Source organism: Semicossyphus pulcher, unplaced genomic scaffold (genome assembly GCF_022749685.1).
Source record: "Semicossyphus pulcher isolate SPU_LCO1_2020_fin unplaced genomic scaffold, fSemPul1.0.p SCAF_18, whole genome shotgun sequence".
NCBI lineage: Eukaryota > Metazoa > Chordata > Actinopteri > Labriformes > Labridae > Semicossyphus > Semicossyphus pulcher.
The window spans coordinates 18,629,524-18,762,095 of NW_027211691.1; the positions used below are offsets into that span (position 1 = coordinate 18,629,524).

At 41.8% G+C, this 132,572-nt stretch overlaps 4 protein-coding genes across 6 annotated transcripts; 2 read left to right on the plus strand and 2 right to left on the minus strand.

Annotated features, from left to right (window-relative positions):
• Nucleotides 1–5,340: 5,340 nt before the first annotated feature.
• Nucleotides 5,341–15,652, minus strand: LOC138596111 (uro-adherence factor A-like). 2 transcript variants are annotated; one of them, XM_069667715.1, is made up of 9 exons: nt 9,960–15,652; nt 9,769–9,871; nt 9,444–9,513; nt 9,242–9,347; nt 8,958–9,089; nt 8,423–8,512; nt 7,162–7,305; nt 6,884–7,068; nt 5,341–6,798 (listed from the first exon to the last, which is right to left on the minus strand). In XM_069667715.1, the coding sequence occupies exons 1-9, from the start codon at nt 15,618–15,620 to the stop codon at nt 6,630–6,632; spliced, it is 6,660 nt and encodes a 2,219-aa protein (XP_069523816.1). In that variant the 5' UTR covers nt 15,621–15,652; the 3' UTR covers nt 5,341–6,629. The 2 variants fall into 2 exon arrangements, with proteins under 2 accessions (XP_069523816.1, XP_069523815.1); XM_069667714.1 differs by having other exon boundaries at nt 9,242–9,350.
• Nucleotides 15,653–18,287: 2,635 nt separating this feature from the next.
• vps41 (VPS41 subunit of HOPS complex) lies at nt 18,288–38,845 on the minus strand. 2 transcript variants are annotated; one of them, XM_069667160.1, is made up of 28 exons: nt 38,662–38,845; nt 38,264–38,302; nt 32,757–32,864; nt 31,234–31,311; nt 28,761–28,835; nt 27,744–27,806; nt 27,074–27,139; nt 25,425–25,544; nt 25,199–25,345; nt 25,047–25,113; nt 23,734–23,831; nt 23,350–23,479; nt 23,113–23,228; nt 22,908–23,026; nt 22,584–22,665; nt 22,358–22,450; nt 22,142–22,269; nt 21,088–21,232; nt 20,907–20,948; nt 20,775–20,825; nt 20,560–20,697; nt 20,425–20,479; nt 19,877–20,017; nt 19,632–19,768; nt 19,089–19,188; nt 18,951–18,995; nt 18,784–18,863; nt 18,288–18,642 (listed from the first exon to the last, which is right to left on the minus strand). In XM_069667160.1, exons 1-28 carry the CDS (start codon nt 38,680–38,682, stop codon nt 18,562–18,564), a joined length of 2,565 nt encoding a protein of 854 aa, XP_069523261.1. In that variant the 5' UTR covers nt 38,683–38,845; the 3' UTR covers nt 18,288–18,561. The 2 variants fall into 2 exon arrangements, with proteins under 2 accessions (XP_069523261.1, XP_069523262.1); XM_069667161.1 differs by lacking the exon at nt 38,264–38,302.
• Nucleotides 38,846–46,159: 7,314 nt separating this feature from the next.
• Nucleotides 46,160–116,917, plus strand: pou6f2 (POU class 6 homeobox 2). Its single transcript, XM_069667788.1, has 9 exons — nt 46,160–46,331; nt 61,818–61,915; nt 66,600–66,819; nt 85,860–86,182; nt 98,576–98,713; nt 104,695–104,904; nt 107,308–107,446; nt 110,659–110,827; nt 116,410–116,917. The coding sequence occupies exons 1-9, from the start codon at nt 46,160–46,162 to the stop codon at nt 116,915–116,917; spliced, it is 1,977 nt and encodes a 658-aa protein (XP_069523889.1).
• A 12,916-nt stretch (nt 116,918–129,833) lies between these two features.
• Nucleotides 129,834–132,060, plus strand: otulina (OTU deubiquitinase with linear linkage specificity a). Its single transcript, XM_069667736.1, has 3 exons — nt 129,834–130,030; nt 130,231–130,352; nt 131,355–132,060. The coding sequence occupies exons 1-3, from the start codon at nt 129,917–129,919 to the stop codon at nt 131,776–131,778; spliced, it is 660 nt and encodes a 219-aa protein (XP_069523837.1). The 5' UTR covers nt 129,834–129,916; the 3' UTR covers nt 131,779–132,060.
• Nucleotides 132,061–132,572: the final 512 nt, after the last annotated feature.

The following is a 132,572-nucleotide window of genomic DNA, read 5'->3' on the forward strand; positions in this document are numbered from 1 at the left end:
GTCCATCTCCAGAGAGAAAATCCCAAACCAAGAAACTCTCGTTCGAACTCTCTCATAGCTCTCCAAAATTATCATCATTACACAATCATCCTCCTGAGAAAACTATGCCACCGAATACTGGAATACAAAGACATGCAACAAATGCTAGCCCCTCCACTGAGAAAAAGCATGTGCTTCATAAACCTAACATGCAAAAGAGACTGTCACCATATTCTCAGTCACTGGACGTGGTCTCCCCGCCCATTAGGCGCAAGTCAAATAAAAAGTCGCTCTCTACAAATCTCTCCTCAGACGATGCATCAGACTCTACGCCTAAGACACAAAGGAAAAACTCATCGGAAAGAAAGCGTTCCCAAACTCAACGGTCAATTAAATCAACAGCTGAACTGGACAAAGCACAAAACTCTAGCACTGTCATACCAGTGGAAGCAAATGAGAGTGATGACAATAAGGTGAACAGGACAGATGAGCTTAAAGAAGCAGATCAAGGGGAACCCACGGCAGAGACACAAATAATGCCACAGCCAAACATCACAAATCAGCCTAACATCAAGTCTGTAGTTGAGAATATTTGCTGCTCTATAAAGTCAATTAGACTGGTCACACAGAACAAACGTCCATCATGTCTGGAAAGGTCAAACAGTCTGCCTGACTTCTCCTCACATGTGGCCTCTACATTTGGCTCATCATCTAAAGCTCTACTTGCTTTCTTGGCTGTCATGGCCCTAAAGGAAGGCTTAACTAACCTAAATATGGATGAGCTGAATGCAAACAATGTCAGCTGTGCAGAGGCTTTAAAAATGATTGATTCACTCAAGGAAATTGCCAGCATTGAGGATTCTCACAAGTTAAAAGACAGTTTGTCAAATTTACAGCAGTCGGCTTCAAAGCAGCTCCTAGAGAGTTGGAAGGGCTTTAAGGAACTCAGCGACAAATGCAAGAGTCGCAGCTCAACGCCGAATGATTCTGAGCAAGAACTCCTATTCGATGCTTGTCATGAAACAGACTGTGACATTGACGAGATCATGGATAACCTGGACATGCCTGAGAAGCTCAAGGAGGAATTAGCCTCTCTTTCAACGGGATTCAAAAGTGACAAAGAAAAGATGTGTACGAGGACTATCGAAAGGGTGGAACCATCCCTTAAAGAAGACAGTAATACCAAAACTTCCCATTTGCCCACCGGTTCTGTTCATGTCACTCAAGATGAGAAAGTTAACGTTGACGTGAGCTCCATCATTAAACAATTCACAGACATAAGTCAGTCAACACAATCCCGAACGGGTAGTATAAAAGAGACAGCTAAGCACAAACCAACCGACCAGGCAACTGAAGACAACTACAGCCAATATAGGAAGAATGGTTTAGCTAAATGTCCCCCACCTGAACCTGAAGTAAAGCAGCCCTACAGCCCAGAACTTTTTGTAATAGATGACGGACAGGGTATGCAATCATGTTGTCAGGAAGAAGAGAAACAGCAGTATGACAACGATGAAGACAAATCAAGCCAAGAAAAGGCAAATATGAGCAGCCAGACAGAAGCTGACCGAGACAATTGTACCTCTGAGGTAGAGGAGCAAGTCATTGAAGGTAGTCAGCTGCAGATGCACAGTCTGGAGAGTTTCCCTGAAAAAGAGCTTACGCATGATGATGAGTCAGGTTCAGACCAGGAGAGGCAGGACGTATCAGGTGCTAATAAAGATTTAGAAGTAAGCTGTGAGGGCGGTGGCTCTAGCTCAGACGCAGATGAGCAACATAGTTCAGTTGAATGTGAGGAACTACAGGAGAGCAGGGAAAGTGATGATTTGTCTGAGGTGGAAGAGGATAGGCAACTGAGCTCTAATTATTTCATAGAGGCGCAGAGCAACAAAGATGATTTGTCTACCTCAGCAAGTCCCTCTAACTCAGAGGAGGAGCAGCATAGTAAGGCAGGTTGTATGGGGCTGAGTGCAAGCGTGGATGAAAGCATGTGTAACTCAGATGTGGATGAGCCATCTTCAGAGGAGGAGCAGCATGAGGTTGAATGTAAGGATCTCAAGGTTATCAGTGAGGAATGTTTGTCTGACAATGAGGAAGAGCAGGAGAGCTTTGTGGAGGAAGAGCACCTTGAGGATCCTCCAGATGACAAGGAAATAACTCTAAAGGCTTTGGCAGAAGAAAAAGAGGATGCTGATAGAACACAGATTTGTGATAAGACAAAGAGTCCTGTGGGAGATTTAGGCAATTTCTACGACAGGAAAGACAATAGCAGTCTCATAAAGTCGGACAGTTTAGCAAAGCATGGATTCAGTACGGATGAGGACAGTGGGAATGACCACAGCAGCGGTGAAGAACACATTGAGCTTGAGCAACCAATGAGAGAAGATACACAAATCAGCAGCTCAATTGAAGAAGAATTAAGCTACTGTGGAAAAGAGTCTAGCTCAGAGGAGGAACAAGCCAATATAGAGATTTATAAAGAAGACAGCTGTACAAAATATAATTTAGCTCCTGCATTGGCAACCCAGTCTGAGGGCACAAAATGTGAAAAAGCTGTGGAGAAACCCAGGCATCAATCTGAAAAAATAATATCCCAAACTGTGGCAGAGAGGATCATTCTTCTGGAAAAGCAAGTTGCTGAGGACCAGAAGAGAATAGAAAGTTCTCCCAAGATACGTTTCTCACAAAGAAATGTCCCTCTGGAGTTGAAGGGGGACCCACCCTCTGAACTACCCCCATCTCAGCCGGCTCCTGGCACTCGATCAGCTCCTCAGTCGTCATTATCTTTCAGTTACGATTCCAGTGTTATAACTACAGAGCCCGAAGGTAACAAAGTCAGATCCATCAGGGAAATGTTCCTCGCAAAGAGTGCCACAGACATCCCGCAAGTACACGGACGTTTCGCAAACCCAAACGCATCGGAGCTGGCTGAGCTACGAGCACAGACCTCGACAAGTGCTGGGTATGAGTCTCAGACTTCAAGTGATCCGTCTAGTGGGGAGGATGATTCAGCAAAAAAATCAATCAGCAAAGGTTTTGTGAGAAGAACAATTGAAAGGCTTTATGGCATGAAAAACGCAAATTCTACTGAGGAAGCAAGTGAAAGGCCCCCATCTCCCCCAAAAGAGAAAAAGAAAGAACCTTCAAGCTTTTTCTCTCCCTTCCACTTATCCCGGTCCAAAGCAATGCCTGAGTTGTCTTATTTCAATTCCACTAGTGCACTGGACAACTTAATTGAAGCAAGACGATGCATCGCTTTAAACGCTAAAGTTGTGCCTGGACACAGTTTTCCTATTGATGATGAGCAGTTGCTCCTCACTGAGAGCACACAAATCAGAAAGTCTGTTTCTGACCCAGTGGGAATAAACAAAACCTTTACAAACTCAGCTCAAGGTGAAGAACTGTGTAAGGACACAGAGGAGAATACTTCATATTCACTTCCCAGCAAAAAGTCTGAACTGGAGGACAAGGAGAGATCACTTTCAAGGATGTGCACCTACTTTTCTTTGCCTCATGCTAGTGACTCGGATGCTTGTCAGGACGATCTGAGTGTAGTCAGCAAGAGCAGCGCAAATGGTGACAGTATCATAGATACAGAGGACAACTCAGAGGACATCAAAATGTGGGCAGAGAGGAATGGCACGCTACCCGGCGTTGCTGTTACCGACTTTAAGAAGATGGATAACAAAGTGCACCCGCTGGTAGAGCTTCCACCTGATGGCGAGGTTGTTGTTGTGCAGCCTGGGAAAGGTCAGGGTGTTGTCAACAGAAGGCTCCAGGAGCCGGACATGTTGGACTTACTGTATGACTTCTGCGGTCAGAATTGTCCCATCCTGTAAGGAGATGTCTTTGTGCTCTTTGTCAGACAACCACAAAACAAGGACTGATGACTCTTTCTGTCAAAACACATGAACATTGTTTGGCTACAGTATAATATATTGTCTTTGGTGCCTAAATTTTGATGTTGCCATAACCTTGGCATAATACGCTATCATATGTCAACTCATTTCAGCCAACTACAAGATATGTTACTCTGTGTGACAGCTGCACAAGCAATGCATTAACCTTCATCCAACCTTCACATCTTACCATGTATGTGATCACTTTGTAGGTATATGCTCCTTGTTTAATGTAAATATACCGATTGTTTTCCGTGACATCCTAGTTGTGTATTTGCCATGCACACTCCAGAGCAACCCTATTCTTCTTATAGGTTGCCTGTCAACACAACAAGCACACAGAGCATTAGAGTAATCTTGTTTTAAAACTCTTAAAACCGATCAAGTCCCAGCAGATGTCACGCAACGAGGCCAATCCCCACTGCACCGAGTGAACGGGTCAGTTGGTGGTCAGCTCACTTTCGAGCTGAAGTTCATTTAAAAAAAGAAAAACATGCTTGTATTTCTTTCTTTAATGTCAACAAAGCAACTGAATTTGTTGTTTAGATTGTAGAAAGTGTTAATACTCAGGTCTGGTGCTTGATGTAATGTTTTGTATATTGGTGTAAAGTGTAAATAAGATAATTTAACACGCATTTAAGATAATGTAACAAAATTAGAATAAGGTTTTTATGATCTACAATGTGGCAGCTGTGACACTTGCGTCTCTTCAAGTTGACGTGTAAGAATAAAAGTGTTTCTTTACTAATTACAGTGTTCTTTGTTTTGTTATTCTACACCATATTCAGTCACACTAGGCTTTTAGTCGTGAAGGGTACATCCAATGACGGAGATGATCCGAGTCTCAGGACGAGTCAACAGGCCAAGGTGATTGTTGTGTTAAAGATACCTTAAGGAAGCTCAGCGCGGCCGTTTACTCCTGCTGATCAGTATCAGATCTCCGAGGAGGAGCGGAGGCCTCTTGTTTTCTCACTCTCCGCCTGAGGAAGTATCCGTGTTGTTCTAAGGTTGTTTTGTTTCTCAGAAGTTGCCATCGAGTTGGCCCGTGTTGTGACAGGAGTGTCGAGGAATGCGCCCGAGAGGGGAGTGTTTACATCTGCAACTGCAAAAAGAGAAAACATGACAGCCAGATAATTCCCACATTGATGCTTCTTTCAACCAAAAATGCTCCATATACAGCAAATGCCTTTAATGACCTTAATCTATAATATTATTTAATAATATAATAATTAATAATACTAGCATTTCACGTTCTGAAAAGTTACTAATGCTTGTTAATATAACTGACACAAATGTTTACAGCCACAATGCCCACTAGATGGCATTGGTAACCAACACAACAATGTAAGACTGAAGAGGCTATAGATAAGGGGGAAGCAGTGTTTTATATAAAAAGGTACTTACCTCTTGTTTCTTCAAGGAAGAACCAGAGCCAGCAACAATGTTTTATATTGTTTATTATTTAAATAAATATGTACATAACAGCTTCGTATAAATCAAAGTTCTTTTTCTTACACGACACACCTTTCTAAAAGCAACAAGAGGGAAGAAGAACATAAGGGATGGATTACAATGATACTGTGAGTCTGTGTAGTGAAAGGCAGAGACTCGTCTCGACCCCTCGTGTTAATCGCCGAGCACATATTCCTGTTTGCACTCACGACGGCCGAAACCTGGATGACCATCATTCAAACACCAGATACAGCCTCAGCGTGCATTTCGTTACACATTTTGTTATAGTATGCATAAATCTACATGATAATTTGATATACATTTTAATCTGTTGTTACTAAGGAATAGGAGGATGATACTCTACACTAACTCAATAAAAAGCCATAAAATATGGCGAGCAAACAAAAAAAGAAAAAAGAAAAATTTGAAGTCACACGTTATTCATTCAGGCACAAACAAAGCAATAGACAGCCTTGGTGAAATTAAAAACGTCACTCATACAGTAGAGGCTACAATGCCCTGCTAAATGGTGTACAGTATATGGCTCAGCTTGGAAAACAGGTAAGGTGATCTCAGAAGATTTGAGCACACGATTAATGCCCAAGCTACAGTTCATCTGACCCACGTCTCTCCAGTCAGACGGTTAAAATGTCTCCCTCCGGTGAATTCCCCAGGTTTGAAATGTTACAATAAAACATGACAGTGAAATCAAGCGCACTGGTGTGCAACCTTCACTGCCCAGTAGGAATAGTGCAGTTGTGACCTGTAAGCATGATCGATATCACTTAAAACGCAACTTGAGACGATGGCAGCATCACTGATAACTGTAAAGATATGAAAAAAACCCTAATGTACTCATAGTTTACTACATTTGTTTATGTAAAAAAAAACACATTAACAGAACGAGGACACGATTCTTAATTGATGCAGTCAGTCAGTCTGATGCCTCCCAGGGATCAAACGATGAATGAAATGCTCTGTTTTCTATTGCTGTCAATTCATGCATGTAAACTCTATATTTCTAAAAACCAATTGTTTACTTAAAAATGTATAAAGAAAATACTCTTTTTTTAAAATACTATTCAGGGCGGGATTAAAGGGTGAATTAATAACATTTTAATAACAACACCTTGTTGTTTTCGTCCTGAGATTTTAACCAATATGTCCTCTCCAAGGAGTAAATTTAAACGTTTTTAGTTGTTAAATACAGATTGTGTGTCAGACACTGTTTCGTGATGGTGCCTCCCGTTGGTCAGTGAACATCTCAGTTAGATCCAGAGTTACCTTTCCTGAAGACTGTCATACTGCATCAGTTTTATGCTGGGACGAGTGAGTTCCGCTCACAAAGTTATAAACCAAAAACTGAGAAGTGCCAAAATAATTTGTGGCAAAGAGTTTTCCATCAGGAGTGGGGTCGGAGAAAGCGATCTCGTCCTTGCTCAGGTATGAACCGTAAACAAAGTTGTTCCTGCAAAAGTGAAAAAGAAAAAGTGTTTAATTTGTTTTTAAGGTGATCTCACGTCACATTTTTGGTGGTTTCAGGAAACACTGACCTGAGGCACTCCAGCATGCGTGAGGCGATGCCCTGGCGTCTCATCATGCTGACGACCCAGATGCGGCTGATGCCACAGATGGCTGGTTCAGGCGTTGTGGAGCAGCACCAAGCTCTCTGACGTTCGAACATCACCTTCTCTCCCTCTGAACCCTCCGGTGCGGGCTCCTCTATCACTCTGTAGCCCTGTCAGCAACCACAAAGACTTTTTGTTAGCCTTGTTTTTACATATTAGGAAGTAATCAATGTCCTGGCTAATACAAGGCTGCAGTCTCTTACCTCCTGTATGTGCTCTGCTATAAGGCATCCACCCACTTTCTTGTCATTGGAGATGAAAAGAAAGGTCTTAGTCTGAGCGGGACACTTGGTCTCCACCTGCTGGAAGCCGAGGTCATTGTCCACCATCTCCCTGATCTCCTCCACCTGAGAAACAAATAGTTACAGTGTAGTGTAGAAATAATATGCTGGTGTTTGTTTGCGGAGGAGCAGAGATCATTATATGACTGGGGAATATGACGGGCTGTTTGCCATTTTAATTACATTATATGATTTTCATTCGTGATTTATAAAGGCCCTGATTTTATTGAGATACAGGATACTGTTCTTAACCACATTGTGTTTTACTTGATAGCTGATAGGGTTGTGTAGCTTGAAGGTCAATTAAACTTCAGTGAATTGTATTTATAAAGTCAACAATTCGTAATCTGTCAACATACAAACTCTACCCTTTGATGCCAGATGAAGCCTTTAAAGCATTCAGTTTTTTGTTTTTAAAGATTATTTTTTTGGCTTCTGCCTTCAATACATAGGACAGCTGAAGATAGAGAGTGGAGGATGACATGCACCAGGTGATCAGCAGACCAGGAGTTGAACCTGCGATCAGTGCGTCAAGGACTGTGGCCTCCGTACATGGGGCGCCTGCTCCACCAACCGAGCCAAACAAGCTCCCCAAGCATTCAATTTATGAACAATTACCTTAGGGCCCGATCAGACAGAACGCGCTTTGCAGGCTGTAAAGCGCGAGGCGCACCGCACTGCCTTTTTTGTGGAAGTAAACACCCGATCAGACAGAGCGCGTTTTAGCAGCTGGGGGCAGCTTTTTTTCCCCACTACTGTTGTTAAGGCAACCACCGAATCATAGCTGTCATTAACCTAACCGTTACATTGTAAACTGACAGAAGGCTCGCCTCTCCTTTCATCCGATTGGACAATGAGATAAAACGGCCATGACGTCGGGCGCTTTTCTGCTATGAGTTGAAGTTTTTTCAACTCGAGGCGCTCGGAGCGTTTCCTCAAAAACGCGAGGCGCACAGAGCGGAAAAAAAGCGAGGCGCTCCGCGAAGCAAAAGCCTCTCATTGAAAACAATGATAAAAAAGCCGCCCCCAGCTGCTAAAACGCGTCCTGTCTGATCGGGCCCTTATACATCCTTTACCTTTGTACTTTAAGGGTAAATAGTAATTACATTAAATCCAAACCAAAATACATTGCTTTAATGGGGATGCCCTCATCAGACATACTTTAAACATGACAGTAAAATACCTTCTTCAGAGCATATTTGGGATCATCAGGCAGCACGAGAATGATCTTTCCATCAGGAAACTCTGACAGAATCCTCTCCTTTTTCCATCCCTGTAAGAATAGAGAAAACACATTTATGCATTTATATAAGAAAGTCCCTTGAGTAATCTTTCAGTTGGCCTAATGAGGGATTCTCTTTATTAGCTCCATACATTCACTTTTATGAGCTACAGTCATACAGTTACATAATATGTTTTTATTGATAGCTACAGTATATTAGATGCTACATCACCTTGAATGCTACTGCGAAAACACTGAGTCATCGTGCTTATAAATGATAAAATTAGAGACTTTTGTGGACTTTATTTAACGCTCTTAGCAAATCTGCAAGAACATGTGATTCATAGGCACTTGCAGCTAGGTCATATAATTTGTTCAGATGAAATGATGAACGCTTGTCGTGAACGCTCTCTGAGCGTTTCCCTGATGAGTCAATATTGTGAGAAAGTCTGCGAGACAAATATTAGACGTGTCATTTAAGGAAACGTCCTCTCACCACGTATTTGACAGCGCTGATGAACTGGTTGTGGAAAAGTAAGTGTTGAGATTCATCTTCAGGGTTGGCAGCAGAATAGAGCATCCCACACACACTGCAGGCCACTGCGCCAAAGTGCTTCTGTCCTGCATCCTGAGACAAAGGAAACAAAAGATCACTTGTTACTAAATACATGCTAGAAATATATAACAGAATCTCTTCAGCCTGGATAGATACATGATATAAGAGACAGATGCTGCAAAATAGTGATCATAGGTGAAGAGGAAAATAACCGATTCACTCACAATTATGGTTTGGGTGCCATCTTTGTCTGCCTCCTTCAGTTTCTTGACTTCTTTTTGCAGACAAGCATCAGAGAGAGGAGTCTCAGCATCTTGTGGCTTCACTGCTCTGCTGTGATACAAACACACATCAAGCTTACTTCAGGTTTCCACTGCTACAAGGAAAAAATGACAAATAACTTACGAAACAAGAGAAAGTACTTACACCTGACAAGGTTTTTCAGAAGTCTTTCCTGTTTCGGCTTTATCGTCTGCAGGCAGATCAACAGCAGAGGCTGGAAGAAAATGTAACATCCTTGTACGTCAAGAACATTTGATCTCTACTCTGTCATGTACTGAAGAACTGTGACACATTATGTATCATCAGAATCAGTCATTTTGATCATTAACATCAAAATTCACAAACGCTTCATAATCCAGTGATAACAGCGCAAAGAATATTAAATGCTTTAGGGTACAAATGACAATAATTACTCGCTAACAGCTATCCTGCAGACAAGAAGTCATGCCAAGTGCAAATAAATACATACCTGCAGGCTTTTCTTCACACTGCTGCGTGCCATCTGACACTTTGGAGCTCACTTCAGATGGAAGGGAGGAGGTGGGAGCTGATGGAAGCGGATCAGCTTTTTCCTATGTAAAAAAAAAGAGAGCGGGGATAAGTATCATCTTTATGCAGTAATGATGTTAGTGACACACATCATTTTTTATTTTTAGTTACCTTGCATTTGCCGTCTTCCGATGGCGGTGAATTCTCTGTTTTCTGAGGCATTGAAGCAACATCAGAAGCAGGAGCAGGCTTCGCCTCAGATGTTGATGAACCAGCAGGCTGAGGTGCTGTTGAAGTGGACTGCTTGATCTGGGACGCACCACCACTCCCAGCGGGCTTTAACTGAGGGTGAGCAGCAGGCTTGGACTGACCTGGAGCTGAAGCAGCTTTCGGCTGAGATGTTGTTAAGACGGGAGACTGTAATTGAGCAACTTTTGAAGAAACTGTGGAAGTAGCTGTAGCAATAGTCCTTGACTGGGGTGTTGTTGCAACAGCAGACTTTGACTGTTGACTTGGGGAACTTGAGGGCTTTATCTGACCTGAGATCTGTCCAGCAGCTGTGGTCTGAGCTTTTTGTTTTGCCTGGTTGGTGAGTTGGGATGAAACTGCCAGTTTAGATTGAGCTGTGGGGTTGGACTGAATGTTAGGTCGTGTCGGCTGTGTGGGCCTTGACTGAGGGCTGGGCCTTGTTGGAGTTACCGGTAAGGGGTCATCATCTAGTTCAAAGTCATCAAAGGAATACTTGGGCCGGGGTTTGTATGGAATGTACTCAACAGGCTTCTGTTTTTGAGCTTTAAGCCCATTGGGCATGGGAGGGGGTACTGCCGGGAGGGTCCTCTTAGCTGGGGATCTGGCCACTTTTGGGGCAGGCCCCGGTGTGGGGGTTGCTTTAGAAGCTTGGGCCTTACTTAGCCGTGTAGATTTACGGGTTTCAGTAACAGGAGTCCCAGTTTTGGAGGCTTGAGTCGTGGCAGGTTCAGGTTTTGTAGGTTCCGTTTTTGCAGGTTCAGTGTTAGTGGGTTCTGTTTTGGATGTTTCAATTTTAGTGGGTTCAGCTTTACTGAGTTCAGCCTTAGGACTGTCAACCTTGGAATCTTCTGCCTTGGGAGTTGCAGGCTTGCTAACTGAGGAAGGACTTGGGAGAGATGTTTTAGATGGACTTGCTGCAGGTGGAGAAGCCGTGGTCACATGTTGAGACAGGGGTCCTTGCCAATCTAGGTCTGAAAACATCTGATTTGCTTGGTCGGATTTAAGTTTCTTAACACGTGCCCAGGACATTTTTTCTCTCTGTAGTTCAACCTGTCTTAGTCTCTGATATCTTGTCAGTTTCTTTTTCTCATGAGCTTTCAGTGGCACAGAAACCTGTGTGATGAAGAAACGCCTCTTTGGAGCCTCTGCAGCAGGCTTAACCTCAGCTGAATCAGCTGTGGAGGGCTGGGCTGCAGATATCTCCTCAGCAGCAGGAGTTGCAGTAGCAGTACTCCCTTCTGGTCCAGCAGGAGTCGCAACATTTACAGCGTCTACATCCTGTGTGTTCACAGGTGGACTGTCTTTTTTGTTGGCTTCACTTTTGGATGCTGCTGCGGCTGCGGCTGCGGCTGCGGCTGCAGCTGCTGCAGCTACGGCTGCTGCCACTGCAGCTGCTTGTTTTTCTTCCTCTATTCTCTTCAACAGCATGCTATCTGTAGCAATGTCCTCTGCAATTTCCTGACACAGGGCTAAGAGGTTCATTTGTTGTCTACTTGGTGGTCTCTTAGCCGCTGCAGCTTTTTGCTCAGCCAAAGCTGCCAGGCGTGCTTTGGTTCGGGCCTGAGTGTTCATCTCTTGTTTCTTGGGTCTATCTGCCTCCACTCCCTTTTTGTCATCTTTAGTCTTCTCAGCTGTGCTGTTCCTCTTCAAGTTAGTCGAACTAGTGGCATCTTTCTTTTTCTCATCAACCTTAACCTCAGACTTTTTAGCAGGGACTGCCTCGGGTGTTTCCCGGGGCTTTTCTATGATGGTAATGTCACTATCTTCTTCATTCTCTTCTTCTGCTACTACAATCTCACGACCGATCTCCATGTCCTCCATAATCTGCACTTCTTGTAAATCCAAATTACCCTCAGTGTTCTCTATCACCAATGTATCTGAGTTTTCATTTGTGACAAGAAAGTTTGCCGTTTCAGTCTCTGTGGTATCTACTGTCTCAGATGATGGTTGCTGGAAACAGTCAGAATTTAGAATAACTTCGGCCCCTTGTTCAGATGAAATTTCTGCCCCAGGCCTGGTCTCCAAATCTACAACCTCACTTGAATTAGTCAGTGTTTGATCTTTGACCTCGAGAGTTTGACATTGCTGCACTTCTTCTTCAGGGAAGTCTGTCTGTTGGGAACCATTCAAAATCCTTTGATTTTCCATGTCACCTACCAAAGAACTGTCAGGATTCACCGGCTCTGAAAGCGAGACTGACAACCCTGATTCAGCTGCTGCTTGAGTGACAATATCAAAGTGAATTTGACTTTCTGGGACTGGTTCTAAGATCACAAACTCGTCTGATGTACTATCTGGTATTTCTACTTCAGTTGTGGCTGTTTTTTTCAAAGTGACGTCTGCAACCTCCTGTGGTCCAGCATTCTCTTGCACCTGTTCAGAACCTTCTGGGGCACTTACACAGTCTGGATACCCATTCCTCTCACTTTTTTCTGATGCATCTTCAGACTGGCCATCTGGCATGCTGATGTCATCGCTAGAACTGATCACTGCCACTTGTTTCACATCCACACTCGTGTCACTCTGCTCCAACTGTGCGGACACAGAACTTTCTGGCACACTGACAGTCTGCACTTCCATTTCAACTTCCTGGCTGTCTGAGACACAAATTTGTTGCTCAACAGCTTCCAGTTGTTGGTGACAAATGTCTCTGTTTTTTTCATTTGTAGATGAACCTCCTTCAATCTGCCGAGACTCCATGTTCTGTACATCCAGTAAAGAAACACCATCATAGTTCTCTGGTATTGTAGAAATCTCCCTATCATCATTACTCTCTGGACTACTTATGGGTTCATAAACCACCTGGTTTTCATGGATCTCAACCTCTGATTGATTGACCGTCTTTATCTGCTCTTCTGATGCCTGAATATCAACATCCATGCTGTCTGATTGGCCACAAACAAAAAGTATTACTTCATTGCCTCCAGTTCCTTGTCTGCGTTCTTCAACATTGTTGGCTGTTTTCTCAGCCATATCAGAGGAAATGATAGCCGCCTCTTCTTTGACCTCATTAGTCACTTGCCTCCCTGTTTCCTCAAAAATAGAATTTACCCTTTCTATTGATTCAGCTTGGATATTCTCTGGCTGCGTGTTTTCATTATCTTTACTTACAGAATTAGTAATAGGAAGCAGTTTGGGGATTTCACTTGATAAGGCCAAACTGGGCTCGACATCTGCCAACCCCTGATTTAGCCTTTCTGTGTCCGAAATATCCACTGGCATTGCTGCAGTTTCCATATTTAATAGAACATCTGGAACACCAGCGCATTCAGCAGTAACCTTGTGTTCATTGTCACAACTTGCGATCTTCAGATCTTTTTGAACTTCTTTGTTGAGTTCACTGACCTCCTGGCTTTGCACTTTCGCTGTAGATGGTGGATTAGAATTCTCCACTGGTGTTGCTGTTGTTTGTGCATCCATCTCGATTTGATTCTCAGAAGATTCAGCACATTCTGCGATAACCTTGTCCTTGTTTTCTTCCCTCTCAGTACTGGCGATGATAAAAGCTTTCTGTACTTCAATATCTGTAGTAAGTTCATTGACGTCCTGACCTCTTTGACTTTGTGTTTCTACCGTTGTTGTTGGTTGAGAAAACTCCTCTGGTGTTGCGGTTGTCTGCAAATCAATTTCTCTTTGATTCTCAGTTGCACTGACACATTCTGTGATTATCTTGTTTTCATTTTCTTTAGTCTCAGGAGGCAGAATCATTAGGCCTTTTTGAACTGTTTCAGAAATGTCTGTAGCGGGTTCAGTGTCTTCTTGGCTCTTCTGGACCGGTGTTTCTATTGTATTTGTTGCATCAAAAACCTCCTTTGGTGTTAATGCTGTCTGCAAATGCATTTCTCTTTGATTCTCAGTTACACTGATGCAGCCTTTGATAACCTTGCTTTCATTTCTGTTACTCTCAGGAGTCTGAATCATTGGATCTTCTTGAACTTTTTCAGATGCCTCAGTTGTGGGTTTAGTGGCTTCGTGGCTCTTCCGGACCAGTGTTTTTACTGCAGGTGCTATGTCAGAAACCTCGGATGTCATCGCTACAGTCTGCATGATCTCTTCGCCTTGATTCTCAGCAGCAGCAACAAATTCAGCATCAACCTTGCCATCATCTTTAGGGCCTTGACAATTTGCAACTGGGAGTCTTGGTACTTTGTCAAACATGTCTGTGGGATGTTCACTGGGCCCGGAGTTTACCTGGCTTTGTACTTTTATTGTGGGAATCTCAGATGTCATTATAGTCTCCCTCTCAGGTCCACTACTACATCCAAAACTAATAGTGTCTTCATTTATTATTTCGGATTTTTCAATCATAACATCTTGTTGTCCCTCAGAGGGTATGTCTCCAGTGCATTCACTTACATCCCGGCTTATTTCCACTGAAGGTGCTGGGTTCGAAATCTCTGACATCAGTGTAGTTTGCACTCCTGTTTTGACTTGACTCTCTGGTCCAATGGGGTGATCAAAGTTCACTTTGTCCTCAGTTTCCATTATTTGAGAATTGAACACATGATCCGTATTAGATTTTGTAGATATGTCTCCAGCAAGTTCATTGACTTCTCGGCTCTTTTGGCTTTGTATTTCCACTACAGCGGCTTGCTCTGATATCGCTGAAGCTTGTACATCCAATTTGACTTGAATATCTTGTCGTATTCTATTTTCTTCTTCTTTACTTGTAGACTTTTCCTTGACCTCAACAGGTATTTCTGTGGTGTGGTCATACACTCTGTGGTTCTCATGGTTTTGTGCTGAGTCAGACCTCTCCTCTGATGTTATTTTAGTCTGTGTTCTAAAGTCTATCTGACCCTCTGTAACAGTGAAACTATCTGAGAGCACCTCTTTTGGATTTTGCTCTTGAAAAGCCTCAGATTTTGGTGTCAAAGTTTCAGTACAGCTTTCAGTCGTCTTGTTAATCAACTCTTGGCTCAGTTGTAGATCAGAAAAACAAAGGGGACCAGCAACAGCCTGACTCGACAGGAACTCAACTGCTTTCCTTTCACTGTCTTCAATTTTTTCTTCAGACTCTCTGACTATTCTGTTCACAACACATGAGTTGGGAATAGTATCTGGAACTTCGTGGCTCACTCCATCCTGCGGATGTTCAGATTTAGATTCCTCTTTGAAAGTAACTTGAATTTTGAAACTGAGGTCTGTTTGAGTCTCTGGATTACCAACAGACTCTGCTGTTAGATTTTCCTCAGTCTGACATTCTGGATTTCTACCTTTGTCTGTTTCATTTGACAATGCCTTTATACCTGCAGAGATACTGCATGCCTCGATGACTCCCTGGACTGTTTGCTGCTCTTCTTTACTCTTACATTTTAGATCCAGCTTTATCTCCGTCTCCTCAGAAACCAACTCTGTGGTCTCTTTTGTCTCAGATTCACTGGTCATGTCTGTCTGAGCAGAGTCTGTCTTTTTATATGCCTGTACTTCACCATCACAATCTAGATTTTCCTCTCCATTACTAGAATACAGTGTTTCCACTGGAAATGCTAGTGTTTCGTTAGTTACAATCTTTTGGCTTTTTATCGACTCGTTAACATCCTTTGTTGTACTTTGCCCTGCTTCAGATATGATGCCAGGCATATCTGTAACTTTTGCAGCATCACAGTGTAATATTTCTCTACATGATGCCGGTGCTTCATTATCTATGAGCTTCTGGCTTTCTAACATATTTAATTCCTCATGTTTACTTTCACCAGTAGAGACTAAAGTTTGCTTTGACTCTTTTTGTGTTGTATGAGCTGAAATTTCTTGTCCCTCTCTTTCAGTGGCAGATTCTTTTGTCGCATCCTGATCTGCCTCACCCATACTTTGAACACTTGATGAATCTGAATATCTACCATAATTGTGGTCCATTTGAACAGGGCCTGCAGGTTCAGAAGGTGACCCTTGGCTTGTGTCCAGTGGGTCAGATGGTGGCTCTTCAGCTTTGCGCTTAGCTTTGACTCGATTTGAATATTTTCGGATGCAACGGGTCTTGTCGTCGTCATCTCTCTCCCTGAAGAGGTCAGTCTTACCATCATCGCTAATAAAATCATCCTCGGAGTCTGTGGAGGCAGTTCGCTTAAGGGAAGCCTTGGAGTTAGCTTGCTGTGAGGGAGCTTCTCCGCAGGAGGCACTTGTGGTGTTTAGGAGCTTGGGTTTTTTGACAGGTGGGTCAGAAATGGTTTTGCTGGAATCATTCGATGGGGAACTCTGTTTGGGGGGTTTAATTCCCCTCTCTGCTGAAGCAGACCGCTTTTTCTTAGTCCGAGGGGCTGCTGTTTTATCTCCTGTATTTTCTGTTTTAATGGACATATTATTGTCAGCTGGTGCAGTTTTGGATGGCAGAGCCTCTCCATCCTCATCCAGCATCTTCATCTTAGGCTGAGAATCATGAGGAGCTGGTCCTCCTTTTGGAGCTGGCATTCTGTCAAAATATTAGACAAAAAACAAAATAGCTGCAACATGAACTGAAGCATGATACAGCCCGGACATCAGAGCAGATGTAACTTCATTCTTATTAACTGCTTCGTTAAAGAAGAGTAAAATCATCCTGCAGTTTAACTTTAAGGTGGAGTGATAAATTCTAATGTAGTCCTCCTAAATCGAGAGGATGCTCTCAAATGACATGACAAAAATCATACAGATCTGTCCATAATTTTTAAGTACATGCAAGACTAGTGTTATATTATTTTAAGTATAATGACTCCAAAATAAATAAAATGTTAACTGGTAATCCAAACAAGCAACAAGGCTAACGTTGGACATAAACAGATAAATCGCAAACAAGGAGGCTAGCGAGTCACACAATGTACGATGCACATTTACTCACCGCTCGCCATCTATATAAATTACCTTAACGAATGTCTAAAAGACGACAGAGATTGTAGTCACTAGGATTTGTTGACAGAAACAGAAATGGTCAGTTAGCTAGCTAAGAGTGGCTAGTGTGCTAGCTGGAAGTCCACAGCGGTGGGAGCTAATGCTAGCAGCAGCCAACTCGCAACAAATGAGCGAGACGAGACTCGCGGTTCAAGTCGGCAATAACATCATCCAGAGAGACAGAACAGAGTGAGTGAAGAGTAGTTCTTACGGTGCTTGTGTCTGCGATGAGAAAGGGGCAAGACATGCGCCAAGGAAACTCACTTTGATGTTTTCTTTTTCAACAACAGCTGTTTTTTTCCTGTGAATAAAAATTAACTGTACTTCCGGAGGGAAACGGCGGATGTGACGTAGCAGCCCTCCAGGCACACAAAAGTAGAGATGATAGTTTTGGAACTTGTATAGTGATGTTTTTTTACTCTTTTTAAATTAATACTTATTTATCAGAGGCTAACAATACAAACCAATAAAGATCGTAGTGGCTGGATCTTAACAAATTAAGGATTTTCTCTGTCCAGTTAATGTTAAAAGTTAATAACAAACGGTGTCCAGGCAAAAATAAGGGCAAATATGAGACTGTATGAATCTAAATATTTGTGACAAATAAAGCATATCCCCTACAAACCTATAAGATACAGGTTTCATTTAAGCTTTCCAATAACAAGACATAGATACAAAATAAAATCAATTGTTATCCCGACAGTTAACATGAAGGTGAAAAAAATAAAAGTACATCCGCTAATTTCACAAACCTAAAAGGTCTTAGCTGAATGCCACAAATGATATTTCCTTAAGCCATCTTTATGTGCTCTATCTATAGGAGACGTGCTTCAATGCACCTATTCAAGCGTTAATATCAGTCAACTAAGGGAGTGAGTCTGGCAAAACCAAGTACTTACCTGTCCATGTACATTTTTGATGCATTCACAATCATCTTTATTAAGGTTTAGGGACTATTTTGTGCAACTATGACTAACAGTAAGCTGTAACTTTGACGTTTTCAGATAGTCTTTCATTAAAAATACGCTTTTCCCTTTTTGAACATTTAACATGTTGGTTATTTAAGTCTTTTCTAAAATGGAATCTGGTACAAATAGCTCTGATAAATAAAAACACTCTCCGTCCAGTCTGACTTGACTGAGGGAAATGGAATTACCAAAGCACTGGTGCCAGGAAGCTGAGTCACTCATCAAATGTATAGTTTCAAGAACATATCGACTTCTTCTCCAAACACCAAAAGTGTTGTAAAGTTTCTACCAGATGCTCTGTGGAAAAATTGTAATCAATTTTTCTTACATTTTTAATTGACTGACTTGACAGCACTGACTTGAATTGGGTTATAGAGAAGATATGCACAATTATCAGACACGAACTAACAACAGCAGTTTTTATATGATTTTATTTTTCAGACGTTGCAGACATTTCATCACTAAATCACATTAGCGGCAAGCAGAACAAATGCAGCGCTTTACAGTAGTTAAATGCAAATATACAGAGACAATCCAATATAAATGTTTTGCATTTTTGCTAGTGTACGGTTCTGTGGCTTAGGGAAAGTGATATTCATTGATCAATTCACTGACAGCTGACAGTAAAGGGAAAGCAACAGGGGAGAGAGATAAAAGCATCGGTAATGAGATTGTGAGTGCATAAATAGCTGTTACTTTTTCATCTCAAGGATTCCACTTCCTGGCCCGCGCCTCTTCGCACTGCAGATGTTACAAAACTGCACCCCAGGAATCTGAAAGTAACAGAGACCTCAATATCAGACGGCCAAATTACGTTAGAAAGTCTCAGATTAGATAAAATAGGGAAAGATATGATGAAAAGACAATGGTGTAATGATTTAAAGTGTGTAAAGATTTGAGGGGAAGTTACTCACTGTTCCTGCAGATGGTAAACATTCCTTGTGAAACATGTGTCTGCAGTGAAACACCACCACATTAAAGGGCTTGGCCATGTCTGAAACACAAGTTTGATAGAAAATGAGCAACTTTCAAATGCAACAAATTATTAAAACACTTGGATACAACTACATGGAAAACCAACCTGACGGTAATATCAGAGCATGACACGATTCACAAATGTTCTCCTCTGAAAAGAAAACAGATACTTGTATGAGTACACTTCTTAATGACTTGATCCTGTATTTCTTGTGCTTTGTGAACGCAAGAAAAGTGCACCCACCATCCACCCGGACTCCTCTCATCTGTGTGCGGTGCATCTTCTGGAGCAGGGAGAGGGAGTCTGCTACTAGGATCTTCTTGCATCCTTCCCTCAGAAGAATCTAAGACAAGAAAAGACAAAAACAACATGATGGATAGTTTGAAATTTCATTCTTATAATGCTTTAATGTTCCCCTTAAATTAACCTAATTACTGCAAGAGTGATGCATCATTTCTAAATGGAGCTAAATGATGCATGTATTATTTTATTCTTCATGGTGAAAAGAATAAAATACATTATTTTGCACCCCCAACTGAGCGTGCTGGTATTTGTTATTTAACTCAGGCATTTAACCAACACTTGTGTTTTGAATTATTTATTGATGCTTTGATGTTTATCTTGTTATTCTTTTTATCTTTTATTTTACTGAACACAAGCTACACTCGTAACAGCGTTCACATCTGTTCTACTACTTAATCATGTAGAAGTCAAACAAGAACAAGTTTATTTCTCCTTCATAACCACTTCAGTTAAAGAACATTTAAGCTCATTTAAGAGTCTAACCTGCAGATTGTAGTCCTGGAGGATTTTAACTAGTGAGTCTCTGAGGTTTGGGATCTCCATGCCCTCCTTAATGCGATGGATGAGCAGGATGGGATCCACGTGAGTACCAATGTTATTGAGGAGGCCGGTGATGAATGCTGGGGAAAAAGCAGACACATAGAAGGCACAGGAAAAAATAATGAAAATGAGAAAATGCCAGGCAGAGAATTTGAATAACCGAGTCAATAGGAAACACTGTCTCGTACGTGGTTTGTCAATAGAGTAAGAGATGAGGTCCTCCCACAGCTCTGCATCGTCCTGCTCTTTGGCAAACTCGATGGCCTTGTCCACGTCCTCCAGCTCCTCCATGATCATCTGCAGCGCTCGTCTGCAGTTCCCCATCCTGCCTGGGAGCAACATGCAGGAAGGACATTACAAGAAGGAAGGCAAAACATAAACAAAAGATGTTTGTTTATGAATAAGTTGAAGTAGCGTGGGATCACGGGAGCTGTTGTCCTCGGCCACCACTGCTGATGAAAACCTCTGACGTGACTCAGGCAGAAATCCTGTTCAGGGCTGAGCTACTTCACGTTACATTTATTCCCTTTGAACATATCATGTCATTTCTTTCTTGTAAAACAGCTGCAAGTTATGTTCGCTAACGTAAACAGTTCGCTCCTAATTTGCTTTTTATGTAAAGTAACCTGTGCTTCCAAGGCAGCCAAATAAAAAGCACTGTTACCAGGATTTCTCTGGGTTTGGACATGGTTGGAAACACTTGGGAACAGAAATGTATCTTTAACAAAACACTTACTGAGCAGGAAGACGGTCTCCTCTACAAAGTTCCTCTGCTGACAAACCTCGAGAGCCTGAGAGAAAAAGAGGAGACAACATAATTCATGTCCTGTAGCTTCTGGAAACTTGCAGTAGGCTAACATGTAACATGTACCTTTTCGAGCGGGCAGTGCGTGCTATCTCTCAGGAAAGGCAACAGGTTTGGTCGGTCGTATTCGGCATACAGGCCAATCTGTCTCTCGTGGTATTTCTGGCCTTTGTGGTGGTCCCGCTTGAACAGTTTATGGAGGTACTGCAGGGGAAAAAGATGAGTCAAATCAGCTCAAATTGAGTGTTATTATGGTTGTATTAAAAGTTATCCACACTCACCACATGCAGAAGCTCCGGCCTGTCTGCTAGCTCTTCCACCACCCTGTCTGTCTGTGAGCAGAGAAGAGAAACAGGATCAGCTACGAGTGGATGTTCATCAGACACTTACTGAAAGACTGAAGGTTCACTCACCGATATCTTGTCTTCATTGTCCAGAAGCATGTCAACGGCTTTCTGACAGAGTACATTAAGAGAATGTATTACTTAGATTATCATTGTCTATGTCGATTATAACATTGTATAACAGATCCTACAATGACTAAGCATTAAAATAGGACATTAATCATTTTTCAGACCATGATGAGGCTTTTACCTCTTTGTCAAAGTCCATGAGGAGCACGATCTTGTCTTCTATGGAGGCGAACAGGTTGTGTTTGTGGATCAGCTGGTAAACATCTTTGTGCCTCAGTCTCAGGTAGATCTCCAAGGCTCTGTCGTACCGCTGATCATAAGTGTAGCTGCAATCAACAACACAAGTTACTTTGTAAAATTTGATTTTGCATACACTTTTTTTCGCAGTTATTTTCATGTAATTTAAAATCCTTGAACGCTAAAAGCCCTTCAGTGAATGCATCAAATATTGTGCAACCAAGATTTGTCCAGTCTTGAAATTTTGAAATCTTGAAGATTTTTATGCAAATAAACGTCTGTTTAGTCACCGTCTATCACCGAATGAGGTAACACAATGGTGACTCAGCCTATGGCCCACTGATGAAAGCCTTTGCAGTTGCAGTATATAGTATTATTACAGACTGGGTGTCTGTGGCGACATTCGCGGAAAAAAATCACAAGCGGCGCCCAGTTAGTGATGCGTTTTCCATCAGCCAGCAGTGGTTGGTCTGCCAGAGAGGGTAGGCGGAGCTAAGCGGCTGCTTTTCCGCTCTCTACAAGTGTTGCGAGTAAACAGTAATCTACTATGGCTGAACAAACACAGAAAAGATCGATGACTACAGATACAACTTCAAAAATAAGTGAAACTCCAAAGAAAAAGAAACAAACTCGACGCTCAGATGAAGGCAAACAGTCTGAAAAGGAAAGCGACCGTCAGCCAGGAAAATCAAGAGTTACAACTGTGACAAAGGGAGCCAACGGTGGATGATAGGTTATGTGGGACGTATGTGCCCATAATACCTTTTTATCATCATTAGGTGCCGCTAAATAGAACGAAACTGAGAACTTTGAGAATATCACTTTAAAGAAGTTGATTACAAACTCCAGTCTAGATCCGAGAGTTTAATCCTGATCTTTGTACTAATGTGTCTCAAATGATGCAGAAGATGTAAACTTGTTGATTTTGTTGTAATACTTAAAACTGGCAACTTCTGTTTGAAAACATCCCTTTATATAAATCACTAAAGTTCACTCACAGTTCAGCCAGCGTGGTGAGCAGCGTTCTGTTGGTGGGGTCCCTCTTCAGGTGATCGGTGACCGCCTGAACGATGGCCATGTTGTTATAAAGCTCTCCAGGCCATTCCCGGATCAGTGTGGCAAACCCCTTTTGTGGAGAGCACAGGATGAGGGACAAACGGTTAGCTGGCAATCAAACCGAAGGAAGTTTGTCACATGATGTCAGTGGACTATACCTCATAGTCAGTTTTGAGAAATTCATGCAAGATCATTTCATAGATGGCCGGTCTGAGACGCAGGTCTCCTCTGGGCAAATACTGACTGATCGCCTGAAATGAGAGAGAGGTAGAGTTTTAATTGATTAAAGATGATGCTATAAAGAGAACGTATTACATATCATACTTCATTTGTGACCACACTTCGGCTCTTTTAAGGAGCAGACGAATGGAGCCCCAAACGTACCTTCAACTGTCCGATGGTCTTGAATCTGTACACTTCATTTTCCCACAGCTCCATGTTCTTTCCAAGAACCTTCTGACACTTCCTGAATTTAGGAAAAACAAACAAGAAAATCATGCTTTATCTGCCTTTGTTAGCACTGGACATGCAAGTTCTTTCTTCACCTTAGATTTAGTAGTTTGACAAATTAGATTTTATTTTGTAACTCTGTAAAAATAAGACTTTCCACTCTTGGGTCTGTATGGTAATAATACATGTAATGTTATCCCTTCAGCAACCATGGTAACTTCAGTGAAACTAAATTTGGATCCTGGTTAAATCAGCCACCTTGCAGCGCTGTCATAGTCTCCTTTCTCCACTAAGTGGTTGATGTAAGCCATGCCGATCTTCTGCACATCGTGCCTCTTGATGTTTTTGAAGCTGATCTCTGCAGCCATCAGAGCCTCCTGTCACAGCGACAGGACACACAGTTAAACTCCATAATTGCAGACTGTAACCTTTTGTAGCATTCATAAAATCCACCCGCACCGACCTCATATTTCTTCTTTTCAAGAAGCCAATCAATATGGTCATCCTGGTCTCGCTCTTTGGCCACAACGATGTCTTTGGGACTGATGATGTAGAAGAGCGACTCTCCCTCGGAATGCTCTGTTAATGAAAATACATTCATGCCTCTTTCTGCTGACATTTGATGCTCGATGCATAATGAAATCACAGCACAGTAAAAGGCTGCGTGACATTTCTCTGAGGGCGGGTTTTATAGTCTCACCGAGGCGGTAGTCTCTGCACTCGTTGTCTTGGAAGTTGCGCACTGTCAGCGCGTCGGAGGAGATCTCCTCGCAGCTCTCAGGGAGCGGCTGGATGATGTCGAGGCGAGGCCGCGCACGGAACTCCTCATCCTGCATGCACATAGAAACACAGAGTAAAAGCATATTCTTTCGGGGCGCTGGTTTAGCTCAGTTGGTAGAGCAGGCACCCAATAATCAGAGGCTACAGTCCATGATGCATTTATCGCAGGTTGGTGCATGTCATCCCTCACTCTCTACCCCCATATTTTCTGTCTCTCTTCAGCTGTCCTTTACAATAAAAGGCCCCAAAAATAATAACAACATATTCTTTCATTAAATATATATGCAATAGAAGTCATGATTACCATGTGATCAGAGTTCTCCTTCACAAAGTACAGGGTGACGAGCTGATCTGCCAGAGGTGCCAGGCCGCTGATGAAAAACTCAGTCTCGAACGCCGACACTGTTTGAACGAGACAGAAAGAGAAACCAAACAAGAGGATCAAATACACTTAAAGAAATTATCTTCCATCCATCCATTATCTACACTAGAGATAGACCGATATGGTTTTTTCAGGGCCGATACCGATACCGATTATTGGTAGTCAAGGAGGCTGATAACCGATGTTTGAAGCCGATATTCATTTGCAGTAAAGTGAAAATATTGGCGTCAAAATTTTGAATAATACAAACTCCAACACTTAACTTGTTTAAATGCCTTTATAACCAAAAATAACCCAGTTTTAAATTGATCTCTTATCTGCCGTCGGATTAAAAAAAAAGGCAGATGCCGATATGCATCAAAATGCCGAATATCGGCGCCGATAATCGGCCCGGCCTATCCCTAATCTACACTGCTGATCCTGTTCAGGGCTGCAAGGGGGCTGGAGCCAATCCCAGCTGTCGTTGGGCGAGAGACGGGGTACACCCTGGACTGGTCGAGACAAACAACCTTCCACTCTCAAATTTGCACCTACGGGCAATTTAGAGTCAGAAAGGATCTCCTTGTAGTAAATCGAATCCATTAATAGGTTGGGAACAAGAACAAAGTGGTCACATAAGAACTTTCTTTATATGTCTTTCTGTATCTTCAAGACAGCAGCTTTTTAGGAAGAAGACAAGGAGCCATGTTCTTATCGACTTCTGCTACTCATCTGCGTTGTTAAAAGGATGCTGCATCATTATCACCAACATAAATACCTTTGCTGCCTCTTGCTGTATTTTTATTTGTCTCATTTAATTCAAGGCTTAATCCAAAAAGGGGCAACTGGACTTGGTTGAAGTTCTTGAAGGTTCTCATTCGAAAGGCTTCTTCAGTTCAGAGCTAGAAATATGAGCCTCTGTAAGTCATTAGTATGCTTATAGATGTGTAATCGCAAGGGAGAGTCGTCCAAGCTTCTTCGTCGTTGTAGCTCCGTCCTCTAGTCAGTTCAGAACTGAAGAAGCCTTTCGGATGAGAGGCTTAAACGTCTTCAAGAACTTCAAGTCCAGTTGCCCCTTTATGATTCACTTTGAATTACCATGACCTGGATGACTGAGAACCTTTACAGAGACGTCTCATCTAGTTTTCATTCTTGTTCCTGTTTCCTGCTCAGGCTTTATGCTGTAAAGGACTTAGTAATTTAGCTAAAAAGTGCTCTATAAGTAGATTTATTTCAACATGCAGTGTAATTCATACCGATCTCCACATAGCGGCTGGGCAGATCTCTCATCTCAGTAGGATTTCGCTCTTTCACAACACAAATCTGAGGACAAATAAAAACATAAAGTGAACACTGGAACAGCTGGTTTTTATGAAGACTGATGACTTTGAATAGAAGAGCATCACACCTTAATGGAAGTGCCCCAGCCGACGATGAGGGTGGTGTTGTCTTTCCAACACAGGCTGCAGGGGTACATGTCTGGCCTCAGGCTGACGTTATCCCGCAGCACATTAGTGATCCGCTGCTTCGTGCTGATGTCATAGATTTTAACTCCCTAACAAACAGATATGAGGTCAAAAAATAAGGCTTCACCACAATGTTCTGTTTATCCGGGTGCGTGACCGAGCACTCACCACATTGTTGGCCCAGGCGATGAGGTTAGCTCGCCACTGGATGTTTGTGATGGAGCCCTCGCCTTCATGCAGAACGGACATCTTCCAGCGATTCAGCCAGTTCCTTTCATACAGAAGCAGCTTTAAAAGAAAACAGGTAAGCAGTTAAACCAAACAGTTGGCTTCTCAAATGAACAGAGTGCAGTCGCGCCGCCCTGCCTGCAGAGGGCAGTAGATGAACATGACATCGCACAGGAGCAGCCACACGGCAGATGTGTGTGGTGAGATGATAAAAACTGCCTTGTAGATTTAAGCTGGAAACTTTCTTGTAACGCCGCAATTGATGAAGTAAAACCTGATTTAAGTATTTTAATTCCACTTCAGAGCATTGAGACACAAAGACAATGAAGACAAATTGTTCACAAGACTCCACGTGAGTGAGAAAGCTGCACATTAGCTTCACATTCAACGGCGGAAGAAGTCATTTTACAGTTTATATGCTTCAGGAAATTTGCAAGAAGAAGACATGAAGAAATAAATTATAAGCTGGATTTTTCTGGATGTTTCTTCCTGCCATTGTGATTTCTACTGCTTACACAGAATTGTGCAATTACTGTAAGCATAGAGACAAATTAACACATTACACTTTCCTGTATACTTTAGATGTCTGGAAGCTCAGTGAGACTGTTGTGTGAGGTTGCAATGTGGCATCAAGGAGGCCGCAGAACTACTTTATAAACTGCTGTTTAATGCTCAGGCCTTGTATTGTACGTGCCGCAGAGGACAAAGCCTTTCATTCACATTCCCCGCATTGTTACTGTCCTTACTATATAAACTGATACAAAAAAGAGCATAATATTACCAAGGATGCCGAGAGAAGGTTGTATAGGCTCTTTAATTCAGCAGTTGGGCTATGTTAATAAACAGTTTGCTCTACAAAGAGATGATATGACAAAAGAACTGTGGAGACAAAATTGAATTTCCTTTGACAGGATGTGGCTCCCGTTGAGGCTTATTGATTTTCATCACAGGCACATTGTGGAGGCCTTCACAACTTGGAACTGAGAGGAATCAGCGGCAATTGAAAGAAAATGGCAAAGTAACACTAACAATGGGGTTTCATAAAAAAGTTGTTTTTCGTCGACCCTGTTGTATAAATGTCAGTTTACTTTATTTATGGAAGGTTTTCATCCATGACGCCACTTCTGAGCTGCTCCTGTAATTGGCATGTGGTAGAAGGTAGGTGCATTAACACCAAATAAACAAATCTAATGTCTATACCACTTTCACCTTCCGGAGTGACATACCTACCAGAGACAACTTTCAGGAAATAGATCGCCGCATGGGCCCGGAAATCCTAAGACTATGTTGCCTCTTGATAATGACATCTACTTGCTGTGCTTGTGAAGCATTGCCTTTCAAACACTGTTGAGCGAACAGCACTTTGTGAAAATGGGCAGCTCTCCCCAAAAGCACTCCAGCAAAGAGACAGAGGAGTAAGAGCCTTTCACACCAGACAAAAGGCCCGTGCGTCGCCTTCAGCCGGGCCAAAGTGGAAAGGTTTGCAGGTTCCGGTTTCAACGGACACAATCAGGAGGATTTTTTGTGGCAGGAAATGTCGAAAGCTGTACATAATGACTGCACAGGTAAAAAGTAGTGCTCGAACCCACCTTGTTTCCCCCGGTGACAAACTGTTTGTAGTTTGATCTGGTGAACTGAGGGTGTAAAGCCACCACCTGCAAAACAATACATGAGTGGCAGCTTAGACTGTGAAGGTTTCATCATTTTTCAGCTTTAAAACTATGTTATATTGCAGGTAATCAAAACAGATGCAAGTCAGGACACTTAAAGGGGCCGTATCGTTTAAATGGATATTCTCACATTTTGCATGGTTTACATGTTTGGGTGTTTATTGTTCACAGTGAAAAAGTGAAAACTGCATTATTCCGTGTTTTTCCAGAATGACATGTTTAAAAAGGTCGCCTCTGAAACGGGCCGTTCAGAACAGCTGCAGGTTTCTACGCAGAACCTTGGCGATTCTGGCTCGTACATATAAGGCCGAATAACCGATCCTAGAGCAGCCATGTTTTCCACAACTTTGGAGTGACAGTGCAGTGTGGCCCCTCCCCTACATGGGATCGCACACTTGGGGGAGGGGCTACGCAGTCACTCCAAATACCAAAGGTGGCTAAGATCTAACCTTTGAATGGCAAAACGGCTTGTTCGTTTCAGGAGGAAAATATGTATAAATATGTATAAACAAAACACTTTAGAATAACAGAAAATCGACTGCATAGCTAAAATACGTCCACGTTAGGAAATACATTGAAATGAACTCACTTTGATGGGACAGTCAAAGTTCTCATGGAAGCCCTCTCTCGTATACAGTCCGAACACTTGAACCTGAAACAGAGATGAGACGGCAGAACGGAAAGCGAAGGTGAATAACTCAAAATGTCTCCTTTAATTGCTGCCTCTGCAACTATCCGAGGCCAGCGGGGGGAATTGTGGTCAGAAAAAGACTTTGATTGGCTCCCTACTTCTCCGCTGGGTCACCAATTAGTGGACAAGTTGATTCTTTGAACCCTGCAGGGTTTAGAAACACGAGACCTCATCTCGGACTCGACCACAGTCGGCTACAACAAACCATAATGTACTATTAGAGCACATGACACCGGGCCTAAAAAAGTAGGGGAATAAAAAAAGTCTGATGCAATCTGTTTTTTTTAAGCGCACCAGCGATTAAGGATTAAGTTAGATTTCAAAGGATTAACAGCCAAGTGAATTGGTTGAGGGCAACAATTGCTATAGCATTGATTTTAATTGTCTGCTCCACTTTTTTGTGCGACAAGATCTCGCTTTTGCCACCAGAGTGCTGGAAGTAAGAGGGGGAGGAGGGGGGTGATATCAGAGAGCATATCTTTACTTAGAAATCCATGAAGGATGGTGGTAATGATGAGTAGAGACAAGATAACAGCAAGGTGGAGAACATGGAGAGGGTATCCATAGACGGCTGATGGCTGACTGACAGCTCAACGGATCTGAGTGCAATCCTTTCCCCCTACTCTTCAAAATTGGTACAAGCTTTTTATAAATTCCAGCATCATGAAAAAAAGATGGGCTTATGTGTAGATGTGGTGATGATAAAACTTCAGATTAATGCTTCTACTGCCGCCTTAAAAATTCTCCACCAAACACTTCAGAGTTCCACATCATTAGCATAAAGTTTGATAAGATAAGTTTTATGTGAAGCTGAGGATGAATTATAAAAGATGAGGAGCACTGATTGTTGATTTTTTTTTTTATCCGGGAGGCCCAGGGATCAGTAACCGGCGGTGATGAGCAGAGAGATCTCACCTTCCCATCCTCGGAGCAGATGCCCACATGCTCTCCACTTTCATCCAGACTGATCTGGTTGATCTTCACTGAACTCTGCGGAGACACAATATCAAGGCATCTCTTTTTTAGAGACAGGCGAATACATATCTCTGTGGCTTTCCAAATGATGCTGCCTGACATTTAAGCCCACTAAGTGAAAAGACAATGCAAAAGTTGGCACTCCCTGTCCAAACCACAGAGACTAAATCACATATTTGTTGCCCAATATCACCAAAACAACAGCATCTGTCACAACAATTAAAAAAGTTATTTTTTTTTTATAGGTATTTTTAATTGTTTGTTTGTAATTTCCTGGATGACTCATCCTGCACTTGGGGGCGTGTACTAATCTTTCATCCAATTAATTGTTTTCGTCAATTCTTAAATCCCTCCCCCTTTACACACAGGACCTACTAGCTAGCTAGCAGTAACGGGTTGTTCATGTGTCCAATGTTCCCACATTTCGCAATATTCTATATTATAACACGGCTGTCTTAAATACTCGATTCTGATTGGTTAATTACGGCATTCCGAGGTCTGTTATTTCTCGATAGCAGACCGTTGTTATTAAGAACAGACCATTGCTTGGAATGCGGCTCCAATCACTCAATCCAGAGGACTAACTGTATTTCGCTAATTGCTTGATAAATTAAACATACAGATAAATGTTCATCATGCAAAGTAGCTGCTCTGTGGTCACTTTTAGACACAAAGTAGCAAGAGTGCAGGAGAATGTTTGGGTTGCTTGGCAACAACAGCCAAGTTTCAGTCAAGTTGTGGAGCTAGTTGAGTTGTTGATTATTACTTTTTACTACTTGCCACTTGTATAACTGTTGTGTAAAAGCAATCTCACACTCGAGGTCGTACTGTTGAACTGAATATTAGCACCTGCTGCCTTGTACCTATGAATCACAGCAGTGCTGATATTCAGTACATCACTCCCTCTCGTGTGATATTGCTTAAATATAGATTCAGTAATACACTTGAAACGCCAATAAATATTCCTTCCTGAATTCTTGTTTTTAAAGGAAACGCATAAAAAAACAAACAGCACCCTGCTAGCTGTTTCATGGAACCTTTATATTTTAGACACGCACGACACTAGAGAGCTCTTGAGACAAAAGGATCAACCAAATGCCATAAACTATGGTCAATGTTAATTAAACATCCTCCCAAAAGGGTCTTTGTATCTTATATTTACAATTCTCCATTAGATTAGGTTCACCAGGGTAATTGACACACATAATAAAATTATTTTTATGCTTATCGCTGATTTCAGTCCGGCTCATTTAGAATCTGTGTCACAAGTCCATCAGGCAGAACTCAGCTGTGTCTCTTCTGTGAAACACCGTCTTTGTTTCTTTCAGGTAACGACTGATAACTGGCAGTAAGTTCTTTAGGTGAGTAGCACTTGAATCAATGTGCTCAGCAGGGACACTTCAGTTAGAAGCACCAGTGGAGGTACAGTCATGTAAAACTGCCCCTTTGTGCCGGCCGAATCAGCCTTGATTGCCGAACGTTTTTTGACTCGCAGATTAAATTATTGTTCAGGTCAATTCCTCTCCTTCGATAAAGTGAGAGGATATTAATACTAGGGTAAGTTTAGTAATGGGACCGAAACAGATTGCTGTTTATTAATCTAACACGTAAATGTCTCTATGCTAGCTAACATTAGCGCTTCTGCTGGTTTTTAGAGATTTGACAGAACAATAAGGAATAGTTCGGCATATTGGGTTATATACTTACCGCTATATGTTTTTTGTTTTTTTTACAGGGAATTATGCTAATAAGATCAACAAAACTCTTACATCCAGCAGTTATATAACTTATCTTGGCATGTAAACTTTAAACAGGGGGACAGCTAATCTCAGTGTTAGCGAATGATAAGCGTGGATACTGTGGATTAGCTAAAAACTACAATTCGAGAAAAAGACCTTCCTTCTTTTGGTAGGGTACTTAATAAAGAAACAACACAGGACAACTAAAATTAAATGGCTTTAACATATTTCTTTCCTAGCTTAACACAAATAAACAAGTCTACAGTCGTGAAAGGAGCGCTGAGAAGCTGTTAGCGTAAAGCTTTAGCTAGCAGGGAGCCATGTCATGACAATGTTAGCATACTTATGCTAAATTAGTTAGTATTAATAAAGATACATTTAATAACATGTAATGTTTACCATGTTTATTATCTTAGTTGAGTGTGTAGGCATGCTAACGCTTGCTAATTAGCATTAAGCACAAAGCAGAGCAGAGGCTGTTTTATATGAAAAAAAAGTATTGGACAGATTAAAGTAATTTTGTGTTAGTATTAATTATTCATTAGTATTTCATTTCAGTTCATTAGTATTATTATTAACATAGACATTAGTCTTAATAATGGCTTAAAGTGAATCACATGTTCCAGTAGGCCTGAATAGCTTTGGCATTGTAATCTGATGGATTATGTACTCACTATTTCAAACTTCTGCGTTACATTTCCTTGGATGTCCAGCAGGAAGACCTTTCCAAAATGTGTACCTAGGGCAAGGAACTGAAAGAGGACAAATGTCATGTAAATTAAACCAGAAGACATTTGAAACAAATTCAAGATTTTAAGGAAAAAAAATCTGATGAAGGCTGTGGAAGGGGATAAAAAATACTTCCTGGAGCTGGAGCGAGCGACTTGGGCAGAGTGGGGATTGGGTGGGCTTGGAGGCAAAACTGTGAAATTGCAGGGGGTGGTAAAGCCCTATTTATTAAAGCATACAGTGTGAAATGGCATTTTTTCTCCCTTCAAATTAAAATGCTTAAGCATAATAAATGCACTGTACATCTGACTTCTTCCCATGCTCCCCATGCAACCTAATCACCTCCCTGCCCAGCACAGAGCTATTATTTCTACTGAGCAGCAACTGGTTTCTGTTGTGTGCTTCAACAAGAGTGCATGTGTGAATTTACGTGTGTGTGTACGTGAGTCCACTGGGACAAAAAAATTATAGAAACGGGGGGCTTTTGGCATTAGATTAAGTGTGTGTTCTTCCACCCCAGCCCCTGCTCCATGCCCTCCTCCTAATCCCCCTCCCTTCTAGACCAGCATGTGGATGTGCGGCGAGCCCACCATGCTTCAGTGCAGTCTATAATGAAATGCTTATATTTACAGGCACAGCTGAGCATGTCAGACAGAGCCCCTGCAATCTCCCCAAATAAAATAACCAAAAATAAATAAATAAAGGGTTCAACCTTGTGAGGCGGAGCGACTTTTAAAGGGATTTATCAGAATGGAATTGTTCAAATGAAATTCCGATTCAGACACTTAAAATATGAGGCAACATAAGGCAATATGTGCTGTCGGTGGCTTTAAGGCTGTGGGAGTTTGCCTCGGCGGAGGGGGTCGGTGTGACCACACAGGTAGCTGGATGGCAGGAGGTACACAAGCACAGAAATCCCAGGAAGAAAGACAGTCAGATCAAATTTAGAATTTCAGCAAAGCAACGTCTCTCGCTGTGGCAGGGTTGCTATTTTGAGGTTAAAAAAACAAGGGGGACCAAATCCTCAAAGTAAAAATAAATAAATGAAAATCAATAGCGGTTAATAAAACATCAGGTGAGAAGACATAACTGGCTATGACTTCTTGCTCTGCTCAGGCGTGCATGTGTGCCTCTGGTGCCACAACGATTAACCATCTCACAGAGAGTGGCCCTCTTAAAAAATATCAACATTCGACAAAGAGTGGAGAGGAGCGAAAAATATGTAAGAGTGGGAATAAAAAGAGGGAAGACAATGGCGGCTGGTGTCTTTTGATGCACCTCCCTGAGAGGAAAAGCAGGGGGAGGTGAGAAAAGAATGGGCTGCCTCTGCAGATTGAACAGAGGGGATGAAAACCAACTTTGAAGAGGACATCTCTCAAATGTGTACATGAATAATGTGAAATGTGTGTTTGAGATGGGCAGACTGGAGATTGAAATGTCCTTGTGGTGTGTGGATTATAACCTCTACCTTGTCATGGACGGTCATACAGCTGGCTGCATCCTTCTGGAGGATTTCCGTCACTCCGTTGGAGAGCCTCTCGTACTTCAGCTTGGGCTCCTCCTCGCTGTCCTCCTCCTGGTTGAGAAGGTGGACTTGTAAGGTGGGCTACATTACATACACATTACATTACAAAAGCACGGTCTCCTCAAAAAAAACATCGTAAGAAAAGCCATTAAGTAAAACAAGTGAGAATCAGGGGCTGAAACTACTTAATGTTTCCGATTCAAGTCCACTTAAAAGGGGCTCTATGGAATATGGTGCATTTGAGCAATGTTTTTTGCAGCTGTGGCATTGGTCGTTCCTCAATTGGAAGGTTGGCAGTTCGATCCCTGACTGTGACAGTCCACATGTCGAGGTGTCCTTGGGCAAGACACTGAACCCAAAATAGCTCCGGAAGGCATAGCTTTCGGTGTGTGACTATCCATAGATCCTGATTGGAGATTGGCATCGTAGACTCTGCCATCAGTGTGTGAAAGGGTGAATGTGACATGTAGTATAAAAGCACTTTGAGTGGTCAGAAGACTAGAAAAGTGCTATATAAAGGACAGTCCATTTACGGTTTAGGCTTGGGTTCTCGATTTGTGTGTTTGGTTCATGAGGACGCATGGACATGAAGATACATTTTTCTTATTATCATAAATTGTTAATTATATATTCAACAGAATTCTGGAAGATCACCCAGCTCTGTAGTATAATTTTCTTTTTTTGCTAACTAAAAGTTAATGTTACAAAACATTGATACTGCGATTTATCGTCATCCTGACTCGTGCAATGCAATTATCGATAGGCTGGCGCCAAATATCAATAAGACCCCCTCCAGTGAAAATCAAGTGTTTAACCGTGTAAACATCTCCATGTGGTGTTTTTCATGAGCTACAAGACATATCAGGGACAAGCAGTCATCTCCATGGCTGGGCCTGTCTGCTTTTAAACTGCAGTGTACCAAGGACAGGCTGAACAACACGTTTTCAGATTGGCAGGTTTTTGACGTCACAAACCTCAGGAGCCAATCCCGTTAATGGACGGGGTGAAGCTATGCATATCATTATGTGTAACCTATGGCAACCACTTTGGCGATGCGCAAGGCAGCTGTAACCGTCATCGCAATTTTTGCAAACTCACAACTGACAACTAACGTTAAAGGGGCGGTTGGAAATGTGCATAGTGGGCGGGGACTATGTAGATTGAGGAATTTTTAATGAGGGAGAAGGAGGAGATGCCTTGGAAGGTAATCAAACGTATTTTGCCAAAAAAACATATCAGACACAATTTATTATTTCAAGCAGAGCATTTTATATGTCTTAAATATGACTGGAGCTGCTCTTTAAGTTAAAAAAATATAGTGCTCTAAACAGATCTCCCTGCCAGTTGGACTCACGCATCATTGTTTCATCTTAAATCTTAAGTTCTGTGAAACTGACACCAAAATTGCAGTAAATAAATACATTATTTCTGAACTTTAGCTTTTCAGGTGCATTTCGTATTCTTCAGTTAATCAGATATTGTGATGCATCATTATAGGATTCTCTTGCAATTAATGCAGAATCGCTGTATCGTGATATATTGTTATCATAACCCACGTATCGCGTATCGTATCGTGAGTTACCCTGCGAATCCCACCCCTAATGTAGATATTATGTCCTCAATTATCTTCTTTTTACTTACTCAACATCCACTTTGCTTTTTATATGACAATATAATCCTACTGTTATATCAAGAAAACAAACATTCACATGTCTTGTGTGTATCAGGAGAAATATGCACAAACACAAATTTCCATTACCTCGCGTGAAATGCAGCATGAAGTATTTTTTCATCCCCGGTGACAAACACGAATTTAGTCATTTTATAAAGCAAACTTAGGGTATTCTACTGTGTTACACTTTTTCTGCGTGAGCCGACATTTGCGGCCAGTCACAGCCTGAATATTACCCATAATTCAGTTTATAACCAATGCTGCACAGTCTGTGGCTGCCCAGAGGGTGCATCAACTCAAAACATTGTCTGCCATTATGTGCTGCTGGGTGGGAGGTGGGGGACAATAGCGTGGAAAAAATGTTATTTTCAAAAACAATCCTTTCCCACTCAACAACGCCATATCCAGGCTATTTCCTGTGTATTCTGCTTGTGAGATTTCTGATGCGAGGGCATTTGTCACGGGTTTAACGGTGCATCAAACAACAAAGGCAAACTTCATCCCCACAGAGAAACTACCCATTTTCAAACTTTCGCCATCTCTTGTGAGTTCTCTTTTGTTTTGCCAACTACTGAGTTGGTCTTTGTGTTGTAGCCATTTGTGCCACATTTAACAGCCTGAACCAAGTCTTCTGTCTACAATGAGGAGTCCTCTTTCAATTATACTCCTCGCTTTCTTTCACTTTCAAACACAATGTACAGATGGTTGACAAATAATAGGAAAAACCTCAATAGATGAGAGAAGAAACTTGACAAACACAGGTGCTTCTTTTGGTGGAAATAATGTGAATACTATGGCCTTGAAGGAACATTTTTTTGACAAATATTGAATTGATTGTCAAATATTTTAATCGCTTTTGGTGGATTTTAAAGAAACTCTCCGTTACAGCCTCTTAAATGTGAATATTTAAAGAAAAAGGACCTTTGGAGACGCCACCTGACCGACATGATACACCATTTTCTGACTTTTTATAGACCAAAAAACTAATTAAAAGGGCCAGTTCGCCAATTTTCAACCTCAGTCCTATCATGTTATTATGGGGAGCTAATGCCATTATGGCTATCCGCTTCTCCAATGGGCCCTGGGAAACCTCAGCCAGATGACGTGTTTTACGTAGTCTGGCGGAGGTTGAGCTTGCTAAACTACACTTCCTCAATCTAGGACGCCCGCCTCTGATGTCATGTCTCGATTAAAATCGTCAGGTTTGAAATGTGGACTGCAGGCCTGAAGATTTTTTAGACGATCCACCGGTATATTCTCGTCGTACTTCGGATTCTGTACTGCTCTGAGCCATTGCCTGCAGTGATCAACGTCCTTGACTGGAAAACAGTTGTATTTCATTCCAGCGTCTCTTGCTGGGCCGTTCCTTTCAGAGGGAGGGGCGCAAAGCATGCTGGGTGTTGTAGGAATATAGAATGGGCGAAACCACGAGCTGTTTGTACAACTTTCTCCACAGCTATGGCGCCAATTTCAAATATTATTGCTTCTATCGACTACAGAGAACACCAGCTTTGACTGACAGTAGCTTTTTACAGGGGAGAATTGCTCCTTTAAGTTATCGAGAAAATAAATGAAAGATTATTTGACAATGTAAATAGTTGTTAGTTTCAGCCACACCTAAAAGACAACTGATCCCAGCCCCCTCTTTAACACATGAGAGATTTTGCACAGACATGTAAGACAGTCTTTTCTTATGAGGACACCTTTTTGAATGTTTTAGATAAAAACATTTTTTATGAGTTAAACTCTTTCAACCTTTGTGTTCAATACCTTGTGGTTATAATAAGATTCTTCACATAAACAAGAAAGACTACACTACTTACAGATGTGTGTTAAGGCTTTATCTCACTCAATATTGAGTAAACAATAACTCCTCTCCGCCCCACACCTCAGCATGTTTTAATGACTAAAACACTTTGCTGCTTTTTGGTAGTGTAGCCATCATATCTGTGGTGGCTAGTGCTTTCCTGTTTGCTGTTGTGTGCTCGGGCAGCAGGCTGAGGGCAGCTGACGCCAACAGACTGAACAAACTGATCTGCAAGGCCAGTGACGTTATGGGGGTGGAGCTGTCAGGGATGCTGTCAAAGTTAAGTGTCATCTTGGGCAATGTCTCCCACCCGCTCCATGATGTGTTGGTTAGGCACAGAAGCACGTTCAGTGCAAGACTCAATCCCCCAAGATGCACCACAGAACGACACAGGAAGTCATTCCTGCATGTGGCCATCAAACTTTTCAGCTCATCCATCTGACTGTCTGACACTCAGACTCCTACTTTAAATGTTACATTAAATGTATACAAGTCACCGCAGGTTGTTAGACTAAATGTATACAATTCAGTGTGTATATAATTCACAGTTTTTACATAGTCTGTATGTAGGCCTATAATTAACATATTTTACTCTATTTATATTTTCTATATTTCTTCATACGTCTAGTTTGTATTGAGCAACTGCAATGCACAAATTTCCCCAATCAAAATGTCAGACAACTGTTCACCTAGTTAAAAAACTGAACTATTGTCACCTAAAATAAAGTTAGGAATGGATACATATCATGTTAGTGTAATGAAAGAAGTAAATAGAGAAATGAAGAGTAAAAATCAGGAGGATCCTTATTGGCCGATGATTCGTCTGAATCCCCGGTGTGAATATGTCAAGAAAGTCTGATTCGTGTTTCTAGTAGTAAAGTGATTAAGTAGTTTTTCAAAAACTCATTTACCATACTATTATTATGTTTCCTCTACTATTAAAGGCTTGTTCCACTGCACTCCAAAGTTAAAATAAAAGGTCCTGCAGGCATCAAAACAAGCCCAAGCAAAACCACTCACCGTTGGCTTTGACTGTATCATGTTATTACAAATCAGACAAGACGGGCCAAATTACAAAGCCAGTAAAGAGTACGCCTCTGAGTTTCAAGATCCACAATTTTGACAAATTGTTACACTACTCTGGTTTTCTGCAAGTAGCAGAGTGTAGAGCACACACGCTCTTACTCTAGGGAGGCTGTTGACAATCAGGTAACACCAGGCAAGCTACATTATACTTGAGAATTTTAAGAAATTAGTTGCAGCCACTCGAAAACACACAATCCCAGAGTCCCTTGTGCTTGTTTCTCAGTGAGTGTTCATGTTTTACAGTACAGAACACTCTGCAGAGACAGAAAACAGGATGTAGGAGCTCTTTCTATTTACAAGTCTGGAGTTTTCACCTGTTTCCCTCTGCCCACTCTTAACTGTTTCTTCTGAGAGGTGCAAGCATCCACTGCAGCCTTTCCCTGATATTTCATTCTATTCTCTGCTTCCTATAAAGACAATCTCCCCTTCCTGCCAAGCTTATGTGTAAAGCTATGTTTTATTTAGCCTACTTGTGATTCTCCCAAGCACAAGTGTACTTTAACATGCCCAAGCTCAGTCATAATATTGATGGATCGGGAAAGCTATCTGTAATTCATGAGTGTTTGACACCTCTCAAAACTTGACAAAGATCCCTCTGGGATCAGACTGTGTTGATAAAGGCAGGCTATGTATTAAAGTCCTTTCAGTACGCAGCAAGCTTTATTTGAGTTCAAAAATCACCCATGCTTGACAGAACTATGCACACCCCTGTCATGGACAATATGATGCTGTTGATTCATCTCAACACTGACATACTGGTGCAATATTTTAGGTGCAACTTTTCACACAATCTTAAAAATACATCTATCTCTCCTTCCTCTCAAACTTTGTCTTTTTGTATTAGAAAGAAAGAGCAGCACAAAGTGATGCTTAAGTGTTTCTTACCTCAGACTCATCTGTGAATTCCTCACTTGGTTTTCTGTCCTGAATAAAGGAACATTTTGAAAGGACTTTAACAATCTGTGACTTTATGTCTGTCAATATTACAACACCAAAGCATACAGTAGTGGCATATTAATAGCTTGCACAGACTCTGGAGACAAGCCAGGGCAACACAGCTAAAATGTCGTATTTACAAAATGCATCATACAGATATCAAATCCATGCAAAACTATTATCACATCGCAAATGTATGCTTTCTATACGACAGAAACAGCTAGATTGCAAGCTAAATGAAACCAACGGGCGGTTGACATTAATCCCATATCACAACTCTAATATATTTTCTTGGGTTTGCGTAAAAAACATCAACATTAGCCAGCTAACGTTAGCATGATGCTTACCTGCTCCTCCACTTCCGCCATTGTAATGCGCTGTATCCGAACAGAATGGTTGTGATATTTCAATACCTGTGTAGAAGGTGCATATTAAAGGTCTAAAATACCGCTGTTAGGTTTGTTTCATGTCAAAATATCTTTAAACAAAAAATTGATGCTTGTTTTCGAAGCCTGCTTCTTCTGTCATAAGTTAAATCACATGACTGAATCAAACCCGCAAAGCACCATGGGTATTGAAGTGTTTCTGACAGATGGAAGACGCCGGCCGTTGAAAAGAAAAGTTATATCAATTAACGGCAGGTGAGACCATAGTGTTTTCTTGTCGTGGTATTTATATGTTTCCAAAGCTTTTCCGCCAGTTGGAGTGGCGTTTGCTCGTTTTTAACTTATAACAATTCAATTCTGCTCATGTTTAGACATTTAACTAGCAAGTTGGTGGAAATGAGTTCATTTTTAAACTGTATACATAGCCTAACGTTAGCTAAATTAACTTTAGCCGTTAGCATGTTTCCAACACGTATCACATGTGCGCCAAGTAAAGGTTCGATATTCCTAAAGCCACAAATCAAACCTTCACAGAGGTTTTATCAGGCAAACTTAAACAATTTGAACGGGTGCCAAACACAGTAAATTAACTCATGACTTATAGCCTTTAAAACTTTCTACAAATTGATTAAAACTGTGAATGGCTGCTGTGATGGAAGAAACTACACTGGTGGAAAAGTTTAATACATTTAAACTGCTGAAGTATATTTTTACGTACTTCCTGTGCTATTTTTGAGTAAGCCTATTTCATTTATTTCACTTTTTAGTTACAACTCACTGATATTGTGCCTTTTAATACACTTGATATATGTGACAGCTAAGTTAGTTACTTTGCATGATAGAGATTTTCCATACAAAAAAAAACACATGATAAACATGAAATGCAATGCATTTTTATAATGAACAATTTAGTGTTATATTATTAATTCATAGTTTAAAACAGCAACTCCCAATTAAAATAAAAATAGATTTTTTTTTTCTAATTTAACCTTTATTTTACCAGGAAGTTATCCCATTGAGATACAAAATCTCTTTTACAAGGGAGTCCTGGCTAAGACAGCAGCATAAAAAGTTTCACATACAGAACAGACAGACTAAGAACAGCAGCATGAAAAGTTTCACATACAGAGAAAACTACTGACTAAAACAAGCAGAAAATTAATCTAACAATAACTTAGGCACATTCAGCAATAAGACAGGTGCATTCACTAATCAAATGATCCTTAATTCTGTTTTTAAAGTCTTCCAAGCTAAAAAATACTCCAGTTTAACCTGCAGCTCAGACCAAGATGAAGGAGGAAAAACCCTAAAAGCACTTTTACCAAAGACAGATCGAGTTCAAGGAATGACAAACATGATATGTACATGAAAATACTTAAGCAGAGTGGCCCCTCTCAGATGGTTGTATTTTTCATTATTACTATCATTATTATTATTATTATTATTATTATTATACTTTTTGATTCTTACGGACATTAACATGCATGCAGCAATAATGTCGCCACTGGTAAGGCAACTTTCATCAAATAGTAGATGGATAAAATACCATAAAATGCCACTTTTACCTCATATTATACAGTTACTGATCCGAACAGAGAGATCAAAATCACAATGTGAAAATGATACATACAAAGCTGTGTTCATGCATGTTTAAACACAGTCAATAAGCTTGTTGGCCTTGTATATTTCCAGACATTCCTGGACTTGGTGGCTAGATAAATCCCTCAGATATGAGTCGACTCTCCTGGTCCGTCTTCACCCCGCTGACAGCTGCTTGCCAGAGTCCAGATGAATGCCAAAGGTATGATTTGCCTCTTCTTTATTGAGATTGTCTCACACCCCCATCTCGCCTCATCCATCCTCCGGAGAATCCTAATGCACTGATACCGAGGGGGAATAATTTTTTTTTTCTTTACAATCTACTTAGCAATGATTTATTGATTGCGGCTTCCACCCTCACAGAGAATTACCGATCCTTTTTGGGAAATCAGATTTTCACACCTTTCATGAGTGTGTATGTGGCGCAGGTCTCCTGAGACTGTGTGAGGGGAAACTGACTTTGAGGAGCAGCCGTGTGTGAATCTCTGCGGTGTCACTCTTGTGCTGCCAGTGGTATACCCCAACGGATGGCCCTGTGATTCTCTGCTGCTCTCTCTATAGTTTTGCATTATTTATCTGTTGATAAATACAGTGTCCGAGCTGGATTTCAATATGTTTTCATTCCCTTTCAAACCCTCTAAAACACACTCTCGTATCATAAGCATGCAGGAGCCCCTCTGAGGTATAAGCAGTTCTTAGAAAAAAAAAGAAAAATAATAAAAACAACCCCTGCCCTCATAGGAGGAGTCAGATTAGTGCGCTGAAAGCTTTGATGCTCCAGAATGTCAGCTCCGTGGATCGATTCAGCAAAAAACACATACACACCTGACCAATCAGAGGCGTCTATGTGTTGTGGACCTGCTGGGCACCGTGGTTTACAAGCTTCAAAGAGCTCCTTTTAATACACTGCTTTGATAGCCCTCAGCCTCCACTGACCCGCCGACCATCCACTGGGGAGCATTTTAGCTTTAGTGGAGTAGAGAGGGATAACTGCTGATCATATTAATGAGTGGTGAAAAAGAATCTACCCAAATGTTGACTACTTATACTACTTGCCGGCTATTCTAAAACAGCGCACGCAGAAGGAGAAGATTAGCCAGTGATTTGACAGATGAAATACATTTTTTAGGAGTAAATACAGAAATGTTAATCGCAGTCTTAGGCATATGCATGCACAAAGATGGTTTTGTGAAAGTGCTCCATTTTCCATGAGGGGAACACAGTTTGGTTAATAACCCTAAGGGGGAGACAAATCATCATCTACCATCCCACATTAGACATTGAGGTTTAGGAATATTCACCCAGTACAGTAGAGTAATAAAGCAGGAAACTTTTGAAAATTTGTGCTTCAGGAGAATTGGTTATTGTTGGCCTCCGACTGATACATTAACACAAAAATGTTTAATATTTAGGTCTTGAATTGACTTTGTAGGTGTAACAGAAATATTTTTAAAGCATGTATGTCTTATTTTAACGTAGAGTCTTTTCTGCTCGCAGTCATTTTTTCATGTTACACCTCAATAAGCATTCATTTTATATATCCTTCAAATTTAAGGTTAATTCTTTAAAACTTATTTAAAAAGTGACTGAAAAGATGGCAAATCTTACTCCTAACAGTATGATTTATGAACACATTTCCTATGGCCAATATCGGATGATAATTTCCGTGTTTTCTTCATTACTCTACTCATTATGATTGCATAGCAAGGAATACTTACTCATTAGGTTCCTGCAGAAAAACAAATCAGCTAATGGCAGTATGAACTAATTTATTATTTACTCAGTAAGTCTCTAAGAACAGTGATGATGATTTTAACCCATTAAGACTGCATGCAACCGTCTCATGTTTCTAATAAGGCCACTATTAATAGATTGCAGACCATAAAGGAGTTTTGTGTTTTGAATACATTGTGTCTGACATTTGGCTGACAATACATCACATTTATGCTTATAACAAGTCTGACACAAGTGTGGTTGTAGTTATTCTCAGTCTTTCCGTTCTAGTTCAGTGTCACACTCAGTTTGAGGCCTTTCCCATCATGCACTTGGCATGGAAAATGGACTGCCACCAGTACATGAGAGAAATTATAAAACCCATGAGCTGTGTCCTTTAATGCTACATACAGCACTAATGCTGGGCAGGTTTAGAATACGCATGTGTGTTTTTCACTGGAGAAATTAGGTTTCTGTGTTAACATCAGTTTATATTTTTAAAAAGGCCTAATATTTGAGTGAACTCTGGTTGTGCACTTTGCTTCTGCAAGAGGGAGCATCGAAATGTTACACTAATTCCACCTGGTAGGAAGATAATGGAAAAGAAAAAACTAAAGTTTGTTTTATTCCAATGACTGTTTGTTTTTTGTCTATAAATTCTGTTATATATCCCAGAGTCAGAGATGATGTATTTATTTTGCTTGTTTAATCTGATCATCACTCCAAACCTGGTCCAAAATATATTCAATTCATCAGGGTTTACAAAGAAAGGGATTAAATTCTCCCATTTTAAAGGCAGGAACCAGAAAGTGTTAGTTATTTGCGTAAGACAATTACTCAAGCAATGAATTTAATATCAACACAGCTGCTGTTTAATTTTCTGTCAGTCCACTTATTGATTAAACAAGTAATAGTAGAAGCTGAAGACATAGGTACGTCCTTTATCTTCAGCCTTTAACGACCACCTCACCAAGACATCTACTCTATTTGCCCTTTTTAATATCACACTCTTCATTAAACAGTTTAAATGATTTAACTAAGTGGATCTATTTCATCAGTATGAGGTCATTTTTGTGTACACTAACTGAGTATGTATGGCCGCAGCTGTACTGTGTGCTGTTCAAGCTTGCCATGTTATATACTAGTAAAATATTACAGATCATTGTGATAGATAAACAACATTTATGGTGATTATTGATTATTTTTTCTGTGTTCAATAACCAGGGGAGCCTGGAGTGTTGGAGTGAAGTGCGCCAGTCTCCAGCTGAAACCCCAGTGTCCCTCACACTGGGACAGCACTGGTAAGACCACGTAGCTATTAGCATGGATATCTGATGACGCTCGGGACACTCTGCTAACCGCTGATTTTTCAGCCTCTGGGGTTGTTTGATGAGTGAGGGGCGGAGGGGGGGATCGAGTGCTTTTTCTTGTTCCTGCAACCTGTTCCTGAGATGTGGCCAGACTGAGTGAACAGAGAAGAAACAGGCGAACCTCCTCCCTCATGTCTGCTCCCGCCAACCTTCTCACACACACACACGACCAAACTCACATTAATGCTTTAACCCGGGGTCTGAGGGTTACTTTAAAAAATGAAGCTAATCCGTTACACATCCATTGCTTGGAATCAGTAATGTGATTTCTTATGTTAATTTCATAAATATCCCTTTTTATTAGGGATTTTTTACAATGAGATTAAAGTTATCCCATTATATGTAATTGCATTACTCCCTGAGCCTAAATTAATAAACACACCCAATTTGGTGGCATGATTGCAAGTAGGCGAAGCTTGCTGTTTTGAGACGAAGTAATTAACAGCTGCGTAAGATGCTGAGAGATGAGTTGCCCCCTTATCCCGGAGCCTCAGAGGCCAGGGGAAGATTAGAGCTCTGATCTCATTCCCAGCACTTGTTTGGAGTCTGTCAGGAAGAGAAATGCCAGCATTAGAGAGGTACCGCCACACTCCTGATATGATGAAATAAGGAGAAAAGGGGAAAGGGAAAAAGATGGAGGGATGGACAGAAAGGCCCCTGCCCTTCTCTGAAGTGTCAGTAGCTTGTTTATTCTATTTTTCATCGTAGCTGCTGGGGCAAAGATTCCCATTTTTCCTTTATTTTTTTTCCCCCCACCTCGTAACAAAAACCACTGCTCTCATTTTTTATAAGGTCTTGCAAACTCTCATGCCCCAGTGAAAATTACATTGTGAAACGGTAGAAAATTTCAGGGCTGCCTGTGCTCTGCCCTGTCCCTCTGAGCTTTCAAACAGTCAACAGACTGTGAAGAATAAATAATAAAAAACTATTGATTATTTTGATGACTGCAAGATTCAATTAGGTATTAATTTTGCCCTCCAGTGGACCTATCAAGCAACTCAAAGGAGAGGGGTTGCGGGGTGGGGGTGGACCCAAATGCATGCAGAGTGTGGCCAGGCTCAGACAGAGGGGAAAATGTGTTTACCTCGGCGGGCAGAGAGGTGCATTGATGCGCAGTGTCCCACATTTAAGTGCTCCACAAATGAAGCGCTGATGACTAGTGACATTGTTACCAGGGATATGAGTATTGACCAGCCGGCTCACACTTTTAACGACAGCTTAAACTATTCCTATTGATTAACATTTTCATAGATTATCATGTGTCATATCAAAGAGGGCTGACTCCTGTGATGAGCGCATTAAAAAGGCCCCTCCGGGCAGGAACTCATCGACCACCCTGATAGAAGTGGGGGGTGGGAGTTGATGGGTTTCGGGGGCAAGATGAAGCTCATCCTCCTTTTTTTTCTTGTCTATCCCTATATGCACCGTTCACCTGTCCTTTGCTTAGATATATTTAGGCTTACTTGATTCATAAATAAGGAAGAGAGCCGTAGTCCTGCTGCTCTGTGTCTGTGTCTCAGAGCCCGAGGTGGGGTGAACACTGTCTGAGGAGCTCTCCAGTCTGAAGACACAAGGGGGAAGAGACAGAGGGAGTGAAGGAGGGAGGGAGAGTGTGTGTTTGAGGGAGAGAGAGAGAGAGAGAGGGAGGAGGAGGTGACAAATCCAGTGCCCGTCTTAGGAAGCAACCTCAGGCTTGAACCTGTGGTTGCCGTTCAGATACACAGAGGTTGAGGAGGCTGCTTCTGGTTCAGTAGAAAGCATGTGCTAGCTGGTGGTGGCATGTTTTAGACTCACTTCTACATTTGGACTTTCTGAAAACAGTTTTTTACTCTTTCGTCTGGAGCTTTGTGTAGGTAAGAGAAGGGTTCCAACGCCTATTAGGAAACTTTTATTTAATGTTTGTAAAAGTCAAAAAGCTTTGTGTTTTGTTTTGGATCTTTGGTTAAAATGTCCTCGTGCAGCTTTTAAACCTCTGACGACATCCACAAAATTCTCTTCACCTGGCTTTTAAAAAAAATTTAAGATGTGATTGAATTTATTTAAGAGTTTTTCACTTTGCCAAATTTATTTTATTCCTACAAATTATCCTCTAATCGTGTCATGTAGCTGCTGTTCATTATTATTTCTAAGTGCTGACAAAACATCAAAATAACTGGGTGCAAAATTTAGGAAGCTCAGCGACTTCATCTCTTGTTTAAATCAGGCCTTAACTTCATGTTGCCTCACACTCAGCTGCAAGATGTCGCATTTGATCTCATTTTGTGTCCCCAATTGTGTGTAAATTGATGTAATCACTAGTGTGTATTTTCACTCCTATCTTTAGATGTAGAATTATATTTATTTCATGTTTTTATCAGTGCACAGCCCATGGACCTCTTTGTAGACTGCTGTCAGCTTAGTGTTTGCTGAAGATGAGGCACATGTCAGGTAGTAATGAGCCCTTGGAGATGGATGTATCACCGTTTTAGGACTGCAGGGTATAATGGTAAAGCCACGCGATCCGTAACAGTTCTTCACCAGGCAGCAGCCGGCAGTATCAGCGGGGAAGCACCAGCCTCAGATAAAAGAGGGAGCTGGAGAGAGGGAGGGAGCAGGAGAGAGAGGGAGAGTGATGAGAGAGCAATAGAAAGGAGAAGCTGTGTAGAGGGAGTGAGTAGAGACATAGAGAAGGAGCCGGTGAGGGTGAGACGCAGAAGCACATCTAACCAGGGCTGTTTTCTCTTTTGTTTTTCTCCTCCCTGTTTCCCACCTGGGCTCGCAGCTCCCTCCAGGATCCGATGATTACAGGGCAGCTGAGCAAGCCGCTGCTCTCCCTGCGCAGCGACATGAGCGCGGCAGAACTCCGGGCGGACGACAAAGCGGCCAGCCCAGACAGCGATCTGAACGACGAGCCCCTGCTCCTGCCCTCCGAGGCCACGGACAGAGACGGCACCCCCAACAAGCTGTACGGTAAGTCGGCTCCTTATTGTCCCGTTTCCCTTGTAAAGCTGCCGGCTGAGGGTTGTTTCAGGCAGAGGTGAGGGGAAGAGAGAGCGGTCTCAGTCCTGGGACAGGTGTCAGCGCTGTCAGGCAGCAAACTAAGTTTAAGTGCAACAAGCAAGCAGATGTTTGGCTCTTTAAAACTTGGAGGTCTTTGTTTTCATCCACCTTTGACTTTCAGACAGGCTTTAAGTGCTGATCATTTATATCGGGATAAGTCTGGTTAGTTAGAAGTGTTTTGATGGTATGACAGAAATGCTCCTTTTTAAGATGCTGTTTTATTTTACTGTCTGTCTTAAATACTAAACAAAAGCATGACTGGATAATTGTAATGTTTTATTACACTTGTATATTTTGTGATATACTTTGCATAAATGTAAAAGTTAAACTGCCCCTTTAAAACCTGTCGGGGTGTTTTGCTTCAAGCCCACCTTCACAATGTAACTGCTTTATGGTAATATTATGTACTTTCTCCATAATTCAAATAAACAAAATGTTATATTTGTTATTGAAGTATTTGAAAGTTTAAATAAATACAAAATGATGCACATAAAAAAACCATAGTGCGGATAAAAATTATAACATTAACTTTATATTAAAAATTGTAATTATTGTCAGCTAGAGATGATTATTTCTAGGAGACTTATTGTCATTTATTATCCGTTCATTTGTTTTTAACAATATTTTAAATCAGCCTGCCTCATTATTTCTGCAGTTATCTCATTAATTGAGTGTAACACTGTAATTTGGCATATTGCCCGCATCAGTGTGTTTTGTTTTTATTATTAGCAACTGTTTCAGTCATGCAGGTTAATTTGATCACTGTGCCTCATTATGGATCAATTAACATAATTATAAACACTTTCTGTTATTGTGTAGTAAAAGAAAGAAATTAAGCCTTAAAGTTTACATTTTTCTTCCTTAATAAGATTTTATAATAAAAGTCTGAATTTTTTGTCCACTTACTGCAGCTTTAACAGATTTCTCTCTTGTATAGAGAGAGCACTGCAGAATTTAAACCTGAATTTATGTGTTTTAATTTTAAAGAAAAGATCTGCTCCTCTTCCTAGTGATTGTGAAATTTCACCATCTTTCTTAAAACAATAATTTATTAACAAATAATACGTTTGTATCTGCTCTGCTTATATTTAATAGAAAACATTCTAGAAGAGACAATTTAAAGACTAAAACATTTCCCATCGTTTGCCCTCTTTGTAAGTCATTCAGATTATTGTTATTGTAACACTTTTTAATGTGGATGCAAAGTGAAAAAAGATTCTATTTTCAATATTGATGCAAACTCTGTCTGCTTTTGATGGTCTGTTTCTTTCTGAAAGTTCAACTGTGTGTGCTGGCTATGAATTTATGCTGCAGTAAACAGTTCATAATTTATGTTTTCCAAGAACTTAATACGATTTGTTAATGGAATATCAGTTTTTCTGTGTGTGTGTGTGTGTGTGTGTGTGTGTGTGTGTGTGTGTGTGTGTGTGTGTGTGTGTGTGTTTCCTGGGCAGTGGCAGCGAGTGTAGTGTAGTGCCTATATTGAATACTGAGCTCGCCAAACATTTGTGAACAGAATAAAATCAGAGTTTGGAGGAGGGATCGCCAGATATTACTCTCAAATGGAATCAGAGGGAGAGAGTTCAGCTCGGTTTGAAACCCTTATTTCTTAATAAGCCGAGGCCGGAGTTTTCTAAACAAGGACTGTGTACGGCAGGATTTGTCTCAGAAGCGTTGCAATTTGGTTTAATAAGCATCAAGTCTTTCTTCGTGTCTGATCAGTGTCTATCTCACTCCTCTCGTGCTTCTCCTTTGCTTCTCTTTTTCTCTGGTAGACACTTAAATACTGTGACGTTATTTAGACTGGAGCTATTTTAATTTGTTAAACTAATTTGCTTTGTGAATGAGGAGTTATCACTTGGTAACACATAGCTTTTTAAACCTGATGATAATTTCTGGAACTGTAACATTTTCGTGTGTTTTGTGCTCGGTGTTCCCTGTCTGCGTACTGCACGAGGCTGCTCGGAGCTGCTCCAGTGTAACTTGTGAATTTTGGTGGAGGATGGTTTTTCTCCGCCCCGGTGGCGGAGCCCTGGGCTGTGCCAGCGGCAGGTTTGGTTCGGGAACCGCTGCCCACATGACCTGACAGAGAGGACGGCAGGGAGTGACGAGGAGACGTGGCACAGTCGTGTGTTCTGCTGGAGGAGATGGGAAGAGTAGGAGAGAGTGGGGGGGTTGAAGAAGAGAGAGTCAGCATCTTTCTACGCATTTCCTTAAATGCTCCCAGACTGATGGGAAAGGTTGCTGATAGTGACTGGACTCATTTTTTCCTGGTATTCTCGTTGCAAAGATGTTTTTTTTTTGGTGTTTAGTTAAAATTTGAGTTAACATTTTGGAATCTGCAGTTGATCGTAGTGTTGGGAATTTCAGCTCTTTGAAGGGAGCCGGATCTTATGGCTCCCTTCATTTCCGAGAGCTGTTCGAAAGATAAGATAGGATCTGAGGTAAGAGGGTCAGACTCACGAACATGCCTGCACTAAATTCTCCCGTGTCAAGACACGCGCTTTTAAAATTTAAAAGGAAACAGCAGAAATATGTAGGAACAATTAATCAACGTTGCTTATTCGACTACAGAGATGTCAACAAACTTGGCGGAGGCTTATAATGTTGCTCACCGTCGGCACTATGTTGTGGCGACACGATTCCGCTGCACGTGACCTGGTAGTATCTAGGGCGGGCAGTAAAATTTGAGCACAACTACAAAAAGGACGGTTCTCACCTACGACTCTGTTCCCGTCGTTCGCACCAAAGAGCCGTTCAAAAGAATCAGATCGTTCGCGAACGTCACAACGCTAGTTGATCGATTATTCCCAGGCTGAATTCATTTGAAGCCTCGCTAAAGCAAATTAAGAGTAACGTGGTTATAAAACTAGAAGTGTAATCCAAAGAAATGCTTGTGAAAGTATTTGGACCTTTTAAATTAGGGTCAGTTTAAACACAAACATTTCAGGCAGTAATTTGAATCTTCAGACCTGCATCAGGCAGGTAATATGTTGGAGTTCTTTCAGCCACATTTGCTCGTATTTGGGTTGATGGTGAACCCCTAATTTTGCAAGAAAATTGTTTTAAGTGTTACGACTCTCATCATCCTGTTTCGCCACTGATCAGAAACAACCCTGAATTGAGCCTTTAAACAAGGACTTGCAATAGTCAGGCGTTTTATTTTGTGGTTCTCATTTGCAGAAGCTGCAGTCTTTACTCTTTTTCTTGTGGTGAAGAAGGAAGGAGGAAAAAAGATGAAAACTTTTGCCTGTGATTTTGCTTTATCTGTCTGATAGAATGCTCCAATTACACTGATTGACATTTGCACACAGACCAACACGCTTATCACATGCACACAACAGCACGAGTAGTAGTTTCAATGGAAAGCATATGATGCTGAAACTTAATTTGCTCCCCTACAATTCAAGTTTTACTCTAACCTTTCAGCAGAGCTCCACTGATCTTAAATGCAAAGAAAGATATTTTCTTTAAGTTTAGAATATTTTTATGATATGCACACACAGTGTAGACAAACACAGCTCGCTAATTTGAACATTTCCCAGTTCATGATTGTGAAAGTTTCGATGTGAGGACGCCTGCTGCTAAAAAAAGATCTATGTAGACGATCTCTTGTCGCTGAGGCGTGATAGATATTTAACCCTGTACTTTACTGTATTTCCTGTTGATATACATCCATATACACATTTTAGACTGAGTAGTTTTGAATCGTGATTGTTTCAAAATTTTCTCCGCCTCTCTGCTTTGTGCTCAATTGTTCCGTATGAGTGATTTGATATATTTAAAGAGCCTACCACAACTTTTCTTCCCCACAAAGTTGGCGCTTTACTTTTTCGTGCTGTACTACTGCGAGTAAGAGTTTGTGCTGCTATGAGAAGAAGTCAGTGGGAGACAATGACAGTAGCGGTCATGTTTGTCTACAGTAAATTGTCCACCTTCTACACCCACCACATGCTTACCGCCGTGGTGAAAGGGTCGTTCTCCTCCTAAAAGCTCGCCTGTGCAAATAGTCTTCCACTTCAGCTAACAGGGGCTACGAGGCACCACAAACATCCTGCCGCCTTGTATTTATTCCAAGTAGAAGTGGACATTAGGTGGGAAAGCTGTGGTTAGTAGGGCAAGCAATTTTTTTTCAAAGGCAAGATGGTGTTGGATGCGTACAGTTTCTGTCTTCTCTTCTCAAGCAAATCTCCCCCTTTCAAACATCAACAGACAAGATAATAAGACACTCAGAGCACAATTCCGTATTATATTCAGCAACCAAAGGCTCATCTCTTGTCAGTTTGCATTTACTCTCCCAAGGATGTGACGCTTCTATCATCATGCTGTCAAAGGGAGCCAGGCTGGAACGACAGGAGCACTCATTTCACACACTTACTGTCTACATGAAATGGTCTGCACTTATACGGATTCTGCCAAAATGGTGGAACATTTTCACAAAGGTCACCTAGAGACCCCCCTCCTAAAAATGAATCTTTCATTGATTCCTGGTATTGGAGGTCATTCAGAACAAAAAGTCCACACCGAATGCCACATCTGCTGCAATGCTGCACCTGGTTTTTGTGTTTATCCAGGCTCATAATCAGATATCACGCCGGATTTGTCAGATTAATTTAATCGATGCAAGTAAAACACACAGGGCCGCCTTTATTTTGAAATGTGCGTGTAGGTGTAATTCTTAAATGTAACTTTAAACAGCTACAATTCGTAAGTTTCCCGGAAACCTGTGTTTAAATTTATGTTTGTGCATCGTGAATTTCGAGGAGGGTTAAGGTTATTTTTTGTCTTTATTTTGAAAGGACAGCTGAAGAGAGACAGGAAATGTGGGGAGCAGAGAGCGGGGGATGACATGCACCAAATGATCAGCAGACCGGGAGTCGGAACTTGCCGTCAGTGCGACGAGGACTGTAGCCTCTGTGCATACGCCTGCTCACCAGCGCCCCATCAATTTTGAGTTTGGCCATGTCATTTTGAAGTTTCATAATTTTACGTTGCATAGATCTACTTTTTATATAGTTCTGCTTCTGATTTCTTAGAATGCAAGCCAAAGATGTCGCTTTGCATGCTTGATTTGGAGATGGAGCTAATTTCAGGGTGAAGGTATTTAAATGATCGTGGACAGATATTGGGACAGCGTCTAAAACACATTTAAAGGTGTTATGTCTATTTGTTTTTTAAGTTCCAAATCATATCTTTATTATGTGGTGTAGCTATAAGAAAACTACTGTATTCTGTGCAATTCTCTTTTTCGTTTGCAATTCACACACACAAAGAGACGCGCACACACACACACCGCTGGAGGCATGAGTTCTTATTATTTTTGTGTAATCAGCTTAGTGAGCAGGATGCATGGTGGGATAGGCTGCTTGCTGATGCAAAGAGCCTCATAATGTTGTGTGCTGAGGTTAAGTAATAAAGTGGCGCAAACCCAGCGCTGAATGGGCCACGCTGGGTAAATAAGAGTGGATAAAGGAGAGCGAAGGAGAACAAGCCTCTCCCCAGGAGGTGGATCTCATTATGGGGATTTCAGCTGTCTGCGCAAACTTGAAAACAAGCTTAATGCATGCCTATAAAGCAGGTGTAATACATTTGCTAATGCGCCCGCAGTGCCCGCGGCTGCAGCAACACAATCACTGCATGGCATGGAGGACAGGGAGGATGAGCACGCGGCTTGTTTTCGATGTAAACAGCAGCTAAGGTCATGTGCTTTCACTAATGCTTGGTTGTGCAGAAATGACTTTGAGCAGCACATAGAACTTCAACATATCTGACAGTGTCGTTTCCCTGTGTTGTTAAGAAGATTATTTTTGCCTTGACTGGAAAGTTTGCAAAGAAAAAAGCGTATTAAAGTTCTGTAGGTGCTTGGCTGTGGAGAAAATAAATTGAGTTTCAGTATTCACTTACTCTAGTTACACGCGTTTTTTAAGTTTGGAAATCATTTTCAGAAACCCTTATATGATATGTAGCATGCGCTCCATAACCAATATCAATAAGCCTTTCATGTAGAGCTAACAAAGAGGCATCACATCTCCTGGCACCGACACGGTTGGTGTTGTTGAGATGTAATTGAAGCTGCTCGGGTCACATTTTTGGAATAGAAATTACAGACTTGTCTTTGACTTGTGTGGCGTGAACCAGAGATGCATCCAGCAGCCCTTGTGTCCTTCACAAGCCTTTATTATTTATAACGCTCGCTCTTTGAGCAATGACCAGTACTAATGCATAACCTTCTGTCCTTCTGGCTGATTCGCTTCCTTTGAAACCAAAGATTGAGGCAGGAGAAGTGGGTGTATGGTGGATGAGGCAGGGGTGTGGGCGGGCTGAGAAGGGAGGGGGGGGGGGGGCTGGTATAGGGCAGTGGAGATCCAGGCTATCGAGAAGTTATTATGTTTTTTCCCTTTATATCTGAGGATGTGGAATAACACTGTGATGATTCTTTTCTCCAGAATAGAGTTATGTGCTTCAAAGCAATACTATTTCCTGACGTCCCTCCTTCCACTATTTGTCTGCTCCACAAGAATAATGTGCTGGGAGGGGTGGGGAGGAGTGTGGAGGATGTCTTTTAGCTACATGATTATTTGCTTGTTTCCACCTTTACCCACTCAGTTCTGTAAATATCCCTGCAACAGGGGAATACTGCAACAGCTAATACAGGACTTTGTTCAGGTAAACTCATTTCTAGATCCTCTCTGTTTAGCTCAGGTTCAGCGCAGGTAAGATAGACTCTGTGCAGCTTGTATCACCTGATGTTATCCTACAGTGATTGAGCCGCCGCTGCAGCGCTTGGTGTGATCCATTGTTATTATACCTCTATGACAGAAGGAGCGGGTGAGGAGGGGGGGAGGAAGGCTTTGAGGGGCAAGGGGTAGAAAGTGGGACATAGGCAGCATTAGTGCCAGATAGCCTGGGGGGTCCAGGCTGATGTGTCAGGCATGACATGTGGGTGTCTAGCCCCACGCGCACACACACAAACAAATACACACTCACACCGCACTGGACAGCCCTCACATCCCAATGGCTACTTCTAAATGTCCTGCAGTTGACCAGATGCAACACAAGCAGACAAAAATCAAGAAGATTCATAACAATATTTATATTCTGTATGTCCACAATGGATAAGCACACAGCACCTTATACATCAGTTCATCTCATGTATGCTGTTTTGTTGCTTCTTAGCACCTGGTCCGTGAGAAACAACATCTCATTCATTTGTATGCATAGTATGTGAATGTGACAGTAACGTTCACTTGGCTTTTAACACATTTAAACTTTAAAGATACTATTTCAAAGGTCACAGAAACTTAGGATTATTTTTGTTATTGATTAAACTCTTTATTATATTTTCAATCAAAAGTTTATTCTGCAATATTTTGGAAAATTCTTTCTAGATCTAGAACCATCTAGATATGCATTCAATTCTTCCAACAAAGGCTTAAATATATTTAATCAACAATGGTTTTAAAAGGGAAAAAAACAATTTTAAAATTAATTTTTCTTACTAAATAACTTTAATGATTATATAATCAAAAAGATCTTGATAAATCTTCTTCTGTCTGACTAAACAACTAATCTAAAAGAAGTGTAGAAAAAAATACAAAGGACAAAAGCGTCTGCTAAATGAAATTGTAACATTGTACAGGGCTATTAATCAATTAAACATTTGGTCGATAAAATCTTAACAGAAAACTGTAAAGAATGTGCATCAATATATCCGAAACTCCACAGCGATGTCTTAAAATTTCTTGTTCTGTCCTGAACCCCAGATACAGCTTCAGAAAAAAATAAGAGAAAACTGCAAAAATATGTTTTTCTCTGGTTCTAAATTTTATAGATTTTAGAGATGCACGATATTATCAGAACATTATCGGTATCTGCAGATTATGGCTTGAAACTGACCATCAGATCTGTCATTTTTCTGGCGATATTTTCCGCCAATAAAACAGCGCTTTAATTATGCCTAAATGCTCGAAGATTCCCTAAAAAAGTATATATCAATATGGCATTTTGTACATAACCTAAGTTTGAGTAGTTTTCTTATATTGCCCAGTGAATGTGTATATTTTAAAAAGTACTGTATGATGTTATTTCTGCTTCTGCCAGTGGGCCACTGCAATAAGAGTATGCATGATATCAATTCCACTACAGAGGAGACTTGATGGTCTCTGCGATTAGGTGGAAAAAAACGTGCCTAATATATCGGTATCGAATTCTTCAATTGGCAAAAAGGGTTGGAAAATATCCTCATATTGTCAAAAAATCCTGTATCATGCATCCCTAATAGGTTTGTATGTGTGTAAAATGAATTATTGTATAGGTAGGTCTTTAATTTGCATTAAATGACGACTGGTTAAGATAACCAACAGATGCAGAAAAAGATGTTTTTCAGACCTCAAATAATGCAAAGAAAAGAAGTTCATGTTCATCTTTAAACAACAGAACAATAATGTTTTAGCTGAGGAAGAGTTCACAAATCATTGTTGGATTTGTTTTAAATACAGCGTACATGCATCTTGGCATGCTCTCCATCAGTCTTTCAGTGCTGTTGGGTGACGTTATGCAACTCTTGTCGCAGAAATTCATCGTTCGATGGCTTGTGACCATCCATCTTCCTCTTGATCACATTCAGGAGGTTTTCTGCAGGGTTCAGATCTGGATTGGGTCGGCCATGACGTGTAGAGAGAGATGCTGATTTAAAGAACATTTGGAGTGGTCTCCATAGCTGTATATTTACTTACACAGAAAAGCAGCAAATCCTTATATTACAGGGGCTGGAAAATTGATTGATAATCATTTCAATGTTTGTCATAGAGCCACGGTTTCCCACACAAAGTACATACACAGAAGATTGAGGCAAAGTGAGAGGAAGGCCTTTATTCAGCGCAGGGCTGCAGGCCGCCGGCAGCAGAATCCTATTTACAGCAAATATCATTTAAGTAATTCAGGAGGCGGAGCAACAGAGAAGCAGGCATCTCCTAAAAGGCTTACAGCTCTCTAAAGCTAGTCTTCATCTCAGCGTCCCGCCCTAAAAGGATGAAGAATAATTTGGATTGTTATTTTCCTCTTTCAACCCCGAGCTAATCAGGTTGACATTGCTTTGGGAATGAGGAGGACGCACCAGAACAGATGTGCTCATGTGCAAGTGTCCCAAGTCCCCCCTGTGAGGATGCAACACAAAAGCCCTCTTCTCCCCTCCTCCATTCCTCTTCCCTTCTCCATCCTCCTCTCTTCATCACACCATCTCTCCTTCTTGACCTTTGAAACGGGCATTGCCTCTTCTCACCAATTTACCTCCCTCTGGTCCCTCTTGTGCTTGTGCTGCTTCCTGCTCCACTCCAGCATCGAGGGAGAGACAGGTAAGAGCCGCAGCCGAGCACTCTCATGTCAGAGAGCCTTTTGGTGGAGACCTGTGGCCACGAGTGAGAGCATAAGTGTTGGAGCACGGGGTCCTCACTGCTTTAAGCATTGTTTGCATGCAGATTCTCCACCCATTCATCTGAAACTGGGAACTTGAATCAACAAACTGAAGTGTGCTATTTTCTTTTGTTTACATTTAACACCACAGTCGCATCCCTTTCCTCTCTGCTTGCCCTTCTTCCTCCTCTTCTGTCCTCTGTGTCTTCCCTCCTCAGCTCGTAGCTTAACAATCACCTCAGAAATAGTCACAGAACTGCTGAGGTGTAAAATCCTTTCTGTTCGGCACCACCTCCTATGTAATTCCTTAACTCCATAATTCCACTTTGTGCCCGAATAATAAATGAGATGGATTTTTTTCCTCCGCTGTAAGGTCTCCGCCCTTGTGCGATGAGGAATCAGGCTTTAATGTCGAGGGGCCCGCAGAGATTGCCGTGGCCTCTTCTCCCTCTTGCCCCGCGCTGGGCTCTTAATTAAGGAAATGACAGCTCTCCGAGCAGCAGCAGCAGCCATAATGTAGCTAATAGTGTTACAGGCAGCCACTCAAAAGTCAGTCTCTGGTGATTTTCTATCCACAGGAACGCTATCGAGCTATCCTTAGCAGCTTCTCCAGCCCAGCCTCTAAACAGAGTATTACTTCCCTGCAGGCCCAGAGGGAGCCATCTGACTAAGAGCACCTGGAGTTATTGGCAGCAGATTATGCCCTGTGTTATTGTTGAGGGCTTTGGTGGGAGTAATGAAACACTGAGCTAAATCACTGGTGATTTTGGCTCTCTTGCATTCTACAAGGAGTTAAGTAAATCACTATAAACCCCCACGCTGCATATCATAGTCTGCTCTCTTCCGTACAGCTCCGTGCTTTGTATGTAACTTACTTTTTACAGGCTGCTTTATCTAAATAGAGCGCAGCTGAAATGATCTGTCGCTCTGCATTTCTGTCTCTCTTCAATGCCACATCAACTTTCCAAGTGGCATTAACAAAATCAATGGTCAAACAATCTGGGACAATTGGTCGCGTATTGATGGAATTAAACCTCGTGTATGATGTGGCCATCCTTTACGCTTCAGCAGCTCACAGATCGCCGTCCAACACGCTCTGAAATCAGCAGCAGAACACGCGTCTGATGATAAAACTGTGCATGTTTTTGAGCTGTAATAACTTCTACTTCAAAGATTCAATTTATTCTTACAATTAAGAATGTCATTACTTCTAATCTTCAGTGGTTTTAAATGTGATCCTATGTGAAATTATGCTCCATAGATTAGATTTCAGTAGCCAAATGATTGACAACATCTTAATAGCAAACACACATGCACTCAGCCAGACATTTTCAAAAGCACCATTATAAAAATGGGGGTTGGCTGTTCGTTCTGAATAGCCTGAATCGTTACCAGGCCTCTCTCGCACGTCTGACAACTTACATAATGCATTTCCACTAAAATAGCTTAAGTGTTAAAGCTTCTTTTATGGGCAGAAATTGATTCATGAATGCACCGAGGCGAAAGCTAACATGAACACAAAGCTTTCAATAACACCCATTTTATTCAGACTGTCAATGTATGAAGCGGTTGCATTAGACAAGGTGGCATGCTGATTGCTTTATGAAATCCAGGCTAATTGTTTTGTGGTGTAGTCCTTGGGGCACCCTGCATTAAGACAGGCCGAATGAAGTCAAATAAATATAGCTCTTTACCCCCCTACTACCCAACACACACACACACAGCACAGAGAGACCTTCAGCCTCGTGTGGCATTGAAAGTCGCTCTCCAGTGGCCACTTTGGTGATCAATGAAAGAGAATTTATATAGTGGAGGATATTGGCAATATTTCCATGACATAAGTCACATCAAATTGCACTCTGTGCTCCGTTATTAATCTGATTATTTCACTTACATAGAGAAGTATTATCGCAGAAAATATCATCATGTCACTGTCAGTATGAATGTGGAATTAATAAGACTTATTTCATGTCATTATATTCATCCTCATACACTCAAGCAAGGCCATGAAAACCATACATGTATTTTCTTTTATGGGCTAAAGTGTGTTTTGTTGTTGGGTATGGAGATGTAACATCGTTTAACAGCAATTAAACTGCTCAGGAAATTCAAAGAAGCGCGTACGCCTGAATGTCCTAGATAAATGTTAAACTACATTGAAGGTGCATCGCCTGTTCTTTCATGCGTTTGGCCTCTGCTTTCATCTCTCCTCACATCAATACATCCATTCACAGCATTTTTTTGTCCATTGTGTAACCTGCACATAATCGTGGAATCAGAGGACTTTCTTTATGGTAAAGTTTCTCTTTTTCCTTTGTGTAAAGGGTTAATCTCCATCTGGAAATCCATTTAAGAATCATTCACATTGGATAAGTACTTTTTTTTTTTTTAAAGAAAAGCAAAACATGTACAAAGCTTCTAGTAATAAAAAAGAATTGGAGATTGACTCCCTGGATATTTCTCCTGTCAGCTATTTAATTTAGTTAAAGAAATTACAGAACTCCTCGGGGGGAAGATGTGCATGTGTATTTATTTATTATCGATCTCTCCCTCTGCGATAAATGTGTTAACGTTACAGATATTTGCAAGGGGATGAAGCTTTCTAAGTTATTGTGAACTGATGCAATGAAAGGCATCAAAGAATCATTACTCAGAGTCTCTCGCTCTGTTCATCAGGTAGAATACATTATTCACAGCCAATTTTTTTAACTACAGTCACAAGGTCTGCAGCCTTCTGATGATGATATAAAGTCACTCATTCCTTCATTAGAGGTGAATATCTTAATTTAGATGATTGGCTTTGTTACGATTAGATTATTCACTGGTGTAAATGTTGTGTAGCACTGCTGGGCTGATTATTGTTATCGCAGCATGGCAGAGCATTTAGAGCCTTTGAGATGCTTAAAAGTTTGAGCTGCACACTTTTTCAAGTCTGCAGGAAAGCAATTACTTTAGTTTGATTACACGCAAAGTGAGAATTAACTGCTAAGAGACAATAACTCTCATGGAAGCCATTAAAAAAATATCCAGTCTCTTAAATAAATGTCAAATTACACATGACATTATGATGATATTGTGCTTTATTTGTAGCTTCATGTTGACTCTAATACAGCCTCGAAGTCTCTTCCAGTGCCCTCAGATTGATCTTAATTCCAGATACTGAGTGCACAGGGTGGGGTTGTGCGCAACGTGATCCATTATGGGTGAAATAATTGCTGAAAAGAGACTGGCCTGTCAAAATATCCACTGCGTTGCGAGGCTGATAAGCGAGAGGATGTGGACCTTCATCGAGAAGCAGAGCCAGCCAGCCAGCCAGAGGTAGAGACCAGCCAGAAAAGCAGGCTTCCCCTTGGGCTTTCACATCAGCCATCAAATGCTCGGGGTTGCTTAGGTCATGCCATTCACCAATTATTTGGATTTTATGTAAAGATGAAATGATTTTAGTTGGCGGAGGGGAGTTTAAAATGTAATGCGTAAATATACTTGACAGGCAATGAGATCTTGCTGGCGAGGCTTTTCAATACTGCGTTTTGTATGAAGCTTTAATAAAAGGAGGAGAGATCCACTGCATGGCTTGTATGTTTAACAAGAAAAAGCCTATTCATCCTTAAAAGACACAATGCATCAGGACTTTATTCTTCATTTATAAGCTGCGATATTCCATTTAAGAGAATCGATCTTACAGTGAAACTGTGATGACATTTTTTTTTAATTCATAGCCAGTATTGTGCGGTTTAACGAGGTTGTGTGGCCTTCAAACACGTTTCCACATGGGTGGCTTGACTCCATCTACAAAATCCAGTTTATTCAGAGGACGAGCTGTTGTATGAAGCAGACAGTACATTTATAATGATGTTTAATTCACGTTTTGTATCATTGACAACTGGGTCGTGCCTATTAAATTACAGATAGCACATAACCTTTTTACATAATAATCGCATTGATGTTTTTAAAATGAAAAAGTCAATGATATTGCGCTTGCAACAACTATGAATGATAGTGTGTACTCTGTACTGTAGCACACAAAAGCTTAATTCAGCACATTATGTAGTTTCTTAAATACTCTACAATACATTTACAGGTTAAGGCTAATGTACTAAACAGGTTAAGGCTAATGTAGTAAAACAAGTTAAGGCTAATGTAGTAAACAGTTTGGGACTAATGGAGTAAAACAGTTTAAGACTAATGGAGTAAACAGGTTAAGGCTAATGTACTAAACTGGTTATGGCTAATGTAGTAAGGCTAATGTAGTAAAACAGGTTGGGGCTAATGTAGTAGAACAGGTTAAGACTAATGGAGTAAAACAGGTTAAGGCTAATGTAGTAAAACTGGTTAAGACTAATGTAGTGAAACAGGTTAAGACTAATGTAGTAAGGCTAATGGAGTAAAACAGGTTAAGGCTAATGTAGTAAAACTGGTTAAGACTAATGTAGTGAAACAGGTTAAGACTAATGTAGTAAGGCTAATGTAGTAAAACTGGTTAAGACTAATGTAGTGAAACAGGTTAAGACTAATGTAGTAAGGCTAATGTAGTAAAACAGGTTGGGACTAATGTAGTAAGGCTAATGTAGTAAGGCTAATGTAGTAAAACAGGTTGGGACTAATGTAGTAGAACAGGTTAAGACTAATGTAGTAAAACTGGTTAAGGCTAATGTACTAAACTGGTTATGGCTAATGTAGTAAAACAGGTTAAGACTAATGTAGTAAAACAGGTTAAGACTAATGTAGTATAACAGTTTAAGGCTAATGTACTAAACTGGTTATGGCTAATGTAGTAAAACAGGTTAAGACTAATGTAGTATAACAGGTTAAGGCTAATGTACTAAACTGGTTATGGCTAATGTAGTAAAACAGGTTAAGGCTAATGTACTAAACTGGTTATGGCTAATGTAGTAAAACAGGTTGGGACTAATGGAGTAAAACAGGTTAAGGCTAATGTAGTATAATGTAGTAAAACAGGTTAAGGCTAATGTAGTAAAACAGGTTATGGCTAATGTAGTAAAACTGTTTAAGGCTAATGTAGTAAAACAGTTGCCATCAATAATAGGCCTGAAATTGTCTACAAGACTATTTTTTGCCTCAAGTTTAATATGTTCTTGCTTTAATAAGATCGAAGAGCCCTTCGTATTAAAGTCTTATAGTTATATGTTCTTTTTTTACGGGTATAACCAGAAAATACAGCAAAGTTCTAACACTCAGGTGGCGATGCATTTTCTTCTGTACAGTCATTTCCATTAATGACATCTAAGAGACATGTCATTTTTCTGACAGTTCTTTCTGCAACATTTACTCGTCTTTGCACTCCACAAGCCTCTGTGTCAACAGTGAGGCGTCATGCGACCTCGATATCACAAGGGTCAAAGGGTGAGGGTCAAAGCAGCCTTTCAGACCTTTTAGAGCCATCCCCACTCGCTGCACTGCTCAGACACTCTGTGAGATAGGGATTGCTATGATACCCAATCGTTGGTGTCCTTTATTTTCCCTGCAGCCATCAGCAAGCTTATTATCATGTCCCTGTCTGCTCCGCTCCACTCTGCCCTCGTTGCAAACAGGTCTAATTGTGTCGCGTAGCTGCAGGCTCAGAGCGGAGGTAGAGGAAGGGGGGGGCAAGGTGGGTTTAGATGAGTGATACTCAGTGATGTAAATGGCTGAATAATATGGCCCCAGCGTTTGCGCTGGAGCTCTATCTCTCAGCGGTAATCTAGGCCATCGGGGACCTGCCGGTATGCATCATCCACCATCAATGAGCCTCTCTGCTGGTTTGTAATTTATTCAGCACTACAGCGGTTATTGATAAAGCACTTAAATACAAATTCCCCTTCTTTCCCGACTGCCCTCCTCTGCGCTGTGAAACGCTCTGTGTTGTAATATCACATCGTTGTCTGTGTTGTGTGTTTATCTTCCTTTATTGTCAGTGTTGATCTAAGATGTGCTCTCTTTTTCTTTCCTCTTTTCCTCATGGACCTCTGCCTGTCGCTCTACCAGGAGCTCGAGACGGTTCGGTCCAGTCTGACGCCAGCAGCAGTCCTTCGGAGCAGAGTCAGCTCGGCCAGTCCCACCCTGGCTACCCGATGGGTCCACAGGTGAGTCTGATAAAGGTGAACCAAGTCTTAAAACTCTATCTGATGATCTTTGAGTGAACTATTGTTTTCATTGAGGCACTTATATGATGATTCCTGTGCAGTTTATGGAGTATCTTGTGCAACATATTAAGAAGCAGATTGTGTTTTTGGGCCCTTTAAGTCTCTAAGATTACGTGGTCTATTAAAGAAGGTAAAATATTTAACATTGGACTGCCACTTTGGTGTCATCTAATGGAGACGTCCTGCTCTTGTCCACTAAAATGACTTCCAGTTAGCCGTCACCCGTCTGCTTGAGTCTTTGTAAAGTTTTCAGCTAAAACGAGAGACCATAAAGAATTTTGTCCCCACACATCATCTTCACGTGTAATTGAGTTGTGGCACTAATGAGCCGACAGTAACAGCCTTGTCAAAACAAGCAGGGGAGCAAAGAGGCCGAGCCTGCAGCCCTGTTAATAGCTCAATCAGGCATTGTCCTATCTGATTGGATTTATTGGCCTGGTGGCTCGGCGCTGTTTAATGAACATCTATCTCATTAGTGTTGCTCAATGTCACCGCTCAACACACACACACATACACACGCACGTGCACACAGAGCATCAGGTTTCCTCCACCCTCTTTAATAAGGCCATTCACCCTGCACTCAGTGTTACTCAATGACAGTCAATCCTCATCAGGACAAACAAAAGAGGAAACATGAGAGCAGAGGAGCTGTTCAGTTTTGTCGGGGCAGGTTTGCACGGTGAGAAATCCCCAGTGAAAGAGTCAATCTGCTGCGAGCGGAGATAAAGAATGAGCTTAATTAAAAGCTCTTTTCTGATTACAGATACCCTCCCAGGTCAGAGCCACTGTTTCGGTAATAGATAAGGAAAAAAAGAGAGGAGGAAAAGCATCTTGAGCAGGCAGCAGTTAGAGTGTGAGCCTCAGCAGGCGGCTCTCAACAGTCACCATCTAATATATTAATGCTGTCAGTACAGTCTCTGTGAAGCTAACACTTTTCAGAAACAAAGGCGCTCCGCATGCCATACCCAATTCTCTTGTTCCAGGATCAATATGTTTTGATAGATTCTCGCTCCAGAGCCGGATATTGTTCGAACAACCATTATCCGATGGTAGTTTACCCAACATGAATCCACCTTCCTTCTGTTTCCCACTCGCAGTTAGGATGACAAAAGTCTGCTATCTGGGTGATTATGGGCAATTTCTCAGTGCCAGAGCTGCCAAGCAGACAGAAAGGCCCATTCTCCCCTGATGGGCAGAGAGGCTGGGTACCACATCCCGTCCTGAGTGGGGCTGCTTCCCCATCCAGAGTCCAACACACACGCCCAGCCTGCATGCGCGTCCGTTGACACACAGCTGCCAGGCCTGCCAAGCTCTGTACAGCAGCTTTCCAAACGGCACCTATGGAGAGGAGGAGTGGCGAAATCCGGCGTAAAGGCAGAGGTTGAACCGCTCAATCTAGATGCTGAGGATTCTTGTAGTAAAAGCTTGTTGTGTGGCTGCAGAGCTGAGCTGATTATATTCATGCTGCATTTATTTTTATCTCTCATTTTGATGTTTGCAGATACAGAGTTCTCACCTCAGATAAACATCATAATCAGTCTTTAACTGGCACAGCAAACAGCCTAAAGACTGAGAGCTCTTGCATGCTTAAGAAAAATGTGCACAGTGCTCTCTCTCCGCGGCTGCCTGTGTGCCGAACAGCTGCCTGTTTCTCCAAAGCTGCCTGTAATGATAAATAAATCAGGGCTACATCTGATAATTGCAGAATTGTCTTTTAATGGTATTCCCTTCTATGTGAGGCTGTCTTTGCTGTCAAGCCTGGCAATCTCATTTTGTTTGAGTCAGAGATGAAATGTTCAAAGAGCGTCTTTGATTATGTGCTGCTTCGATTCAAGATTACATTGAGTTTAAAATGCGAGATTAAACGTATGTCACTTGCAGCTAACAAACGGCTTGCCTTTGTTATTGTCCTTTGAGGATTCTTTGAGCTCCCGAATTATTAATTCATTTTTTCAAGTTAATAGCAAATGTCATTTTGAATGCTCTCAGAAGCGTCAGATATTGTCGTTTGCCTCGCGCTGCTGCTGTGTATCAAAGCAAATGTTGAGGAAGAGGCATCCTATTGCGTGTTTGTGATTACTCCTGCCAGAAACAATCACCTCACTGTGCTTTTTTTTATTCTTTTAACAGCTTAGGAGCACAAACAGGTATTCATTTTGTCTCTCAGTGCAGAGATTTCACCCTGAGATCTTTTGTGCTTTGTGGCTTTAAACCCGCGTGACCTCGTCCCTCTTAAACTGTGATCGCATGTATGTCGGAGCGGGTGCAGGCGTTCTGCACCACGCAGGGTTATCACAGTGACACGCCTGTCACCCAGGAGCACCGGGCTCGGGAGCACGGTGGGGTCTTCGCACCAGTCGGCCCGCTCTGCACCCTGCGCGAGCTGCACACACACCATGCAAAACAGAAGCAGATAGCTGACAATTGGAGTTAAAGGCTTGTGAACGTGAGTCACAGTGGAGGAGTCAACACAGTGCAGCCAGGCTTACCTAGCAACATGTAAAGGCTGCTTCACTGTGGACGCAACACAAGCTGACAATGTACTTTTATTAGTTTATTCCGAACAATTCAATTCAACATTTAAACAGTAATTTTGTTGGATTTTGCCGCATCTTCAGTGTTTTCTGTCTCCCTGTTTGAATTCACTTTGACGTGCTCGGACTCTGACATCATTTGGAAACTGTTTCATCAGGGTGAATGAAATTTAAGATGTCATTCCCTGTGTATTTGCTGATATTTCAGCCACGGTACAAACCTTCCCACTTGTGGCTCAAAGCTCTCGATGAAAAATGTGTTGGTGTATTTCCAAACCCACTTCCTCGGAAAATACATTTGAAGAGATTTTCTGCTGTGCAAAATATCTCCGAGCGATACTTCTGATAACATATCTTTGCCTCTATGGGTATGACTTCACGGCTTCCACTTTAACTAATGTGAATGAATGGATACATGAAGAGACGAGAGTGATGTGTTATATCCCTCATCAAAAGGGTGAAGTGCTGCTACTTTTTCGTTTTTTTATACATTTGAAAAGCACTGTGTGTTTCAGGCACATTTCTGTGGTACCGGGGATTTGTTCAATGGGATGAAACACAAATCACTCTGCATCTCTGGGAAAGAGAAATCCTCAGCTCTTTGGCAGAGATTGGATTTGATGTCTGTCAGTACCAACAGCAGTGTGTTTTTGACTGTCAGTCTGTGACACAGCGAAGCACAGAATTCATCTGCAAAACAACCGCATTCATCATAACACATTGATTAATGATACAGCCACTCCGGTGACATCTGCTTTATTGCTTTACTCGTCTCAATTAAGCATCCCAGAATATAACATGGTGTATATATTCAATTAAATGCGGTGCCCTTACTCTGTGTTTTACTTCTGCAAAACAAGTGTTCTGCAGCAGACACAAGAAATACAGACAGTAATTCATATTCATTATTCACCGAACACAGAGGAGTTCATTAAGAGAATCATTTCATACATCTCCTAACATATCATACTGGTACTGTAGACAGTTTGTTTACATAAGAACATATTATCATCTTAATTATTTCAACCAGCTGTGTTGATGAGATATTTGCATGAATGTTTATGGTTCTTAATAAGTGTAATGTACTACATATTTGCACATATTTTGTATTGCTTTTTTTTAATCTAATTCTTATTGTCTATTTGTATCTAAATTCTTTTTAAGGTCCCTGGCAGCAGGAATACCACTGTTTAATAGCTTTTTACTTATTTTTATTCTACCTCAGCACCAAGTCAAATATCATGTAGTGTCAACCTACATGGCGATAAACTTGATTCTGATTCTACAGTATCTAAAATAATATTAGTAGTAAAGGGAAAAGGAGGATTAGCTCATAGTGTTCACATTAAAAGTCACTGAATAATTTGGCATGGCTCAGTTAAAGCGACGGTGCGCTACGAGGTACAGACAGGTACGGAGTAAGGATGCCGCGGAGGACTGTTTAGCCCAACATGCATTTCCCTCACCTGTGCTGACATTCTGCAATGCATGATTTAAAGTGAATCATTCATTGCGAATTATTATATGTATTGGTTTTACACATCGGTTTGACACACATTTGTCCTCTAATAAGAGACTAAGAAACACTTTACACAGGGACCCCACAGGATCACATCTTGGACAATGTTTTTAAAAAAAGGAAGACAGTGTAAGTATGAAAAGTGAGGTACAGCAAAGATTTTTTTAAAGGACAGCTGGAGAGAGACAGGAAATGTGGGGAGTAGAGATCGGGGGATGACATGCACCAAATGATCGGCAGACCGGGAGTCCAACATGCGATCCTCACTATACGGGGCTTCTGCTCTACCAACTGAGCTAAACCAGCACCCCTATATCATTTTATTTGGTGCAGTTAACACGTCAAATGGGCTAGAGTAATTTAATGTCATCAGAAGTAACCCCATCACAGCACAAACATGTTACACACAACTATAAACTGACCAGGACACAATAAACTCATATTTTTTCTTTGTTTACAGTCACTGATGATCTTTCTGGTGATATAAACAAAAAAAACAAATAAAATCTTAACTTGTATAACCAAAGATATTATGTGTTGTAAGTGTGTTTTTTGTGTGTGTCTGCTGCAGTCTCTCCTGGTGGCCCAGCAGCTGGCCAACGCAGTGGGCGGCGTGATGTCAGGGGCGGCGCCAGGCATGAACCAGCCCATCCTCATTCCCTTCAACGCAGGCGGACACCTGGGGGGGCAGCAGGGCCTCGTCCTCTCCCTGCCCACAGCCAACATCCAGAGCCTGGTGGCTGCTGCTGCTGCAGGGGGCATCATGACCCTCCCCCTCCAGAACCTGCAAGGTAAGAAAGAGGTCACAATAGAAATCCAGCTTTTTTTCTTTGACAAAACGGGGTCAACATGATATTCTAGAAAGCAAGTAGAAATTAATTCAGGTACAGGCGAGCTAGGAAGCGGATGGATGCTCTAAAAAGACGTGTAAAATCCACTGTCTCTAGTCACACTTTTTTCTGTTATACTTGATGATTCATATAACAAGAGACTCAGTTTGTTATACGCCCTTTGTATGACATCGAACAGTTTGTTTTTTCTTTAATAAAAATGCTTTACAAAGCCCTGAACAGGTAAGAAGCCTTCAGGGGTTTGTATCCCAAAAAGCCGCTATCCTCAACCCGCCCAGAGGAGCAGCCGTATTAATTACAGGTCAACGTTTTGCAGTGCAGCGCAAAAGCACTTTATGCCTCTTTCCTGTGCATAAGAGTGCTCTGTACTTCACTTTTTTATCTCTTTCCACCTCATCTGTCCATCCACATGGCTGTACTTATCCTTGCCTTTTAAACTTTAATGCCCAAGTGTTCTCTTTTGATCATAGTTGTAAATGGTTTTCATTTTAATGTTTAAAACATTGTCTCTTTTATACCATTAGATTGAAGGATGGATGGGGAAACCGTCAGTCATAAATCTTGGATGAGAGAGCCGCACTAATGTAAAAAGATGCCAGGCTACATGTAAAGCAGTGTGTTTTTCGGATGGAGATTACAATAATGCCAGTGCAGCACAAAGTGCAGGGAAGGCTCCGTTCGCGTGGGGAAATGGATGGACAGATGCCCTGAGTGAGGAAATGTGGAGGTAGAAGCCTAATGGACACAAACATGCATAAATAACAGCAGCCATCGCTGTGGGCAGAGCTTTTAATAAACCCGCATCTATCCAGTCAGCCCTTCAATGTATCCATCAGTAGTGGACGATAATGGGCCCAGCAGGCCCTACTGACTCACACTTCAACAGATCTTCCTCCCGGTACGTGAGGAACAACCCAGAGGCCTGAGTGATCCAATGAACTGATCAACGAACACATTGTCAGGGTGTCAGAATGCCAGAACAAACACCTCTCAGTCAGCCTTATTGTCCACTGCTAAACAAACCAACAGTCTGCAGTCCAATGCCCTGATAAAATTCCCCATCCATGAGAGAGCCGAAAAAAATACTGTTTTGGAGAAATGCCTCTGTGGCAGATCTTTTTTTAAGTGTGCGGACTGACAGACTGCCTGTTCGCACGTCCTCTTATCTGAAGGGGATGCATTGAAGGGACCTCCGTGGAGAGAAAGTGACACAAGTCACGAGTGAAGCTAAATGTCTTGACTGTGTCCGGGCCCCTCTGGCCACGCGACGCTCCTCCACTCTCCCCTGTCTGAGTTCATCACAGCTCCGTTGAATGAGGCCTGCTGGCACAGCACCTCTGTCAGACAAGTGCAGCTCTAGCCTCTACCCCCGCGTCCCCCCTCGCGCCCCCTCCCAGCCCCTGCGGGTCTCCAGGCCTGATTAATCACAGATATAATACAGCGCCGCGCTGTCGCCGGGGAGCAGTCAGCTCATTTCACGACCTCAGGAGCGAGTGTGTTTTACAGCGCTCACGCTGCTAGCTAATTAGCGTCAGATCAGACACAAGACAACTGTGAGGCACTGTAATGAGACTCCAGGAGGAGCCCAGCCAATGGCTGTATTTAAATGTAATGAGGCGGCTAATGACCAACTAATAAGGCTGTTTGTCTTGGGGAATGAGCTGCTGAGGATGGAGGAATTGTGTTCTTTACATGAAAGCTGGCATGCTTGTAGTCTGCTTGTAGTCTTGTCTCAGAGTCCTAGTGTTAGTGTGAATGCACTGTTCAGTTAGATATATGAGATCAAAATTTGTTGTTTTAGTCTACGTTGCTGTTGCATCTTAATGAGGGAAATTGAATGAAAGACAAAATGAGAACAAACAGCAACAACAGAATCTTTGATCATATGTTTTGATCACGCTAATCAAAGCTCGCGCTGTGAGAATGAATGCTGCTGTGAGCTTTAGGAGGGCAGCTCTCAGACTGTGATGAATAACTATCACTGTAATGGGGTTGTGCTACAAAGTTGGAGCGGTTGCTTAAATAAAACTGAGCAGCATCTTGTGGCAGACTCAGTAAACACAAGCACCAGTGTAACTGGTTATTTGTCAGAATGATTTATGCCTGCGAACATGCAGTAAAAACAAATTCCCAATGAAACTAAACAAGGGAGAAAGTTATCTTTTGTGACAGAGTGCACACAATTCTAGCTGACTTCACAGAGGCAGAAAGTAGGTTGGGTCATGCTAGAGGTCTGTAAATATGACGGCTCGTAAGAATGAAAAAATCATACATGATTTTTATATATAAGTATGTACAAAGCGTGTGCGGCTTTTTATTGTTAGATGTGGTGCTAACTTTCTGCTGCATTTTTAATAGGTTTAGATTTCACCTGATTTTATAACAAGCAAAGCATGATTACCATACTTGTAAAACTAGCTGTATCAAAGCACTGTACATGTAATGCCCAATGGGAGGAAGCAGAACAAAGTCTCGTCTGTCTACTCCTCTTCTCTATGACTCACTCAAAGGTAATGCAAGAAGCTAGTTTACTGGAGCTCTTTCATATTAATAAGCACATCCCATCTTATTTGCTCTCAGCAGAAAGCCAGGCAGCGCATCACATCAGAGGACTGAGTTCTAATGGTGAGGTGCGAGCATTGTTCCTCTGTACTCGTCCGCAGGAAACACAAAACAGCACTCAAGCTTCCTGATAAAGGTCGACATCCCACTCACCTGCAGTAATGAGACCCGGTGTCAACGCCAATCAAAGGCACGTCTACCGTTTTGATGAAAACGCTCTGCGGTGTCGTTCGCAGGTTGCCGGTGTTGGCGCGATACAAATTAGGGAAATCACTCTGCTCATTACAGCACCAAAGGGTGGGCTCCTGGGGGAAGAGCCAAATGTTTCCACACTAGTTAGACATGTCAGACTGCATCTCTTCTGCCTCAGCTGACTGCTGCTCCTTTAAGAGGTTAGATCACCGGGCCGGGCCACTGACTTAACCTCTGCCTGCTGTGGGAATGCCTCCGTGTCCCTTTACCCATTATATTAGCAGAGCTGGAGAATTTCAAGCATCCTTTTTGGGCTTGTTACAGCCGCACTAGTTGCTCATTGCGGGCTTCTTATTTCCTCACGTGTGTCTTTGTGGAATCATTTGGGGACAAGAAAAGAAATAAGCTATTGTTTGTGTAGCAGAGGAGTGCATTAAAAAGGACCCGGTGCTCGCAGCCCACATTTCCTCACATCAACATCTGCCATCTTAACACAATAGAGGCCAAGCCCATCCTTTCTCCCTCATCGCTGTTTAATTTGAGGTGTTCTGAAGCAGTATGTATTCCACGTCGTCCTTTAATGATTTAACTTTGCTGTGGTTGTAGGATGACTCGCAGGGGAGAGAGCTGCATTAAATAAATAACAGTGATAAAATGTAGACCTCATACATTTCAAAGCTAATGCAACTAGCGGTGCAATAGGAGCAGCTGCACACAGTCCTGGAGCGGTAATTTGATTGATTTGTTGTGACAGCAGCCAAATAATTGAGAGTGAGAGGTGCTGGCGGAGATGAAGCGCAAGGCAGAGGCAGGTTTCGCCAGGCAGTCCCAGCAGATATGGCACCCGGGTTCTCATCTCCGCCATTGATATCTGCCAGTGGTTTATTGTTTGTCTTCAATAAGCAGCTTGGAAACGCGCGGGGTTACCGCCTTTGTGACAGTTTGGCGACGGAAAAGAAAGGGGGGAAAAAATCACCAATCAAAATGTACAGAGGAGCGATGAGAGGGTGGGAATCAAACACACAAATTTACACTCGCTGGTTTACTGTACATCCACATATGAACACACAGACACTCCCATGAGACTCATGATTTCTCCTCTGATGTCTGTTTTGAAGCTGATATGTAAGTAAATTTCCCCCCTGGTGTTTCACTTGTTGCAGATTTGTTCTGAATTCAGGATACACATTATTCATTTTATCGCACGAAAATAACAGCAATGATGCACAGTGCATCTGAATACACAGACTGATTTCTTTAATATATGTATCCCAAGATATTTTATGTCTTCTGTCTGCTAAGAAACAGTAGTGCTGTTTGTTTTAACCTCCTGGCTCTTGACTTGTGTTTGGTTTCTGTGGATGGTGGCAGTGTCACTCCGGCTCAGCCATGCCACAGGACAGCACGCTGCCAGAGCCTGAAATAGAAAGAACAGAAAGAAGAAGAAGAAGAAGAAGAAGAAGAAGGGGGGAGGATGGGTCTTTATGCTGGTGTGGAGGCGGACAATAATATTGTTAATCAGATGTGGCTGCGTCTGCTCCTCCACAGAAAACCCTGACATCTGCCCTCACTGGTAAACACTAAGGGAAGCAAACACAAGACGGTCTCTCTACATTACACACCGAGTCTGTCTGCGCTGTGTGTGCAGGGAGTCTAATGCATTTATTTAAATAGATGTTGTAGAAGTGTAGAATGACAGGAGGTGGAGGTGTCCAAATAAGGAGTCTGAATGTTCACACATTTACAAATTAGCTTCCAATTACATGAATGATTAGAAACACGCGAAGTTCAATGCAGCTTCTGTTCACTCTGCTCCTGAGCTGAAACAGTTTGCCTTTGCCTGGTGTAATAATAATTAGGGTTGGGTATCGATACCGATTCAATGCTGATCAGTGCACCTCTAACTTGGTGCATTATCAAAATTTTTAATGTTTACAATAAGAATTGACTCCAATGAAGTTACAAAATGTACTTTTTATTTACCATGACAAACACACAGCTGTCAACAAAATATTAACAGTTTTATGAATTAGACAGCTTATGAACTTTTTTTTCCACATGGTCCATGGTTTTGATTAAACGAACTGGGCTTCAACTTCAAGCGAGATTTGACCACGAGATCTCATAGCGCATAGCAGAACAAAACCACATGAGACTGAAGAGTTATGGGGAAAGGCAAATTGCATAACAACATGCCGAAAATACACTCGCACCCAAAGCCGACGCTAACAGAGACGAACATAAACATTAAGGCAAACTAACTTACATATTCACGGACGCACGCGCGATACAAAAGAGTCCGTCGGCGATCACTGATGTCTCTGTAGTAGGTGCAGTAAACAAGTCCAGGCATGTCTCCCTCACTTTCGGGATGCTGAGACATGCTGCATTTAGGAGCGCTCAGAAAAGTGATCAGACACGTTTTTACACGTATTTTTAAAGATCAATCTCGGGATTTATTAATCTGTATTGGGTCATTCAAATGAGAATCGATTCCCAGCCCTAATAATAATATTGTACGTTTTTAAAGGTGAAACATGCACACAGTTTAGTCCAATCAACCAATTTAAGTCAACCAAGTTAGTTAAATTAATGCTGTCAACAAATATTCTGTATTTGAATATATAACCGAACTATAATAAAAAACGGATATTCGATTATTAAAATCAATCTTCAATGTGAAAACAATCAGTACTACCGCGGCTGTCGCGCAAGCTCTCGTATGTCCTCGCGTGCACTCTTGTTTACGGACCATCTTTGAATGCATCACAACGTCACTTTATACGTTAATAATTAACTTTAAACAGGTTGAAACGAGCGAATACAACAACCGTGTGGCGTGTGGCAATGATGGAGGAGAATTCAAATCCCAGCCCGGCCGGAGAGAGAGAGATTCTCACGCCCAGCGTAACAGACAGGTGTAGGTATGTTTATGTTTAAATAGATATACCCGTCTCAGCACAGCTCGCTCAGGGCGCTCAATGTCCGTTCCTCTGTAATTATTTTTTTGGATTATAATGCAAGGTGTAGGAGCCTATGTTGATCTTTTAAAAGGCATGTTTAAGTCAGTTTATCTCTTGTTGTATCAGTATGTCCTCACGACATATTGTGTAAAAATTTGAATAGTTCGAACCTGTGTGTTTTTTGGTAGGAATTATCGAACGTCCAATTTTGACAGCACTACAAGAGTATTTTTAAATAACCTGAATCTTTTCCAAAATTCTCCGCACACTCATAAATGCCGTAGATGTCTGCACATATTGATTAGATATCCCAACAATTATGCACGATCAATCAAGTTCATCTCTTCATTATCGCATAATCGGCCTTTTGTTCCCGTTCAGTAGATCGGTCGATCAGAACTCTGAAGCAGCTCTGAATCCGTTCTAAATTACGATACATAACACCGTGTTGTTTTCATGATATTTGCACGCTTGTAAAACGCTTCCAGTAAAAGCCCTGACCACTTGGCCCTGGAGTTGTTTTGTAGAAATTACATCCCACTTTTTTCCTCCGCGCTGTTTCCGAAAGACCTGCTAAAGGTCTGCCATACTGCTGAGGCGCCATCCCGAAGCTTTCAGCAACAATCTGTAGTCAAGCATTTTAAATGAAAATTGATTTGTGATTTACATGGCCAGTGAGGGGAAAATGAACTTATGAAATGTTGTAAATGAAATATTAGACAAGGTGCAGTGGGAGAGAGCACACAGAGATGGTAATCTTGTGGAACTGGAATTCCCGCCTGGCAGGACTGGGTGACATTTTACATTTATCTGTGTTCTGCATGAGCTGTAATGTTAATGGTAATTTTATGGGACTGAACCGGAATGGAAATGGTGTTATCACCGATTGCTTCAAATGTGGAATTGTGTAAAGTAGCACAGCTGCATCCTTTATTTCCCATTCCTCAGTAATGTGAGTTATTGCGTGATCTGTTCTGTGAGGTTGAATGTGTGTGTTCAGCCTGTTTTTATCAGTGTGTTCTGCTTACAGCACCTTATAGCACACACCTCTGCCACGGGATGAAATACACCAACTGGTTTATTTTGATATTAGTACAAATGCCACATTGCTATGTAAATGTGTCGCACATTTATTCTGGCGGCCTTTGCTTTCGCTCTTGATTTCCTGTGTGTTAGTGTCTCACAGGTACTTTAGAAACAGGATTTTAATGGCTGTTTCCTCATGTTGTGTTGTTGACATGATTTTGTACATACATTAGTATGCGTAGAGGAATGTCTGTATAGAAATAATCTATAGTCTTTAAAATAGTGTATCTAAGGCTTCATTTTGATATATGCTCGCTTTTAATCTAACTGTACATAACATTATAATTTAAACGCATCATCAATATAGATCTATCATGGACTTAATAATACAAGCAAATCAATGTAGCATTACGCTCTAATCAATACTCCTTACACTCGGACCAGATGTTCTAATTTTGATCGATACGTTGTGCACTGAATGTTTCCTGTTCCCTCTCCGGCCCGTGCGCAGCAGCATGTATGGATTTTCATACAACTCGTTCTTCCATGTTAGGAAGAAAAGAAGCAAAGAGAGAACAAACGGAGTGATCCTGCAGCAGCAGAGGAGGAGGAGGACGAGAAGCTGTGGGAGTCTGGGAGCCAGCCTGGATCACACAGAGGTCATTTTTAAACACGCCTCTCCAGTTCCCCGTGTGTGAAACCAAAGAGTCCGCGGTGACATTTGTCAGCAGATGGTATGGAACCAAACCCCTCACCAGCGGGGACGTCTTAGCCGCTGCTAAAAGCTATCTGTGGTTACTAATTGCTGACCAGGGCCTAATTACCTTAATTAATGGCCACGGTATCTGGGGGCCAGATTTGTGGGAGCTTTTATCAGTATCAGTGCAGCTTAAAAGGTCCCGCAGGAGGCCTGAGGAGTGTGCAAGTCCCGTGGGTGCTATTTCTGGACTAACTGCAGACACATCACAGATGGATCCTGTGGCATCAGAACAGGACGGCGTGTTTGGAGAGAGATATCTGTTACTCACAGATCACAAGTAAACCTCACTAAGTACATCTCAGGCTAGAGAGGGAAAAAAATGCTTTCTTTCTTTTCCTACTGGATGTATTTTTCTACTTTTCTCTCTCATACACAGGAGCCCGTTTCCTGAATTACACCGCCGTAATTCACGATGACAAAGTAGACTTAGCACCTTTTTCCACAGACCGTGGGGGGTTTTGTTCAGTGAGCCCTCACTGTGAAATTAGCCCTGGTACTTTTCATTTTCCAGCTGCAGTGAAATGGTTAAAAGACACAGATCAGCCAGTATGAAAATAGAACTGATTCAACAAAATCTGCTGCTTCCCCCTTGCTTGCACCTCACCCATCCAGCAAAAAAAAAAAACACTCCCCTCCTTTTCTCCCACTTCCCTACTATCCCATCTCCACCCCCTTCCCCCAGCCCCGTCAGCCACCTTGTCCGCATGTGGGGAAAGGCTTGTAAGTTTCGGGTGCATACATTTCTTTTGATGATATATTGTCCCGGTGCGGAATTTCATTTACTGCTGCTGCCCTTTGCTGAACCTGTTGCTAGTCAGTGAGCACGATAAGCGTATAAGTAGCATGCTACTTCATTCATCATACATCGTTCTGGGCTCTCAAATATCTCATATGCGATTCAGGAAGAAACTACTAAACCGGCACAAAGGATCCCACCAGGATCAGCTGAGGTTCCATTTAACACTGTGTACAAAATCGAGCGCACTGTGTTGTTATCAAACACACATTTGCAGTGTTCTGCAGCACATTAGCCTGCATTTCATGGTGTACATGTTGTTTATGTAGCAGAGGGGAAAATGTATCTCAAGTGCAGTGCTCGTGTTGTACATAATTCCATTCACATTGCGCATTTTTGCATGCATTTTGAAATCTGTTTTTTCCCTCAATCATAGTGGCGCCTCTGTGTTGTATTAAACAGCATTAATAATCACAAGAGGCTCAGTGTCACTCAGAAGTCTCCACATCACTAAGGCAGACAGTGTTGTGCTGCTGGGCATGTTGTGCTGTGTGAAAGTGCTTACACGCTCCCTCAGACAACCAAAGGGAATAATTAAAGACAGAAGATGGAGGCAGAAGAATGGAAAGCAAATCCCATTGTTTGGGGTTATTTCATCCCACTGAATTTCTTTTTCTCACTTTCTTTCGCTCTCTTCTCACATTCCTTTCCAAATGCACTGTGGGTATGTGGCGCGCTATCAAAAGCATATGTAAGCGAAGCAGCGCAGAACAAAAGCCCTATGATGTCCTCCTCATACCCACAGTGTCTTTTGATTATTCTACAATCATTTTATATCTGCGTAAGTTGGAAAGGAAGGGAAGGCTTAATAATCCCATAATATACAATACTTTAGCTGCTCAGAAACCACAATGCAATGCTTATTCTTCTAATGATTTCTTCAAGCCCTCAATATCCCAGTTGTTACCAAAATAATCCACAATTAAATTCAAATTTAAGGTGAACTCGACTATTAGAGCAACTCTACTCCACTCCATTTCTGGAGCAGTAAATGCAGCCCCTCAATCTCTCTCTGCTTTTACTGTCAGTCAGAGAGCACTCAGTCATCTCCGTGCATCAGGCCCGCAATATTGATTTTTCCACCCACTGAAACAGCCGCATGAACATAAATTTTGCATGAGGCTTTTACTCGCGGCCTCCGCTTTGGTCTGACGACACATGATGGGACCATGAACACGCTGTAATAACCCAGTCTGTCCCGCCTGGCAGATAGCCTCTGTCTTTTTTTAAGGAAGGGGAGGGGGTCCGGCACCTTGTGGACTCTGAAGGACAAAGGCAAGGGACCCCTTACTGGGCACCACAGCAGTGTGTCCTGTCCATGTAGTATTTGAAATCAGAGTGAAACTCCTGCGTCTCTATAATTGGGGAAATCTCTTCATGTACACCGGAGGTTACGTTTTTTTTTTTCATCATTATTGTGTTGAACAACATGGTAAAATGTAAAGTTAAATTAGTGCATCAAAACTTCCAAGTAATGCATAGAAAACAGGATCATTTCCTTTATGTTGAGGTTTCTATAAATCTAAAGGTTAAAGTTGAACAAATGCTTCATCTCGACTTCATTAAATTGGGTTTTGTCCGAAAGATCCAGGTTTAAGGAGATTAGTTTTAGGCCATGTCTACATGAACACAGGTAGAGGTTCTTCCCTCCTTCGTTAAATAAAAACCCCGTCCACACAAGCACGGTTATACAATGTTATAATGTTACAATTTCACTTAGCGACGTTCATCTGAGAGTTAATGATCGATGCATTCATACCCGATGGATATGCCACCGGGAACAATTTGAGGTTCAGTATCTTGCCCAAGGACACTTTGACATGTTGACTAGCAGTCAGGGATCGAACCCCCAACCTTTCGATTGAGAGACGACGACTCTACCTTTATAAAAAAAAAATCCCTGTCCAAAATAAAAAGCTAAAACACAACAGAATCACTGTCATGAGAATGCCACACCAACAGGTGGCGATATAACCCGGTCATGCAAAGAAGAAAAAGAAAATCACAGCCAATCAAACGTCTGAAAAAATCTATTTCCGGGCTGCTCAATATAGTGGACGAGTTACTGTACTACATGTGTAAACATGTAAAAAGTCCTGTTAGCACGGTTAGAAGCATCACTGTTTTTGTCACGTCTGTCATTTCGCAAGGAAAGTCGCCTCATTTGTGACGCCTCACAAAAGAGATAACGGCGCACAGCCTGACGTCACGAGCCAAAAATGGCGTTTACCCCGTCTACACGTCTCCGTGGAAACAGAGTTTCTAAAAGTTTTACAAAAGATCTATTTTCAGTGACCTAAAATGCCATTTGTGTGTGGACGAAAGGCCAAAACACAGAGAAATAGCCGTGTACATGTAGACATGGCCTCAGCCTTTCATAAAAACAGAAGCAAACATCAGACTTGTGCTGCGCAGGACCAAGAGCCTGCTGTCCTTTTGAAATCACACATTAGAACCCAATAATTAAACTGAGTAACAAACCTTAAAGCAGAGAGAGTTTAATTAATTCGGGAAATTATTTATGTAGGCTTTTGGTTTAAAGAAAATGCCCCCTCTTTACAAGTTAGCACATAAAGCAGAGATCAGTATAAAACACAATAATCTTATTTTTTTCCTCTCGGGAAGGAAATCCTAAAATAAAACTGGCTCTTACTTTCCCTCCGACCCCCTGTAACTCTCCTCAGGGCCCCACGAGGTCCCTAGACCACACTTTGGAAATCAATAACTTAGCGTTAGCAACACACAAAAGGGCAGCATTATCGAGCACACAGGGATTTTCTTGTATGTGTAACATCTCCATGGAGAGGATTTGATTCTTTGAAATGCTTCCCCCAGAGTGAGAATTCTACAACACAGCTTGATATTGCCTTGCATCACAAAGTGAAAGCATTATCTCCGGATCCCTACAAGCGATGTGGTTTACTCTCTAAAATCCTGTGGCTCCGCGACTCCACTCAAATCTTAACTGCCTATATTTTGTCTGTAGTGGCTGAGTTCCTCCTGCAGCAGGACTGGAGCAGGGATATTGCCTGCTGTGGCTCTGAGTAATGTTTTTATTCAGTAGCTCACTAGTCTCTTTAACGTTTCATTTTCTCCATGTTTATTCCAGACGTTGCCAAGGCGGGAATCTATTTTCCATTCCTTTAACACCATTACCGATTGTATGGACCAGCTGGTAAAAAGGAATGTGACACAGATTAGTGTTCAGGTTGTGTTAAGAAAACCTGTGATGAGAACATTTGTTTATTTTTCTTTGTTTCTCTGCTTTGTGACAACGAAACGTGCCATGGTTTTTCTTCCAATATTAAGAGTTTAAACAATAAACAGATACATTTACTCAAGTGCTGTACTGTAGTATACAGTTTAAATAACACTTAATTCTATGTCTTCATTACATTTCAGTGGGAGATAGGACTTTTTACTCCACCATTTATTTGACAAACTTAAGTAATTTACAGATTAAGATTTTACACAATTTACAAATGATGCACATTTTTTTAATGAACCATCTAAAAGTATAAAAATAATTTGAACTCGCTCCACCTGCACCAACTGCAACATGTTAATGCATCACTAATTATAATCATGTATTGAAATATTTATAGTGATATAATAGCACTGACAGTCATTATGAGTACTATTGTTTTTGATACTTTAAGTGCATTTCAAAGGATTTAAACTCTTGTATTTAGGGCCTGTGTCCACTAATGGCGTTGATGCGCTGGTAGCACCTATTTTCTATACAAACCAATGCAGTTTTCAGCGCTCAGCATCCTCAGCGCATCCCTTTGTCGCTGTGCTCTCAGCGCTCACAGTTGAAAAGAGTTTAACTTTTGCAACACCGCCGTGCTCGTCAGTTACACTTCCCCCTCACTGGCCAATTAAAACCAAGAAGGGGCGGGACTTCAGATATCAACTTTGTCAACATCAATGGCGGAGGAGAAGCTAATTTGTTTGTTTTTTTATAGGGTACAATTTGTAGGTGTATAACTGCTGCTAATGCCAGAACACGATTCCTTTTTATGATAAGATAGAATTTGATTTATCCCGAAGGAAATTATAGTGCCAGATTGCTCTAAAAATACAGCTCAAATATAAGTGAAAGCATACAATGCAAAAGAAACAGTGCCTAATAGAATAGCAATATAAGCCGAAAGTAATGGTGGCAACTGTCAATTTTGTTTTTTATTGTAAAATTTCCTTGAATAAAAGCTACTAAAGGAAGCAGAAGTGCTGCCAGACAACCTTTGTAACCGAGCAACAGTAAGCGCCGGTAAAAAGCGCTCTGAAATTGAGGTTATGGGCACTGCCATCGCAAAAAATTAGCTGTTAGTGGACACAGGCCCTTACAATACAGTACTCCTTCTTTAGCTTGAGTAAAGTATCTAAATCCTTTCTTTATCACTGTTAATAAGCTAAAAAGGCAAAATAATGTTGGTTACTTTTTCATTTATGAAGAATTTTTTTCATGTCTGTTTTAAAATTTAACTTATGGATGCACCTACTGGTTAAAGTTTCCAGTTAATATGAATTGATCCTAAAGGGAGATAACTAATGTTTTTTAACACAGCCGAGTGTTTCAATGTGACACAAAGTGACCGAGGGTGATCAAAGTTAACAGCCGAGTGCAGAAACAGTGATTTTATCCACTCCATCCGTGTACAAGTGCTCCGATCTAATCCACCGAGTAAAAATGACCTTCCTTTGACCACCTTTGTAATTACCACATCTCATAGAGTCTAAATCTCCTTACCTCCAGTGGAGTAATTATCAGTGTGACTCACTGAAAAGGCAATTGAGACAGTGGTTTATGGACTCCCATAGTGGAACGTGAGGCAGAGCAGTAATGGGGAGCTTGTTTGTCCCCTCTCACCTCTCTTGTTGGAGAGTGACAGCCGTGTTTAGACGAGAGCAGTTCCTAAAAAATACAAGGTGGGTCACATCGGACGATTTCATTAACTCCTGGCAACCTCTGATTAGCTGTTAATTTACAGCGTTTATAAATGATGCCAAAGACATTCAAACTGTACAGAAGCAGTTAGCGATGATTTGAGGTGAGGACATGTTTCTGTTCTCGGTTTGATGATGGATCTGAGCTGAGTAAAAAAGGTGATGCACTACTTCAATAGCAATAACCATCTCTTTATGTAAAGCATACAGTGCCCCCACACATATGATGAAGGGATTTATGCACACACTTGTTTAGATTTCCTTTCTTCTTTTGAACTCAAAACATTCTACAAGTAATGTGAACTATTTTTCATTTTTTAATGGCCACAAAACTTGAATAACTTCAGCATTAGAAGAGACATCCGCCTTCATCTGACCGTATTTAATGCTGTGAGAAGGACACACAGTTTGATACAGTGAAAGATAGTCACAGTGCTTTTGTGCAGAAGTGATTACTTTTACTCTGCTGTCATTCTTCATGTTGGCCTTGGCTGGGCTTTTTCTAAAGGGCTATAATATGATGAGCACCAAGTCGCATATGCTTTCTAGACAGCCTAAATGCATCAATAGATGTTTCTGTGATTCTTTAAACGTATTTAAAGAATAAATTTCTTTCAGTACATTTTGTAGTAACACTCAGTATGACAGGAATAGTGTTTTAGATTTACCTGCAACAAAAGCTAGTGGATGACCAATAGGAGATTTTTGAGACTGATGCAGATTATAGAGGTGAAAATTCACAGATAAGAGATTTGAAAGCCATTATCGTGAGTTTTTATGCTTTAATTCTTACATGTTTTATGTGGATTGTGCACGGATATGACGTTTCAAGGTACTCTGCAGGCCGCTTTCTATAAACATAACTTTGTACTTTATGTGCTGCAGACAGCTAAAGGCTATTGTAAACGGCTCTTGATTTTCCTCGCTGACGGTCGCTTTCCTTTTTAGACTGTTTGCTTCATCTGAGCGTCGAGTTTGTTTCTTTTTCTTTGGATTTCCACTTATTTTTGAAGTTGTTTCTGTAGTCATCGATCTTTTCTTTGTTTGTTCAGCCATAGTAGATTACTGTTTACTCGCAACACTTGCAGAGAGCGGAAAAGCAGCCGCTTAGCTCCGCCTACCCTCTCTGGCAGACCAACCACTGCTGGCTGATGGAAAACGCGTCACTAACTGGGCGCTGCTTGTGATTTTTTCTGCAAAAGTTGCCACAGACACCCAGTCTGTAATACTGCAAACGCAAAGGCTTTCATCAGTGGGCCACAGGCTCAATCACCTTTGTGTTACCTCATTCCGCGACAGATAGAGACTTAACAGACATTTATTTAAATGAAAATCTTTGAAATTATTACTTTAAGCAAGCAACAGCATGACACCAACATATCAGATGTCAGCGGTCAACGACAGCCGTCAACATACCAGCTGTATCTAGCCGTCCAATAATATTTATGTCTCTTAATATTTGAATTAAAAATATGCTCTCTGAGGTTGTCCAGTTTAACTTGGATGCTGCCATCTTGTTAAACTTAAATCACCACGCATTTACGTGAAGACGGAGGGCATGTGCAGAAGAACGCAGTCTGGACGTAATCGGGTCAAATCATGTACAATTTTTCATTTGATCGCTTTATGAACAGGTTTTAACCACCGTCTGCAACCGATTGAATTTTTAGTTTAGTTTAATTTCCGTTTAGGCCTTTTTATTCTTATTGAGGTGTTTATATGGAGCATTTTTATTCAGTTTGTGCTTTTAAACTGAGTATAATTGGAATATTAGACTCCATGTAAACCCAGCTTATGTTTTACATCATTTTTTAAATTGACCGATTATTGGCCCATATCGGTCTGATGATATCGGCAGGCAGATATATCGTTCGTGCTCTAGAAATAAAATCCTCATACATGCAAATCACACACACATTACTGTAACATTTTGTCACCTTTAATGTCCGGCATGTTCTTCACAGTGAGCTTCAGTGTGGCAGACTTTTACAAAGTTTGGCTTCAGCCCGACTACACAAATGATACAAAGCACACTCATAGGGAACAGCTGTAAATGTAGGTGTTGTGCACTGAGAGGAAAACAAGGCGTCGAGCTGGAATCAGCCTCAGAGAGAAAAGTACCGTAATAGGGGGGTTGGCAGGGACTACTGAGATAGCGCTGGTAATGAGAGAGCAGGCTGCTTCTTCTCCCCCCCCCCCCGCTTCACTCCTCAACCGCACAGGAAACAAAAATAGCATTTTGTCTGACGAATGAGCCGGCTTTGACCTAGCCTTTCGACCTCTGACAATCAGTCTCGCTCCGTCCTCCAGTACTTCACAAGCCGGGGCCGGGACAGTCAAAGATAACAGTTGATTTCTTCTGTGGCACTAAAGTGAAAAAACTCTGAGGGAGAGATGGCAGACACTTCTTCAAAGCGCTGAGGTTGGAGGCCGCAGACGACTCAGTGCTGGTGTTTCGCACTCCCAAATGATCGTTGTTAACTGTTTAAATGGAGCACAAAATGCAACAGTTCAGCTCGTATCTAGTCATTTAGCTGCGTGAATCTCCGCTATGATCTGGCTCAGTCCTCATTATAAACATTAACATAGGCGAGTTGTGACAGCAGTGAAAGTGGGACCCATGCTCTTACACCCCTCCGGCGTGATGACTAAGTGGGAGCGAGCGCTGCTTGTAGAACCAGTGAATATGAAACACAACAAAGAGACAGTGGGAGATATAATGAGCACTATAGGATCCCGGCACCCTTTTGCCCTCTCTCCATCATAAGTGAAGCTCCCGCTCTCATCCTCGGCCTTGTGTCTGCTGGAGGAAGGAGCACAAACAATTAGCTGAGACAAGCCGTTTGGATTATGTGCTCAACCAAAGCAATCAGACAGCTGTGGTTAAAAGAATGAGCTTCAAAATGCCAGTTGCCCCGTTAGAGGGGAAGGGAGGGTCAGTGGTCCTGACAGTCTTAACAAGATGACAGAATTTATAAAGCACTGCTGTTAAAGAATATAGTACCTGCGGTGTAGCCCTTATAATAAGGCCACATGGGGCTTCTTCCATATTCCCTCTGTATTTGTTTTCTTTTGCCTCATATTTTCTGTTGTACCTCTTGTTCCTCGGCGTAATGGTCGGCGCTGGAGGAAATTCTCCGATCGCCTTTGATCTTCGCCGAGTTTCGATAATTTTTTGACAGAAATCTCATTTCACTCCCCTTTTGTTTTCTCCGTCTCTGCTCCCTTTTATTCCATCTTTAAATAGGGCTCAACATTTTGTCGTCGCGAAGTTGCAAAAGGAAGAGAGCGGGTCCTGTCAGGGGCTCGGCACTCGCTTAGACAACTTGCCCCAACATTTCAAGTGAGAATTGGACTCTCGCCGTTTGCACAGATGATATATAATTCATGGCGGGGGTTTGAGAGAGGTGTCAATGTGTCAGGAGGTAGAAGAAATGTAAAAGTGGACTGTTTACTGGCCGAGAGATGCTGGCTTTTCTTTTGCTGCTGCAGAGGGAGGAAGGAGGAGGGCGATCTGATCTTCATCAAATGTTCATCTGTGGCCGTCCTGGAGTGGTAGTGACCACACTAATCAAAGACTTGTCTGCCCTGATGTTTTATTCATCTTTCATGAGGCAACCATACGTAAATTATTTAAGTGCATTGATTCCGTATGTATACAAGCTTGTCTTCGCTCGTGTCCACAATTGTTCTGCTGCATTATCAATAGATTATAACAAACGCTCTTTTCAACCAGGGTGTGTTAGTCAGTCCTTTGTGTTTCGGCTCATTGTAACAGTAGACTGTACATACTTTCTTGTAATGAAAGGACTGTGTTTCTTTCAATGTTATATGGAAGAGAAAATAGAAAAGTAGTTTCTTTGAGTAATTTAATCTTTTAAAAAATATACTTTTATTTCTAAATGTTGAGGTGGATTTTGTTTGTCAAAGTTTGACTTTGATGGCTGCAAGGAAATTAGGTTTTAAATTTATTCAAAGAAGTTTTTTTACTTTCTATTATGGGAATTATCTTAACCTTAGTTTAGAAGAATCAATTTCTTTTTATAGTGTGTCAAGTCCAATGACTGTATATAAAGATGGACTCCATCTGCTCTCATCGTACAAAAATGAAGCCAATATACCCCCCGAGACGGGCGCTGCAACCTTGCGCTGGTGACATCATTTTAAGCCAGATACCGCGCAGTAGAGATCGGCGGGTGGAGCCGCCGTAGCCTCTTCCACTAACCAAAACACACACTTAACTTAAAAAAACTGCAAGGATCCAGCGCGTCGGCGTGTTTAACAGCAGAGCAGCTTCTTGTGTCGGTCTGAAGCAGACCTTCACAGATATGTAAACTTCAATGACTGTAGTGATTGTTTAAGTTAAGTCTCCTCTCGCCGTTCCTCCTCCACTTTGCGAATCAGGAACAGATCGGCTGCAGGGGCCGTATTTGTCAATCATCCTTTTTACAGCATAACAAATTGAAACTAAACTTGTCAGAAAAATGAACACTTGGGCATAAATCAGCATGATAAGAACTAACTATAATGACAGAAACCATGTTTGAGAAAAATATATTTGATGTGTATTTTGATTTTATAGTTTGACTCATGTCCCATCTGTTAACATGGAGGAGGCGGGCTTTATGACCTATACTGCAGCCAGTCATCAGGGGGCGATAGAGAGGGTTTGGGCTTCACTTTTAGGGAGCTGTCATGTCGTCCATGTTTTTATACAGTCTGTGGTACAGTCCAGTCAAATATCAACCGACAGTTCATGTTCAGGATTATCGTTCTATCCACAGAAATTGAATCCTGTGAGGGTCATCTGCTGTATTAACTCTTTTGTACAAAGCTGTGAAGCAGCACAGAGTCAAAAGCAGCAGCACAAACTCTGATGACCATTATCTACTAAACTTTAGAGTACTTGTCATTATGTGTTAGCATGTTTTGTGTTGAAAGTCAGTTTGTCCCTTTTCTTTTTAAGCAGCTGTGAGGGGCCTTTCAGATGTTGATTTTTCGCCATAATTCTCCACATTTAGTATTACGGTTGACTCCTTGGAGTATGGATTTAATCTGACATTCAATCCAAATCTGTTTGTCAACTGATAGAAAATCCACCAAATGCTGATTTCACATGTTTTTCAGTGGACTGCCATAGAAAACCACCACGCACCATGTATTTCAAAAGGACTGTCTGAGTCCATGGGAGTATTCACACACTACTGTGGCTGCAGTCTTGCTCAGCCTGAGTGTTAACCGTTTTTTTTATACGGCATAAAAATTTATAAGCATTTAAATGTAGGAATTAGGTTCTAATGGCGTTCCATTATTGGATCCAATTAGTTAATGGGTTTATTTCTGAAGTCCTCCGCTGGAGATGGATGTCTCTTTCCTATGAGATTTTCAGCCATTAAACCAAAGATTCTGACATTCTCCAATTGACAATGAAGACTTTTGGCTCCAGAGAGAGCAATTATATCAGTCAGGCTTGATAGCTTTGTCCTCCAACGAGCTTAAATTAAATTCACTCCATCATGCAGGCTAAAAACCCAGGAGGACTTTGTTGTGGCTCTATGCTATTTACATGTCTCTCACTGTTCAGCCTTTGCATCCCACACCTCCATGTGTGCATGTTTCTATCTGAGGTGTAAACATATTCTTTAGATAATGATCACTTCATGTTTATAAGCTGAAACACGTCTTCACCTGTCAACTCGGAATCAAACAACTCCTGTCCTTTCATCAACAGCTACCTCATCACTGAACTCCCAGCTCCAACACCTGCAGCAGCTCCAACAGATGCAGCAGCACCACCAGCAGCAGCAACAGCAACATCAGCAGCAGCAACATCAGCAACACCATCACCACCAACAGACCCATCCCCACGCCCAGAACCAGCTGCCACCCCAGCATCACATGACCCCGCCCAGCCAGCAGCAGACCTCCGTCCCGTCCCCGGGCTCGGCCTGCTCCTCCACCTCTGGACAACCTCAGCAGTCCCCGCCGCACCGGCAGAACCAGTCGCCGGCCCGCAGCCTTCCCTCGCCCGTCACCCCGCCCATGCCTCTGCAGGTGAGTCTGCACCCATCAGACTTCTAAACTTTCTCTACCTTTTACTCCATTCTTTTCATGGACAGATTGAATGAGGAACTCAGAGAGCTGTAGAAAATCCTCATCAAATTAGTCTTATATTCTGCATAAATAACAGCATCATACAGCCCTGATTATACTTGATTCCTGTACTGCACCTCTTAAAGGACTTAAGCGTGCGTCTGAATGGTGTCATTTACGATTTTATGCAGGACAACCTTGAGAAAAAACACAGCTTGAGCAATAAAAACAATGCTTCATATCTATCAAGTGGAAATATTAGAATAAAGGCTGGCAGCTCTTCTGTCTCTGCTAAAGTGTCAGAATATACATCTTGTTGCTGAAGCACCTGAGCACATGAGACCTCACAACCAGGAGGAGGAAGCACGTTTCAGGCTAGCTCATCTAACCTTGGGCTGCAATCACTCCCTTAATCTTTGCCGCTCTTCCTACTCAACCTTCTTTTTAGTCACTTTGTCCGTCCATCCATCTCTGGCCTTCTGTCCGTCTGGCTGTCACTGTGTGACGATAATAACCTATTTTATATCCCTGTGGTTTCATTTCTGGTGGAGACCGGCCAGGGTCGCCTTCCTGTCCCCGGTCACATTCATCAGCGTCAGACCCTTATTGGGTTGTGGTGCAACCTTCTTTATGGCCAGGATGAGTTGGGCTATTTGTTTCCCCCCTTGCAGCCCTCTCCGGCCCTGTCACGGCCTAGTGAGACTCAGCAGGAAAAACAGCCTCTGGATTTAATGGGCTCCAAAGGCTAGCCGCTACATCGCACCAAACACACTGTCCAGTCTGGGTACAAGGGCTACTGAACATACAGATTCACACATCAGGCTTGCATCAAGCAACTTAGAAAAACCCTCAATAACAACAGTCCCACTTATACGTGTGATTCGCTTTGTTAGAGTCTGTAAAAATGTTTCTCTGAGACACACAAAGGAAGCAGAAAAGGCAGGGTTATCTAAGAACAAGCTCTCTGCACCGATAGGACTGAGACCCTCAGCTTTGTAGAGATTGTCTTCTAAAAGAAGCAGCACGGCTGATTATGATGACTGAGGACAGACCTCCCTTGAGGGGGGCCAAAGGGGCCACATCAGGTATCATTAAGATATTGCCTCATCAAATAGGATTATGGAACGTGTGCGCGCGTGTGTTTGTGTGTGTGTGTGTGTGGAAGAGGCAGAATGGCCGTAAAAGGTTTACTCTCTCTGGGTCAGTGCTGGTGTTTTCAAAGAGCGTGTCACCCAGCGAGGGGCTCGCCCAAGGACAGGCCGCAGCCTCAGCACCCACTCAAGGCTGCAATAGGATTTAAACAGCAGCTCCGCCTCCCTCCGCCGCCTGGGTCAGTGATTGGATTTTCATCCCCGGACTCACCGAGCAGCTCAGGGGTTAATTCACATAAGTTTCTAATTGTGGTCGCCTCCCCGAGCGTGAGATTTCCCCCACAAACACGCGCGTGAATCCTCGCCGCGATCGGCCTTTTGTGTGTTTTAACCGAAAGACGGAAAGGGGTGTTTCTTGTGTTTCTACGCTTCACCCAGAGGAGCAGGTCTGTGCAGGAAAGTGGAATCATAATTACCATAATACAATCAGCATTACACAGATAACACCCCTATTTCCTCCTGTCATTATTGAGACGCGCAGAATCACCCAGCCATTCAACTATTTGCTGAAAATACATCCCAGAGACAAACACTCATTATGTTCCAATTAATGTCCCATTGTAATTCTCCTCTCGTGGGAGGGGGGTGATATTCTGCGGAAACTCTTAGTGAGGAAATCCTGAGCATTCATTACATCCCCTGTGTTTTTAGTGTTTGCTGTTTTTAATTTGTGCGACAGAATTAATTAATTGGCTCATTAATATCCCGATTAGAATACCAATCACACCACAGCAGACTGTGTCCCCTCGAGTCAATGGTCTGATAGCTGCTGCTAATGTGCTTAAATAGAGTAAAAGTGTACCTTTGTCCCCCGCCCTCACCCTCTCTGCTCCTCCACACGCAGAGTACAGTGAGGCCTGTGGCTGCCTGAAATAGCCACCACAGTGATGACAAATAGACGGAGGGAGATTATAAAATTTGCTTAAGTGTGTTAATGGGCTGATTGCGGGAGCCCGCTTGGATTTCGCTGGAAGTTGATTGATTAGAGCTGCGGGTTTTCTCCACGCCCGGAGAGCTCAGGGATTTGACGGGGTAAAGGCGCTCGCCAAGTCTGTTACACCGGAATTGATCTTAATTAGATCTGAAAGACCTGCCACAGCAGAATGGTCGCGGCGATTAAAATGAAAAACAGGAGAAATTACTGATCAAATTAATCATAATGTCGGGCTACAGCTGTAGGTCTGGTGTAATTTGCCACTCCAGTGAGTTACATCAGCCCAGGCAGGGAGAGGAGAGGCAGCACATACTGATCCGTGGCAGCGGGAAGCTTAGGCCAGCCTATCAACGCTCCTATTCCAGTTTTCCTGCCCCTGACCCCCCTGTCCCAGCTGCGCCACCCAGCGGAGCCCCCTCATCTCTCTCTCTTTCATTCTCTGATCTAATTAGTCACTTTTTTTATGCCTTTTTTTTGTAGCCAAATCCCTTTAAATTATCTCTCTCTCCATCCCAGAGCTGCTTCTTCAACAACGGCGCGCTGTCTCTCTGCTGTTCCTGTCACGGCTGTCTTGTCACCAGCATGTTGTGTGTAAGCTAATAGCCTCTGACCTTGGTCCGGTGTCTGGCTGGCTGGTTTTCAGGCGGCCTGGCGAAGACAGAGGCGTCCTGTCTTCCTCCTCAGCCAGACTCCTGCCGTCTGTCCGTGTGTCTGTCTCTACTCCCCCTTCGCGGTCGTCTCCTTGATCGCTGTCAGAGCCCCACACTGGGCCTGTCCACTCTCCATCCGCACACTCATAGGGGTAATTACAGCCTAGGGGCCTGCCTCCTATCCCCGTGCTCCACAATTTACCACCAAAGCGTCCACAGACATCTCTCTTCTTCCCCACTGCACCCCGACATCACAGGACCGCAGGGCCTCAGACCCACAAGTGCTGCAATTACCTGAGCCTCTCCTCTATCCTTTTCTCTCTCTCTCTCCCCCTTCTCTCTTCTCACTCTCTCTGGCTCTCTCCCCTCTTCCCTCCCCCTTGCTCCCCTCTCTACCCCTTGGCTCCCTCACTATTCCCCGGCAATCAGCCTTCATTAGAAGCCTCTGGTGAAAACCCATCGTCACCAAGGTCAGCGGCTGCCAACCACAACGGCCTTTCAGAGGCCTGGCTGTCTGCACTCTCCGTCTCTCCTCACCTCCTTGCTGTTCTTCCCTCTTCCTCCTCCCCCTCCTCCCCCTCCCATTCTCTCCACCATCCTCCTCAAGTCTCGGGCCCATCTCTGCTGCTTTTGTCTCCAGCTGAGGCCCCTTCAGACACTCATGTCACTGTTTTCCGCTGCAGTGCACTTTTACTTATGTCAGCCGCTGTTAAAATCACCACTGTCCAATTTGCTCCAAATGTTTCTTTTTTTATGGGCGGGGGGCGTCTCCCCCATTATATTAACATGTGTATTAAATGAGCCTTGCACATCGATTAATTGATTTTCCAGATCAGCCCCACGTCTATTCAATTTAGCAAAACGGGCCGCCGCCATTCAGCGGAGTATTAAATCAAAATTAAAATGACATGCTCAGACGTGGAGCCGGTGGCTCACGCTGAGGCTCGTCGATGAAACTGGCAACGGTTAGGTCGAGGAAAGAGTCCATTATCTATCAGGTGTCTCATAACTCAACTGTGTGATGTCTGTGGTTTTAAAAAGATCACAGAGTTTATAAAAAGGAATAGCATTCTGGAGGAGTGTCGAACACCTGGATAGTAAATATAACAGTCACACACTCAGTTTAAAGTGTTCTAACTTGAGCCCATATCAAGAATCTTCTTGCACCATCAGCAGTGTGATGAATACGTTGTCTTTATTCACATGAGAAGTTGTTTACATGCACAAATGTTAACAGAACATACAAATCAGACTCCAGGTTGTAAATTATGCAGATGAATAAATAAATGTACAAATGTGAAAAATGTGAATAAATACACTGTGATGTAGTGATAAGAACCAGTTACAGGCAGCTATAAAAAGAGGATGTAGACGTGTGATTTATGTGTGCTGCTGTAATAGTTTCACAGTTTGTAAACAGCGTTTTTTTTTTTTTCTTGCAGTAAATCAACCAGCTGCATCACGACATGCAGTTGTTTAAATAGATTTTTCATTTTAAAACACATTTTAAGTGCTTAAAAATAAAACAAATTCACTTTAGTCTGAATTTTATTGTTTTAAATGTTAAATATTATATCCTGTAAAATAAGAATTGCAGCACTGGGTCATATCTAATAATGAAGCCACTTAGAGCATCAGCTTATTAGCTTATTATCTCATCATTAGCTTATTTCTAACCTCATCATTGACTGTTTTTGGGCCTAAAAATACAGATTTAAGAATGAACTGAGGATCTCCGCAAGCCTTAAAAAATGTTTCAGACTATCATACAGGGAGATAAATGATCAGTATACATAACTGTCTAATTGATTAATGTGGATAGAGTAAAGTCAGAAGTGTTAACAATCCGGGTTGCTGGTTTAGCTCAGCTGGCAGAGCAGGCGTCCCCATGTATAAAGGCTACTGACCACAGGTTGGACTCCCGGTCTGCTGGTTCATGTCCCACTCTTTCCTCCACACATTTCCTGTCTCTCTTCAGCTGTCTTATAATATGAAGGCAAAACGCCTAAAGATAATCTTTAAAAAAAAAAGAAGGAGGTGTTAAAAGTCTAAGGGGGACGTAGTTCCGCTTAGAGAATCTGGATTCATCCCCTCAGTGTTTCCTGTCGCCGCCTCTGTAAAATCCCTTCCTTGCATTTAACAATTATCTTCAGGTGAAGCTGCAAAAAGTCATAATACACCCTCTCATATCTGACCAATATTCATGACAACACCTGTTTTAAAATCACAATTCCCTAATCAAACTTTAAAATATGTATGAATGGCATGTGGAGGCAGACTGTGTGTTTAAATGGCTGCTCGTTTGGCTCTGTGTGGTTTAGAGCATGAACGGGCCCCTCAGCTCTCCCGCAGCTCAGCCCAGCCTCTTATTAATGCACAGGAGATCCGGCTCTTAAGAAGGCAGAAAATTGCCTTACATAACAAGCGCTCCACAATTTAGAAATACAAATGTGCACTGTTGACTGAAGCAGAAAATAAGACTGTTGCCCATCAACAGAACCACATTTCATATGAATAATTATAAAGCATGGGAGCTAGATGAGGAAAACAACCTGACCATGACAGCTCTACTACTTTTATTTACTTCAAATGAGGGATTAGGCAGGAAGAAAATCTACAGACTTAAGGACCAGCGATGAGCCCTGAATTTATAAATAAGGAGAAACTTAAATTTGTCATATTTCAGAGGAATCTTTCGGAAAACTGTGAAGGCGCTTTCACTTTGACTATCACACCTACAGCCGGCCTCTTCTGGTTTTCAGAGCTCACCAAGTTGATATATTTCTTCACTTTTTGAGGTCTGCGATTCTTCTAAAACGTGGCCCCGTTAATCTGCTGGTGGGCAGAGGGCTCCCAGCTCAGACACCCAGCAGAAAGGCACCGCTCCCTGATCAGCCCACATGCACATTGGGGGCAACACGCATTAGACGCCCACAGGGGAGCCCTCAGATGGAGCACCGAGCTAGGGCTCACCTAACAGTGGATAAGGAATAGGGTTTCTTTAATTATGAGGCAGGGCTATGACATTGAGTTCCCCCCTTCCTCCTCCAGCAGGCTCCCAGACACTGTCTAAGTGCTCCGCTCCGCTGAGGAGGCCAGTCCCCCCGCGGGGCGCGATTCCACTGCCTGTAATTTCTGATGCCCATTAGTGACCGCAAACAGAGCACCAGGTTCACACACAAGGAATACAGCGGCGCAGCGCTGCCACGCTGTAAAAAGACCCTTCTAATGCAATGTTATTGCATTATGCCCTCCTCATAGACCAAGTCAAAAGTCCCATTTGTGGTCCCTGCAGAATATTATCAGAAATTCTTCTCCACCGTGTCGGTCGTGGTTAGCGGAGGCTAGATTTGGTCTATATTTTGCAATCTATAGTGGACTGCATGAATTGAAATACCTCTAAACTCTACCCTGCTGCCCTGAAGTCTAAGAGGAGCGTTTCACATATTTATTTCTCACCATAGTGCGGTTTTATACCCTCTTTCATTAGCAGTAGGAATATGACATTGATATTTTTGTGCGAATACAGGAACACTCCTCAAAGAGGGCCGAATCAGAAGTCAAAACTCCACTAATCAAACAAAAGCAGCTGTAAATGTCGTCAACTCATCCCTCCTCGTATGCTGATTTCACTTGTGTCGACAATTGTTTATGTTTTGGAGAAAAAGGGAGCGAGACAGTGAAGCAGAGAGACACAGAGGGAGGGCGGGAGGCGGATTTATCGATCAAGGGTGACCACATCTTAGCCACAGAGCCCCTCTCTCGTGATTAATCTTAGGGCTTAGAGTTGGCCAATGACACATGACAGGCCTCCCCCTCAAACTCCTCCATTTCTCTTCATTACTGGCCGTATTTTTGGACACCACAGTGGAGAGTAATCATTTACCTTTATTGTGTTTATAAAGCTGCGGCACGGATGACCCTTCCTATATTGAATTGAGGACATCAAAAGATCACTGGACATTGATTAGGAGGATATTAAAGTCATTCAAATGCTATATTTATATGTCAAACAACAGCAGAGTGAAAGGAGACGCCATTTCCACCTAAACGAAAATGAATGGCTTGTAGTCGGTGGAAATAAGAGCTCCTAAAATCAAGAGATATGCTTTATTACATATTGAATATTTCAGGTAATTTCCCCCCGAAAGGCCAGAGAGAGCCTTTGATAACACAACAAAATAATAGTGTTCATAATTTCTTTATAGTGCGCTCTTCTGCCTCTAATGATTTTATTTTTTCATTTGCTCACAGCGACCTAAAGCGCAGCCAGGTATCCGCTTTACAGTCAGAGCCGGAGCTGCAGATTTACTGCAACGCCGGGTTTACGCTGCTGTGATTTCCAACCCAACACTTGTACGGCACAGAAATAACTGCACCAAATATGTCACATCATGAGCTGAAATGGTCAGCACTTTCCTGCAGATACTTAATCACCAAGTAGTTTCAAATTTAATACATCTGGAAACAGCTAAATATTATAGATCATTCCTCAGGAAGAGGAATAGCGCGAGAGGAATGTAGTATAACTTATATTTGTACTCGCAGAGTGTCCCCTAAGCAAGAGGAAATATACTGCTGCTGTGATGGATGACAAAGAACCCACTCTGAACCTCTGCGCCTCACAATTATCAACAAATGGGCTGGAGCAGATTTTATGTAATGATTAAAGCTGCTGTTAATTTCACATGAAGGTAATGAGTGGGGAGATTGACGGCCACTGTCCGACACTCCATCATCCCTTTATAGTTAGTTTAAACGTTTTCACGACTCTTTTCCTCCTTCATTTGCATTTCGCCTCATTAGATATGGCCATTTCTGCGGCCGCCTGCGATATCCATTTCCTGGAGTTAATGCATTTTATTTGATCAGCCAAACCTCCTCGGTTAACTAGCTGTCATTCTGGCGCTTCATATGACATCACTCCATTAGCACCCGCCATGCCACTTCCACGTCCACACCCGCTGCCGCCGCCGCCGTCCCTCCACTGCCTTAAGCAATTACAATGTCCGACTGTCACCGGATGCTGCGTTATTGTGTTTGGCCGGGTGTTATCTGCCCCAGTTGTTCTATCTGTCTTTCACATCCCAATATTTCTCCTCAAGAATGGCTCTTTTTTGGGGGGTTTATTTTTCACAACGGCCGCAGCAGAGGCCCAGTGGTGAGCAATACTCGGCGCTCGGAGGGCTCAAAGTGCACGACCGCGGTGCGAGGCCCCCGCTAACCGAGGGACCAGAGGTGTTTTGGAGGGCCTAATGGCATTTTGATGTTCATAAGCACTGCGGATGTGAGGGAGGGGGGGGGGGGAGACAGGGAGGTGGGAGAGAGGCCGTTTTGGAAGGGAGAGGAGGAGGGAGGGGGAGAGTCAGTAGAGGACTGTCAGCGGAAGACTTGCAGAGTCCTGACAGACGGAGAACGTGTTTTCTCATGTCACAGCTGATTACATTCACTCCGGAGTGGGAAAAGAGCAGGAGGAGACGGAGAGGTGGGGCCGGGATGAACGAGGGAAAGTTCCAGGTTGTTCCAGATATAAAGTGTATTCTTCTACAAACAATGCTGCTGTTGACCGTCCATAGTTAGTCAGAGGGAGCAAAAATCAGCTTCTGTCGTACTCACTGAAACGTGTAATCAAAATTTAACATAAACGTACTTTCATTGCCAATTAAAAACACCACTCACCACTCATTTGCTAATCATTCTCTGCTCCTTTAGTCTCTTGTACTCTCCTCTGATATATTATATAAATGTTTGATTCTGTTGTTGAATCATAGATGAGCAGAAAATAAGTTTTACACACCGCTGAAGCCCGACCGTAGACAAAACCTCCCCGTCTGCTCGCCGCTTCGTCCATTTATCTTTGCTCTTTGTCGTCCTGCGCAGGCCCCCCTGAAAAAAAAGCAATTAAATTTAAAAACGGCCACATGAAAAGAGCAAAAAACCCCGAGAATAAACTCCAGTTAGTTTGTGTCAGACAATTTTGGGTTTTCAGGGGTCTTTCCACGGTTTGCAGGGGACGCTATTTTCCCTCTATTCCCGAGATTACACGGGTTGCTGCACCAGGTGACCCTCATGGTCAAACGGGCGACGGAGAGCCTGGCGGGGTTTAGATTCCCTCCCCTCGTATGCTACAGAGAAAAGATGCATTTTTATCAGTTTGCAGGCTTTACTTTGTGTTTGTTGATCTTTGTGCACGCTTGTATATTTGGTTAAATTAAACTGTGAGAGAGCGAGCAGAGTGACAGCAGCTGGAGTGACATAAAGGTGACAAGTTGATGTCACATGAGATAATGGAGGGTTGAGCAGCGCTCAGGTTCACTGCTGCACAACTTGAGAATGTCTCGACAATATATCTATATTTCTAACTCGAATTTACACTCCTGTTTATTCTTACAATCACAACACTTGTGTGTCCGCCTGAAGTGGTCATCCCCCTGTTCACGGTGAATGAAAAGAAAGAACCACAATGGTTAACATGCAGCCTCTGCAAACTGGAAGATCACTGTTTATCTCCTCCAACACATGCAATCAGCACAAATGCTAGGCCAGGTCTGTCATTTTGTGCCTCCCGCCGAGGTGTTGAGAGGAGTCACCGTGGCGGAAAATCACCTGTTTAGGTGTTGAACACAGCCTCGCCTCTCCTCATTCCTGGCTCTCCTTTCAGCTGCTATCCATATTACCCAGTGGCAGCAGATGCAGCGAATACAGCCCGCTCTCTTTTCACCTAGATTTACTAGAATAACATAGCATCTGAGAGGGCTATCATCCAATGAAACACAATGATAATGTTTCACATAAATCTGAAAGCTTCTCCAACAAGCCATCACTCACACAATGACGCCGAGCGCAGCAGATTTCAGCGAGAGCCTGGGTGTGCTCACCTGAGCGGATCACGTTATCTGCGGGTTGATCTGTAGCCTCTGTTTAACTCTGGTTAACTGGCCGTGTTGGCTTTTCTCGGTGTCCTCATTCACGATGAAAACACCACTGACGCTCCGCACAAACATGGGAAAAAAGACTCCTTTATCAACACTTTTTATTCACACTACATCACAGCAGATGATTGTACTTCTACCAGGTCTGCAGTAATGATTGAGGGTGTCAACATGCAGCACTTAGTGGCTCATGACAACACTGTCACCGTTACATGATCAAATCTAACTCTTGGATCTTGAAGGCGGGGTTTTTAATCTACATACATCATTGTAATTTTTTTGCTTGGACATATATAATATTTCAACAAGTATTTAAAGCTCCTGTGAGGAACTTTGGGTTTGTGTTGATTTTGGCGCCCCCTGTGGACAAAGCCGTACCTCTTATCTCTTTGCTTATTTTGTCCTGTAGGTACTTAAGTGGTGATTTTCAACAAAAAATCTCATCCTGCTTCCTGTAACAGTCATATGCATCACTCACTTAAAGTTTAGCCCTGTAAAATGTAAACAAAGGCAGCATGCAGTTAATCGCTTCGTCTGACACCTACACCCCCCCCACTGGATAAATGCACCTGCTAAATGAAATTAAAACACTGTAACATTTGTATTATGATAGAAATGGAACTAAAATATCCATTTACATAAAGATATATTAGTGTAGGCTCACAGTAGGGCTGGGCGATATGGCCAAAATCCCATATCACGATATTTCATATCTCTATAACGATATATATCACGATATATCATGTTTTCCGGTAATTTAACTAAAATTAATTATAATTAAAATTATATGAAATCACCACATGTTAAAGCCTATTTTTGGATAATCCTGTGTGAAATAAAAAGTACTGAGTTTCCGTTTTGACTTGAGCTGGGTCTGAGTGCTTCTCTGCACTTTAATGTTAATAAACAGCGCCTCCCTCTGTGGGTCGCTCCGTTTTTACGATGTGGCAAATGTTGCAAAATCGCACTTAAGAGAAACAAATGGATGTTCAAAGCATAAAATATTGTGTCACAGTTATGCACTACATGAAATCAAACTCTTTCAGCCTCCTTAAAATCATTAAAACCTCCTCTTAAACTGCGGTCAAATAAATCTGACCTCTACTTAAATAATAGAATAAAGCATCTCGCTGAAAGGACGAATGAATATTTGAACTCTTAAAATATTATCTCTTAGTCGGCAGTTTTTTAAAGATCAAACACTAGCAAATACTGTTATATGTTTTTAAATTGTTAAAGCACCTACAGTACATAATGTTTTATCCCATACTACATGTAGGTTTGCAAAGCTACTATCAAATGCTGCAGGTTAATTGCAGCTTGACTGAGGCTTTGTTGTCCTTTCACTCCTGCGTGTGAAGTCAGAATCATCTGTTTCTAACATTTGAGAGGTGAAGATTTCCGAAGGACGACCGGCCGGACACATAAAAGACAATCCTGCGATTATCGGGGAAAAAAGTGGATGACTTTCAGACGAGGGGAGGCAATATCAATCACGGCCAATTTGAGGCCACCAACATGAAATATGATTTCATAAGACAAATGCAGTGTCATTCTTAATGTGCTTAACCTTTACTGTCAATGAAAAAGTATTGATCGCTCGGTGGCATTTTTTCATCATTTGATTTCAGAAAGTGTAATAATATATGGTGGTGGGGTAAGATAAAAGATGAATGGCGACTGAATGATCTCGGATGAACAAAGCTGAAATCCCTGCAGAGAACAGAGTGTAGAAGCAAAAAGAGGCTCTTTAACAGCACATTTTTCACAACTTTATATTACAGAAAACGCATTAGTGCTGCTGTATAAACTCTACTTTTAATTTCTGCAGTTTGTTTAAATATGTAGCAAAGCAGTATAAGCAGCAGGGAGCAGGCAGCCTCCTCCTAAGCAGTGTTTCTATTATTTCTCTATTCTGTTGAGTAATTGGGAGGTCTCCTATCTCTTCTTGGTCTTTGATCTACTTACTCAACCTAATAAGACTTTGCTCTGCTGCACTACAACCAAATCAGCAGTGCATTTTCAGCCCCCTAATAAGTGGTTAGCTTGATTTATATGGGTAATCTCGTCGATGTGGCGGGGCTCTACTGCCTCTCCCCGACGCAAGGAGCCTCTTTTCACAAGCACAGGCCAGACCAGATGAGTCCATTACAGCGCGGGTAAAGATGGTCATTTCAACCCTCCTCTCCTTCAAAAGTACCAGTGTGCTAGTGCATTATATGACGCAGGAGGAATTCTTAGTCGAAGTGTATTGAAGGGGTCGACGATACAGTGATGCATGGCCGCGCTGCCTGGCTCTATTGTGAGAGCAGGAGGCTGTAGGGCCGCTGCCGCGGAAGGAGAGACCCGGCTTGGCCCGTGGGGAGCCCCGGGGGCCAGAGGAAGCACTTAGAGTGGTAAAATGGCCACTTATTCACAGCCACCCTCCCGTTCTCGCTGCTCCTCCCTACCCTGGAGCCTCCCACTGGGTTCAGGAGCGGCGGCCTCTGGGAGCCGTATGATGGACTGCACAGGCCTCTCTGCTGGACTGTACAAACCTCACTGCAGTTAGCCTATTGTGGCCTCGACTACAAAGAACACAAGCCCCCCACGCTGAGCCTCCCTGAACCTGCGTTACACTAGGAAACATCTGCACAAGCGGCATACACAGATGCAGTCTTGATGAATGATCTCTTTGCCCTCTCCAGATGAATCCACTGGCCAGCCAGGCGGCGGTAGCAGCGGCAGCAGCCATGGGATCCATCGCCGGCTCTCAGGTGTTCGGGAACGCCCTGTCAAACCTGCAAGGAGCCACCGGACAGCTGGTCACCAACGCGCAAGGACAGGTGATGCTAACATGCTAAAAAAAAGTTTCTTATACATTCAGCTAATTAAACACTACAGAGAGAAAACCGTTTCCTTGGTGAGAGCTCTGTTAGAGAGCATCGATCATGTCTGAATGTGCAGCTCCAAATCAAACCTTTGTATAGTATTCCTGATCTTTCCTCATAGATTTCCACTGGTGGGTCTGTGTGCTTCTTGAAGCTGTTTGTCTGCACTCTAGTAGCCACCCAGCCATATATTAAGCTTTTTGGGAATAAACAAAGCCCTTCTTACTCTTATCCGCATGCGCCTGTCGCAGTAAAACGCTGACCTTGTCATATTTACAGGGTGGCTGCAGAATTGTTCCATCAGTAGCCAGAGGCTTGAACGATGATGCTTGTCATTGTGGGACCCTATCTAATGAATCATCTTATCGCAGGAGCACACAGCACATATTAAAGGAAAATTGTATAGACAATGTGCCCTTTGATGCCACTCTGTGTTACTCAGCTTAACCCCTGTTTCGTCTTTTAACACTTGCACTCTTCGTGGTTTGAAATGTACGCAAACAAAACAGAAGATTTTAAGAGCTATAAGTTGCAGGCCCACCAGTGCGACCAGGCCTCGCTGTTTACGGTAAAGTGTTGTCCATGCGCAAGCTCTTGATGCTAAACGCCGCTAATGAGACAGTATGGACTTCCCTGGCTCACAAGGTGCCTGGAGCGCTGGGGACAGATCACTGTGGATATGGACTTGATGGGCTGCTCTGTGCTTTTGTAGTGTCTTGGCGGCTGACAGCCCCTGACATAATCAGGTCACAGAGACGGTCAAAGCCCTTGGCTACAGCCTTTGCTCCCCACCTCATTATTCCACAACATTATTCAGACAGAGGGCTCTGAAACATGTACTACCCTATCAGAAGGTCCCGCCCCCCCTTCCCCCCAACACTGAGGAGATTATACAGGCTAATGCATACACCAAACAGGGCTGGAGGTCCACCAAACACGCTCTGAGAACTTAAGCTACTAAACAGAGGCAGCTTTTAACACATTTTTATACTATAAATGTATTCTTTAATATGAATTTCAGATCCCATCTGTATCGCAGCTGTACTCAATGTGTAAACGTCCCTGTTCCTCGACTTTAACACATGCTTTGCCGTCTTTTGACCTCCTAATTTTCTCCACAATTCCGTCAAATAGACCTTTTCATAAGCCCGAGCTCTGGGACCTTGAAAAGCTCCAGGTTTGATCAACGTTTGCAGTTCAATATGTTTTTTAAAGCTTAATTATATTGGCCCCAGCCTTTTTTATTCTCCAAGGAGAATCAATGAGGCTCTTTTATCCTCGCCGCCTCTACAACAGTGATTAGGGCTGCGGATAAAAGCCAGAATATTGTTAAGTCAATCTCACTCGTGATATTTTTTTTTTCTCCCTTTTTGAATGTGTGGCATTTTAGTCAACATCTTCTATTCAGTGCAAATACTCACTTTTTCCTGCAGCGTAAGAATGGGAGTAAAAAACATGTTAGGAAATGGGAGCGTTAAAGGTTGTTTCATGTAGCGTGCCGAACATCCTGAAAGGTGTAGACGCTCCTGAAATGGTTTGTGTGTGGAAACCGTCTCCTCCCTGAGTTTGGGCTGTCAGGCCACCTGTCCCTTTTACTCCGAACATTTCCAGCCTTTGATATCGGGGGAGAACAACAGGTAATGAGCACGTGCATAAATCAGGCTTAATATTAACCTGTAAAGCGAGTGAACCTGAACTACAACACAAGTGTGCGCAGTGTATTGATGGAAGCTTCCAGCCTTTAGATCACGAGTAACCTCCGTATAAACTGCTGTTGACCTTGCAGTTGTAAATTAACTTCAGGGCTGCAAATATTGATTATTTTCACTATCAATTTATCTGCTAATGTCCGACAAGTTCCCAGCTCGGAGCTCCAAAAAAAAGAGAGAAAAGCCGAACATTTTTGCATTTTAAATGATGCAAACAATTACATTTCCACACAAATTACGCGAGAATATCCGCCACAGTATCCAGGAAGTGTCTCCCGTCCAGTGCTCCAGTGTTTGCCTGCTTTTTAAGGCTTTGATTTGCTCTGAATTTAAGCTTTCTTCTGAGTTTGAACCAAACTTCCCCAAACATTTTCCCTCTCGGGGTCTCGATTCACCGCATGAACAGCGGAGGAGAGAAAATGGGCAGAGATATTGCCTGGCGACCATGGCTAAAGACACAGATTGCCCCGGCTGGAGAGATGAGATGACATTTCTGTGGAAACAAGAGCAGCATAATCTTAATGAGTTCTGCTGGGTGGAGAGAGGCGCGTTACTCACATGTCATACGAAGTGGAGCGGGGAAGCAAACACGGGAAGCCAAATAAAGGAGGAGAGACTGAGCGATAACCAAGGAGAGGGGAGATCCCGAAGGCTGCTCATTTATGAAATGATGGAGAGATGAAATTGCACCTTAAGAAATTGAAACAGTTGCACGGCTCAGTCAAAGTTGGGCTCGTTTTACTGACAGGGAATCTCTTGGTGGGGGATGTGGAGTACTGCAGGTCTGGAAGTAAAACTTACAAACGTATGGTTGCCGAGAGGTTTCAGACGAAGTCCAGATCTTAATCGCTTTGCAAATTCACAAGAATTCACAAAAAACACAAGTGCAAAAGCTACAATGGAAGTGAGCGAAAACGGGCCTAACATTAAACGGCAGAGTAGCCTACATAGATGTGAACATATAAAGACATTGAACAACATTGCGGACCTAAATACATAGCGACAGTAATATTAGCCATCAAACAAGGTTTCACTTACTTCTCAGATGGACAGGTACTTCTCTCTCCCACATGTATAAGGTTGTGCAACAACAATAACAGTCCAGAGACACTATCCTGCCTGTTTTTGCTCCCTTCCGTTGTGGCTTTTCTGTTTGTGTTGCACAATTTGCTCTTGTGTTTTTCGAAGTTGCAAAGCTTTTCAGATATGGTGTTCATTCCAAACTTCTCGGCCACCGTACAAACTTACCTGCAAGACTTGATTTATTCAGCAGTGTAACAACATGACAGTCAAACATAAGGTTGCACGTGTTACAAAAGGGTGCACTTCTTTAAAAAAAAAAGTGAGTTTGAAGCATCTTTTTAAAATGTAAAACAAAAGCACACAGTTTGAAGTATCTTAATGTTTGTGTGGTTGGAAGTTAATGTACTTTAGGTTTGCTTTAAAAGACATGAGGTACAAAAGGTATCTATGCCTATTTCTATGAGAATATAAACTGCTTAATGCATCTGTGTTGTATAACAAACTTCGCTTAAATGAAATGTCAACTAAAGCACATACATTTATTACATTTTTATTAAAGTGAAAATTATTGTAAAATCAATCTCAGAACCTGTCCGCTATCGTCTGACAAGATATAGCCCCTGGGGACAGCGGTGAACATGTCGGGCGCGTCCCAGTCAAGACTTTTTCCGTGCGCTTGTTTACAGTCAAGCAACTTGAGAAGCGACCGTGTGTTCAAATCAGAAGTGAAGCAAATTTCGCCCCTTTAGATATGTCAGCAAAATGAACGGTCTCATTTCTTGGTTCATTAAATCCCCCGGAGGAGTGGTCGTTCATCTGTTTGTGGTGAGTCTCAGTTTCACTGTAAATAGTAAGTTACACAGAGGCTGCACTCTGGCTGACTACTGCGGTATGAACCCGAAAAAGAAACAGATTTTCTTGTGATTTACTTTAGCGGGTCTTACCTTTACGGAAATGTCAACATCATGATGCAGATTAGTAACAAGTAAAAATGAGGTCTGTCCTCAAGAGAAGAAGAAAACTACTTTTAAAATGCTCGTTTGTTGAACGGAGGTCGGATCGATCGTTTCTGATGCATTCGAGGAAGTCGGGAAATCTGAACGCTGAACGACTTTCGTGACACCGCGCGTGATCTAGAACAGATTGTTAGCTGAACTGCAGATGTCTGTTTAAAGAGATTAATAAGAAGCTAAATTGTTACATTTGCGTACGCCCCAGCCTGCTGATACGTGAGTGGTGAATATTACTCAGACTATAAGCGTACTACAAACAGAAACCATAAGACTTGCCATCCCTAAAATCACGGCCCTGCCTACAGGTTCTACTTTTCTATGTAGAATCTGTAAATAGAGATTATTGTAAAAGTAAACAGCAGAAACTGACCCGTCATTGTTTGATCCCTTCGATCTTACGGATGTAAGATTGTCAGGTCTGAGGTTTGCTTCTCAGCCTTAAATATCTTTAACTATAAGCACAGGAACACTTTTATAATGTAGGCGCTGCTGTGTGAACCCAAGCATATCTGAGTTAAATCACCATTACTAAAGTGTAAAATAAAGTCTTCCCTTCCTTTATAAGTTCCCTTTTTAACAGTTTCTCTCAGAACTTCCAGCCTGAAGAGCTCCGAGTCACTGCCACGGAACATCTGCCGGCGATGCTCAGACGGAGAAGCGTTGCATGGTGGGACGGGGACGAGAGCTAAGCTGTCACTTGCTCGCTCTTTTATTATGCTTATAGAACAACCACTTAGTCCAATGACGATGAATAATTGAGCGGAACAAGTTCCCTGCCACAGTGGCATGCAAAGCGGGATCAGTGGGACTCGGGAGACAAGAGCGTCAGGCAGGGCAATAAAATATGCTAAGTGGCAGGAGAGCATTACAGGGAATTTGTAAAGCGGGCGCGGAGAGAGAGATAAATTATCTCCCCCCTAATGTGAAGCAACGTAAGCAAATGAGCCGTGGCAAGGATGAATTACAGATCGTCGGCCCACCTTTCTCTCACTGATCCCTCCCTATTATGTCAAATAGACGGGGGAGAGAGGAGGGGGGATGCGAGCCGAGCGCTGGAGCACATCAGCGTGGTGGAGATAGAGACCAGGGAGGCAGAAAAGGCCCTGCTGACGCTTTGTAGACGCTGCTTGTAGTTTTTTCTCGCTTTGGTTTAAAGTTTAGAAGCTGAAATATAAAATTAAAAGAAGAAGAAAACCATGTTTGCAAAAGTAGCTCAAATAACAGAATTTAGAATGATGGGCATCTCATCCGCGCTGAGCTGCTCTCTGGTGTAATGAGGCTTGGTGGAGGAGAGATGTCAGCGGGGGGGTCGAGGCAACGGCTGCTCAGAACCAGTCCCCAGATGACATTAACCTTCATCATGGTGAAGAGGCGCTAAGACCCCCCTAAAGCGCCACTCCTGGCCACACTCTGGCAGCTCTGAGAGCTAAAACGCTGCAGTGACACTCTGCCGCCCCCTTTGATCTGCCCTTCCTGATTACAGCCACAGAGGAGAGGAAAGCAGGGGCTGGAGGGGGGGTGGAGGAGTGGGTGAAGTACCCCTGGGACCCTGAGAGTTGAATTAGAAGCACAGGGTCCTGTCTCACTCTCTGATGCTCCTCTTTTCTCCCTCTTATTGTTTCTTCTCTTGCTCTTTCTTCCCACTTCTGCCGCTCTGTGTGTGTGCGAGAGAGAAAGAGTGAGAGGGTGAAACGGGGGTCTGTGTCTCTCAGCAGCCTCACTCCCGCTCACCAGAGACAGACAAAGACACTTAAGCACAAACACACTTCGACACACAGTCACGCATACACACACTCTCATCCCAGTCTTGGCCTGGTGATGGATAATACAGTCAGTGGTGTGCACCATCACACACACAGGTATTCGGAGCTGACCTTTGCAGGGCGCTCCCAGCAGTCTGCTTTGGCTTCACTTGTTCCAGGCTGTAAAACCTCCTCAGAGACAGATGATCAGTGGACACTTGTGCATGTTTCCCTCTCGAATCACACAACCTGAAAGCTGAGTGCTCTGATTAGCCTACTAACACAGCAAAATGACCGCCTCGTGCTTTGTTCAAAAAAACCAAACAAAAAAGCGCCACAGCGGCGGCGATCATTAAGACTGGCACCTCCAGTAGCGTTTACCCTCTCTGCACCGTCTTCTTTTTTAAAACCACCCAGCTGATTTCATCTCCTCTCTACCCCCTTTGTAGATAATTGGAACAATCCCACTGATGCCCAACTCTGCAGGGCCCTCCAGCCAATCAGGGGGTGGCAACCCAGCACTGCAGGTACAGCCAATTACACCTCAGCTTCTGACCAACGCTCAAGGCCAGATCATCGCCACAGTGATCGGCAATCAGATCCTGCCTGTCATCAACACCCAGGGAATCACGCTGTCACCAATCAAGCCCGGACAGCAGGTAACACACACACACTGACGCGCAAGCACACACATAGAGAGGAAGATGTCTTGTATAGCAGCTTATTATACACTTAAACTGATGTTCTAACAGCGATCAAGAGCTGGCTTTAAAACTGTTGAATGAGCAGCACCTAGTGGAGCCAGACCAGAGCTGTGGTTATTCATGAAGGCAATGTTCCAGTCCACTTTATGCTAAACACCGCTTCTTTATTTGCATCATTCCACTTGGAAAATTGCAGCTGTTTTCGATGTGTGTGTGTTTCATGTTTCAGTGCATGTTTGGAACGCACTTGTCAACAAACCTTTCAGTCTCAGGGAGGCTGCTGCGCCCCTGCAGAGCCCCCCGCCCCCAAAAAAACAGCAACACTTTTCATCACCCCACTTAAAACTCTCCTGCCTTTGTCTCCACCTCTTTCCGTTCCCTCCCTCCCTCCCTCCTTCCTCAATCACTCACTCATGATTCGTCCTCTCTGACCCGAACGAGTATCCTGTTTTGATTCAAACACACGAGTTGATTCTTCTTCGTAAACTAGCTTCGAGTTCGTACTGTAAGTGTAGAAACTCCAGCTCAATCATTTCCCCCCTCCTGGTTTGGAGATCCATACGGAGCACGAGTGCCGAGTCAGATGCATGAACACAACAATGAAAATCTTATTGACTCGATAATGACGATGTCAGCGCAGAATTACAGGGTAAAAGTTCACATTGAAGGCCCGTACAGTGCAGAATGGATGAACTCCCAGCAGATGGACACCTAATTGTTACTCTCCAAAAACAGCAGATCACACTCTTGAATGAATTAATGCATCTGTAATAATGTTTATGCTTTTGTCTCCACTTCAAAGCGCCGCATGTACACATTGTTCCGCGGGCATAATTTACGGTTGTCAGAGCCGGCAGTCGAGAATATTTCCAGTGAAGCTAGATAATTCTCCGAGCCTGTCAGCAGTCCTGACAGTGTGTGCATCGCCGTTGACACCCCCAGCACCCAAACAAACACATGCCACGGAGAAAATAATTAATTGCAAAGAGGTAGAGAAGAAACCGGCCCGGCTCACGGCGGAGACAGCTTTTCACTTTTAAAGTGTAGACGTACCATCTTGATCTTGTAAAAGCAATTCAAATGTGCATAAAACATGAAAATACATCGTTTTTTTGTGCCATCAGAGCACGTAGCCTGTGGATCATGAATTATGTTTGAAATAGGGACTGCTGTGTCCTCGTGTTTTTATGATTCAGGCCGTTATTAGCGCCCTCTCAGGTCTGGTGACGACAGAAAACGTCTTTAATTGTTGTGAGCGGTTTTTAAACCGCAAAGACTGTGACACTCATGAAGTCAGGAGAGCACCTGAGTTGACTCTCACTGTCTCCGCTGCAGTCTACTGAGCAGACTATTGACTCTATATTCTGCTCTGTCAGTCTAAACACTGCAGACAGTAATTAACATTTATTAATCATCAGCTACAAAGTTAATCTCATTATATTCTGCTTCTAAGTGGCTCATTTAATAGCTGCTGATTGGATTAATCCAATCCAATCCACTTTATTTATATAGCACATTTTAAAAGGCACCGACGTAACGAAGTGCTGCACAATGAAATTAAAAACGGGAATAAAAACTAAGTAAATTACATATAAAATACATGAAAGCTTGTAAAACACAGTAATAAGACAATAAAACGACCACACAACTCTCATGCTGGGTTTAAAGCCCAAAAATAAAAGAAACTTGGAGGGGGGCTCGTTCCATAATTTGGGGGCGACTCCTGAAAATGCACGGTCACCCCTGGTTTTCAGCCTCGTCTTAGGAACGACAAGAAGCAGCTCATCAGCGGACCTTGGGGGGGGGGGGTATAAACATGCAGGAGGTCAGAGATGTACAGAGGTGCTAACCTATTTAAAGATTGAAAAAAAGAACAATAAAATCTTAAAATGAATCCTAAAACGAACGGTGAGCCAGTGGAGGGAGGCCAGGATGTGGGTAATGTGTTCTTGCTTACGGGTGCCCATTAAAAGACGAGCAGCAGCATTTTGGACTAACTGTAAGCGTGCAAGGGAGGCCTGGTTAACGCCAACATCAAGAGCGTTACAGCAGTCCAAATGAGTTGAGATAAAAGCATGTATCATTCAATCATTAAAAGATCGAACTTAAAGCCTGAAGTGGTAAAAACTAGATTCAACATCACGGTTCATTTTGACGCCAATGTTGGTAACAGTAGGTTTTACATATGATTGTAGGCCGCCCAGGTGCATAGGAGGAGCATCACAGGCACCACTGGGTCTAAACACCATTAAATATTATGGCCTAATCACCCTAATGACATTATCACCGTAGATGATGTGTGGTCTGTTATTTCTGTATCTCATGCAGCTCTGTGAATGTGTGTGTTTGCGTGTCCAGCAGGGTCAGTCAGGCCCAGCACCGTCTCAGCCCAGCCTGCTCCACATGCCCCACAGACAGAGTCCTCTCCACCAGGCCTCCTCCTCCTCCTCCACCTCCTCCTCTTCCTCGGCTCTCAGCGTGGGACAGCTGGTCAGCAGTAAGTGTCCCGACTCAGCTGGAATAACACAACACGCCTTCAAATAAACGGGATAAAGGTCATCCAAACAACAATCTGAACACTTTGATATTAATTCTGTTTCCTCTCTGTGGCACAAACTTATTTTGCTTCGTGTACAAACGTGAACAAAAACGAGGCAAGTTTTCAAGATTTGAATTTGTTGGGGACTATTTTCAGCAGCGGATTAATACACTTTTGATGCTCAAGTGAGTTTTTACAGCAGCAGTTAGTCGGATTAACTCCCACATTAAATACCACCATAGATAGGTGACTGTCCCTTTGATATCAGCCGCTACAGATCCATCATGAAGGACTCTCAGTGTCTCACTCTCAGCGTGGACAGCCTTTGAATGATCCCGCCTCCTCTCATTGTTGTATTTCTGTCCTGACTGTCAGTTCTTTGGTTTATTAAAAGATCCAAAGTGACGTGTGTTATGTCTAATGAACATACGTTTCATTCTCCTAATGCGGGCGCCTTTGGCAGAGCCTTATAAATCACCGGGCCACAGCCTGTCAGCGTGCAGCTATTGCCTTTAAAAACTCCTTTATTCAGATAAATTTCATTTGTCAGAGTCGATCCTCTTAAACTCGGTGTAAACTAATTTCAAAGGCAGCTCAGATGTCTCGAAATGTAATCAAAAACAAGTCGCCATTGATCAACTTGTTGTAGTCACCGTGTTTAGTTTGTGTTTACTTGCAGGTTGGAAAAATATCTTCTAAACCGTTTTTGAGTCTGCACAAAATCATTGTGGCTCAGCTCTGAGGTAAATAGAATTAATGCTTTATGCTGAGTGTGAGCCGCGTCGCTGCCTCTCAATATCACTTACAGCACAGGAAGAAAACTCGAGGGTCGTCTACAGAGGAGAGAAGATGAAATGTGTAAAGAAACAAGTGGAGAATGACAATATACAACAATACAACAATATCTTACCTGAAGGTTGTTTTTATTTTTACTTTTATCATCTGAGCATTCAAACTGTTGTCCAGAATAAGCATTTATTTCACCTCTTCTATAGTGTGTTTTACTTGTTGCCAGGCAGCAGCTGATTATGCAACAAAGTACAGTTTAAGTTCTGTGCTAAACTGCACTTAAACCCCATTTACACCTGGCATTAACACACAATCCTATCTAAACTGTTTTAAGTGAATGCAAGCAGAAGACACTGTCAGTCAAGTGTAAATGCAATGTGCATTGTGACCACGTTCATAATGCTGCAGTAGGATAGTTGAAGTCAGCAATCAGGTGCTTATTTACTTGACCAGCTGTTACATTATCATTTAATTGGAGTCGTGTTTTTAGGCACTCAGCAAACATGCATACGTCTACCATAGCTCTGTTTTTTCACCTCCACCAACTTCTAAAAAAAAAAGGCTCTTTAGTCTTTAAATACTGAAACCACGTTCGCACTACGAGAGCAGTGAGAATGAACTGACCTCCTTTTAGTTATTTATTTGGCTTTTGCCTTTATGAATAGGACAGCTGAAGAGAGACAGGAAATGTTGGGAGGAGAGAGCAGGGGGTGACATGCGCCAAATGATCAATAGACCGGGTGTCGAACCTGCGATCAGTGCGTCGAGGACTGTAGCCTCTGTACATGGGGTGCCTGCTCTACCAACTGAGCTAAACCAGCACACAGAGAGACCTCATTCACATGGTCATTTTATACTTTGTTATTAGAAAGAAAGCAAAAGAAAAAATGAAAGAAAAAAGTTGAAAGGTCGGCTAACTCTGCCTCCTCCTGCTGGCTCGAGCTAGTCAGAAAAACTACAAAGCGTTGCAGAAGCTAACAAGTCCTCCTTTAAAACTGTATAATGCTAATTTACTTTATGATATATGACATAGCAAGACTGCTCATTAATACAAAGTGTAAATGCATGTACTATAGATGTTACTTCTACCTTTCACAGTCACATTAGTCTATAAAGTCCCGGCTCATAACAGACACATCTTGCTTGTAATTTATGAAGAGAAACATTATTTTTCTCATCTCACTTTCCTTTTCAGAGCAGAGAAAAGGTTTACCTTGTTATTGTCCTGTTGTAATTATGAAGCTTCTTATTGCTGTGGAGAAAAGCAGCTTTTAAAAAATTGATTTCCTCCATTGTTTCTGTTTTTTAATTCAAACATTTTACTCACTCTTCTGTTCGTTTTGTGAAAGCTTTACTCACTAAAATACTTTAGAGGGTTTAAATCATGTCTTGTGTGTGACTTAATGTCTGAGGACAAATATGGATCCAGAGGTTGGACCAGTTGAGCACTGCTCCACAGTCCCATTAGTCTTTCAAAGCACTGAGTAAATAGACTCTGTTGGGAATGATGAAGAGATGCTCATCAATGTGGAGATGATGGGACCCGAAGCTGTGAGTGCTCATATCTCCCATTTAGCCTCCTCGGAGTCTCTCGTCCCTCATCTTCCAAGTGTTCACACGTCTGGAGCACGCCGCATACGCTACACGTCACTTATGAGGCACAACGAGATGGCAGCCCCATAGATTTTTGCTTAAATACGCTTGGAGGATTCCTTTAATAATTCATTGATAATGACCAAGATGAATAATTCAGAGGCACAAACTTTGCTTTGGTAAGCAGGATGCCAGGGCACCTGACATTGATGTACAATGTGAAATCACTTTTTATTAGCAGAGAAATTCTTCAAAATGCATCAGGGAAGTTTTTTAGGGCTGTTGGAATGGGAGGCTTTTCTTTGTATGGAGAGGAGTCTCTGTCTGTGTGTGCACGATGGAGGTTTGAAGGCCTGTTTTTCTCCAGACTCAGACGGATGACATAATGTATTTTATACTATTATTGTAAGATCTGTGTGTTCATACAGAAAACGAGCCTGTACTATTTATCTGATGCATCTATTCTATTATTACCGTCTGTGTTGTCCGCGTGGTTTGGTACGTGAGATTAAACATTCACACATGCAAGTCAGAGCGGTGACACGCCTGCTTTCACACCTCAGATGAATTCATTCTACAAACATCTCTCACACACACACGCAGCTTACAGCAGCAGAGCACAGAGAAATAATAAGTCCTGACCCAGAGCAGGACTGTTTTTACAAGTTGTTTAGAGACGATCATGATCACGCATGTCTGGCTGTTTGCTTCATTCACTCTGTAAAATGAGGTGAGGGACGGGGGCAGCAGAGGGCTAAATAAAATGAGATGTGTGTGTTGTGTTGTAGACCCGCAGACCGCCCCCAGCGAGGTAGACGGGGTCAACCTGGAGGAGATTCGCGAATTCGCCAAAGCTTTCAAGATCCGCCGGCTGTCCCTGGGCCTGACTCAGACCCAGGTGGGCCAGGCGCTCAGCGCGGCCGAGGGGCCGGCGTACAGCCAGTCTGCCATCTGCAGGTAAGATCAACAAAGAGCGTGAAGCTCGAACAAGAAACGGTTCATTATTTCACACCAGTTTGTCCTAATTCTGTCAAAGGAAAGCAGATAAGGCCGTGCAGCCTCGCTGAGTTGTCTGGTGCTCGTAGCTGCCATCTATTTTTCATCCCATGTGTTAACAGACGTTATTAAGATATTAAAATACATAATTGACTGAATTGAATATCACCACCCTGACAAACGAAGCTCTCATGTCTGTACTCACTGTTCCTCCTCTCCCGTCCTCCTCACCCGCTGACATGACAGCGGCGCGTTACTTATGCAAAATACATACACAAGTATTACACGAAGCACTTAAAGCATTTAATAATTACTAAGGCACATTGCCGCTCGCTCCGCCTGAACATGAGAGAGCTTGACGGCGATGATCTGTTAATAAGATTGCCATGTTTTACTGCTGCCGCGAGGACAGTTTAGTCCTAAATGGTGCATTATATATTCATGAGACAATCAGACAATCAGCGTTTCATCCCTCCTGTTGTTCCGCTTGAATAACGCTTTGCATGAGGACGCCAAATGAGCCACATCGCCTTTTCGAGTCGGAGTAATTGGGCTGTGTGTTTCAACTTTTACAACAGAAAAAAACAGAATTGTTTGTTCTACAGTGAAAAACAATTAAAAGTGAATGATTCATAGAAAAGAGGACAAATCAGTTTAATTTTTAAGATATATTTTTGCCACATTTTCTTTCCCAAACACTCAGAAGTTAAAGCAGCTGTATCCCGGTCTGCGTCATTCCAGCTCTCATTCCTGTATTAATTTTAATGCACCTCTGAAATGCTCAGCTGATGACCTGTGCTGTTTATGCGACACGGCGCTGCCACGCGCTTTTAAAAATTTCATCACATCAACATCAAACAGGCGATAAAATGTGAAACAGCGCAGGAGCCGGCGTTCTTATGAGGCCCAGCCGTCTCTGACTAATGTTGAAAGTCTTAAAATCACACATGAAATATTAACAGGCAGGAATAATTCAAATATTTATAACATACATTAAAAGCCATTAGCTTCAAAAGTAAACACTCTGTGGGCTGTTCTTCATGCCGTTAAGACAATTTTTTGTTTGTATGACATCGGACATGACATCCTGATGGTTTAAGTAGAGGGCCAAACTCCACATGCTTTAGTTTAGTTAACATCAACATAGACATGAAGTCTGAGGTGAAACGGGACGTCACGGCAGCTCTGGGGCTGCGGCTCTGAAGGCAGACGGAGAACAGACACTGACAGATGCTTCCATCTTGTCTCCTTTCATTGCTCACTACGTTTCCAGGCTCTTTATTAGTTTATCTAAAAAAGCACAGGCATTACACGAGGGCATCATCAAAGCAATCGTGTGCCAGGATGTCGTCTTTCCGATGGAATTTTGCTCATAAAGATATAAAAAGATTGTAGGTAAAATCGACATTTAAATGTTTTGACTTAAGATGGAAAACTTAAATAAAAGATAAACATTGAATTTAGATCATCTTTATTTTAACGGGGAGACCAGTTTGTATTCGCACATTGCTGAGAATAAACGCACCACTATAAAGCTATAAAGACATATTCGACTCAGCATGAATAAACATGATCAGAATTTTAGCAAGACATACATACCAGCTCTTAAAGAATCAACTTAGCCATATTTTATTATAAGTATCAGATAAATTAACAATGTATCGAATCTCCTTCATTTTAAAATGTATTATCACAAGGCCAGGTTATATTTTGTAACAATTTGCAATACTGCCTGTAACTGAAAATATCAAAAAGAACTCTTATTTTGAAATATTTCTCTATTGAACCACTTCCTGAACAGAAGAAATAAAACGTATTAAATTGCTAACTTTTTTTCCAACATAAAGAATTTTCTTTTGTAAACTGCAGGTCTAAAACTAGCAAAAAAGTAAATCTAAATCAGAAAAAATTGACCACTCCAAATGTTCCTTAAATCAGCATCTCTCTCTTCATGCCATGGCCAGCCCAATCCAGATCTGAAGCCCATTAATAAGAGGGAGATGGATGGTCACAAGCAGAGCAGCCTAACGTCACCCAATGTCAAAGTGAAAGACGACAAGAAAGGTGGAGAGCATGCCACGACACATGTACGCTGTAATTAAAAACCAGGTTATTCCACCAAATATTGATTTGTGAACTCTTAAACATGAATATTCTGTTGTTTAAACATGAACATGAACTCGTTTATTTTCATTATTCGAGCTGTGAAAAACATTTTTTTTTGCATCTTTTGGTTATTTTAACCAGCTGTCATTTTCTGCAAATAAAACACCTCAATGAGAATATTTGATTTGGAAGAAATGTTGTAAAAAACAAAAGTTAATTTTACACAAACACAAACCTGTGAAATTTAGAACCAGAGAAAAACCTATTTTTACAGTGGTCTCTTATTTTTGTCTGGAGCTGTTTAATCAGATTGAGAGAGTGAGCAAACAACACAGCATTTGAACGCACCTGGCAGGACCTGACAGTTGGTTTCATTCATACAGATGAAGCATTTTATTTTGGTAAATGTCGTCTTATTTAAGTATAGCTTTATTTTGAAGCAAACAGGAGTGTCTTTTTCACTAAACATTCCTATAGGATAAAACACAAACAGCTTAGGACACATTTATATTGTCTTATTGCATATTTGGTTGTATTAGCTATTCCTCCCTTACATGGACAATAGCTACATGAAGCAGTGGCTCTTTAACTGGTGACACTCTAATCAGAAATGTATCAGAACATAACAATAGAGACGTGTTCTCTGATGTATAAATATAGTTATCGTATTTATTGATCATGAGTCTATATACAGACCTTCTTAGGTCATCTCTGTCCCTGGTTTCTAGCATGAACCTCTCACTCAGCCCTCCCTGCTTCATGGCTGTGAACCCTCAGGCGAACTGTAACTCAGGCCTGAACGTACAGCATGTCTGAGCAGCCTCCGAAGATACTTTTAAGAAGAGCCAGAGAGGCTGCAGGTGCATTCAGGGCCACTTCTCCCTCGTGCTGATGCACTAGAAGAGAGGAGTGCATGCCCCAGCTGAGCAGCTCTCAACTCATTTTAGTATCTGCGGTTCCTGTTGATCCATGAAATGTCCTGTCTCTGGTGACTCCTCATATTTACTAATGTATTCCCCGCAGTACGGAGCCCATCCTCTTTCCACTGTTTAGGAGGAGGACGGGGTTATAAATAATACCGCCTGTCGACAAGGAGGAAAGCACCGACGAGGTGTAGAAACAGAGGAAGTTCATTCGTGCATGGGCCTCTTTGCCTCGCTGCTGTTGTCTGCAGCCGCTCACCTGGCCATTAAAAATGTCTTGTGTGCTTTGTTTGTTCCACAGAGAGCCGAGCCTCCTCGTAGATCTCTGCTGTCTGTCCGTCAGAGCTGTCAGCTCACCGCTTCTGTTACTAAAAGCATTCACACACGTCACACTCGGGTTTGTCCCAGAAACACTTTGTCAACTCAACCGCACCTTTTTATTTAAAGAAAAGATCGTAAAGAGCAGCTTTTGCTGTATAGAAATCAAATTTTTCCTTTATTATTATTGTTATTAAATCTGGATATTTTTGCAAAAGAGACCTGAGGGTGCTTCCTGGTGGCCTACAGACCTTAGATGCAGACAGTCCCTCTTCTCTCTCCTTTAATATCCCGTCACTTGTTCATTTTCCAGCATGAAGTATGGGCAAATAGTCTAAAAACCAAGAGAGAGAGAGATCTGAGAACAATTCCAAAAACTAAAAGATCTCCAAGGTCAGACAAAAAAAGATTCTCACTCAGACAAACCGATCACATCAATCACAAATATTCTTTAAAGTTTGAGCAAGTTATCCAAGAGGAACCACGGAGCAATGAGGGGATACACCTGTCTCCATTCATGTATCACTGCTACGCTCATAGCCAGACAGCCCAGGTTAGTTCTTACAGCTCTGTCAAAAGCTCAAACAGACATGAATCAAACAGTAAAATCCAAATGATTCGTCACCTAATGCATAAATCACCATTTATCTTTAACAATGATTAAGTAAAACTTTTAATTCACAAGTCTGCATCTTGCTGTTTGTTAGAAATAATCTTTAATAACACAATTTAAAAGATGCTTCTAAATGTTAATGCTGCATTATGGTAAAAGAAAATAACAGCAGATAAATTGTATCGAATTAAAATCTCAGGTTATTAACAAGAAGTGAAACGTTGAATCACATCTTAAAGGGGACGTATCTTTTCAATGGATCTTCTCATATTCTGATGTTTGGGTGTTTATTGTTCACAGTGAAAAAGTAAAAAACAGCTGCAGGTTTCTACGTAGAACCTTGCTGTCGCTGAAATCGACCAATCGTCATTCACCGTCATTCACCTCAGGCTGCCTTCTTGTCAGTAGCTTAGACTCTGGCTCATACATATAAGGCCGAATAACCGATCCTAGAGCAGCCATGTTTTCTACAACTTTGGAGTGACGGTGCAGTGAGGCCGCTGGGGGAGGGGCTATGCGGTCTTTCCAAATACTGTCAGCCAATCGTGGCTGAGGTCTAACCTTTGAATGGCAAAACGGTTTGTTCGTTTCAGGAGGAAGGAGGACCTTGATTCAAACAACGTGATTCAAAAACACAGAATAATAGACAATTGGTTGCATAGTTAAAACATGTCCACTTTAAAATGAAAACCAAAGTTTCAACACATCACAAGAAGCCTTCTTGCACCTGTTAGCTTCAGCCAACAGATGACAATAATAAGATACAGTGTTGTTCTTTCTGAGTTGGGATACGTGACCCAACAAATAACAAAAAACAGGCATGAGAGGAATCCTTTTGCAGCACAATAAGAATTTCATCTTCATCATACACAGCATCTGTTCATCTCACAGGCAGGAGCACCCGACAACCAGCTTCATTCTCCAGTCTTACAGTGACTCGCTAAAGTGCAGAGTGTTTGTGAAGTCTGAATCACGTCACTAAGGACGGTAGAGTTGCAGGAACTTTGAGGATTAGAGAGTGTAAATGTGTTCTTATTAAATATAAAATGAGGCGTTGTTAGAGGAAGAAGGAAAGTTTGAAAAATGTATTAAATGTACATTTTGATTAATAATTCAACTCTTTGTAAATAAATGATGGTGCCATATTTAACTGCATGCATTAGTGGATTCTTTTGGTTTTTATCACCTGAGGGGAAAGTAATGGGATTTTTGTTTTTCTGTTGATTTAAGAGAATTTTTTGACAATATTTGAACAAATTTAGTCAGGTGTTTGGTTTGCTTTTGGTTCAACTGGACCTGATTTTAGCCATTGGCAATATCTCCTTGCTCCACTACTGCCAAGTTGGGACAGAGCACCACAGAATCCTCCAGAAAATTAACACACTTCTGGCGGCGGTCGCCTCCAGCTGCTGCAGCTGAGGTGTTTCCAGGTGCAGGGTACACAGGAGTTTGGCTTGGATGTGTACCTGGATGTTAGTCTCAGTCCCTGTGGCATTCTGGTTGAGGAGACTGAAAAGCAGGCAGCTTATCCCTTGTTCTGGCAGGGCGCCTAAGTAAGATTCTTTTTTCTCAATTCTCCCCAGACACACCATCCTGAGAAGCCACTTTTTCCTACCACAGGAAGCCCAAGAGAACACTATAGGTAGCAGTCTGACAGGCAAACTGAACCCTGGCCTTTTATATCCTGCCAGGTTTGAGAAGTTGGACATCACCCCTAAAAGCGCCCAGAAGATTAAGCCCGTTCTGGAGCGCTGGATGGCCGAGGCTGAGGCCCGCCACCGATCCGGCATGCAGAACCTGACTGAGTTTATCGGCAGCGAGCCTTCCAAAAAACGCAAGAGGCGGACCTCTTTCACCCCGCAGGCGCTCGAGATCCTCAACAGCCACTTTGAGAAGAACACGCACCCCTCCGGACAGGAAATGACGGAAATAGCTGAGAAACTGAACTACGACCGGGAGGTGGTGCGGGTCTGGTTCTGCAACAAGAGGCAAGCCTTGAAAAACACAATAAAGCGTTTGAAACAGCCCGACCTGGGCCCGGCTGCACCAATGGACCCTCTCACTGATTCTCTAGAGGAGCTCCCCAAATGAACGAGCTCCTCAATGCCAACAACAACAACAACAGCGGAGTGGAAAAGTGGCAGCCATTAAAAACAACAAAAGGTGGATGAACTCATCTTGAAATGAGAACTGAGAAATGTTCCCGAGTCACCTGGATGGACAGTTTGCAAACTATGTGTTGTCAGTGTGATTACCACAGCTATGTAAATGACCTTGGCGAAACCAAAAACATGAAAAAAGAGATTAATATGTGAGAATTATGTAAAAAAAGAAAAAAAAAACGGTGTTCTGTTCAAAGAGTTTTAGATTCTGGCCGTACAGACCAGACTGTCGCCCAAATTTTGGTTCCCACGAGGAGGGATTTAGTAAAGAGATCATACCAAATCAAAACACTATTTACCAAAGTCTGTTGCATCTGAGTACTAAGAATAATTTTGTAATGTAAATGTGCTCTAAATTTTTACATTTGTACTGGCAAATCTAAGCTATATGTGTGAGGTTGAGTATACATTTTATCTTTGTCTCGCTTACTTTTTCCTTCATTGTTTGTATGTAAATATCTTTGAAAGAAAAAAAAACGTCTTCGAATTGAAATCACGCTGATAAAGTTCTCTTTTTGGACAAAAAAAATTAACCTTTGCTGTTTTAACGATTACATAATTATGATGTTTGCCTCCGATTTGTGTTTCATCTGCAAATATTTTCAGTCACGGTGTAACTTTGTACAACTTTTACAGGTATTTATTAATGATCTCATGAGATTGTTTCAGAGGACGGACGGACCAGAGAGTGAACTAAGGACTTTCACATGATGAGGATGATGAGGATGATGAGGGGTTTCAGTGTCTGTCAAGTCGACTGCAGCTTTGTTCTGAGCTACTGTGTCATTCTGTTGCCAAAGCCTGATAGCCAAAGAACACATACGTTTCAGCTCAAGGACTGGTGAAGATTTTACCTTTGTATTTTATTTATTGTTCACACATCTTTCTCCCCTCTTTTTCTAAAATGTGTCACTTCTCTGTGGGTCAAATTTAACTTTTAAAAAAAACACTATCATGTCAAACAGCTGCAACGTCTGCTGTAATTATCACGGCAATATAGAAAATGTGTTTAACTTTCTTTTCAGTGGATTTTCCTCTTCATGAGTCAACTCAAAACTAGGGATGCACGATATTATCGGCACGTTATCGGTATCTGCAGATATTGGCTTGAAAATGACATCAGCATCGGCAGATCATTTTTCAGCCGATATTTTCGCCTTTAATTTTGCCTAAATGCTCGAAGATTTCCTAAAAAAGAAAAGAAAATGTTACATAAAAATAAATATGGCATTTTGTACATAATCTATATTTAAGTAGTTTTCTTAATTTGCCCAGTGAACGTGTACATTTTAAAAAGCACTGTATTGTTATTTCTGCATCTGCCAGTGGGCCACTACAATAAGAGTAGGCATGATATCAATCCCACTACAGAGGACGCTTGATGTTCTCTGTAAGTAGGTGGAAAAAAATGTGCCTAATATATCGAAATTGGAAGTCGGCAAAAAGGGTTGAAAAATATCGGTATATCTGCAGAAAATCCAATATCGTGCATCTCTACTGAAAACACATAAAGAATGTGTATTTCTACCCTTGGTTTAGATCTCACAAAGCCGCCCCAAAATAAACCTGAATTTAGCTAATATCCCTGAATATAAAACGTTTTACACGTTTAACCCTTTAAATACGCACTAAAATTAAACAAACCTGTGTTTGAAGCCTGGTGGTTACCGCTGACCAAACTACTTAGCTCATTCCACTCAGCTAGATAAACATTAACAGATGTTACAACCAACCATTTTAAAGAAAATGTTTTTTAAATTATTTTTTACGACAAATTCTCCTCAATATTTTACATGTTTTACATTTTGTTACCAAACTCTACTTTTGAAAAGCTCATTTTTGTCACCTGATATGTTGATGTATTGATTCTCCATCACTGTGTACTGAACTGTTCTTTTTTTGACGTGGTATTACCTTGTGATAAATGTCAATAACTCCATATGAGAACCTCCCAGACCAACCGTCACTACAAATATTTGACTCCCACAAAAACCCTCACAGGAAAAGAATAAAAAAAAAAATGTTGGGTGAATGTTGAGAATAAGTGTCACATGTCAGAACGAGTGAACTTAATTTGAAGTGAGGTGAAATTTGATGCAATTTATTCAGAATCATGTGTCTGCTCGATATCTGTCCTTCCATGTCACTTTGGTTATCTCAGTCTTTCAGTCCCCCCTACGCACTCCCCCTGTGCTCTTCTGCACTGCCTGTAAAACACACACACACACATGGTAAATGTTAGAAAACACATGAAGAAGCTTTACATGTCTGCGTTTTGAAAGAAGAGTTTTGCAGAGAAGGCAGCCACAGACTTTTATTGTATTTTAGCGCACAGAGATTTTTGATTTAATTCTTTTCTGATTCTTGTTTTTTGGGGGGGCTCAAATATTTCATCCAGGAAAATCTTTGGCCAAGAAACGACATGTCTGCATCCACCCACCAGACAAACATGAGAAAGCAGCAGGCGGCTCATGCAGGTAGAATATGGATCTGTTCTGAGGCTTAACAATAAAGCTGTAACCAAAAACCAAAAATCTAAAAAGAAGACACCGAAAGGAGCCAATGCCTTCGCTCAACTTCTCACTGCTGGACCAAAGCTCTATAGTTATGCACATTGTACAGAGAAATAGATTCATGATGTTGACAATCCTTAAAATCTGAGATAAAAGAATTGAAGAGTAGAAATGTACAGTAGTTCATCCAAGGTTTACCTCAGCACTGTTCTCGTGAGAATCATACAGGCGCCATACAAGCAGCAGCAGGTCGGAAAAGGCAGACGATTACTCTGCACTGTGTGTCGATGTTCACCTTCAATGTGGAGGGAGAGGCTTGTGTTTAATTTATTGTTCTGTGACACATGATTGTTTTATTTTTGTGAAGTGTTATTTTTCCCTGAGCCACATGCGACTCTCTGGTCATCTGTTTTTTATTACCGATGCATTATTTCTCATCCGTTGTGATGTTCACCTCAGTTTTCACAGACCTGTAGACCCGCGTAGAGGAAAAGATTACAGTAATGTTGCTCTTTAAACCAATTAGGATGATTTGTTAATCACCTTTAAATGATTTTGTGAAATTTTACTTAAACAAACTGGTTTGATGTTTTGTTAAAAGTCAAAGAACTCGAAACCAAAGCTGAAGAGCCTGCAGAGGTTGGTTTTAATTTTTTTATAGACTGAAAACTGTACTTAATCTATAGAGCAATATCTGTTTGGTCAGTTAAGCAGCACTTTGTGTATTTCCAAAAAAAGCTTCAAGTAGGCTATGTCACATTGATTTGTACCATAATTAGTAATAAACAATTGTTTGACATGAATTTTGTGTCCTGTGTTCAGTCGAGTGATTTATTCCCTATGAAGCCAAAATGCAGTAAAGTCTAGTTAAATTATACTTTCTGTTAGAACATGTACATTTTCACAGGGACAGACATGTAGCCTAGGATATAGCCGCTGCTAGTCAGTTAAGTGGCTAAATTCAAATATTATGGAAGAAAAAAACACTCCAACACACCAAACAAACTTCTGCTAAAGCAAGCTAGTATGGCACTGTTGCAGTAACATTAGCTGCTATTTCAGCTTTTTACTTTTAAATCATGATTTGATGTGTTCAGGCTGCCTTTCAGTCACATATTTATCTGTTTTCATTATATCAAACTAGGTGACTCCACTTGTCATTTAACTAAATCAGGCAGTGGCTAAATGTAGCTAAAAGTCTGGATGAAAACAGCTAGCTAAACTCCTGCTAAAGCTAGCAAGCTGAGCAGATAAGCAGTAACTGCAATTTCACCTATGGACTCTGTAGTAAAGGTAAGCAATTTAGTTCGGTTAAACTACCTCTAACTTACATATCTAAATACAGCCAATACATTTTTTGAATCGTATATAATAGTTTAAATCTTGATATGTCATTAAGTGAGGCTGTAGCTGGAAATAACAGCTAGCTAAACTTCTGCTGAAGCTAACAAGATGGACAGAAGGCTAACTGCCATTTCAGCCTTTAAATCTAGTGGAAGTCATTTTTTGGTGTTGCTAAGCTAAATGAAACTCCAAATCGCATTTAAATGCATCCATCTAAAGGTAAATCATTGATAACTTTTTTATTAAGTTTAAATTCATGATAGAGGGACAACAAGCTAACGCCCGCTAACCGGAACTAGCTGAACAAAGTAGCAATTAACTGCATTTTAAGTTCTTTACAGAAGTGCATTTTCGTGTGGTTTAGGGGACATTTTTAGACGTATTAAATTGTAGTTAAATTGTTTCATAGATTAAATATTGAAAGTCTTGTTTTTTTATTTATAACTGACTGAGTCTGAAGCTGTATTCAAGAAAAAAGTCTCAGCTAAGTTAAACTGCTAACTGTTATTAGCCAAGCAGAGTAAAAGCCATCTTAGCTTATGATTCTATACAGTGGAATTAATGCAATTTGTGGTGGTTAAACTTTAAATCACATATTCAAATGTCTGAATTTTTTATTTTAATTTGTACAGATTTAAACTGTAAAAAGTAAACTGTACACAAGAAAGCAACATAGGGATGCATGTTATACATACAGTAATGGACTAATAAATGTTACCTTAAAAAGCAGTTCAAATGGACACGGTACATAGCCTATATGATTATAAATTATAAGAAATATTAAGACCATATTGTGTATTTCCTTTAAAAAGATTGATATAGGCCAGGGTAACACAGGTGCTTGCTGTAGAGTTCAAAGGTTTCAATAACATACAAACATCACCAGCTTCTCTTTTCATCTTTTCCAACTCTGCACATAAACATGGTTATTGAAAAAGTCAAATAAAATCTAACTTCTCTTAACTTTCTCTCAGCGGGGTCATGGTCGAGTGCATCTTAAATCAACCTGTACACCTCCATGTTTACACACTGCTGTTATTTGACATTTAACCCATTGTTGGCTGGTAAATCATTGAATGTAGCTGGATGTTTAATGAGAGAAAAAGCAACAGAAAGAGCCTTACATACAATATTTAGCAATTTATTTAGATTTCTTTGGGGTCAGTGGAGAAGAATACATGTCAGGTTTGCTTCTCATCAAAGCTTCATGTGTTTGCCTCACCAAATAACAACAAGACAAGTGTAAGAAAGAAGACGAAATATATAAATAAACGAGGAGAAAGCCTTTTGAAACTAAACTCAAAAGTTTGATACGGCTTCCCTGTCCATGATGCCTTTGAAAAACGGGCAGGCTGCTGAAAAGAAAGTAGTAAATAAATAAATAATAATAATAAAAAGCACAGACAACATAAATTATTAACATTAGACTGAAAGATGATGTTCAAGATGCTTTTTCGTCTTCCTTTCAGCTCCCTCTCCCCCTTCATTTCAAAAACCCTGGATGTGTTTTTGAGTGGTGATGGCTGAGGTGTACGCAGCTCCAGCGGGTTATTTGATGTTCTTTTGTTTTCTCGCCGCGCCATTTTCATTGTCTTTGCCATTAACAATGTAATTGTGCAGATGCAGCGCCTGACCCATATCTGTTTTCTCAAACTGTTTGTATATTCTGCCGCTGATAAAAGTTTACTTTCTATTCTCTCTCTGCAGCGGCTCGGCTTTTGAATGAAGACGAACAGCACAGTTGAAAGGAGCCCTAACGCAGAATTACGGAGTAAATGTCAGGGTTTGAGATTTTTATCAGTCATTCTCGGCTCTGAATGTGTCATGCACAAAAGTTTTCCTCCTATTTGTGCACAGTTGGAGTTGTATCCCAGATTTAATAAGTTGCGTACAGAAAAGATTGTGGCACTGGAGAGTAGAATCAGATTCTTTAAAGCTCCATCTTCACATTTGTATCCGTATGCATTTAAAGACATGTATTTAGTCCATCATTTACAGTAAAAGGCACATTATGTAGCAGTGTTGACTGCAGGTTTCAGGGTCTTTGTATTGTCCGTGCTGGCTCACTGTCACGACCTCAGTGGTGGAATGTATTTAAGCGCATCTGACAAGTGCTGCACTTCAGATACTTGTACTTCCTTTTTATTTCACTTATTTGTCCGACAGCTTTTGTCACTTTTAACATTTTATCAACCCCTCCTTTACAGTCAAATCCATGCATCTCCACAATTGGTGAATATGTGCTTCTTTGTATTTTAAGATTACTTTTTTTATGCCTTTATTGACAGCGAGGACAGTGGATATTGTCGGATAAGAGAGTGTGGGGGCGACACGCAACAAAGGGCCAAAGGTGGGGGTCAAACCCAGGGCCGCCGCATGCAGAAATGAGCCTTTGCACATGGCACCCGCGATTTAACAACCGTGCTAAACCAGCGCCCCAATACAGCACCATTTCTTTTAGTCATGTCCGGCCTCGTGAGACCCCAACCACCCCGTGCGACAGGGGAAAGCCTCCCGCTGTGAGGGACGTGTGTAAAAAGGGCAACTCTGGAAAATGTCAGGGGCAGACTGTCTTGAAAATTTCTGGAAAATTGTGAGGAGTGCATGTGTGCAAAGGGCTCGAGCTGAAAACAGGGCGGGACTTTCTGCAGGCGCTTGATTAAACTGTTCAACACAAATTAGAACAACTTTAAGCAGCTACAGCAGTAGGATGCCACATACACATAATTAAAGCAGTAATATCAGTAGTACATCTGTGATTGGGGACTATTTTTCGGCAGAGAAGAAGTTAAATTTTTGATAGTTTATGTAATGTTTTATGATAGTAATTACATACTTTTTTATAAGGTTTTAAATGCAGGACTTTTAATTGCATTTGAGTATGTTTGAATTGTAAATATTGCACATAACGTTCGAGTTCAAATGCAGAATCAAAAGCAGATTTTTAAGAAAAACTCAGCCTACATTTTCTCCTTTTCTCAGCAGAGATCTACTGTAGCTGCACAGTCATTCGAGGAGCCTTTGTGGTGCGTAAGAAGAGTTTTGATCTCTGAATCTTGTCATTTATTTTTGCACCTGCAGAGGCTAACAGGAGCAGCTGAGGTCAGAGATTTTTAAGACTTCTTTTTTCTTCCTGTCCCTCCGATTCTCTCTCTAAATATTTTCAAAACAGAATCAAAGTGAAGCCTCCGGTCTTGAGCCGACTTGTTGCAACGAAACATCCCCGCTCAGCCTGCAAACACCTGAAATTGTCCTGAATGAGAGAGGGAGAGGAGAAGAAGGCCGGAGAGAAATATTATGACATGTCTGCGCTCCAAATGGATTATGTTTCAATATCAGTCAGGACACAGAAACAGAGAGGTGGAGGGGGGAGCGTGCATGTGTTGGATGCAGATGGTTTTAAATTGCTGCCTTTGTTTTCCATCAGGCATGAAGCATTCACTTTCCTTATCTTTCAGACAATGCGCGGTGGGGCTGATGTTCTGGGTAAATGAACTGTCTGTACATCCCTCACCCTCCGCTCCTCCTCCTCCTCCCTGTTTTCACTTCCTCCTCAAGGTTGAGATGTTGGTACACTGACTGCGAAGCCCGAGCTGCTCAGGCGTCTCCCACTTTGCTGCTCTGCACACCCTGATGCCTCTGGGGGTGCAATTACCAATCCTCACATGCAATCCAGGTCGGCCATGCATATGATCCCCTTTGCTTTCACTGTTTGCTGTTTTTTTCTGCCTTTTTTTTCAGCGTTATTAGCAATGACACACTGTGAGGTATTTGCAGGTAGAGGAGTTAATAGCCCACGTCTTTGCAGAGGCACCTGTCTGACGTGAGCAGCTGATTGCATCGGCTCATAGTCCATTTAACTTTGTAGCAGCGCAGTTTTTGAATGCACGTCTTTAAGGTGTGATGTCTTTGTCTTCCAGCGGCCTGCTCGGTGCTTCTGCGCGGGAATCTTTCCCCAAAAGTCTCACAAACGCACAGGTGAGACTGTAAGAGCTGCTGCTGCACACCTGCTTATACCACCTGCACACACACACACACACTGTCTGTACTTACATTTCTATACAGATAAAAGAAAGTAATCAATAACCGTTTTCTTAACCGTTCACATCCAGCTCTAATGGCCTGTAGCTGTGTGAATGCATTCTTTTGAATGTAAAGAACAAACACACAAAGACCTGATGGAAACTCCGGACAAAACATGCATTTATTAAACACAATATGTGTGAGTGAATAGTTTTAATGCTTAATTCAATGGTGACAGAATGTGTATTTAATCAATAGCTCTATGATTGGAGCTAAAAGCAGAAAGTGCACGGTTCTTTTCGTGCTGACCCTGAGCATCAAAACTGTTTTCCTTAGTTTTACTCGACACATTGCATCACGTCCTGTAAACTTTATCTCTTTGTTTCTGAAGAAAAAAAAAATCCTCTTTAAAGATGAGTCACAACTTAAGAGCCAGCAGCCTCTAAAGGTTACTAGAAGTCATGTTAGGTTTGCTTTTTATGAAACCGTAGCTGCAAAGCAAAACTGTTTGAAAAAGATTACAGAAAATGTTAATAACAGACAAGTCCTTTCCTTTATTAAGCAAAACCTGTATTACTTATTCTGTAGCAGAGAATGCCAACCTGAGTGGTTGTTTAGTGTAGTCTTACCTTTTCAGGCCTCTTACATCAGTAGGACTGCTTGTAGCTCTGCGACGAAGGCAGCTTCACGTTTGGTAACACTGAAGTTCACACAGTCGCCTGAGTTATCTGTTCCTCTTGTATATTCGCTATCTGTTGCAGAAAGAAGAATATCAATGAAAACATGTACAAGTGTTACAGAGAGACAGACGATCAGTATAAGAGCTGGTTGGGGAGGTAGCACCTGCTAGCTTTAGCTGAAGCTAAATACATATTTTGTTGAACCTACATCTTGATCCCTCAGTTTGTTATTCTTCCTGAGGGGTCCATCCTCTCTGAATCTCTCCATGCTAATTTAAAGTAATAATAACCATAATTATTATAAATGTGTGGCTACTTAATCTAAAATATGAGCACACAGAAACTCCACCTTCTATCTTAAATGTAGGACTGTGAGTTAAAACTTTACTCTGTAACGAGAACGCCAACTTAAATGTTGATGTTGTGTAGTTTTTTTATTTCAGGCCTCTTAAATCAGGTAGTTTTTAGTTTTTAACCAAGTCGGACTGCTTGTAGATTAAAGAAAAATCCTCTGTGACAAAGGCCCTATCAAAACCAAAATGCTGTTACACATTTGGTTAAATTACAGTTAAGAAAGTTACCTGTTTTATATTTTCCTCTTGTATATTCGGTGTCTCTCAAAGTGTTACAGAGTATCAGGTAAGAGCTGGTTGGGGAGGCAGCCCCTGCTAGCTTTAGCTGAAGCTAAGTGTCCACAAGCTTTTATATCCACAACTAAAAATATGGATATATTAATTTAAAAGAATATTTTATGGCCTTTTATGCCTTATTTATAGAGAGGACAGTGGATAGTGTTGGAAACAAGGAACAGAGAGTGGGGATGACATGCAGTAGGGGGCCAAGGATGGGAGTCGATCCCAGGGCCGCAGCATTGAGGACTTTCTCCTCTGATGATTTAGCCGCTACGCTAAACCGGCAAGCTAAACAAAACCAAAATGCTGTAGTTACACATTTTGGTCAAATTTAAGTTAAGACAGAAACCTGATTTATATTTTCCTTTAGTATATTCGATATCTGTTTCCATGAAAACAGCATGTAAAAGTTTTACAGACTATCAGGTAAGAGCTGGTAGGGGAGGTAGCCCCTGCTAGCTTTAGCTGAAGCTAAGTGTCCGCAAGCTTTTATATCCACAACTAAAAATACACAAATATAAAACTAAAAGATTTTTTGGGCCTTTTATACCTTTATTTATAGAGAGGACAGTGTTGGAAACAGGGGAAGCGAGAGTGAGGCCGAGGGTTGGAGGAGGACTGTAGCCTCTTTACATGAGCCGCAGATTTAACCGCTAAGCTAAACCGATGCCCCGACTACAAAAGTATTTATCGAACATACATCTTGTTATCTCAGTTTGTTATTCGACATAACTACATGAAAAGCAAAGTAAAGCATTGAGTACTTCATCTTGAGGGGTCCACCCTCTCTGAATCTCTCCACGCTAATTTAAAGGAATAATTACCGTAATTATTATAAATGCGTTGCTACTTAAAACATGAGCACATAGAAACACCACATTCTATCTGATATGTAGTATTGTGAGTCAAAAGCAGCAGATGAAAAGTGAAACTGTTTCCCCTCCTGTCAGGTAGTTTGTAAGCAGCGCATGGAAAAGCCTTTGGCAGAGTGCAACTCTGCTGCTCATGGGTCATCGCAGCTTTAAGAGCTGCAGGAAAATAACCGGCCTGCCCTCCATCATCCTCTCATCCCGCTGACCTCTACGCACGGTATAGTATACTTACAGCACATGCAGAGAGAGAGAGAATGATTGCATATCTGAGAGGGGAGTGACACGCTCGGACACATCTTTGCTTTCTTATTAGTGGACGGACACTTTGGTCCTTTTTTACGGGGGCCGTGATGAGACCCCTCTTGGTGCATCTGTGGAAAATGGCCGGGGGAAATCACGGATGAGAATCACTCAAAGACAGGGAGATGTCAACAGGCACATAATGATAGCTGATGGCCCCAGAACACTCTCCCCTTCTCCCTCTCAGCCTTACCTGCACAAGTTGCACTACACTAGAAAGCATAATTAGGGGTAAAACAGAGAGACGGAAGCTTTATCTCTGTGTTTTCTGTAAGCAATGCTCTTTGTTTTATACATCTGGGAGTCCTTTTTTCTTCTCTCTTTCACTTCATGGTGAAAAAAGACGAGAGGAGGAGGAGGAGGAGAGCTCCCTCTGTGAGATGCCAAGGTGCTCCCAGTCCATTGTGCTGCTGGCTGTCAGGTTAAATTAGGGAGTACAGGCTCCGTGAGTGTAAAAAAATCAATACTTGATGGAAGATTGCTCCCCGGAAAATCTGTTTTGATTCCAGGATTAATTCTTGACCAAAGGCTCCAGCAAAATGACATGCCATTAGCCTGAAAATGAACACATTCTGCAGTGGAAATTGGATGGAAATGTGTCAGGTGATTGCCCCGGCTGCTTGTTTTGACTCCTTTTTGAGCGAGAGGGGACTGAAGGTGTGGCTGCCGTGAATGAGGCCTGCAGGCTGACTCCATTTCCAGAACAGGGACAGCTCCGCCGTGGCCTCGGAGCACGAGTCTCAAGGCCATTGTTGTCCAGCAGCTGCAAATGCATCCAACAAGGTGAAAGGCATTAAGCCCCCGCCGCCTGCTCTCTCTTGTGTTTTCCATAAAGCATGGCATGAGGAATGAGGAGATCTGAAAATAAAACACAAGATTTTTTTTTCTCTCTCTAGTCAAACGTGAGGGAGAAAAGTGAGGCCAGATGTATTATTGATGGGTGAATAATGTGTTTGTCATGACCGATGACATTTTCTGGTTTGAAAACTTAAACAGGAAGCTGTGAAGATGCTCAAGACGGAGGTTTGAAGCTGCACTGAACATTAAGTGTTTCAGGGAAGAAAAACAACAACATGTCTCTGACACATGACAGCATGTTTCTGACTAAAACAGAAATGTGAAATTGCTTGATTCCTCTCCCGTGTTCTGCTTATCAGCTGTAGATGTTTTGACAAAGAAAGAAGTATTTTAAATAAAAAGTATTTGATTTTCTTCTATTCTTCATAATGCAAATTAATATTTGTTTTGATTGTTTTTGTTGTTGTGTCCTCCTCTCCATATTCATTAAAGACATCCCCCTAAAGAAGAAGCTCAAACACATTTCTGATGTGATTTAATGCTTGTATAATCATCAATTAAGCTACATTAAAATGGGTGTTTTATTTTCCATACTTTTGACATAATATAAGAAGTCATGTATATTAACTGTTGCCTCCAAATTGCCATCTTCCCGTGAAAAAGTAAAAACAGCTTTCGGCTTTGACAATGTTTTTTATCACCTTTTTTTTTCTCAATATAACAACCAAGTTATAAGACACATTTTTTTTTAACTTTTAATATAAATATTTTGCCTCAAGCTCATTTAAACTTTTCATGTGTAATGAAAGCAGTTTTTTTCTAGCTACTTAAAAAAAAAAAAGCTTGGCCAAACAGATTTAACCATACATTAAAAAAATGATGTGTATTGTATGTTTTTATTGTACTAATTATTTGTGCTTCTGTTTGATAAAAAGAAATAGATTTAAAAAAATCACACTGTTGTTAGGATAATTAATATAATCTCTGAGAGAAATAAAAGACACGATGGGACAAAAAGATCTGTTTACACATTTGAGCTCTGATGCCTAAGGATGTTCGAGTCCTTTCGGTTAACGTTCAGACTACACGTGAGGCACCAGCGCCCCCTGCAGGATCAAATATATATTATAGTTTTTATTTCTATTGCCGCTAGATGGCAGTATGCAACGCGGAATTGGAGTTTATCCATATACACAGCAGAAGAACTGTGGGTTTAAGGAAAAGTCATCCAAAAAATGTCAGATTCAAACAGTAAATGAAATCAATTCAACAAAGCAATATAATAAGACAATGGCAAACAACTCATTTTCATATTTAAGTCGTATAGTCATTATGCGGATATTTAAAAAATATATTTCATTGTACGTCAATCTATCATTTGTCTAACACTTCGCAAGAAGCCCTAGTGTTGCATTAGTATTAACAACTTACGTAATAATAATTCAGTCACAGGGGATATTTTGTTGCATAATGCGCACATTTAAATTCTTCATGTGGAACAATTTGATATAAGCACATTTACCTTAGTATCGTAGTCTTCCATGACTACATTTTCCATCCTATGAATGCCGTAAAAATGTACAATTTATTTACTGATGTGCGTTCTCTTTAAGTCGCAGAATGATGACGTATAGTTAGCTAGAAGTTGCTCCCTGTTGCTATAGAGGCACCATAGTTGGCGTAGATCTGGCAGGTTGTTCACATTCGTGTGAAATATTAGCAGTCTTTTTTTTTTTTTAAAAAACGGTGTTTGAATTAAGCCCGTGATGTCCTGGGTTAGAGCTGTTTCGTACAGTGGAGACGACGTGTTCGACGAGAATGGGGACGACATTGATTTGCTCAATAAAATGTGGTCATCCAACATGAAGAAGCGAATCAGGGTAAAGCTAATGCACTGTTAGCACACCTGAATAACTAACTAGCCTATAAACATGTGGTTGAACTGCTAAACCTTTTGTGTTTGTTGTTGTTTTTATTTGTTGTCTGCTTTTCCAAAACGTTTTACTTACGTGTAACCCCCATGTAAAGCTTAGTTTAGCGTGTTAATGTGAGCCGTTTTCCTTGTCACATTTATGTATAGGACGGTTATGTGGACGGAGTTGATGCCGGGGAGGAAGCTTCCCTCCAGGTCGGTTTTAACCTGGGCCACAGGGAAGGAGGAGCTAAGACTGCAGCTGTGGGTCGTCTTAAAGGAATAGTAAGGTAAATCTCTTATTATTAATCCCTCATGTGATATATATGTTGGTTTAGGAGAGGCTAGTTTACTTTATTTGTACCAGTAGGTCGATTTGGTTTAAAGTTAGTGAGTCGGCCTCCTTTTACACACACACACACACACACACACACACACACAGTAGACCGCACAAAACAGGCTTGTAAAACATGATAAAGTGATGACAGTGCTCAAGACTAAAAGGGTAACCTTTAGTAAAAACAAGATACAAATATGCCATTAGTAAAAACCAGGTGAGTAAAAACAAGTTAACTATGAAATGTGCCATCAGAGGAATGAGGACCAAGAGAAAACTTTGAAATCCTCGTGTGATTATGAAATTAAATGTATGTATTCCATCCAATTTCCACTGCGGATGTATTGTTTATTCTTTCTTTATTGAAACTGGCCAATCTGTGGTTAAACTGGTTATTATTCAAGTTCACATGAAGGCCACAGCTTTTGATAAGAGGTCACAGATAGACATCGCTTAATTTTAACGCAAACACGCTGAAAACCGCTTTTTTATGTAATCCTGTTCCTGACCAGATACTTGGTATAATAACTGATACTTTGGAGCTGCACTGTTTCTGTAGATCTTAATTTTTGGGTGAAAGGTGCAGAAACGTGTATCGCTGTCGAAGGCTTTTGTGATTTAATCATGCAATGAAAAGGCACTGAAGCACACTTTTCTCTCTGCATTATTAATTAAAGTATTTAGGTTTTACACGCAGTACTTCAAAACTGTTTGTTTCTATTGGCACAGTTTTATATATTGTTTCTTATACGTTTTGTACTTGATTTGCCTTTCTGTTTGTGTGCACTCTTTTAAAAACACTCTTTACTGTAATATTTCTGCCTCTTTCCTGCACAGAAACATCCTGAGCCTCTGTTGTTCGGGTCATTATTGAAGACTCTTTTCTGTCCCAGTCACTTCTCTGAGCCATTGTATAATCTGACACTGTAGTCTCTTTGTGTCTCCCGTGCCACAGTGCTATATGCTGCTGGTGCCAGATCCAGCATCCGGAAAGCCCCGTCCCAGCCTCTGTGAATGACCTCCTTCAGCGGGTTTCACAGCATGAAAACACAATCATAGAAGGTATCAAGAATGCTTTGGAGAATCCTCCTCCCAGCGTGAGCGTCATCTCTGAGAGCATGGAGGATCTGAAGGTGGAGCAGGCAGACTCAAACTGCTGTGGAGGGGGTGCATGTAAAGAAACGGGCTGCTGCAGGGGAGGAGAAAAAATGGACACGGATGCTCCTCATCGGCAAAAGTCTTGTTCCGGGTCCACTGACTGCTCCTCCAGCTCGAGTGACAGCCTGAACCACCTCCTGCAGCTCTGCATGGATGTAGTGTCCGAGCTTGGACTGCCACAGGAACTGATCAGTCACATACAGGAGCTGAAGAACATGTAGAGGTTGAAAATCAGGGACCAGAATCGCTGCGGTTACAGACAACTGGCACATGAACTATGGAACTAAACAGGTTTTAGTGTAGATTTCTTACACACAGCAATGAGTTATATTTCATATAGTATATAATATTATATACTATTTTTGATGCATATAATGTAAAATAAAATGTTGCATACCTACTTTGTATAAGATGATTGAATATTTAATAATAAAAATGGATTTGCTTTATTTTTCTGCATTTCTGGTTTTATGCTTGCTTTGTTTCAAAACAAAAAAATATAACAATATAACCACTCCTTTATAATTATACATTTTGTTAAGAAGAATTTCCAATACTTTGTTTAAATATGTAAGAAATTATTTAGCCCTTTGCAAAACTTCAGCTTTTCCCACACAAAACCATAAATAAGGTTTGTAGATATTTTCTTAATGTCCGTTTAAAAAAGACTTTATTTTCTTTGTTACTGGAGAATGTTCTTTCCTTGCTAATAATTCTCTCAATATAAAATGATTGTTATAACTATAATGCAAAGCCTTTTCTTACAGTGTAAATAAAACAAATTTAAACCACATAAAATGACAAAGAATATTCATTGCTAATTAATTTCCTTTTTCTATTTATCCTTATCTGTCCTCTATAAATCCTTACTTTTAGACAGTAATATACTGCAGTATAGCTTCAAGCTTGGCTGCTAACTATTCAGTTATTTCATTGTTGAATTTCAACTGTTTTTTGATAATTTATTTATTATTCAGTCTATAAAACGTCCGAAAATAGTTCAATATGTCCACCC

Bases quoted from the DNA above. Each gene is read 5' to 3' on its own strand.
- LOC138596111 (XM_069667714.1), bottom strand. From the start codon at position 15,620: ATGCCTGGCATCATATCTGAAGCAGGGCAAAGTACAACAAAGGATGTT. The intron at 7,069-7,161 runs GTAAGAGACTGC...GGTTGCTGACAG, and splicing joins TAGCAGAGCACATACAGGAG to GGCTACAGAGTGATAGAGGA. The intron at 6,799-6,883 runs GTCAGTGTTTCC...TCACTTTTGCAG, and splicing joins CGCATGCTGGAGTGCCTCAG to GAACAACTTTGTTTACGGTT.
- pou6f2 (XM_069667788.1), top strand. From the start codon at position 46,160: ATGATTACAGGGCAGCTGAGCAAGCCGCTGCTCTCCCTGCGCAGCGAC. The intron at 107,447-110,658 runs GTAAGTGTCCCG...GTTGTGTTGTAG, and splicing joins CGTGGGACAGCTGGTCAGCA to ACCCGCAGACCGCCCCCAGC. The intron at 110,828-116,409 runs GTAAGATCAACA...AATTCTCCCCAG, and splicing joins AGCCAGTCTGCCATCTGCAG to ACACACCATCCTGAGAAGCC.
- otulina (XM_069667736.1), top strand. From the start codon at position 129,917: ATGTCCTGGGTTAGAGCTGTTTCGTACAGTGGAGACGACGTGTTCGAC. The intron at 130,031-130,230 runs GTAAAGCTAATG...ATTTATGTATAG, and splicing joins ACATGAAGAAGCGAATCAGG to GACGGTTATGTGGACGGAGT. The intron at 130,353-131,354 runs GTAAATCTCTTA...CCCGTGCCACAG, and splicing joins CGTCTTAAAGGAATAGTAAG to TGCTATATGCTGCTGGTGCC.
- vps41 (XM_069667160.1), bottom strand. From the start codon at position 38,682: ATGGCGGAAGTGGAGGAGCAG. The intron at 23,832-25,046 runs GTATGAATTACA...TCGTTCAAACAG, and splicing joins CAGCCGCTATGTGGAGATCG to TGTCGGCGTTCGAGACTGAG. The intron at 19,189-19,631 runs GTTAGACTCTTA...TTCTTGTCTTAG, and splicing joins TCCAGGACTACAATCTGCAG to ATTCTTCTGAGGGAAGGATG.